The 112,296-nt window shown below is 36.4% G+C and overlaps 9 protein-coding genes across 13 annotated transcripts; 2 read left to right on the forward strand and 7 right to left on the reverse strand.

The window, feature by feature from the left end:
• Positions 1-980: 980 nt before the first annotated feature.
• Positions 981-44,646, forward strand: LOC125225329 (adenylate cyclase type 2-like). 4 transcript variants are annotated; one of them, XM_048128981.1, is made up of 19 exons: positions 981-1,055; positions 9,443-9,625; positions 12,048-12,194; positions 18,046-18,211; positions 23,347-23,549; positions 30,788-30,937; positions 32,168-32,286; positions 36,640-36,784; positions 37,732-37,868; positions 40,479-40,628; positions 40,916-41,060; positions 41,226-41,291; positions 41,694-41,830; positions 41,918-42,088; positions 42,196-42,520; positions 42,603-42,966; positions 43,055-43,486; positions 43,608-43,732; positions 43,974-44,646. In XM_048128981.1, the coding sequence occupies exons 2-19, from the start codon at positions 9,455-9,457 to the stop codon at positions 44,454-44,456; spliced, it is 3,636 nt and encodes a 1,211-aa protein (XP_047984938.1). In that variant the 5' UTR covers positions 981-1,055; positions 9,443-9,454; the 3' UTR covers positions 44,457-44,646. The 4 variants fall into 4 exon arrangements, with proteins under 4 accessions (XP_047984938.1, XP_047984936.1, XP_047984937.1 ...); XM_048128979.1 differs by lacking the exon at positions 981-1,055 and adding an exon at positions 5,205-5,318; XM_048128980.1 differs by lacking the exon at positions 981-1,055 and adding an exon at positions 5,205-5,318 and having other exon boundaries at positions 18,049-18,211.
• On the reverse strand, positions 14,352-17,546 carry LOC125225330. Its single transcript, XM_048128983.1, has 2 exons — positions 16,207-17,546; positions 14,352-14,421 (listed from the first exon to the last, which is right to left on the reverse strand). Exon 1 carries the CDS (start codon positions 17,313-17,315, stop codon positions 16,215-16,217), a length of 1,101 nt encoding a protein of 366 aa, XP_047984940.1. The 5' UTR covers positions 17,316-17,546; the 3' UTR covers positions 14,352-14,421; positions 16,207-16,214.
• On the reverse strand, positions 44,642-46,184 carry LOC125225331. The gene is made up of 2 exons (XM_048128984.1): positions 46,047-46,184; positions 44,642-45,160 (listed from the first exon to the last, which is right to left on the reverse strand). The coding sequence occupies exons 1-2, from the start codon at positions 46,101-46,103 to the stop codon at positions 44,807-44,809; spliced, it is 411 nt and encodes a 136-aa protein (XP_047984941.1). The 5' UTR covers positions 46,104-46,184; the 3' UTR covers positions 44,642-44,806.
• A 432-nt stretch (positions 46,185-46,616) lies between these two features.
• LOC125225334 (general odorant-binding protein 56d-like) lies at positions 46,617-49,284 on the reverse strand. The gene is made up of 2 exons (XM_048128987.1): positions 49,021-49,284; positions 46,617-47,159 (listed from the first exon to the last, which is right to left on the reverse strand). The coding sequence occupies exons 1-2, from the start codon at positions 49,069-49,071 to the stop codon at positions 46,803-46,805; spliced, it is 408 nt and encodes a 135-aa protein (XP_047984944.1). The 5' UTR covers positions 49,072-49,284; the 3' UTR covers positions 46,617-46,802.
• A 6,215-nt stretch (positions 49,285-55,499) lies between these two features.
• On the forward strand, positions 55,500-60,385 carry LOC125225037. Its single transcript, XM_048128525.1, has 4 exons — positions 55,500-55,626; positions 57,093-57,341; positions 57,876-58,014; positions 60,176-60,385. Exons 2-4 carry the CDS (start codon positions 57,102-57,104, stop codon positions 60,271-60,273), a joined length of 477 nt encoding a protein of 158 aa, XP_047984482.1. The 5' UTR covers positions 55,500-55,626; positions 57,093-57,101; the 3' UTR covers positions 60,274-60,385.
• Positions 60,386-62,669: 2,284 nt separating this feature from the next.
• LOC125225532 (N-alpha-acetyltransferase 35, NatC auxiliary subunit) lies at positions 62,670-85,117 on the reverse strand. 2 transcript variants are annotated; one of them, XM_048129288.1, is made up of 14 exons: positions 85,023-85,117; positions 84,421-84,503; positions 82,418-82,569; positions 81,364-81,587; positions 80,866-81,046; positions 79,715-79,901; positions 79,172-79,353; positions 78,510-78,746; positions 77,018-77,158; positions 70,761-70,924; positions 67,886-68,072; positions 65,281-65,438; positions 63,694-63,787; positions 62,670-62,857 (listed from the first exon to the last, which is right to left on the reverse strand). In XM_048129288.1, the coding sequence occupies exons 2-14, from the start codon at positions 84,497-84,499 to the stop codon at positions 62,717-62,719; spliced, it is 2,127 nt and encodes a 708-aa protein (XP_047985245.1). In that variant the 5' UTR covers positions 84,500-84,503; positions 85,023-85,117; the 3' UTR covers positions 62,670-62,716. The 2 variants fall into 2 exon arrangements, with proteins under 2 accessions (XP_047985245.1, XP_047985244.1); XM_048129287.1 differs by having other exon boundaries at positions 84,944-85,105.
• A 781-nt stretch (positions 85,118-85,898) lies between these two features.
• Positions 85,899-90,708, reverse strand: LOC125225533. The gene is made up of 6 exons (XM_048129290.1): positions 90,473-90,708; positions 89,878-89,981; positions 89,401-89,548; positions 89,073-89,165; positions 86,779-86,936; positions 85,899-86,105 (listed from the first exon to the last, which is right to left on the reverse strand). Exons 1-6 carry the CDS (start codon positions 90,525-90,527, stop codon positions 85,899-85,901), a joined length of 765 nt encoding a protein of 254 aa, XP_047985247.1. The 5' UTR covers positions 90,528-90,708.
• Positions 90,709-91,373: 665 nt separating this feature from the next.
• Positions 91,374-95,475, reverse strand: LOC125225239. Its single transcript, XM_048128847.1, has 8 exons — positions 95,322-95,475; positions 94,726-95,244; positions 94,477-94,645; positions 94,031-94,306; positions 93,459-93,601; positions 92,760-93,128; positions 92,123-92,291; positions 91,374-91,812 (listed from the first exon to the last, which is right to left on the reverse strand). Exons 1-8 carry the CDS (start codon positions 95,383-95,385, stop codon positions 91,635-91,637), a joined length of 1,887 nt encoding a protein of 628 aa, XP_047984804.1. The 5' UTR covers positions 95,386-95,475; the 3' UTR covers positions 91,374-91,634.
• A 1,060-nt stretch (positions 95,476-96,535) lies between these two features.
• On the reverse strand, positions 96,536-107,675 carry LOC125225412. The gene is made up of 6 exons (XM_048129119.1): positions 107,505-107,675; positions 103,975-104,067; positions 103,128-103,283; positions 100,818-100,907; positions 99,260-99,586; positions 96,536-98,014 (listed from the first exon to the last, which is right to left on the reverse strand). The coding sequence occupies exons 2-6, from the start codon at positions 104,045-104,047 to the stop codon at positions 96,687-96,689; spliced, it is 1,974 nt and encodes a 657-aa protein (XP_047985076.1). The 5' UTR covers positions 104,048-104,067; positions 107,505-107,675; the 3' UTR covers positions 96,536-96,686.
• Between the last annotated feature and the right edge of the window lie 4,621 nt (positions 107,676-112,296).

Below are 112,296 nucleotides of genomic sequence, written 5' to 3' on the forward strand. Positions count from 1 at the left end.
ACAATGATTTTTCTTTTCGTTATCAGAATCATAGGTACATTTCTAGTTTTATTTGTATGTTGCTTAAATATTTTTGATAATAAGCAAACCCCATGAAAAATATAAATAATCGGCAAAACAAATCAGAACATACCAAACAAACCATTGAAATGATTCTTAATCATGTTGCCTTGTCTAAAATATTTCAAACGATTGTTATTAATAGTCACGTCTAAATAAAAATGCAACAAGATACTTCTTTAAAAAATCTTATCTATAAATTCGTTAAATTTACGTAGCGGCGATCAAATGCATCATTGTTACCTCCGCCGTGTCACGTGATACGGACATATTCATTAATAAACATGGAAATGCATATTTATTTTACATTTGCATCAAAACGGTTTAACTGTTTGTATTGCTCAAATTTCAAACCATTACATCTTAATAACATGACGTTAACTACGAAAAGCTCAACATTCTTGCATAATATTGGTCACGTGTCATCAATTCATTAATTTATTATGACAAAAGAAGATTTATTACTACTACTTAGTCAGGGAAAGGTTACAGTTGACACACGGAGTGGATTACGCCACTTAACAAGCACAAAGAGACTCAGAAGTGCCCTCCTTGTAACTTCAATCAAAACGAACTGCTATCCAATCCATATTTACATTTTCCTCTAACTGAGCATAACACTGCCATCTATTGGAATTTTCCTAAACTTTAAACCACACCACACAACCACACACGAGTCCTTTAGGTTTCAGTGTCTCCTCACTAGATGGAGTTTGTAAAACAAGTGTTAATTGAAACATAAGGCGACCACTATATTCGTGTCCTAGAAAATGAATTACTATTATTTAGATTTAGTATTACCCGTTATCTTCGTGCTGCACAGAAGTGGAAACTTTAATATAGAGTTAACTAAAACGGAACGTTGTAGTTTCCACAAGTTTCATTTCATTGGAATAAAGTGGCTTAACTTTTGACATTAACAGTGAAGCGTCATACTAAGGGACGAATTATGTAAATGGGATTTGTATCTAATTAACTGCAAGTAGGTGAGACAGGTAATGTATCCAAAACCTCTGTATCTCTGTATCTGTTCTGTTCAGTTAATACCCTGATATAGGCGCCACAAACAGCTTTCAAGTATGAGCATTTTATCATGTACATTTGCATAATCAGGAAAGTGCAGGCTCGCCTTTAGATAGATACCATCAGTATTCTCACAGAGATGGAGGATCGATCGAGCCTACTTTATGATAATTTATGTTCATATTAATCAATCATTAAAAACTCTTATATTAAGATTCTCTGAAGTAGAAGTGTCTTTTTCTTTTGGAACCCTCGTCATAATTATAAAACTATCAATTTGAATAAACTAACCGAACCAGTATTACCGCACTTCAAAATGTCAAGAACGCGCAGATTAAGAACTGTCACATGCATTTCAAAAGATAGTTAAAGTTAAAGCTAAAGTTTGCTTTGTATGGGGATCAAGTTTTATTATAAATACATAACATGTATCCATATCGAGAAATACATTCATTTTGAAATAAAAAATCTACGCGAACGAAGTCGCGGGCAACAAATGGGAAAGTGTGTTTCTGTTGACGACCTGTCTGGCGTAGTTGGTAGTGACCCTGCCTGCTAAGCCGCGGTCCTGGGTTCGAATTCCGGTAAGGGCATTTATTTGTGTGATAAGCACAGATATTTGTTCCTGAGTCATGGATGTTTTCTCTGTATATATGTAAGAATGTATTTATCTATTTAAGTATGTAGGTATATCGTCGCTTAGCACCCATAGTACAAGCTTTCAGTTTAGTTTACCCTCAACTTAGCCCCAAGCTTAGTTTGGGGCTAAGTTGATCTGTGTAAGGTGTCCCCAATATTTATTTATTTATTATTTGTTTGTCCGTCTTTCACGGCAAAACGGAGCGACGAGTTGACGTGATTTTTTAGATAGTTGAAGGGATGGAGAGTGACATAGGCTACTTTTGTCTCTTTCCTCACCCCTCACTTCCCTAAAATGGGGGTTGGAATTTTGTATGAGCATTCCGCAATTTTCGAAATAACGCGAGCGAAGCCACGGGCAAAAGCTATTAAAAAAAACCTGCGAGTCGGACTCGCTCACCGAGGGTTCCGTATAAACTTCGGAGATAAGGGGTGGGAACGGTTTTTTTTTTTCCTTCAAAATTCTTTCTTTTTCCACAACAAAAAAATATAAAAAATAGTTTGTTTACGTTCAATTTGCGCTCTTTCTAACGATACCCCACTTGACCTACCTAGTAACTTGAAATTTACAGTTTGCTCATTTTGGCCATTTTCTACAATTAAAATTTATATAAATTTTAATAAAAATACTTTCTATTTGTAAAGGTTCACAATGTTTACAACTAATCCACATTTCAAGTTGATAGCATTAGTAGTTCCCGAGATATTTATGTGGTGTATGTGTATCTATAGATATATATGTCATGTATCATCCATGTATTGAGTAGTCTGTAAGTTGAGTTTGAACAATAAACACATGTAATCGAGCTCCGTATTTTATTGTTATTCCGCCAACCGTACATGGCGACCCTTGGCCAGTCGCCACGCGCCGCGCGTGTTTGCCTAATAAGTCAGTGATCAGACCAAATATGTGCGTCGCGAGTGATTCGAAACCGAGACTGTTTGCGGCCTTACTAGAACAGACAGTATTCCAGCCGATAATTTGCATAATCGCAGTCCAACCATTAGCAGGAAAAGTTTTAGTGTCTAATAACACCAGTGCAACGAAAATTCCAAATGGGTTCTTCAACTTCCACTGAGAAAAAAGAAGAAGTGATAATCGCTCAAACTGCAGCAGGGGGCAGCAACAATGTCGACTTGCTACAATTGAAATTTCATGCCTCCACCACCAACATCATCCTAGCCATTATATTATTCATTGTTTTGCTGACGTTACTTTACGGAATATATAAAATATACCATAAGTGCCACAAGAAGTGGATTCAACGAGAAATCAACCATCACGTCATGTTCAGAAGATCGTTTAGAAGGGATAAGCGGCCAGCAGACGACGACGTCTAGTGCAGGAGGAAATGCAGGAGCAGTGTTAAACAACGGTGTCGTAATAGTGAGTGTTAAATTCACGTAAGAAAAAAAACAGTATGCTACATAGTGCAATGTGTCCTAGTTATAGTATGTAATGGTGGAAGAACTTTCTAGTGTCTTCGACAGTTTAAAAAAACTTAAAGACAATACACAAAAATTAGCAAAAATTAAAAGAACTCCTAATGTGTTGCAAAATACCTTGTTAAAAGCTACTCAATTGTATACACAATACCTAAAGTGTTCAGAGACATTAGATGCAGATATATCAAAAAATCTTATTAAGGGTAGTGACATAATTCCTATTAAAGAAATTTGTATTCGAATAGAAAACTTGTACGTACAGTTACAAGAATTTTGTACGGCACAGGGCATTGAAAGCAAAAACACCATGGAAAAGTTTAACCTTAAAACGGCGGTGTCTTTATTGCCTGAAATAACGAGCGATGAAGACAGCGTCAAGAAGTTGATTGACGCCATAGAATTGTACAGTGACATGATTGACTCGGATAGTCAATCGAATTTAATAAAATTTATTTTAAAAACTAGGTTGACAGAAAGCGCAAAATTACGCCTATCATCTTCTTATACATACTTCTTATACTTAATGTGACAGACGCACAGAGTTGCACCATAAGGGTTCCTTTTGTACCTTTTTGGTACGGAACCCTAAAAACAAAAGTTCGTGATACATCATCAATAGTTTCGGCCTCGAAATTCGTTCTCACGCTTTCAATATGTCGTCTTATCGTCTACTGCCACCTTCACAAGTAAGCGTTATTCCAGACATTCCAGTGATTAGGTACTTGCACTGCGACCTTACAAATTTCATGCAAACAATACTAAAAAGGTAACCAAGAAAATAAGTGGCAGAGGCAATTAGAAGGGACACTATAATGTGTGAAGACGTCAATGATTCTCACGGGCACACTCACGGGCAAATGAAGCTCTGTACGAAGTTTTCGTTTACTTTTGGGGGAAACGAACTTATTTGCTAACAAGGGTACAACACCACCCAATGTTACTAACTAATAGTAAAATATCGTCACTACTTTTAAACAATCTCGTATCTCACGCTGTTCCTCAAAGTTAGAACGCAGTAAGTCTATATGCATTCCATACATACTTACTACAATTTTCCTTTCATTTACAGACGAAGATACAAGTTTTTTTTAAAGTAGTGACGATATGTAGCTATTTAGAAGTAATATCTAGAACCTGGGCCATTTTGTTCAAAGTTGTCCACCCCACTTTTTTTGTAACATGGGTATTTTTTACGCGATTCATACTCAGAATCGCGAGGTCTTTCAATCCTGATAGGAGAAAAAAAATGTCCCAAAATTTCCATACATTTTTTCGAACCTTCCATTCCGTTACCGCCATATAAAATGTATGAAAAAATGGTAATGGAGTGGGAAAAAACCTTGGGACACTTTTTTTCTCCTATTAGTATTGAAAGAGCTCGCGATTCTGAGTGGAAACCACATAAAAAATTCCAAATCCAAAAAAAAAGTGGGGTGGACAACTTTGAAAAAAATGGCCCACCTAGTATTTTGAGCGCCTTGGACAGGGGCCCATTTCTCGAACGATATTAGACTTGTATTATAATCCACGAATTGTCATATTGTTTGGGTTAATAATTTAGTAGCTATACAAAAAAAATGCTGTAACCGACGATATATGTACGAACTATTAAATGCATTTGAAAATGTACAATTTACATAATTAATCCAAATCTGTCGTATGTAGTCCGAAAGTGAGATTAATTAATAAAGAATGTCATATGTATTATCAAAACCAAAATTCATATTCCCCTTATCTAAATAACTAATAATACCGGTTTCGTAATCGGCCGCTACCGCAACTCAAAGTCATATTTTCATTGCAAACCTATGATAAACTAAAAAATTCTATTATAATCCAGAAATCATTGCAAATGTAACGTGTGTTGCTAGTTAATCGTATTTAGCCACAGCGTATCCGTTCATAACTTTTCAGTAGGTAATTAAGGTGATTTTTTTTTTAAATAAAGGGCGTATTAAATTATCAATAATTATCAGGTAATATCTGTATAAGTGGCGCTTAATCATTGATATCATTAGCGAGCGGCCCATTCACCGCGGCTCTTTCCACGCTGACAGAACCCTCAAGCAGTCAGACGTTACAAAGTGCTGAAAAAGTGTTTGTTCTTAGTCCGTGAGAGTGATAATGATACTTAAAATCTTCTGACAATGGTACGTTTTGAACCTCATCGCTTAATTTTAATACCTAATTAAATTAAATTGTATAAATTGGTTTTCGTAGACTTTGCCTCCGTATTGTTTTGATAAGGACACCTAAGCAAACAAAACATGTTTATTTTTCTGCAATGTTATTGTACACTTTTGAAAATGAACGTGAATTTTAATATCGTACTCGTAGTTATCGAAATTTAACTTATTTCAATTTTGAAGTTAATTTTCAGGTTCAGAATATTTAATCGTGATATGATAAAACACAAATAAAATCCTGAAGTATCAAACCAGTTGGTTTCATTATGAATAATATGATATGGTTTAAGTACTAGATAGTAAACAACATATTGTTATTGATTTTCATCTATTTATTGCTTTTCTTGCATAGCATGATTTAAAAAATATTTAATAGGACATGGCCTGTCATTATTATAAATCTATGGGTATCACTTACGTTCCAAGTTGGAATTTTTATTTCGTTAACTACAATAACTACTATTAGACTTTGATATCAAACTAGATTCATTCACAAAACGAAATCAATCGGCACATAACTGATCTGTAATTGCTGATTAGATAATTTTAGATACCTGTACGTTTACCATCTTCAACTGGTGGATCAGTGTTGCCAGACGGTCCCAAAAGTCACCATTTTGGTGACTTTTGGCCCTCCTTGGTGACATGGGAGTTACTTCCGATTTTCGGGCAAATTTGGGGACTTTTCGGGCTAGCTTGAAATGTCACGTTTTTTTTTTAGAAGTACGAGTAACAATGTAGTTATCTAATACGAAAGTACCGTAGTTTACTAAGCCCATAGTGTAAAGCCCTTAATTTGACCCGAGCCCGACTTAACATCACAATTCTTCACATCATAATCACAGTTTACGTGAAGGAGTAAATTAGTTTGATTGTAATCATTATTTTATGTTAGTGCGATGGTTAATTTTATGAACTCTGTGCTGTGATGCTCTTTGTACTGCAGAGGAACGACATCAGTTATTTAGAGCATTTTAAGTAATGTAAATATTCTAAACACATTACTGTATATTATATTTATTTATTGCGCATAAGCTGGTGGACTTAATGCCTTCAGAAATTCTCTACCAGTCAACCACTGGGTAAAAAAAAACTATATAAGGATCTACTTTTTTAATTTAAATAAATGAATAACTCAATAACGCTGCTGGTTCACTAAAGTATAGACGCCTAATACCCACAACACAAGCCTTCTTGAGCTTACCGTGGGCCTCAGTCAATCTGTGTAAGAATGTCCTTTAAATTAACCGTTGTTTTACTCGCACCACTTGACAAACGGTGAAACTGTATAAAGGGAAAAATTTATAATACATGGTTTGTAAACAGAGTATGTCTTTTATTTATTTAAAATTTATTGCACAATTGAAAAAAAGTACAAGGCAAAAAAGTACAAAGCTTAAGGCAATTGTGACTGTCAAGTTATTAACAGTTTTGGTTGTCCACAGATATATGTAGGTAATTAAAACTAGGAAGATTTAGTCAGTACTTTACACCAAAACCACGTCACAGAATTTTTTGTGGGATACTATTCTTTTTTAACTGTAAATTCATGTTAATAAATAAATTTATTCAGATTCCTATTAGGTTGTACATAGTTTAATATTAGTTTCCGAGTATATAAATATCTATTTATTGAAGTAAATTTATATTTAAACTGAAATAAATGTCATATACAAAGAAAAAATGACCAAGGCCTCCAAGTGTCCAAAGTTGGATTCGAACCAGCGTCCTCCGTTATCGCGACGGATAAAAAAATAGTATGATGACGGATGATAACGATGTTGATGAAGGATGTTAAAATAGTATGTGTCTACTAAAAATACAAATTAAATTATTTTCTATGAGGATAATTTAATTTGTTCTAAGATATTTATATTTACCTATACCATCACCTAGCATTCATACAACTAGGTTTGCTAATTTTGGCTGATTTTGTCTACATTGAGATATGGAAGAATGTCTCCAAAAAATATATTGATTCTGTACTTCCTTTCTATATTACTACGTACCTACCTATATAGCTTTCCATATAATTATAATGAAGCATTTTTCTTAGCTTTTATGATAAGCAAAGAAGGCTCACTTGACTTGGTCATATACATAGAATAGATCATACCAGCCAGACTCCCGCGTCAAGTCATGCTCTCAAGTTGCAAATGCCAAGAGGCCGGTTGGACGCCCTAAACTTAGATTTAAGGATTGCTGCAAGAGGGACCTGATCTACTTTAATATTCAACCTCAAATTTGGGAATCTAAGGCTGAGATGAGACCAGAGTGGCGCCGTGATCTTAAAACGGGTGTAGACAAACATGACGAGGATTGGTTATAAAAGCCTCAGGCAGAAAAAACTACGCGCTGCCAGTGGTATTAGTGGTAGAACGCCTTACCACCACTACAAAATCAAAATGTACACTTTTACCAATACCAAATTTTCGGTCACTAAAACTAGCGGTAAAAAATGCATAATATATATTTGGTTTTCGTCCCATAGAAACTTTGAATTTCGCGCCTTTTTAGGGTTCCGTAGTCAACTAGGAACCCTTATAGTTTCACCATATCTGTTTGTCCGTCCATCCATCCGTCCGTCCGCGGATAATCTCAGTGACCGTTGGCACTAGAAAGCTGAAATTTGGTATCGATATGTATATCAATCACGCCGACAAAGTGGTAAAATAATAATTTTTAAGAAAAAAAAACCGCCTTCCTTTGGGGTTCTGGTGATAAATACTTTCAAATGTTGGATTATGTTATCAATTCGGCTGTATATTTTTTAATGTTTGTTATTCGATATCTCCGTCATTTCTGAACCAATTTTGAAATCTGAATGATTCTGATGTACTTACAGATGAGAATGATTATCAGAACGGAACTCTAACCAGGGGCGGCTCACTCTTCATCAGCAGTTCCACTGCACCAAATGTCACTGTTCTGGACGTAAGTGCATGCTGTTCTTATAAAAATACCAAAGTCACTATAAGTGTGCCGTTCAGATTTGAGGAGTTCTGTTCTGACCATTATCAGCAATTCCACTGCACCAAATATCACTGTTCTGGACGTAAGTGCATGCTGTTCTTATAAAAATACCAAAGTCACTAGAAGTGTGCCGTTCAGGTTTGAGGAGTTCCGTTCTGACCATCATCAGCAGTTCCACTGCACCAAATGTCACTGTTCCGTACGTAAATGCACACTGTTCTTATAAAAACACAAAAATCACCATAATTATGTATGCCTTTCAGATTTGAGGAGTTCCCTCGATTTCTCCAGGATCCCATCATCAGAACTGGGTTCTGATAAAAATGGGACCAATCTGTATGCATATACATTCAATCAAAAAAAAAATTTCAAAATCGGTCTTGTAACGACGGAGATATCGAGGAACAAACATTAAAAAAAAAACATACAGACGACTTGATAACCCCTTCCTTTGAGATTTGGAAGGCGGTTAAAAAGTGGAGCTAAGTACAAATAAGTAAAGCGGTGTTAAGTACAAATAAGTACATTTTTTTTTGTGAATTTGTACCGCAACATAATTAATAAACTCATCCGTGATCGTGGCTGTATAGTATCACACAAAAAATGCGCACCGAATTAAGTTTGTTATCCGATTACATTGTCTATACATGGCAATTGATTGGCTAATTGCATACGGCAATTCGCGTAAATCTACAGGCACCTAAATCTAACATCAGCGGAAAATGGCTCATTTAGGTATGCTCTTGGTCAAGATTTATTTGAACACCTAGGATAAAAAAAACAGCTAAAACGCACAATGAGATCAATATAATTAGCTCCGGGAAAGTACGAGAGAAAAGCTCGATATTTGAATGATATATTATGCTTTAGATGTCACAGATGCATAGATTTTAAACATATTTACAACTGAATTCATAAAAAATCCTAAACAAAGAATGATCAATCTTAAATCTAGTAAGTAGTTTTAATTTCGCCATCAGGCGGGTCGTATACCTGTTTGCCACCGTCGTAAAAATTGGACGTTGTAGTAGCATTTAACTAATCAGCAGATTAGACTCGTTATTTTGACTGAATATGTATTTCCAGCATTCTTATCACAATATTCTTTCCCCCAGGGTGAAAGTTCCATGTCGCGAACCACAGGTTCCGTGGTGCTACAAGTGGGGGCACTAGAGCTGCTAGCCAGATATTCCATGAACAATGGTCGAGCGACCAGCGTGTTGTCATCATTACACGAGTTCAGAGTACAGGAGGCTGAGCAGGTTGGCGGCAAGCAGTGGAACTGGAAGTACTTGAGGGTATGTATCCAATTTACTGCATAATTATGCTGAAGCTATAATACTGTTACCCTTTACAAACGTTTTATTATAAATTAAAGCAATTGAACAATAAGAACAATAATAGGTTTGTACGTAAAGACCTATTTTCTCGAAGACTGTTCTGTTCTGTTCCGAGCCGAGAGGTCTGATTTTTGAATATCGCTTACGATTCTGTGAATTTCGTTCAATAATATTCCACTACTAAAGGTTTAAATTCTTCTAACAAAATCGGAAACGAGTGGTCATCACCACTAGATATACTAGATTTAAAATTACCCGCCGTCCTTTTTCAAACATAGCATTTCGACGTTTTCCACAGACTTTGAAACGGCGAATTCGTGCGTTCAAAAATCAAAAATCGGTCTCAGAAATCAATACAATAAGTAGCTAGGTAAATGTAATAGTCGTAATAATCAATATTACGAAAGTTCTTAAGAAGGAAGTGCCTTCTTATGTTTCTTATCGGACGACGATTACAAGTACTGACAAAGATGAAGTGCTTTAATTGTTCTCTCTCTCATTTTCTTAATTTCAATCATGTACTTATAAAATCAGCCTTTCTCTACACTTAAAATTGCTTTTATGGTAAAATATTAAAAACTGTAACTGGACTCATAATGAAATTAAACCATGAAAATGGATTATATCGTGTATAATGAATTTATATCTACAATTCTACATCCCGACTTTTCGAACTCTTTACAGCGTTCGTTCGTAGTCAACGGGGGATTGAGAAAAATTACAAATGTGCAAAAACTACCCTCTCTGAGTAACTATCACGCTAACTGAAGACAATATTGTGCACTCATGTTTGTTATGGAATGCAAAATACAAACCTAGTTTAATACCAAACGGTTGAGATGTCTCTCGAGGCAATGTTTAGCTCTTGTTCTTTCAGTTTACCATTTACACCAGACTTTGATCTAAATAACATAATTATGTGATTACTATAACTAATGTATATGATCATACTTAAAGCGACATTTAATGATTTATAAAATACAAGAAGGCACGACAAGGCGTGAGAGTAATAAATCATATCAATATCATCTTTTTTATCAACTTCAGTTTGATAATGCAGTAAAGTCTGGTTTGATATATGTAATTTATTTCAATGCAGTTACAACTTTAAGAGATGGCCAACTGTAACTTCCGCATCGCATTATTTACGTATTTATGCTTTAAATTACTTACTCTCGTTAAACACACACACTTAGTTATACTTTTTATCACCGTTTGAACAATTAAAGCCACAGTTAATTGGGCCTTAATCTGGTCTAGCTGAGCAAAGTTCCACCTATGTTTGCTTTTCATCTCCAAAATGTTTAATGTCTTATAATATCTTTTTTTTTTTTTTTTTTTTTTTTTTTTTTTTTTTTTTTTTTTTTATGGGATAGGAGGCAAACGAGCAGACAGGTCGCCTGATGGTAAGCGATCACCGCCGCCCATGGACACCCGAAACACCAGAGGTGTTGGAGGTGCGTTGCCGGCCTTTAAGATGGGTGTACGCTCTTTTCTTGAAGATTTGAAGGTCGTATCGGTCCGCAAATACCAAATCCTGTTCAAAGTCGTATGAGCTTGGCTCTTTATTTACCTCTACGTCTTAATAGACATTAGTAACACCAAAGACATATATAACTCCGTATAGACAGATAAAGTCTAAGAAAAAAACGTACCTCAGTACCATCTCAGTACCATACAGAAAAAGCTACGGTGACCTAGATGGCATTACACCTTTGGGGTACGCTCAGATAGATGGCGCTAATGTTAATATTTGACATTTTAACACATATCAAGCTAAGAATATGGACCAAATTGTCAAAACTGAGGTTCAAAAGTTTTAAGCCTGTGTCAAGAGATGGCAGTCTATGCACTGTGATTACACATTTTACTTTGACAGTAACTCTCTATAATACTCAATCCTCTTTGGTAACACTGTATCTACCCATTTCAATGGTTTTAAAGGTCTGAAATTACGTAAGTAAGTCTCCTTTTTTAGTTTCTAGGTGAATTGTCGTTAGGTTCGCGATTTTTCATAGAAATCATACACCATTACATTTAGGACCACGTAATTTAGATTTCGGTTGCCCATACCTGCCGCCATTTCATACAAAACGTTTTTTTACCTACAAGGGAACGCTATATAAATTTTCTGCCGACGAAGCACATTTGAAATAGTTGACATTACGCAACTCATAACTCACAGACACTTATCTGGATTCACCCTTAAAATATAAACAATGCCTTATTGTAAACTGTAATGCTGTGTTACTTTTTGATTAAATAAAAAAATAAATATATAATAAATTAATAAATAAATAAACAGACACCATGAATATAATATAGATAGACGGACATTGTATGAATAAATATAACATAGGTACTATTTGTCTTGTTACAGGATCAATTCGACCAAAAAGACTTAGAAGGACTATATAGAAAATATGACGACAAATTAAGGGAGTCGCTCATCTACATTTACATATCGTTGTTAGTGTTTTTCTCAACGACACATATCGGTTTAGTAATTATTAGTACGTACTCAGAGGTAAGTGAATAAATACATAGTTGAAATAGGCCGAAGAAATAATCTGACGCATGTACCTATTAGAGAAAATCTGAAGTGGCTATTAAAGTCGGAACAGTGCCATTCAAGAAAATTATTGTGCGTTGTAATATGTAGATATGTTTTTAATATCTACTCGGTATGATAACAGTTTTGCTTACCATGCTGATACGTAAAAAAATTCAGTATATAAAGCTTAAAAATCAATTTAATGATAGAGCGCTCCATGTTGATGTTATACATATTGAAAAATACTTCTTCTGTTGTCCAGCCGCAAAGCGTCGAATTTCCCGGCTCCGTCTAACAAAAATATGGTATGCACACCTTGGCCAGCAAATGGGCCATTTTTTTTCAAAGGTGTCAACCCCACTTTTTAATGGATTTGGAATTTTTGATGTGGTTTCCACTCAGAATCGCGAGCTGTTTTAAAGGGGAAAAAAAGTTACCATTTTTTCATACATTTTGTATGGAGTAATGGAATGGAAGGTATGAAATCTTGGGATTTTTTTTTCTCATATCAGGATCGAAAGACCTTGCGTCTGAGTATAAATCGCGTAAAAATATCCACTTTACAAAAAAACTGGGGTGGACAACTTTGAAAAAGAAATAGCCCAAATAAGAAAGCCGCAGATCACAAATGTTGACCTCGGTTGATCTGAGATAATTAGTGATTAAACGAACTTACCTGTAAGTGAAGTTCGATCACAATTATATGACCGACTTCCTTCGAAGCAATTAGGTTAACTATTTGTAGCTGGTATCCCACGCTATAGCCTTACACGGATCTTAAGAGGGTAAATTAAAACATTAATGTGGCAACACTACCATTACCACCATCCGACATCACCGGTTCACCGCCCTCATTCTTTTTTTTTTTTTTTTTTTGTGTAGGGGTTGGGTATAAAAGTACACTGTTGTAACGTACTAGAATGAGGAGGGTCATTACTAATTGCTTCGAAGGAAGTCGGTCATATAATTGTGATCGAACTTCACTTACAGGTAAGTTCGTTTAATCACTAATTATATTTCCCGACTTCCTTCTTCGCAATTAGGTTAACTATTTGTAGGATGTTGAGAGGATGTAACAAAAAAAAATTACGTGGAGAAAAAAGACTTATATTTCTCAAATATCCTTCAATCATCACATCACATCACATTGAGTACAAGTAATGAACAAATTACTTATTTTTATTTATTCACCATTACCAGATAATATGTACTTTGCAAATTGATTAGGATCATCAATTATTTCTTTATTATAGAATTTTGCAAAAACTGACGACGATTCACTCCAACCCGCAGTTTTTCTAATTGTTTCTATATTAACTCCAAGTTTCTTTGCAGCAGAAGTGGCCGCGTGCCGCGTACTGTGGGCACTGAACAACGTAGTGTCTATACCACTGTTATGTAAGGTGTCCTTTATCCAATGGCTAAGTCTTTGAGACGAAATTTTTCCATGTGGTTTCTTATGACTGATAAATAAAATTTTTTGATTATGTTGACGCAATAACTTTGTTTTTTCTATATAACATACAAGTGCTCGCCCCGGACAAATCTCAGGCCTTTCATTGAAGAAAGGGAGTTTGAGCACAGGTTGTAAAGCATTTGCTTTCGATGTTTTTATGATATCAGGGATTTTTATGATAATTTCCAAATCATCGTAGACTTGTATGTTATCTAGTTTTATTAAAGACAAAGTCTGGACACGGTGCGCGGTCACTAATGCTAATAAAGTGGAAGTTTTCATGGACAGATTTTGCAAATCAAGATCTTCGTTTGGCCATTTGTCGGCTAAATAAGATAAAACAATATTTGGATTCCACGTTAAAGAATACTTTGGGGCAGTAGGTCGTAATCTGAATACACCTCGCATGAATCGCTTGATTTTTTCATCATTAATTATTGGGCCTAGAATAAGTCCTAAGGCTGATTTATATGAATTAATCGTACTATATTTTGCACCTTTTTCAAAGGTCAGGCTTAAAAAATCTATTATAGTAATAACTGAGCAATCAAAATAATCGCATGTTTTTAAATTACAATAATCTACCCAAGCCCGTATACAGCAATCGTATTGTCTATAAGTGTTATCCGCTAAGGACGCAATCATAATTTTTATAGCATTAGGGGACATCTGTTGTTTCAGTAACGCCTGCCGGATAATTTGACGGCAACCAGGATAAGAGTCTTGTGCAGACTGTGTGCAGATCTGAAAGAAGACGTCAGAAGGTTTATGTTTGGTCCAAAATATAATGTTTCTGAAATGATTAACTTTTGCATGAGCGGAAACCAGGGTTGGGTAGGCCAAAATGGTACAACGACAATACCTTCCGCTTTATCTGATATAATTTTTTGCAACATTTTTAAAATCATTGAAAATGGTGGAAACGCGTAGAAGAACAAACTCGACCAGGAGACAGTGAAAGCGTCGACCACCCAGGCATTAGGGTCGTTTTTCCATGAAATGTAAGTTTGTCACTTCGCATTCGACCGACTGGCAAAAAGGTCAACATGTGTTTTTCCAAAATGGGTTACAATATTTTCATACGCCGAACTACAAAAAATCTGCTTCATGATTATGTTTAGTTTTTATGTAAGATACATAAATCATTATTCTACGCATTTCACACCATTTCCATATCTCCCTGGATATTTGGTTGAGTTGTGGGTATTGTATACTACCCATCCTGTTAATACACGATATTGCAGTGACATTATCTATTCGCAACAAGATCTCGCAATCTGACATATTTTCAGCGAAGACCTTTAATCCGAAAAAAGCTGCCTTTAACTCAAGTACGTTAATATGCAAATTGATCTCGTCTGTTTTCCAAAAACCTGATGCTTCCTGACCACTACAAAAAACACCCCAACCAGTTCCAGATGCGTCAGAGAATATATATATATATATATATATATATATATATTTTTTTTTTTTTTAATTCATTGCAACGCAATAGATTGTAACCATGATGAATATTTTGTAACCACCAAGATACTCGTATATCTGAATTTAAATACCGAGGTATGGATATTTTTTGGTCATAGTCAGGATTATCTAGCAAACAAAGATATTTGCACCGCTCTAAATTGTTTGTATGTAGCCACCCATATTGAATGGCTGGACATTCAGAGGTGAGCAGTCCTATAAATTTCGCTAATTCTCTGAGCCTGCATTTTTTCAGGTGCGAAAAGTTTAATAAAGCTTTATTAATTTTATCTTTAGGTACTTAGTGACATTGTCATGTATCTTGAATTGAACATGAAACCTAAAAACTTGCATTCTCTATGAGGTTCAAGGCAACTTTTTTGGAAGTTTATTAGAAAACCCAAATTTTCTAGAAGTGAAATTGTGTGTGTTACGTTTTCGTAACATTCACTGTAAGTTCGTCCAATGCAAAAAATGTCGTCCAAATAAATTACTGAAACGAAATTATGAGCCCGTAAGTACTCCATAACAGGTTTCAGTAACTTTGTGAACATACGTGCTACGATACAATTCCGAAAGGAACAACATTAAATTGATACAATGTACCGTTATATTTGAATCTCAGATATTTTTTAAAATCACGATGAACTGGTACCAAAACAATAAGCATCTTTCATATCTATATTTGCCATATAGCAATTTTTTGTAATTAGTTTCGCAGCCGTCCTATAATCTTCCATTTTGAAATGACTCGTAGTGATATGTTTATTTAAACGTTTTAAGTTTAAAATAAATCTTTTATCGCCGTTAGGCTTTGGAATCAAAAATATACTCGATAGAAATTCATCCGAACGATGTGAACATTTCTCTATAGCATGAATTAATGGCTTTAGTAAAATCAGAGTGTTCCTGGGACGATTTAGGGTACACAACTGGCTTGCAGGTATCGATAGGTGTAGTAGTAAGAGGTATTTTGTAACCTTCTAACCAAGATATGATCAAAGGATCATCGGTGACTTGGGACCAGTTAGCAACGTAATGCTTGAGCCGCCCGCAGTAGCTTACCTCGGGTACTAGCGCCTCCTGGCCCGCCTGCTCCGGCTCGGCGACCGCTCCGACTTCTCCCTCCGTTGAAAGCTCGCTCTCGTCGCCGGACGACGCGTCGAAGGTCTCCGGTGCTCCTGTCTGTTGGGGGCTCTTCGAGGCGTTGTCTTCCAGTTTAAACGGCTGCTATACTGTGTATTGTTATAGTTTTTACGTTTAATGAAGTTATTAACATTGAACTTTTGAGATTTTTCATTTTTGCTTTGCTTTAAAACAGATCCTGATTCTTTAATACATTTAGCCGATTTTAATTGCTCAGTTATATTGCTACCGAATAAAAATTTGTCTCGAGGACTTTCGGTAATAATATCTTTAACATCAGCGTTAATGGCTGCAGTTACGAACCCACGACGGGTCTTAGTTTCACAAAAATGACTATCGCAAAGAACACGACAAGCGTCGCCCAATGGTTTAAGTATTTTCTGTGTCGAAGTTTCCTTATTTATTACTAATTCAACCACTTGGGACAAGGCAGCTAGAGCAATACCTATTTGTTTCTGTTTTGCCGATAATGCGGCATCTCTTTTTACCATAAAGTCAGATAAAGCTACTTTAGCCTCTGGGTTAAGAATAGGAGGGACTAGAAAGTCACAGTTTTGTGGAATCAAGTATTCCTTGAGCAAATTCTCAGTTACTTCTTTCGGGAGGCCCTTAATAAGGATTTCCTGCCACCTGGAGGCGATATCCTTATGTACGGGTTTACCAAAATCAACCTCCGGTTCAGGCGCGTCACCCAGCAATAAAAGAACGTCTTCGTTTAGCGCGAGGTCAGCGACCTCTGGTGCACAAGGAACCTCAGGAGCTGCGGCCGTCGCTGGTGCCGGCGAGGGGCTCGATGCTGTAGGGCCGGCGTCCGCGCGCGCGATGTATTGACACGCCGCTCGGGCCCGCCACGGGTTCCGCCGACTCGCCGCCGGGCCTCCCCGCGGGCCGCGACGACACGCCGCTCGGCCCCGGCACAGGCTCCGCTGACTCGCCGCTCGGCCCCGCCGACGGTATCGCCGCGCCGGTGCGCGCCTCTCCAGCCGAACGAGTACAGACTTGTTCTGTAACGATATGCGAATGCCCATTTAGGTAAATCTAGCATTACTTAGTCCCATTTGGACAAAGCGTGCTTATAATGTATGAAGAAGACATCCCATACAGATGCCTCGCAACATAACACAGCATATCTTATCGAAGAGATTTTGTCGTGAAGGTATCGACCCCATACAGGACGAACGCATCACATCTCGTCATTTATGTGTGCTTCGGGCAATTAACGTTCTTATATTGTATGAAGAAGACACCCCGTGCAGATGTCTCGCATCATAAAAGAACATTTTTACGTAAAACTTGACGTACGTCGACGTGCAAAGAAAAATATACATTGAGGGTAGATAATACTAACCATATTCATCGTCGTCGTCTGATGACGATGTAGAAATAACTCGACGTCGATCTTTTTCCTCGAAAGTTGCTGTTCTAATCTTCTGATTTTTTCTCGTATCTCTTCTTCAGAATAATCCAAATCACTTTTCCTCTTCTTAGGCGCCATCTTGAGGCACGTTTGAATATTCGATACTACGTGTTAAGGCTATGCACGGAAAAAACAGAATGAGGGCGGTGAACCGGTGATGTCGGATGGTGGTAATGGTAGTGTTGCCACATTAATGTTTTAATTTACCCTCTTAAGATCCGTGTAAGGCTATAGCGTGGGATACCAGCTACAAATAGTTAACCTAATTGCGAAGAAGGAAGTCGGGAAATATAATTCTTATTTTACTGGCCTAATATGTAATATAATTATTGTTTGTTTAGCAGGTGTTATGGAAATCGACGTATTTATCATTTGCCATGTACATATTACGGATTGCGGTGCCCATGCTGTTTCTGTGCAAATGTTTCTACAACCCACTGAAGCAAAAGTGGTTCTGGATTCCCATTTTTGTGACGTTCGTCATTACACTTGACCTCGTGTTCAGCGGTAAGGAATGTGATTAATTGTATCCATTATAAAACATTTTAAGTCTTGATACAGATGAAAGCAGAAATCAATCGTGAATTGGTCATTATGGCGTTGCTTTAGCCACTGATAACCAGAGATTGGAGAATTGGGCGTCATTTGGTTGACGTATTCGAAATAATGAACCTTATGGTACTCTAAGAACAAATTAAATTATGTTCATAAAAATATTTTAATTTGTATTTTTAACCCCCGAAGCAAAAACGACGGGGTGTTATAAGTTTGACGTGTCTGTCTGTCTGTCTGTCTGTCTGTTTGTCTATCTGTGTGTGTGTCTGTCTGTGGCATCGTAGCTCCTGAACGGATGAACCGATTAAGATTTAGTTTTTTTTTTTATTTGAAAGCTGTGTTAATCGGGAGTGTTCTTAGCTATGTTTCATGAAAATCGGTCCACTAGGTCGCGGTCGGGGGTTTTTTAAAAATTTTAATTTTGTGGTTAGGTTATCTAAACTGTCACACTATTACTATTATACTATAAACTGAAATAAACGTCATATACAAAGAAAAAGTGACCAAGGCATCCGTATGGTAAACGGAGGACGCCGGTTCGAATCCAGCTCAGGGTATAGTCAACCAATTGGAACCCACTCTACAACCATGTCAAAATGACAAGCAGTAAGAGATTTCTAACAATCTGATTTATAACGTCACTATGATATAGTTCTGCAGTGGCCTAGGGTTCCAATTGGTTGATTGTACTTACGTAGCCGAGTGGCACAAACGCTCACGAAACGAAACGCTCGTAGATATAATTATATCTCTATCGCTCTTGCGCATTGGCGCGAAAGAGCTTGCACCAGGACACTTGGAGGCCTATGTCGGCTTTGTCACTTCTTCTTTCTATATATATGGCATTTATTTCAAAACTTATGAGGTTAGAAATGATGCCAAGAGTCCGATCACTGATAACGCAGTGTTTCACGATAAGTATACTTGATATGAGGAAGTGAGGAAACTATGCGAGAAGAGCTCGCCCGAAAATTCCTTTTTATCTCCATCTACGCTTATTTGTGGCGTTTCCAATAACGCTAAACCATTAATCATAGAGACGCACCCTCGCTAGGTCTCATATATTCCGCAGAAATACAAAAACTCTTTTGTTTTGTTTCTGCGCTTAAGGTAAAACTGTTTATCCCGGTTTGTTGATTCATCGTTTGGTGCAAAAATATTTAAGAAAGGATTTAAAGGAAAGTTGCATGTATAATTAGGTATTGCAGGAAATATCACAAAGAATTAAGGCTACACGAAGTAATAAATAAAAAATGTTGCGGGGCATTTTCGCGAAAAAAGATTATTTATTTTTTTCTAAAATAGGTAAATTTAATGCTTTTCATCCTACTGTGCGGAAAAAGCGTCCCAAAATTATTTTTTCCACTTCGTTACCATTTTTCAAACACTTTGTACAGCGGTTACAAAGTGGAAAGTATGCAAAATAATAGAAAATTTTGGTAGGTAAGTACCATTTTTTTGTTTCATGTTTTTTCTCCTAGATCGAAAGGGCTCATGATTCTGAGTAGGAAAAACATAAAATTTACCTACCTTAGAAAACATTTTTTTGGTGATTGTTCTCGCGCAAATTCCCAGCGGTTTAACACTTTATCAATCTATAGGTACCGTCTCCGACATATGACACTCAAATTGCAAAATTAATGAGTGTAACACTGACATTTCATTGTAATTTTTCAACTGTCTACCTGATAAAGATAATATGTAGATAAAGGATAAAAAAGATAAATTAACTAATCCTTTTAGTTACATAACAATTGCATACATTTCATAGTGACGCGGAACTTAATGCATATTATGTTTGATGACAGCAATATAAATCTAAATATAAATAAATCTAATAATAATAATATTAATAATTATGGCCAGTATCACGAAACTAGTAAGTTTTAACTGTAAAAGTATTATGCGATCTATTGAATGTGTGAGAAAGCTCTGTTCCAAGGCTGATATAATTGCTCTGCAGGAAACGTGGCTTCTGCCGCACGATATACCATACTTGGGAAGTATAAGCTCAAACTTCGGATACACTGGCGTCTCGGCAGTCGACACATCGACCGGAGTCCTGAGGGGCAGGCCATATGGAGGAGTGGCCCTTCTATGGAACAAAACAATATTCCCAAGTGTATCGGTAATAGTTTGTAATAGTGCGCGACTCGCGGCGATCAAAGTCGCACTTAGCGACCGGGCGTTGTTAATCATATCAGCCTACATGCCAACTGCCTCGGCCGACAATTTAACGGAGTTCATAGATTGTCTCAGTGAAATTAGTGCGATAATTGAAAGTAGTGGTGTGGAAACTGTGTTTATACTTGGGGATTTTAATTCGCATCCAGGTGAGCAGTTTTACTCTGAACTAATGAACTTTAGTTATGAACAGAATTGGTCGTGCGTAGATATAGATTTGTTACCGGCTAATACCTACACTTTTATAAGTGACGCGCATGGTTGCCGACGATGGCTGGATCACTGCATAGTGACCAGTGCGGCGCGGCAAGCAGTTGTGAATACCTACGTGTTAGATAAGGATGTTTATTGGTCTGATCACTTGCCTTTGTTAATTGAATGTAATATCACGAACATTGTGCCTAAAATTATAATATCTCCTGTTGCTTGTAACGAAGTAGTTTGGGGTGAAAGAGATAATAAACAGATAGAACGGTTTCATGAGTATTGTAATACAAAATTTAGAGAAATTAATTTTCCTTCCGTGTTTACTAGCTGTGCAGATAAAATGTGTCTTGATCAACATCATAGGTCACTTTTGGATAATATGTACTTAAATATAACATGTATACTTGCGGAGGGAGCGAAACTCTGTTATAATTCGCCTAAAACTAAGAAACATAGGTACTTACCCGGCTGGAATAAGCACGTCAGCTGTGCTCACAGGCAGGCCCGGCTATGTTATCTTATGTGGTTATCGTGCGGCAAACCGGTTTCAGGGGACGTGTATACTAGAATGTATGAATCTAAAAGAATGTTCAAATCTAAGCTAAAATATTGTCAAAATAATCAAGATCAGATACGAATGGACATTATTGCGCAACAACATTCAAGTAAAAAGTTTGGTAAATTCTGGAAGTCAACGAATAAATTAAATCCTAGGGCGGCCCTGCCTGTGAGTGTAGCGGGCCTGCATGAGCCGAGTGATATAGCCAATGCGTTTCAGCGCCACTTTAAGGTAGAATCACCGTTGTCGCCCGCGTCTCACATGTGCGATGCTGAGAAATATCCGCTAGCCAATATTGTAAGTTTCTCTGCTAAACAGGTAGCCTCAGTTATTAATAAGATGGTGCGAGGAAAGTCTCCTGGGAAGGACAGTCTTAGCATAGAGCATTTGAAGTACGCGGGTGTACACCTACCTAGAGTTCTAGCATTGTTTTTCAATCTTTGTGTAAATCATAGTTACCTGCCGGATGAGCTTATGCATACTGTAGTTGTCCCAGTAGTTAAGAACAAAACGGGCGATGTTTCTGACATGTCCAACTACAGGCCTATCTCGTTAGCCAATGTTATCGCTAAGGTTCTGGACAGTCTGCTCGACGAACAGCTGGATAAACACATCCGCCTGCATGACACTCAGTTCGGCTTTAGACCGGGCCTATCTACCGAATCTGCAATACTATGTCTGAAGCAGACTGTCCAGTACTACACGGCCCGAAAAACGCCTGTCTATGCCTGTTACTTGGACCTGTCAAAAGCATTCGATCTCGTATCTTATGACGTGTTGTGGCATAAGTTAAAACATGAAACTGATGTACCGGACGAAATTACCTCGCTGCTTAAATACTGGTACGATAACCAAGATAACAGTGTAAGGTGGGCTGGAGCATATTCGGGGACATATAGGATGAAATGTGGGGTGAGGCAGGGGGGGTTAAGTTCGCCCCGCCTGTTCAACCTATATATGAACCAACTACTGGAGGGGCTTAGCAGTGCCAGCGTTGGATGCTCCATAGACGGCGTACGCATTAATAACATAAGCTATGCGGATGACATGGTGCTGCTCAGCCCCTCGGTGGGTGGTTTGCTTAGCCTGTTGCGCATATGCGAGACGTACGCGGAGGCCCATGGGCTCAAATACAATGCGAGCAAAAGTGAGTTGATGCTATTTAAAGCGGGTAATAAAACGTACAAAGTGCCCCCTGTAACACTTTGTGGCACTCCTTTAGCGCTAGTAAAGCATTTTAAATATTTGGGCCACTGGGTCTCTGATGACACGTGCGACAATATGGACATTGACAGGGAACGCAGAGCGCTGGCTGTGCGTTGCAATATGCTGGCCCGTAGATTTGCACGATGCACTAAGACAGTTAAGGCTACGCTTTTTAAAGCATATTGCCAGTCCTTCTACACGTGCAGTCTATGGGTTAGCTATACGCAGCGGGCATACAGCGCTCTGAGGGTGCAATATAACAACGCGTACAGGGTGGTTTTCGGGCTGCCGCGGTACTGTAGCGCCTCGGGTATGTTCGCGGAGGGACGGATCGATGGCTTCCACGCGATCATGAGGAAGCGGTGTAGCTCAATGTTGAGGAGGTGGCGCGCCAGCTCGAATGTCATCCTGTGCACGCTGGCTGACCGGTGGGACTCACCGTTGCTGAGGCATTGGGTGCAGCTACATGCCCCAATGTGTGTAAATTTATATTAATTTTAATTTTATGTCTCTTTACTAACCCTAGATCTAAGTGTTAATGTATTACTAACAAAATATGGACTTTTGTTCGAAATAAATGCAATTTATTATTATTATTATTAATATCGATCGCTATTTTGATAAACTGTACTGTATCTCTGCTTGAACATAGAGATATTTAGTTCCATTGACAACCTGTAAACCTTTGTTTGAAAAGAGGGTACTACTACTTTGAAACTAATTTCTTTGCTACGAAAGTCAACCAACGTGTATCGACAATTAGAAAATTGAAATAAGTAACATATGCCATGAAGCCCATGAACAACCAGAAACTCTGTTCATTTCATTTGAACCACGTAACGTTTCGGTAAAATAAGTCTCATTTTATAGCCCCATATTTTTAACCATGTGCATTTTAATGCACTTTAACTGTAACTTTTTAATTCCACAGACATCGCAGTACCATTATTCAGCCACTACGAAGGAATGTCACTACGACCCGCCTACTCCACAATGGCACTACTCTCGATATACATATTTCTGCCAATGAGGAACAATTTCCTTGCCATATTCCTTGGAGTTCTAGTCAGCGTGATATACGTTCTTATCTTCGCGTTTGTCACTTATATTGAGGATCCACGGATAGAAGTCGTGGTAAGTTTATTATCATTATATGGCATTGTTTTGTTTTATGAAGTACGAGTACTTAGTATAAAGGTGCACTATAAAAGTGTACAGAATTGTTAATGTAAAAAATAATAGTTATTTGTTATACAAGGGAGCAAAGTTGTATTTTAACGCCGAGTGTGGAAATTTTTTTTTAACACACGTGAAGTAAAATACATTTGTACCCGAGTGTAACACAAAACTTTTCCCCTCACTATAGCGAGGAGACTACAACGCAAAAAATGCGTTTAACACTGCTTCCAGTAGTTCCACAGAATCTGATGGTAAATCATCTTTATTACTAGATTCACCTACTTTTATCAATTTTAAAGCAGTTAATTTGACTTTATTCAAGGTCAAATTACTTTACCCACTAGTGGATAAAATGCGTTTTTACCCGCTGGTATTAAAGGACAAAACACGTGTTTCCGAGGTAGTGAGGGGAAAAAACATTTTAGATTGTTTGTTCCTCGTTTCCTTACGTGACATCAATTCAAAATTCAAAGGTATAGCGGGGCAAATCTCGAATGGGGAGCAATTGTAACTAATCCAATTTTTTTCCATGATGTTGAGTTCTACATGTTGGATACTGAACACGCCTACCATATATAACCGGTGGACACTCTATTTAATAATGCAAACATTGTAAAACATGGAAAAAATGGACCAGTTACATTTGTCCCCCAGTCGAGATTTGCTCCGTTGTACCTTACAAATTACTTTAATGTAAACCGGAAAATATTGCTTAGCTTGTTTGAAAACCTTCTCAAAAATATACAAATATTTCAATTGGGTAAGTGTCGTGCAATTTTCATCCATTCAATCTTTAATCTCATCTAGAAACTAAATAGGTAATATATAAATAGGTAAATATTAGTTTACATCATGAGAATTATTTTTTCTATTTTCTCGATGGTTGTCTTAAAGGTATACATTCAGATGTTGTATTTTTTTTTAATGCAGAGAACCTTTCATACTTAATTATTTTAAGCGGAACTCATCAAACAATGTTTTCTAGATGAACTTTCGTGGAGACTATACTAAAGTAGCAGCATGTGAACAACTTGTAAGTTTATGTTTTCATCTGAATATTCTGAATATAGCTTTTGTTTTTAGTCACAAATATTTTGGTAAAAGAACAAACACAGATTTACTTCATTTTCTTGATTAATCCGATAAAACATATATATACAAAGTTTTTTTATAAACCACGATCAATCATAAATCGATAACAACCAACGAAACAAAATATTATTATACGTATAATCAATTTTTAGCATATTTTTAATCGTCCGTAAGTTTCACTGACTTCTCATGACTTTCATTTTCATCCAGCGTTTGTCCGTGATCGTTACCTTGGCTAAGTGCGTTTTCACATTATCCGATCTGATATCGGATGTCGGACCGATATCCCATACATTACAGGCGCCATCTTGGATTTTTTCCATTGAAATCCTTCCGACATCCGATATCGGATCGGATAATGTGAAAACGGACTAATCCCCCAAACTTTAGTGAGACGCGAGATTGGGATTGAGATAGCTGTCACTTCATACAAACTTTGACAAACCTGTCATCGCTAAGCCCATTCTCATCATCATCATTTCTCATCAGAGTCCATATCCTATATACCGGCCGACCCGCAATCGTCGCCTAGTTTCCATTTTCGCGGACAAGTGATTTCACTAAGCAAGCAATGCAAATAGTAAACTATCCAAGGTAAATAGTTATCTTTGTTGAAATCTACACCGTGCGTGATTATAGTATATCGTCCCATTACTGCAAATACCGACTATGTGCAAAAAAGTGATTTTGAGATAATGCGATTTTAATGTTTGAAGGTACGATTTCATATGAAAACATGAAAAAAATTACTATTTGTATACAGCATTCTACAGCCCGTATTGTCTTGTTTAATACTTAATCGTAAAAAATATCCAGGCTGTATTTGATTGCCGATAAAACTACGATTTAAAAAAAATAGTAGCAAACTTAGTTGGTTTTTCCTGTAGAAATAAAAATTTGTATATTTCTCTTATTAATACATATAAAGCAGTGTTTCCCTTTGATTAAGCTTTGCTTTTCATACACTTTACTTATGATTTGCAAAAAAAGGAAAAATATACAAAAGTTTTGAACTTATTTCAAAATATATTAAATATTCTCAATGACATAGGCGGTTTTAGCTGCAGGAAATATAGCTGCTCTAATTTTATGTTACAAAACTTCACTTATCATTGTTAATTAAAGTGGTACATTTGTAACAAAAAGTTTTTTAACATTACTAACCATTAATAATACTTTATTTGAGGTTTTGAAGGGTTATTCTCAAAAAAAATTTTTTTGAAAAAATCCTCTTCAATCGGTTTTAGGAGATTTTTCACAAAATACTTTAACCGATTTCAGTAAAATTTAACAAGAAGTAACACAATAGCATTCTCTTGAAATAACAAAAAGAATTTTACAAATCGGTTAATGCGTTTTTGGGTAATAGCATAATATGCATAGGTACTTACTACATACTAGTTCACTGTCGCGGCAATCTGAAGTCCGCCATAATTTATGTCCAAAATTTCACTATCTACACTGTTACATTTAATATAGGTAAATAGTTTTTGTACGCTCAATAACCTGAAGTAATAGTTTATTTAAAGTTTTGTAGTAATCATTTACGCCAAAGTCACTAAAATGTAGGCGTAGATGAGGTAATAAGTAAGATATAGTAATGTGTAACGGTAATTACATAGGTTTCTGGGGCGATTTAAAGCAATCATGTTTGCAATATTCCTACGCCCCCAGTTACACGCAGTGTTTTTCATCACACTTGCAATAAAAAGATAAAAAAGTATTTATGGTAGTCCAAAATACAAATTTAAACACTTTAAACAAAAGTTTTTTCTTTTACTTCTAATACGCCTGCGTGCGATTGCACACTTACTGCGCAAGAGTGATAAAAAGTTATTAAAAAACATCTTCATCGCTGGTGGAATTCGATACAAACACATCCGTATCACGGCTGACAATGCTAGACTAACTAGGTATTAAGTGATTGGAAGCACTCATGGTACTATTTAATTATGATACCTTTGTCAAAAAGTCTGCGTAAGTCCATTTTCTTGAACGCAGAGATAGCTAGTTGTTTATCGAGCTTTAGACCAAGATAGATATATGGTATGATACGTTAAGAGGTTTGAGGTGGTTCTATTGAACTGGAGTTCAATTTGTGGCGTTGATTTCCTTGCCTTGTGCTAAATCTAGATCTCGACATGACTTAAGCCTGGTGCCCACTAAGCTCGCCGAGTCGAATCTCATTAATTCGCCTTCTGCATTTCTTATGAAACTACGTCCATTAGCGACGCGTCGAATCGGATTCATCGTTCATTGTAAATGTATGCAGGGCTCAATTCGACGCTGCTCGACTCCACCTTTTAAGTGTCCTCAAGGCTTTATGCAGCCTTTGTGACAGAGATTTCATACCTAAAGAGTACCATGGGTGGTTTTAATCACTTACGCCGTGTCTTGCGTGGGCGACTACGCGCGACCGTCGCCGTCGCGTCTCATCGCATCGTCTACTTCCATATCGATAAGGTTTGATTTCGTATGCATCGCATCGCCGTCGCGCGACCATCGCGCGACCGTCGCCCACGCAAGCCACGACGTTAATACTGCAGTTGGTGAAGTGGTACACAGTTGTGACACCTGAAGTCTACTCGTACCGTAGGTATACCAGTAAGTAAAGTAAAGTAAAGTTTATTCATAATTAACTGAGTACATAAGATGGTATGATATACAGGAAATACAGTACCTATCAACAGTTGCCTATTTCGAGCGTACTATATTCTTAAAAACTACTGACTATATTAGCTTACTGGCTAACTTACAATTATTACCCGGGATATTTCAGGTTATTTGCCAACCAGCTTAGGTTACCAAATTAAAATTAGTATGAAATAACTTTGCACTAATGCAATCCACAAGATTTTGTGGATAAAATGCAACTCTCTCGTCCGTTTTCGAAGAACTAAGAGAGCCTTTACCAGTCGGTGAAGTGGCAAAAAAGATTTGATTTAAATATAACACTATAATTAGTAACGGTCATCGAAGTTATGAAACATAAAATTACACTAAATTCGATTCCTTCAGCTTAAACCGTTTGTATTATTGTATTTTTAATCGATTTCAAAAAAAGGAGGAGGTTCTCAACGCACTTTTTGCTAATCACGAGAACATCATATGAAAAACGAAGCTTAATTTAAGACAAACAATGGTTTATATGTATAAAGAAGAGAAATATGCAAACATTTATTTCTACAGGAAAAACCAACTAAGTAGGTATTCGACTGTTTCATTAAATCGTATTTGATCGCCAACTAAATACATTCTGAATATATATACGACAAAGTAGTAAACAAAAAAATATAGGTTTTAAAATGCCATACACATAACGTACATTTCTTCATGTTTTTATATAAAACGTACCTTCAAACTTTAAAACCGCATTATCTCAAAATCGCCTATCTACACATAGTCGGTATTTGCAGTAATAGACCGTTATCCTTTCCTTTGTCACATCACATGCAAAACCAATTATAGTCCCTATACAACTTTTTGGTAGAATGACATTGCTGATGTTTGTAAACAAACATCTTCTGGAAAAACATCTTAAAGACATTTGGTGTATTTAGCCTGACTTAAAATAAAGAATTTTGTTGATAGTTTTATTTGCAAAAATCAAATATGTACACATTAAACTTTTTTGTAGAACATAAGATGGCTACTTTAACAAAATGTTAAAATGCAAAAAAACACTATACACCATTAAAAGGTTCTACTTGGCGGATAAAGCATAAAAGTTTATATTAAATATTCATATCACATTCTGGCAGTTTATAATGCAACAAATTGACTATTAAGTAACTTTATGCGAAAGCTATCTTTTGAATGCAGCGTCGTATCAACACATGGGTTTTAACATATTGTAGCCCTTGAAAACCTTATTCTATAGGTGCTAAAAACTCGATTTCGTCAAAAAGTCACTTAGTCGGTATTTGCATTAATGGGACGATATTTTGCAATGAAATCTCTCCAAGTCTCCAATGCTGTATTTCTTAACACGTTCGCGGACGCTCAGTCACCCCTCTGGGACACCAATATTTTGTATGGGAATTTTCCGACTGCTATAGCATACCTGTCCTTAGACAGCTTATATTAGGGTTATTATGTGACGAGGAACGCTATAGCATTCGGATGCTATAGCATACCTGACAAAATACAGAGGTAAAATGTGATCTTGTGTGACACCGTATGCTATAGCATACGATGCTATAGCGTACCGTGACACAATACTGAGTCAAAATGCGATCTTATATGACATCGTATGCTATAGCATACGATCCATAGATGGTGATACAGCAGATTCATTCTGTAGAATCATATCAAATAAAACATTTAGTGTTTCTGGCTGCGGGGATGATGCCCACAAATAAAAGTATAAAGCTTGTTCACGAATACAGAGTTTTTTGGTACAAGAAGAATTGTCTAAATGTGTATCTAAATGTGTACCTACAGACACTTTTGGAGTACCTAACTTTCGTCAGAACTGTAGTCACCCGTTTCGTCATTGAGACTAGAATAATGTTTGTTCAAACCTGCTGTTGTATAGGTGCTAAAGGCCTTCGTTTGGTGCGATGATTTCTGGGTAGAACTTATCCACTACCTCTCACTACGCGATGATTCGCCCAGCTTTATATGCTATTTTACAAGCATCTAAACCATGTTCAAGTAGTTAAACACCAACAAAATTCACTCAAAAAGATATAATTTAACGTAAACAGTCAGTATCGACCAGAAACAGGGTTTATTCACAATTATATGAGCAAAGCAATGACTAAGTACGAAGGAAATTACTCAAATAATAGGTGTAAACATGCCTCGCTTTTCTTAATTTATCGTAACCAAAATCACGGTGTATTATTATAAAACGACAGTCGACTTGTTTGTTAACCAAACCGCAACACAAAAATATATATAAACTGTAAAAATAATTACTTATGATTTTTTAAACAATCCGTAAAATTGCGTTTGCGCTCGAAATTTGGCCACATTTCACGGGCCAACTCCCGGTGACACTCGCGGGGCTACTGCGCAAATTTCCATACAAAGAGGTATTCTATAGCATACGCGTCACAAAAAGGTGAACTCGATCTGTGACGCCACAGCATATTTTTTAACTGCGATAAAACTATGTAATGTTGCAGTATGCATACTATGATTCTAGTGAATGGTAGAGGAAATGTTGGTCAATAATATTATACTGTGAACAAGCAGATTACTAAGCAAACAGACGCAGAAATTCAAACCAAATAACGTATTCTATAGCATACGCGTCACCAGAAGGAGTACAAAAACGTATGCTATAGAATACGCGTCCGCGAACGTGTTAATAGGAAATAGGAAAACAAAAAGTGGAGTGAGAACAAACACAACAATAAGTTATTGTGAAAAACATACACAATAAAAGGAAGAAAATATCAAAACACGATGACTTTGCGAGCGAAATATTTATCCATTTTTACATCATGGTGAGATATACTTATGCTCACTGAACTAAAACAAATCAATTTAACACTTTCTTCACTAAATACAAAACCGGCCAAGAGCGTGTCGGGCCACGCTCAGTGTAGGGTTCCGTAGTTTCCCGTATTTTTTTTCAAAAACTGCATGTTCAACCTATCAAGTTCAAAAGAATTTTCCTAGAAAGTCTTTATAAAGTTCTACTTTTGTGATTTTTTTGTCATATTTTTTAAACTAATGGTTTAAAAGTTAGAGGGGTACACATTTTTTTTTTTACTAAAAATAAAAAAAAATATTTCCGAAATATTAACAATATCAAAAAATTATTTCCGAAAATATTAACAATATCAAAAAATTCTTTGCGTAAACCTATATTCATTTTTAAATATCTATCGCTAATGGTCACTGAGATTATCCGCGGACGGACGGACGGAGGGACGGACAGACAAGGCGAAACTATAAGGGTTCATAGTTCACTACGGAACCCTTAAAATAGCTCCTGATAAATTTATTAGAAAGTTTATCCTCTGTTGACGTTGACGTATTTGTTAAAAAAAACAATTGATATGAATTGATTAAATTCCACTCCGGTAATCAACACCCATTAGCTATTACTTAGATAGCCTATTTACACTGGGATTCCCCTGTTCTAGGTGGCTTCAGATACGCTATACCTTATCGGCGTGAACCTGATGGGTGTGTACTTCAGACTGATGAACGAGATAGTGACGAGGAGGTCGTTCCTGGATCGGAGGGCTTGCGTTGAGAGTACGCTGCGGCTGAAGTTCGTCAAAGATCAGGAAGTGAGTATGAAAGTGCTATAGGCTAGACGACTAAAAAAAACTAATTAGTCCGTCATTTAGATTATCAAAGAATTTTAGACACGTATTTTTTTTCTCGTAAACGAAAAATGACGACGGTACAGTGCGTTGAAGTTTCGCGTGACGTCACGCCTAGGTACAGTTTTTTCTTAGAAGTGACGTCATGTATTCATTAACTAGAAAAAGCGAAAAATATGTTTCAGTATTTTTGGACGAATTAACTGACGGACTAAACAGAATGCCTTTTTTCTTGTAGTCGTCATCCCTATTGTAATAGTTTAAGTAAAGACAATATACACTAGAGGACAAATGTATCGTTATTGTCGTCGGTTGATTTGGCGCGACGATGCTGAACTTTGCTTCACATGCCTGTTGACATAGGTAATAGCTAATTATGTAAGCTGGGAAAGTAATGAATACATGAGTTCAAGCACTATGATGTGGCCTTATGCTTGTAATAGAAATAAGGTAGTTTTCAGTACAGATGGTGTTTTTTTTTACGCACTAGTGCGAGAAGTGGGTCATTATATGCCAGGTTGAAACTTCGGAGGGTCATCTGTACTGAAAAACGTCGTACGATACACGTGCGAAAAGGAAATTTGTAGCTCGTGTCGATTTAAAACACTCCCTTCGGTCGTGTTTTAATTTATCGCCACTCGTTTCGAACTTCCTTTTTACGCACTTGTATCGTAATGTACTATTTTATCTAAAATTCCAGTAGAATTTCGTCCTTAGGGCCACAGTGACAGAAAAAACAACCAGTTTTCATGTTCGTTCAACAAGTTTTTTGGTTAAAATACTTAGCGCATACGTGTTCTTTGGTTCAAACAACAAGATGAAATTTGAATAATAAAACTACCGCGAGACACTGACATAATAAACATGTAAAATCGGGTAACTCGACAGCGTGTCGTGCTCGGGGTGTCTGCGTCGAGATACCATCGGCATCGCGCGTGCTCAATGAAAATGCTTCTCGTTACGGAGCGAAACATGTCGAGCTACCTTCGACAATTTTACGTGAGTTACCCGATTTTACATGTTTAATAAACAAGATGAAACTTAAGGAGTAAGGGTCCTTTAGGCATGGAACATCGCATTCATTTAACATTTCCTAATTCAATTAAGTCCCGTGTGACTAAGCCAAGGCCTAGAGTAAAATGTAACACATTGTTTTTCCAACTTCATTAACAATTTTCTTTTAAACATTTCCAGGAGCGGCTCATGTTGAGCATCATTCCGGAGCACATAGTGTCGAGAGTTCGACAAGATATTCGTGCCATGTTTCTTGGGATACAGTCTCATACGCTAAGCTACGCTATGAGATCATTCAAGTAAGAATATTTTATAATAGCTTTTGCCCGCGGCTTCGCTCGCGTTAGAAAGAGACAAAAACTAGCCTATGTCACTCTCCATCCCTTCAACTGTCTCCACTTAAAAAATTCGTCGCTCCGTTTTGCCGTGAAAAACGGACAAACAAACAGACACACACTTGCCCATATTAGTATGGATTGTTTTGCTTAAAAGCATTAAATTTGGGTACTAAACTTATTTGTAAGATTAAAAACGAAACGGGACTCACAAAGTAAAAGGACACAAATTAAAATAAATTTGCATAAGACGAACGTGCAGGACATAACATTGTGCAAAACATTAATATCTTAATACCCGTATAAATAATCAAAGATATTCAGAAAAACTTCGCAAAAAAAAATTAATTAAGGAAGAAAACAATTCCAATTCCTATCTTTTCAATATATTTATAATGTCCTTTCTATAATCTCCTCCGAGATAAAAGATAAATAGTTTATTCGCAAAAACTTACGGTTGTGTAATATATTAAGTAATTTTTTCTACTCCCGTACTGTTATTCGTGAGTTACAAGGTCGTGCATAGAACTTAAAAACCCTACATAAAAGATGTCAGGACAAGTCTATCTAGTTGCTGTTGCGTTGCTATCTAGCTGTTATGGCCCCTGTACACACATGGCCAACGGTTCCACCAAACCCCTTGGCCAAGTGTGTAGAGGGCTACTTGGCCGTAAGTTGGCAGTTGGCGCTTGCGCTTGCCGGCCAACCGATTGGTGTCGGTTTTTTGTCCACACATCAAAGGATCTTGGCGCCAATGGCCAACTGCGTTTACACGTTGGCGCTTCATTCAGTTGGTCGTCAGCCGTCAGAGAGGACAGTAGTGAAATATTTACGAAAATAATAAGTTTATCTATGCCAATAATAGTGTAGATTTTAGGAAATAAAATAACCTTGCAAATGTTTAATGTATTTCCTAAAAAAGATAAATGTTCTTATCAGAATATGCAGAAAATTGTTAATATTTCAAATAATTTAATTTTACTACGGGGTTATTATTTTTTAATCAAATTTTTCTGACAACGTCTATGACCTAGAATTTCCTAGATTTTTCTAATCCACGTCCATCTTTCATGAAGAGCCAATGCCAAGTGATTGGTTCGCCAATGTGTAAACAGCGGCTCTTATCTTGGCCAAGGGGTTTCACAAAGGGCTGGTGGAACCGTTGGCCATATGTGTACAGCGGCCATTACAGTTCAGTAAATACATTGCTACCAACTTAACAAACCAATTCGCAGAGTCGAGACTCCTTCGTTTTCTGCTGCGTTCATTGGCGACGCGTCGAATCGCATTCAAATGTATGAGAACTCGATTCAACTCGGCTCGATTCGTCTTAGTGGCCAGGCTTCAAAGAACCATACCATAGACAGTTTTATTTTCATGTTTGCACTCAAACTGCATATTCAAAATGGTAGGCGGTCCACTAGATAACTAAGATGACTGAAAGTAGGTATTTGTTGATTTATAATTTTCTTTCAAAATAAGTGCTTGGTCGTAGAAAAAGTATTGTATGCAACGGTGTTTAACTGAGTCAAAAAATGCTCGTGGCGTCTTTATTAACAATTTTCGGCTTCGCCTCAAATTGTTACCCACGCCACTCACCTTTTTTGACCTCTTTTAACCACCAGTTGCATAAAATACTATAAACGATAATATTAATTAACTTTTTGTTTTATCAGACGATCTGAGGATTTAACAGTTAGGTTATAATATGATTCATAAGTTTAATCATTTAAAAAGTCCTATCGAACACATTGATGATGATTTCTATGAACGATGTCTGCGCAAAATAAGCAAAGTACCTTTTCATAATTAGTCATAACTGGTCAATACGATAAGCTAAATCCCTAGATTATCCTTTATGTAAAATGACTCAACAGGTAAAGAGTTTCAAGTTTTAGAATACCTTACACTTTTTCTCGTAACGCTATAAATTATCGTATGAAACGTCGAAAAGTGATATGTAGATGCTCTCGAGAAAATTACGTTATGTCTATGCCGCAGCACAGAACACTTAAACACTGGAGTGCTGAGCGGTCGACTCCCGGCCGATTTCAAAAGTCCCCGAGTGCTGAGCGGTCGACTCCCGGCCGATTTGAAATGTCCGCAAGTGCCATGGCGCCGGGAGTCGACCGAATGGTCATTGCGTATTTGGCGGGAAAATTAAACGTTTGCGCGCGCACCTAAGCTACAAAAACTTTAACAATAGATAGCGGAAAACACAATAATTAATTGTCGCATCAAAAGTAATTACCTGTAATATAAATATTATTAGAAAATCCTTATTTTAAAAGCGCCAGGCAACAGTGCCTTTGCTAAAAATTTGATGTTAAACAAATTGTGTTTTTATGTGTGTATTTCTATACAAAATTGTATACGGATTTAAATATAATGTGCCTGGGTAAGTACTAAACAGTTTACAATAATTTAATCGTAAATTTGATTGTTTTTACTTATTGATTTGGCATTTTATTTCAAATAATCGAGTGATGAATAGGTTTGGCCCGAGGAATTGGGCGTTTATTTAGATATATCTAGTACTAATAACCTAAAAAAACACTTTAATCGTTAGGTTAACTATTTGATAACCAAAGTTTATAATCTTTATACTGAAAACTCGATAATTTTTCATCACCGAGACACAATATTCAAGGTCACGACCATGGCCATTTTATTCAATTTTCGATGTGGATAAAATGTGCGTAATAATTTAGACGAATTTTGTCCCATTTGTATGTCGTTTTCTATTAAAATATGTCACTACTAAGACATTGTTATTTAATGTAGCTTTGAAATCCCCAAAATTTTAATTAAACCACTTTAAGAACTTGGTATTATGAAAGAATGTACGAAGGTCATCTATCTACTTTAGCTTTCGCATGCCTTATTTTGAACTCATCTATTTTTGAAAATCGGAACTTTTGTTACTTAAGCCTGTGATAATACATATATCTTAAGACGCTCTACAAAACGAGTATATAATTTCAAACATATAATTGATAAATAATAACGAAACAAGATTTCAAAGTTACCTCAGTTTTTTTACGAGACGGATTTCATACCCAATTTTAATACGCTTGTAATATGTAAAATCTCAATGCAAAAGTGTAATTTTATTACCTTTTCTGATGTATATCCATGTATATGTTTGTAAAAAAAGTGTTTTTCTTAAGAGTAGTGCTTTTTCTGTATTTTTTAGTCTGTTTTATACAAGAATCCGGATTATTTTTCCTTGGTTTAGGTTAAAATGAGGATTTGCTAATTACTTACATATCGACAGCAAATGTTTGTCAGTGTAATTAAAAGCCTATTTTATGCACATTATAGCGTCAAACTTTTTATATACAACTTTCATGCAAAAATAAGAAACAATCATTAAATTTGTATCTCCCGCCAATATCTTGCTGATCACTATTCAGACCAACTTCAGACCCTCTGGCACTTGAGCATTTTCGCGCAAAATGGCGCCGCCACCTGACAGCTATTTGACGTATCCGTGCTGCCACCCGAAGGGATATACAACGTGTTTCCGGTATCACTCAAAACCTCAGACACCCCAACTGATTTTTATTTTTTTAAACTCATCTAGAGTATTCATCATTTAATCTGATGGTTACTTTTTTTTAAATTGAATTTTTAATTCTCTAGTAATAGGCCGGAATCAGATCGTATCATCTGAATCTCATATAAACCGGCAACCTTTAAATCAAGAGTGAACAGGCATCTTCTGGGCGAGCTCACTCCATCGTAGGCCACGTATTTGCCTTTGGCTAGACAGTGGCCAAGAGTAGGTGTGGTTATCATAAACAAGGCCGTAATAAAATTCGGCGGTTTAACGATTGAAAGCGGCTGAAAAAAATCCGTAATGTAATAAGGCGAATTATTATACATAGATCAAGTATTATTAGAGAGTTCATGTCAAAGTAAAATGCGTAATCACAGTGCATAGACTGCCATCTCTCGACACGGCTTAAAACTTTTGAACCTCAGTTTTGACAATTTGGTCCATATTCGTAGCTTGATATGTGTTAAAATAAGAGTTATGAATGATTCACGATTATTTTCATAGGGAGCTCGACAAAAATCAAAAAGGTAATCACGGTCTATATCCCGGTCAATATAAGTCTAATGTGTTAAAATGTCAAATATTAATATTAGCGCCATCCAGCCGAGCGTCCCCCAAAGGTGTAACACCATCTAGGCCTCTGTACCTTTTCCTATATGGTCCTGAGGTACGTTTTTTTCTTGGACTGTAGCTGTCTATACGGAGTTACATATGTCTTTGACATAGATTAACAATGAATTGTTGTAAAATTCCAGCCAACTGTACGTAGAAGAGCACGACAACGTGAGCATTCTTTACGCGGACGTCGTGAATTACACCATGATATCAACCACTCTATCGCCCATGCGGATGGTGGAACTGCTGAATGAGTTGTTCGGCAGGTTCGATGAGGCGTCTGAGGTAAAACAAAATAAAAATCCAACCAAAAACCGCTTATAGCAAGTCATAAAATAAACTGAAATAAATGTCATATAAGTACAAAGAAAAAATTGCCAAGTGTCCAAAGCTGGATTCAAACCAGCGTTCTCCTTTATAGCCATGGATGCCTCGAACCACTCAGCCATTCGGTCACAGTGGCAAGGGTCAACAATTTTAAGTATACCTATATGACATGACAGAATTACCAAAGGCTTGTGGCGTCCCTCTCAAGTACCCAAATATATGACATGACAGCTATAATAAATATAACAGCTATATTTCCTTTAATCTCTTCCTACGACGTAAAAGATATAGGACATGATGTCTGTATGACATTCAGGTTAAATATTAAGGTTAAAGGTTAAATATAAAAATTAGATTAAGTATTTTTTAAATCGCATAATCAAAAATACGTTTAAAGAATAAGCATCTAAAAATTAGTCGAAGGCGACTGTCGCATCGTACAAGTAACATTCGAGATTCGTCAACAATGTCTGCAACTGACACTTAATTTAGAAGCAAAACAGTTTTCACGACTAATATTAAAATATTGTCTTTGATTCTCAGTGTTGTTCTTAATTTTAATGTAAATAATTAACTACAGCATCTGTTACCAATATCGTTACGTTACTTTCGATGCAACCACAACATTAATTGTATAAGTATATATAATTTTAAGGATGCAGATAAAATATATTTTGATTGTAGGATTATTGATTACTACTTTGACTTTATCGGTGTATTATTTATTATAAGCTACTTCTGCTAATGAATTTTATTAATGGGAATGAACATTATTGCACCTATTGTACGTAACGAACCTTAATTATCAATTCTCGCCCTATTATTTTTTAAGATGTTTATGCTGAAGTTAAGTTTGAAATTGAGTATAATAAAAAAATAATATAATCAAAATGATTATTTTTCAGGAGTTTGATGTGCTGCGCATAAAGTTCTTAGGCGACTGCTACTACTGCGTTAGTGGCATCCCGAAACCCACTACCCTGCACGCCAAGAACTGTGTGGACTTGGGCCTCGACATGATCCATATTATTAAGGACGTTCGGTATGTAATAGAAATTGACATCTACATATATCTAATATAATACACCGCCTTTACATCTGTGACAGATGATTTATAAGGCCTTACGCCTTGGAAAAATACTTCAACTTAAATTATGAAGAAACTATAAGAGTTTTGAATGATTCACGGTTATTTTCATTAGACTTATATTGACCGGGATATAGACCGTGATTACCTTTTTGATTTTTGTCGAGCTCCCGATATTTCGACGCAGTTGCATGCATCATGATCACGGAAAACTGACGAAGGCGGGTGGATGTTAAAGTTGTATAGACAGCGCGCGATCATGATGCATGCAACTGCGTCGAAATATCGGGAGCTCGACAAAAATCAAAAAATTAATCACGGTCTATATCCCGGTCAATATAAGTCTTATGAAGAAACTGTTGATTTTTATACATATAATACTTTGACCTCAATTTGAGCAAGTAAAAGAGCCATAACTTGAAATTATTGCGTGTAGTAATATATACGTGGGTGGAAAAAACAGTTTCTTTGCTAAAATTTTAGTCAATTTAGAGTGATTTTTGAGATGAGATTTGACCATAAAGTCACTAAGGTAGGTACATTTAAATTGTATGTTATTAGGTCACAATAGCCCTGTGAACGCAAGTTTAACTGGGAGAAAATATTTTGATTGACGTTACATCACACTGAAAAGGTACAAAATTCTTGAGCGGCATTTAAGGATGAAGGCCTCTTTCCGGACGACACTTGCGTTCGTGGCTGTATATCCCAATTCGAGAGGATCCCGTGTCCACACACGTGGCAGCTGGTATACTTATTTAATGCTCCCCCAGGTGAGCGGGGTTGGAGGCTTGCTCGTGACGCCTAATGCGTTTCTCTTTCAAGCAAAATAAGTTTTTATCTATCTAAAAAGAAAGTAAATCTTATTCTGATAAGATTAGGAAATTATCTTCCTACTAAGGTTCAAGTTCAATACCGAGTTGTTTATTAATTTATGATGTCAAAATATAATGACTCGTTCTTTTTAGGGTTCCGTACCAAAAAGGTACAACAGGAACCCTTATGGTGCGACTCTGTCCGTCTGTCTGTCCGTCTGTCACATTCCTAAATATCTCGAGAACTATTAGTAGTTCTCGAGATATTTAGGAATGTGCTATCAACTTGAAATTTGGAATAGTTGTGAACATTGTAAACCTCTACAAATAGAATGTTTTTTTTTTTTAAATATATTAATTTTAATTGTAGAAAATGGCCAAAATGAAAGGGGGGCAAACTGTAAATTTCAAGTTACTAGGTCAAGTGGGGTATCGTTGGAAAGAGCTCAAATTGAACGTAAATAAGCTATTTTTTATATTTTTTTTGTTGTGGAAAAAAAATGAATTTTGAAGGAAAATTAAAAAAAAAATACCGTTCCCCCCCCCCCCCCTTATCTCCGTAGTTTACCAACGAAAAATTATGAAAATTTTAGTAAACATTGGTTTTATGCTAAATATTACAGGAAAAATATAATCGTGTTTGTATTTTGAATACTTTTTTTTTTATTCACAAAAAACTTTTCAGATTTTCACTTTCAATTTACCCACCCTTGCGGATGCACATCGTACTTCAAATTAATAAGAGATGTTACGTAAACCATCTTCTGTCCAATAAAGTAAAAACTGTTTAAATCGGTTAACATTATAAAGAATTATCCTTGAAAAACCAGGTCGCGCAAATTAGTTAGCAAATTGACCGGGAGATGGCGCTATACACAATAATACTCATTAGTACCTATACTTTTGTCTTCTAGTCAAGTCATTAGAGTTATATGAAAATATGAGATTATTTTTACTAGGTAGTTTGAAAGAAAGTTTGTACGGAACCCTCGGTGGGCGAGTCCGACTCGCACTTGGCCGGTTTTTTTATAACTGTTTAATCCTAAAACTGCAATGTAGCCAGTAGTTGCAAGCAAATTTAAATATATAAGATTAGAACGCTAACCATTTTATAATATGAGACACAAGTGTTTGTCTGGGGTAAGACAAACACTTGTAGGAAATTCTTACATTATACAAGTTAACACTTAAATGCATGACGTATAGAGTCAAAAATATGTGATGCATATATACTACTATGCATTTGAGGGTTAAACTTTTGTAATACATAATTAAAAAATTGAAAAACAACGGGTTACGTTACGAGTATGCCTGATGAAGTATCGCCGGTAGATTCCAAACATGTCGCCAATAGCAATAGGATAAACGTGTGTTAAACCGTCCTTTTAAAAAAATCATATAATTACTCTTGCACCAAATAAAACGAACTGTTTAGGTACTATTACCCGGTATGTTTTATCGCGCGACCATGATTGCCTGCCAGGGTGGCTAGCCGAATGGCACAATCGCTCACGAAACGCTCACGAAACGAAGCGCTAGTAGATATCTATCTCTATCGCGCTTGCGTATTGGCGCGACAGAGCCAGCGGCGTATCGCTTTCGTTTGGCGTCGGAGAAATGCCATTCGGCTACGGGGCCTGGCCTGGTCCCGTAGCCGAATGGCATTTCTCCGACTCGTTTCGTGAGCGTTTCGTGAGCGATTGTGCCATTCGGCTAGCCACCCTGATCTTATTGAAATTAATGATTTCAGAGAGAAGCGGTCATTGAACATCGACATGAGAATCGGAGTACATTCCGGACGCATTCTAAGTGGACTGATAGGCATGAGAAAGTGGCAATTCGATATCTGGTCTAAAGATGCCACTATAGCTAATAAGATGGAATCTACAGGGAAAGCAGGGTAAGGATTTGCGGCTACCTACCTACTTGTAAAATATCATTCACAACTCTATTTTGTCCTGTATAAACATCGTATCTAAAAATTCAGAATACCAAGGAGGCGGTGACTGCTAATAACTTATGGTACAGTATTGTACAATGTACAGTCATATAATTTAATTTTTGTTTTGTTATGTACCTGTTTTGACACAGTGATAATAATATGAAGTGTCTACCTAAGCAACTAATATTGATATGAGTGTACCTATCACGCAAGTATTACATTTTAGGTATTGTTTTACATTTCAGAAAAGTTCACGTGACCAAGCAAACCCTGGAATTATTGATAGACTACGCTAGAGAATATATAATCGAACCAAATTTTGAATCTCAAAACCATCCGTTTATTTTAGAAAATAAATTAGAAACATTTTTACTCTCCAGGCCAGACAGAGTAAGTTCTTTATACTCGTAAACTTATTTAAAAAAAAATATATTTTACCTACCAATCATATTAAATATAAATAATTTCTAATCATATGTGATGTCCAAGAAAAATATCAATTTTACTTTCATTGTTTACAAATATTTCGATTTTTTTGAATTAATTGATTTGCAGCCTATTACAGAATATAAGCCGTACCGTAGAGCATCAGTTGGATTCAGCAAAATGATTAAAAAACGAGTAAGTCAACATCTATAAACAAATACATAAAACTCCTTAATGCATATACCTACCTGTTCTACCCGGCCCTTTGAAGTATAACTAAAATTTATCATCACCAAACATCTCTACGTGCACCAACGAATATAGGGGGTTAACCCGGGGGTTAACCCACCATTTTATATGGAATTTGACAGATGACAGCCCGCTAACCCTGAGTAGTTGGTGCAAGTAGGCCTTAAAGGATTAGGTTCGCCTTTGTACACTCTTATAATATTCTCTGTAGGTCCTTTATGTAATTTGTTTTGTGCAGTAAGGTGTTTTACTACATACTACTTACTCCTACTACATTGTTTGAACTTAAATTACTTATTTGGTACAAAATTTGCGAAATAAAATAACTCGACACTGTATTTTCAGTAGCGGTCGGAAAATAAAAATCAATCAAATTATCGGAGAACCACAACTTTTATGGACGAAAATTTGGTAGAATATCAGCAGATGTTGAAAGCAGCCGACGCTCAAATGGCAAAGGAAATCGAAGATATGACCAATGGAAAGTAAGTACCTACACAGACAAACAGAACACAGTATATACTCAATAAATATGTTATAAATCCTATACAAATATTAACTTTACATTTTAGGGAACATTTCAAAAAGGAATCTAAGCTGAACAGATTTACGTTGATGTTCGAAAACTATCAACTTGAAAAGACGTTTTTGTTATTACCGGACCCACTTTTCAAGTATTACATCACATGCTGTCTCATCATATCTTTGCTGATAGCATTTATAAATGCTTTGACTACCGACTGGTAAGTATTTATAGTTGATAACTTGATAATTCGATGTTCAATGATTATGATGGTTACTTAAATAGGTACTTAATTATTATGTACTAGTTAATATAATTGTATTTCAGGTATTGCTGTTTTCTCTGGTACACATTTGTCGCCGTTCTTTTTCTTATAGTGGGCCTTGTAATTATGCAACCACTAACTTGGTTTCAATTTTTCTGGCACAAATATAAAGGATTGGAGCAACCTCGAAATCGCTTCCTACGGAGGATATACGACATATCAGAGAGTATTACCAGATCAGCTAAACTAAGGACGGCCATATACTTGCTTATTAGTATCTCACTAGCGGCAACTTCTATGGTCAGTGTGATCGAATGTATAGAAGTTAAAACCGATGATCCTGACATTCAAGCAGTCACAGTTTTGTCGAACTGTTATTCTTCGTGGGTAATATTTGTTATATTTTTCAAGAATGCTTGTAATATGCGTGTTGCAATAAAATGTTCTAAATGTACTGTTTGTCTTTCAGCACGTGACACAATGTTGGGGTTTAGCTTTACTACTAAACTTTTTGTTTAGCAGAGTATTTTTTATTTTTAAATGGATCGTTGCTGGTGGAATGACCATATTTTACCTATGGGTAGTGTGGGAAATAAAAACCTCATTTTTCGCAGAAGATGCCACGTTTAATGTGGGATTGGATCCCCGTGTGTCTCATACGCTATCCGTTGTCTTTATAACGATCACGCTGTATTTCATTGATAGAACCACTGAATATAGAAACAGATTAGATCACTTGTGGCAGTTGCAGCTTACAGAAGAACAACAAGAAGCTGAGACTATGTTGAAAGTTAACAATATGCTTTTAGAAAACATTTTGCCGGCACACGTAGGTTTGTATTGACTGTTGTGACATATATATTGTTAAATGTTAAATTATCATACAATAAGTTTGTAACTAATTTTATTTTGTTCTTCCAGTACAAGTATACTTGGATTTAAATAGATCTATAGACGAACTGTACTACGAAAAATACGACAATGTGGCGGTAATGTTTGCGTCTCTGACAGACTACAAATTGGGTATTGAAGAAAACCCAGACGATAAATTAATGTTGAGTATACTGGACGAAGTAATATCAGATTTCGACAGACTTCTTCTGACGGGCACATCGGTGTACAAAGTGGAAAAGATTAAAATGGCTGGTTGGACGTATATGGCCGCCTGCGGGTTGGACCCTAATAGAAGAGAATCAATAGATTCCGAATTTAATCATGACCGCCGACAAAACACTCCTTACAACCGTGCGATAGTAATCACGATGGTAGAATTTGCTGCTGCTATGATGATGCAACTACATAATTTTAATCGCGGATCATTCCAATGTTTCGAAGGACTAAATCTACGCATTGGTAAGAATTTTAAATCTCTACTTTAATGTATTTGTAAACCTTTTGGTCAATCTGCTTAGAAATTGCGGCACCTACCGGCATTATGGTTCAAATTACTACTTAAATAACAAAATCGTTTCAGGAATTTCTAACGGAGAAGTTGCAGCTGGAGTAGTTGGTTCTATTAAACCATTATATGATATTTGGGGACATGCCGTTAATATGGCTTCGCGGATGGATTCAACTGGTTTAACTGGTAAAATCCAGGTAATAAATAAAAATAATAATATTATTAAGTAAATATAAATAACCGAAGACCGAAAAAGAGATGACGGATCGACTTGGATGCATTTTATCCAGACATGTACAAATTACAAGGTTAAATGGAAAAAGCGTGGAGAGGCTTGCCTAACAGTGGTGTAAACTAAATTAAAAGGCTGATAAAAATAATTAAATATTTAAATAACTTCGAATTCTCAAAACCAATTCATTCTGTTTCATTCAACAGGTGACAGAAGAAACGGCAATGATCCTGGAAGAGTGTGGAATAGTAACAATGTATCGTGGGGAAACATTTGTCAAAGGAGCTGGCTACATCAAGACATTTTTCGTCCCACTCGACGAAAATTATGATTTAGTTAAAAGAGACATGTGTAATTACAGAAACCGACATTATAGTGTACGTAACATTACCTCATCCGAGTCAGACTATGATCCAGATTTTCCTCTTTATAATAATAGACTATCAGGTAATAGTGGAAGGCAGATGTCAGTAAACAGTGAAAAACAGAGTTCAGTACATAGTGTTGGCAACTGTGAAGCATTGTCTATGAGCGAAGACTTAGAAGATGAAAACGACACCGAAGTTCTAACTGGCGTAACATCAAGTAATTCTATTAGTGATGATTTCATATCAATGTCGTCTTCAGCGCACAGTGATACATACGAGTATATAGACTCCGAAAATGAAGTTATGGAAACTCGTTGTTGATATTTTGTAGTAATCTCGGGAAAGTGTACTGTCCTAGTTTATGTATGCGATCCAAAAGGATCTACCATATGGAAAAAACGGGTCTTCGATTAGAAAAGTAGAATGTCTCGTGTAACCATTGATTGTGCCTTTTATATGTTTAGTTGTAGACTAGTTCCTAATTTAAAATATTGAAAATATAGAAATGAATTATTTATTATGAAGTTTATTATTCTTAAAATCTATTTGATTATAGATCATCTATTCATATTATATTACATACTATCCTAAAACTTATAGTTACATCTATTTTTCCTTACGATAAAAATACTAAACAAGTCCCTACTTAGGACATCACTTAACCATAGAATTTAGATTGTCACGCGTATATTGCTATCATCTCTCATACATCTAGAAACATTATACAACACATCTATGCGATCCTTTCCTTGTTTCTTATTGCATTCTTCTAGAGCCTTCTTTAGAACTGCTTGATGTTGTTTCGGTACAAATTTCAGAGCTTCTTCTTCAATAAAATATCCATTTTTCTTCACCACTTTAAGGTCATCAAGGGTGCAATATAAAAACTTTAGAAATTTCTCATCTTTTGTTCTCTCTTTACTTCTAAGTCGTTCCAGTACATCGAAATTAAGCCCGTGTTTGCTAGAACATTTGATAGCACTTTCAATTACTTTTGCGGCCTTTTCTGGTTCTAATTGTATAACCTGAAATTAAAAAGCTTATTGTAAAATCGATCACTTAAAAGCGATTCAGAATTTTTAGGTAAATTTTAGGGGTCCGTACACTCGCTACCGCAATTTGAATATTGACCCTGTTTTATTTTATTTTTTGTTTCGAATTTTCTTTCTTTCTTACGGACGAAGATAACGGATTGTTAACTAATAGCGCTTAAATCTCGTCACGCAGCAGAATGGAACTTCCCATACAATAAAATTTAAGCGCTCGGTGAAAGTCGGCCCTAAATCTGTGGAATACTTCGAGCGCTCAAAGTCTGAAATGCGACGCCGCTTAAGTACCTATTGATCTAAGTAGAGGTCGTCCATGCTTTCAGTTTTAATAAACACAAATAAAATATGTACTTTACTCTAAATTAGACATTACTATACCTTGAATTCGTTCCACAATAAACAAAAGAAAAAAATATGGGAGGATCGAATTTTTAAAATACGGTAGGGTCCCCTAAAATGCATCTACCTTACTCATTGTGAGTTTTTCTTTATCTCAAATTATATAATAATTATAAATCTTTTATACGAACAAATTTCATTTTGGGAAAGAAGAAAGCCGCCGTGCTTGAATGACAAAATAAGAAAGATTTGGAAAGATGTAGACTAATTCTACTAAAAGAAATCTCTATTTTATTAAAAGAAAACTACCTTCTTACACATATATATCTAATAGGTATAAACATTTACCATAGCGCTACCATAATTTTCCATTAAATTAATTTGTACGAGTAGCTACCGTATTTAATTCTAAAAATATACTATACTTCTTTCAAAAATCTGTTGACTGAGCCTACGGCGACTTATATGACCCCTTTTTTTTTTCATTTTTCAAATCACAAGAAAAATAAAAGAAAACACTTACCACTTCACAAGCACACTCCAAGGCAAATATTAAGCACAAGGCGGTTACGTAACGCATTTTAAAGACACTGGTCGTAGATGGAAATGCCTGGTTTGTCAGCGACCTTTGAAGCCAAGTGAGGTGTAATCTATTCAAATCCTTTTTATATAGCCTACATGGGTTGAGGATAATTTAGTCGAGCTGGTCGTTAGGTTACTTACCGGCAAAGCTAGTTGAAATTAAGATCGGACACTGATATCAATTTTTCCTTGTCTATGTTAAATGCTTATTGTACTATGGCGCACTTAACTTATGTTAATCTCTTAAGTAAAAAGTAAGTACTTTAAATTCAGGATTAATACATTTTAGGATTAAGTTTCCTCATATAAACTGTACTTTACCTAGAGTAAGACCGAAGAAGAAGAAGACGGTCTAACTCCTAACCTACCTACCTAACCTACCTACCTACCTACCTACCTACCTACTAACAAAAATTTTCACAAATCAAAGTATTAGGTACGTGAATTTTTGAAAATGCTATCTTATACCTACCTCTAAATACTATTAGAATTCGTAAATAAAACCTGAGCTTTAATGCAATTTATTTATTTACAAACAATCGATAAATAGAAACATATAACGCATAAACTAAACTAATCCTACAAAACTGAGACAAGTTACAAATAAATACAACAACATGAATCAACTACGAGATAAAGAATTAGTCATACGATTTTTTTATATGTACAGACAATGTAAACATGATCATTATATTTGTTAAAAAACAACATGAGTGGGCGTAGCGCGATGATAACACTTGAAAACTTCAAAAGCCGTATCAGCGGAGTCTCTGCCTTTCTTTGCCCTACACTCTTCCAGAGCCTTTTTAACTCCTACTTTATCAGCGCCTTGAGGCAACTTCGACAAAGCGACGTCCACATTCAACCTTCCATCCCGGTCCATGATCCCGGACTTTTGGAAGAAGCAAAGCATAAACTTCTTCAGCGCTTCGTCGTCCTTGAAATTCTGCTTCTTCGCCTCGGCCAATACTTCGGGTTTGACCCCGGATTGCTTCATGCATTCTAAGGTATACTGGTGAACTTTGTCCTTTTGCGATTGTGATAGATGCACATTCTACAAAAAAAAAACTAATTTAGACAAACTCAAAAAAATATATAAATACGCTAGTAAATATGTGTTGTATATCTTTATAGTTTGTATGTATTTTGTTACCGCCCTGTTTTGAATAAAAAAATGTTTCCGAAAGTACTTGGTGAAAACTACTAAAACTACAATAAAAAAAATTAATCTGTTTATTTCTAAGAAACATACATGCATTTATGAACTTAACTGCTAATCTTAAATACTACAAGGCTTTTCGGAAGGTAAGTACAGTCAACCAAAGACATACCTATGTAATTCCGTATAGACAGATTAAGTCTAAGAAAAAAACGTACCTCAAAACCATACAGAAAAAAACCGGCCAAGAGCGTGTCGGGCCACGCTCAGTGTAGGGTTCCGTAGTTTTGCGTATTTTTCTCAAAAACTACTGGACCTATCAAGTTCAAAACAATTTTCCTAGAAAGTATTTATAAAGTTCTACTTTTGTGATTTTTTTCATATTTTTTAAACATATGGTTCAAAAGTTAGAGGGGGGGGACGCACTTTTTTTTCCTTTAGGAGCGATTATTTCCGAAAATATTAATAATATCAAAATATGATCTTAGTAAACCCTTATTCATTTTTAAATACCTATCCAAGAATATATCACACGTTGGGGTTGGAATGAAAAAAAATATCAGCCCCCACTTTACATGTAGGGGGGGTACCCTAATAAAACATTTTTTTCCATTTTTTATTTTTTCACTTTGTCGGCGTGATTGATGTACATATTGGTACCAAATTTCAGCTTTCTAGTGCTAACCGTTACTGAGATTATCCGCGGACGGACGGACAGACAGACATGGCGAAACTATAAGGGTTCCTAGTTGACTACGGAACCCTAAAAAGGTACGGTGAACTAGATGACGATACACCTTTGGGGGACGCTCGGCTAGATGGCGCTAATATTAATATTTGACATTTTAACTTTTAACACATATCAACAGTTTTTAGCTTGTGTAATAGAGAGATGGCAGTCTATGCACTGTGATTACACATTTTACTTTGACAGTAACTCTCTATAATACTCGATCCTCTTTGAGTCCACCAATTGGAACCCTAGGCCACTCTACAACCATGTCAAAATGACAAGCAGTAAGAGATTTCATACAATCTGATATATAACGTTACTATGACATAGTTCTACAGTGGCCTAGGGTTCAAAATGGTTGATTGTACATAAATAAAGAAACCGATACACTGTCCATATTTTACAGTAAGTATTGTGCACATGACAGGAAGTGGACACATAGCACTGGTGAATACCTACTTACTGTAAAATTTTGACAAAATATCGATTACTTAATTGAAATGATGTTTCGATCAGGATTGCCCCTTCAGCCCCTTGTACCTTACAACTAGTGAAACGCATAGAGAATTCGCCAAGATTGCGAGACACCAGTTCAAAGCTAGGAGTCGAGTAGGTACATGATTGAGAAAAGCTATGCCTTCTATGTCAGAGGCAAAGTCTTATTTTCGGTCGCTGATCTAACAGAGTGTATTTTTTAATTACCACTGTTTTTCTGAAACTTTTTATCCATACTAATATTATAAATGGGAAAGTGTGTGTGTCTGTTTGTTTGTCCGTCTTTCACGGCAAAACGGAGTGACGAATTGACGTAAATTTTGAATTGGAGATCGTTAAAGGGATGGAGAATGACATAGGCTACTTTTTCTCTCTTTCTAACCCCCCACTTCCCTAAAATTGGGGGTAGAAATTTGTAAGGAGCATTCCGCAATTTTCAAATTTAACGCGAGCGAAGCCGCGGGCAAAAGCTAGTATATCATAAATCTATGCACAAAACTATAATATATAAGCATATTTATAACTTACATTGGCACAAGTGACTGCAATAAATGCAGCTAATACCAACAGGGTCTTCATTTTAGCAGAGTAGTGGTGTTTCAAAGCAGCTGAAGCGGTTACTGAATGAACTGACAACACAATGACCCCTTTTATATAGATCACGAAGGAAATCGAGTCGGACTATACATATATAGGTGCGAGGAAATACATATTATGGAAATCATTAATCCGCTATGTCAGGGTTGACATGTTTCCGGAGGTTCAATAAAATTAGTTCTAACGTTTATTTAGGTCACCTTTGCATATAGTCCTCCATTAGGCCGTTTTCACATTATCCGATCCGATATCGGATGTCGGACCGACATCCTACATCCGATAAACGCTTCCGATTGTGTCGGACGTAGGACCGATAAAACGCATTTGGTCCAAATCAATGAAGTATGATTTTGTATAAAAAAATATTAAAAAAATGTTTTATATTATATAATTATAAGCACTATATTCCAAATATTATATTGTAAAATTAAAATAACGGGCATAAAAATACTCGAGAGTGTCAGGCAAAATAAATAATTTTACAATCAACTATATCTACTAAAAGATGAAAAAACTAGTATCCGCAATTCGGACCGAAGCATTACAGCCTTTTTAGGGTTCCGTACCAAAAAGGTACAACAGGAACCCTTATGGTGCGACTCTGTCCGTCTGTCTGTCCGTCTGTCACATTGTTAAATATCTCGAGAATTACTTATGCTATCGATATGAAATTTGGAATAGTTATAAACATTGTGAACCTCTACAAGTTGAAAGATTTTTTATTTAATTAATTAATATAAATGATAGAAAATGGCCAAAATGAAAGGGGGGCAAACTGAAAATTTCAAGTAACTAGGTCAAGTGGGATATCGTTAGAAAGAGCTCAAACTGTACACATCAAAACTATTTTTTATAATTTTTTGGTTTTGGAAAAAAAATGTTTTTTGAAGGAAAATGTAAAAAAATACCGTTCCCCCCCCCCTTATCTCCGAAGTTTACCAACATAAATTTATGAAATTTTCACCAAACATGGCTATTATAATGAACATTACAGGAAAAATAAAATCGTACACGTATCTTTAAAACTTTTTTTTTAATTTATAAAAAAATTCTTTCAGATTTACATTTTCAATTTCAACACCCTTGCGGGTGTTTATTGTACCTGTATTTTTTAACAAAATAACAATGAAATTACCTGCTTTCAAATAGAGGAAAAATGGTTAAAATCGGTTCACGCAATAAACAATTATTCCATAAAAATCATCCTCCATACTAGCTCGCGCGCATTAGTTTACTCAATTTGCCGATAGATGTCGCTGTACGTTGAACGCTCATTTCCTACATCGCGTTTTTCCTGATATAATGAGGTCGGTTCAGGAGCGTCCTTGCGACATGTCGTAAGTCGTAAACTATTGAAGTCGAATAGTCTTGATTTTATTTGGACGTTGTCTAACAATAAAATTGTATATTAAAATATTACTTGTTATGTGGGAAATTGAGTCTTGAGGGATTTAGTCAAATCTGTAGAGTTCTATGAATAACATTTTGATGATTCAACTATTGAAAGTTTGTACGGAACCCTCGGTGAGCGAGTCCGACTCGCACTTGACCGGTTTTTTTTTGTTCAATGGAAATTGTGAACTAATTTGAATTTCGATCATTGACAGCTGTTTAATAGACGCCATTTTTGTCACGTACACTACTACAAACGTATACCTACATTATATACGCACACAAACAAATATTATCGGCCGACAACTGGCGGGGGGTCCGGCATGCCAAAAATGATCGGAAGCGTCCTGCCGATATCGGCAGTTCGATGGTGCCTCGGACAAAAACTGTTGTAGGAGAGTGCCATCGGCATTAAATCTGCAATTTTTGCGTTATATATCGTTTTTTAGTAATAATGATCTATTAAATACATAAATGAAGATCCGATATCAGATCGGATAATGTGAAAACGGCCTAAGGGTGGTGTGGGACTAAAGACATTTAGGGCCGTAGACAAGTAGCTAATCGCTCACCCTCCATAGTGAACCACATGCAACTCTATCGCTCCTCTGCATAACTACGACACAGACTTGTCCACAACCATTTTTTTGGCGGCAGGATTTTCGCAGATTTTTAGGGTTCCGTAGTCAACTAGGAACCCTTATAGTTTCGCCATGTCTGTCTGTCCGTCCGTCCGCGGATAATCTCAGTAACCGTAAGCACTAGAAAGCTGAAATTTGGTACCAATATGTATATCAATCACGCCAACAAAGTGCAAAAATAAAAAATGTGAAAAAATGTTTTATTAGGGTACCCCCCCTACATGCAAAGTGGGGGCTGATATTTTTTTTTTCATTCCAACCCCAGCGTGTGATATATTGTTGGATAGGTATTTAAAAATAAATAAGGGTTTACTAAGATCATTTTTTGATAATATTAATAGTTTCTGAAATAATCGCTCTTAAAGGAAAAAAAAGTGCGTCCCCCCCCCCTCTAACTTTTGAACCATATGTTTAAAAAATATGAAAAAAATCACCAAAGTAGAACTTTCTAAAGACTTTCTAGGAAAATTGTTTTGAACTTGATAGGTTAAGTAGTTTTTGAGAAAAATACGAAAAACTACGGAACCCTACACTGAGCGTGGCCCGACACGCTCTTGGCCGGTTTTTTTTTGTGGTGACGAATGGTGCTAGTTAAGTTCTTGAGGTTTTGTGCACAACGAGGTATATTTCAGAATGTCTTGTTTATGTTTGAATGTTTGGTTTTACATCATGTGTGTTTAATTATTATTACAAGGTCTAAAAAAATTGTATTTTTTTATATATAGACGCTATTTACAAATACGAGTAAGTACCTATTTGCTCTGAGATCAAGACCATAGTAGGAAAGTAATCCGTTTATAGACATGATCACACACATACATAACACACATATTTAAACTAGTTTAGGTTTAGTAAATTATTATAGGGTCAGACTGAAAACCAGCGTTGCAGTAAAATTTACTGCAACATTATGCTGAGTCGCGGCCCTATTTAATATCAACCTGTTTGTTCCACTTATTTTAATTTTAACATTGTACTGTGATATTGATATTAAATAAAGCCTTTCTATGTCGATGTCTACATAATTACCTACAAGAAGTCGCCGGGACAAAATGATGCATTTTTTTACATCACCGCTTTTCTTCTCATCATAATAAACGGATAAAAATACCAGCAATAACTGACCTACATAAACTGATCCAGTTAATAAAATATGTAAAAGGTTCGTATATAAATTAACAATTTCTTGCAAAGGAAGGTGGCCGGTTGGCAGTGACACGTCAAGAGCTCTAGACTTGATCGTAACCGGACAACTAGGTCGCAGCGATTAGACTGTTTTTACGCATAAGTAATTTGAATGTGTTTTGCACGAAACGTATTTTTCTTCCAGAAAAACTTACGTACTTAAATCAAATATGACTTAATTACTGGCACAATTTTCATGTAAAAATTGGCGCTTAGACGTAGATTAAAATAACAATTCAGTGGAACGATGAAACCTTATAAAGGGCAGGGAGAAATAACTGTTGGTTCGATTGTTTACCTCCACTTCTATTCAAAGGCCTTCAAATAAAATGAGCACCTTGAGGCTTACATTTTTGTAAGTAGGTAAGTACGTATCGAATACTACCTAAGAAACGTAACGTAAGAAACCGTATTAAAAAGATTCAATGTTGTTTAAAAGTTTTGAATGATTCACGGTAAATAATCATTAGACTTATACACGGTGTTTCCGGTATCACTCAAAACCTCAGACACCCCAACTGATTTTTATTTTTTTAAACTCATCTAGAGTATTCATCTTTTAATCTGATCGTTACTTTTTTTTAAATTGAATTTTTAATTTTCTGTACAGCTCTACTTGACTTTTAGCTCTACACTCAATAAAATAATTGCTAACTACCATCATAAACCATAAGACTATTTATTTGTGTACGTTACTGCAACGACATAAGGTTTACCAATAGACAGCTAAGATGTCACTGTAAAACACTTTAAATCTTTGTCACAGTAAACTTCAAATTGGACAGGTAATCGCAGTAAGCAAATAAACTCAATATTCAAAATGACAAGGTTGTAATTAGGTACGAGTTCAATTTGTTATGACTTATGATAAACATTAAGATTAAACTGACAAACAACGTCAAACTAGTAGCGGAAAAAATAATCGTCCAAGTAACCAGCCAGTATTAATACCATAATACCCCTAAATACTGAAAAAAGGTAAACAACCTCTAGCAATGCGATATACACAATGTTGTATTACGAGTACAATAGAATGGGCACGTAAAAAATAACTAATAATACTAATTTAAATAAAAATATTACCCCCATCAAGATATAGCTCAATCGATTCTACTTTCGATTCTGAACAAACTGTTTTCAGGTTTTTAGTGTTAAGTGAAACAAACACGGTGTATTGACTGGGTATACAGGGTGTAAACCTAATACGGGCGAACCTCTTAACGGTGGTGAGTATTGGACGTATAAAATGTAATTAGATAACTTTTACTTAAAATTCAAATATTTTTTTATCCATACAAATTAATTCGGCCCGCAACGTAATGCAAATACACTCCCGTTAAACGCTCGTTGACAGTTGTCATTGATTGTCATCGCAACCACGTTTACAGTACATTTCTGCTGAGATTTTTTTCCAAAAATCATTATGGGGTGAAAATTAAAAGTAAATCAAAAACACCTCTTAATTAATGATAACAATATTGAATTACGCCTGGTTTCATTTATCGCCCTTATTACGTTTACGCGCTGTATAGACCGTGATAACCTTTTTGATTCTTGTTGAGCTCCCGATATTCTCACTTATGCTCTCCCGATATGCTCAGTTTTCCGTGAAATCAAAAAAATAATCACGATCTATAGATAGTTCTTTTGACGGAGATATATCCCCGTCAATATAAGTCTAATGTTGTATGAATGATGCTATATCGAGAAATGGTATCGTATTAAAAATAAAATGGTAGGTACTCGTAGTACGGTACCTACTAATCAAATAGACTTTACGTTTTTGCCAATCAGGTCGGGCGTCTCGAATGGTTGAAAGCAGGCTGCTGGTATCATTACGGTATCTACAATCGATCAGAATTAACTGTAATCAACGGCATTGCTTTCTAGGAATGGCTACGCAAAAAAGTTGAAAATCTTAATTTAAAACTTCCATCGGCGTTTAGACTTTTTAAGGTCAATGCGGATAAGTGTGGCATACAAGGGTTAGTGCGGCTGGCCTTTTGCTCACTGGTAAGGATAGTTTTGCAAGTTCATATATTTACTTGCCACTACTCGTGTTAAATGTAACGTAACTTGTGAAGTGAGATGAATACCCACGCAAAAAACCAGATACTTACACCTGTACAATTATGAGGCACAACCAAAATTACCTTACTGTAAACATCCATAACACATTCACCGCTGAGCTACGGCCATAGCCGATAACATGGGTTTCCCCATATGTAGCGAAAATGCATCGTAGAGGCAGAATGACAACGATAAATATACTAATAAGTACTAAACAGGTAACGCAGAATCGTTATAATAATCTAATAATTTTTAAGAAAAAAAAACCGCCTTCCTTTGGGGTTCTGGTGATAAATACTTTCAAATGTTGGATTATGTTATCAATTCGTCTGTATATTTTTTAATGTTTGTTATTCGATATCTCCGTCATTTCTGAACCAATTTTGAAATCTGGATGATTCTGAAGTACTTACAGATGAGAATGATTATCAGAACGGAACTCTAACCAGGGGCGGCTCACTCTTCATCAGCAGTTCCACTGCACCAAATGTCACTGTTCTGGACGTAAGTGCATGCTGTTCTTATAAAAATACCAAAGTCACTATAAGTGTGCCGTTCAGATTTGAGGAGTTCCGTTCTGACCATCATCAGCAATTCCACTGCACCAAATATCACTGTTCTGGACGTAAGTGCATGCTGTTCTTATAAAAATACCAAAGTCACTATAAGTGTGCCGTTCAGATTTGAGGAGTTCCATTCTGACCATCATCAGGAGTTCCACTGCACCAAATGTCACTGTTCTGTACGTAAAGGCATGCTGTTCCTTTAAAAACACAAAAATCACCATATGTAGGTATGCCTTTCAGATTTGAGGAGTTCCCTCGATTTCTCCAGGATCCCATCATCAGAACTGGGTTCTGAGAAAAGTGGGACCAATCTGTATGCATATACATTCAATCAAAAAAAAAATTTTCTAAATCGGTCCAGTAACGACGGAGATATCGAGGAACAAACATTAAAAAAAAAATAAAAAAAAACATACAGACGACTTGATAACCCCTTCCTTTGAGATTTGGAAGGCGGTTAAAAACATTTCCAAACTTCCAGCAGAAGTCGGATAAAAAAAGGTTTTGCCTCGCTGGCACAAAACCCTGCAGATTAAGTTGTATGGCTTCGGTAGCCCGAGTGTCAGAGGCAGTACTGGCATTGTCCACCCACAGATAATAAGTCCGCGACGTCAAGAAGGCTAAAAAGTCAGTGTTAGGTAACGACGACTGAAGACGGATTGCTTGCAAGAATTCAGAAATAAGTAAGTTTGAGTTTTTATTAAGGTAGCTATAACCTAACCTAACCACAAAATAAAAATTTTGAAAAAAACCCCGACATGGTGGACCGATTTTCATGAAACATGGCTAATACTCCCGAATAATTCAGCTTTCAAACAAACAAAAAACAAAATCGGTTCATCCGTTCGGGAGCTGAGGCCACAGACATACATACCCAGACACACACAGACAGACAGACAGACATGTCAAACTTATAACACCCCGTCATTTTTGCGTCAAAAACCGCGATATGGGAGGTTAATTTTTTAGTCAGCTCAGCTGGCTGTATAATTCGATTTGTTGTTTTGTAAGATATAATATAACAATAACGACCTTGGTAATTTAAGTGAATTAGACAGCCTTAAGTTAGCTACTACTAGACAGTCCCTAACTACAAGGTCAATAAGATAGAAACACAAAACGTAAGGACGTAATGATGACGACGACCGGTCCGGCGTAGTTGGTAGTGACCCTGCCTGCTAAGCCGCGGTCCTGGGTTCAAATCCCGGTATGGACATTTATTTGTATGATGAATACAGATATTTGTTCCCGAGTCGTGGGTGTTTTTTATGTATATAGTCGCCTGGCACACATTAGTACAAGCTTTGCTTAGTTTGGGGCTAGGTTGATATGTGTAAAGTGTCCCCCAATATTTATTTATTTAATGATTAACGTCGTTATTCATAAACGTACTCTAAAGTTATCAAGCCGATAAAGTTCGTTTGTCCCTTTCCGACGTATTAGTGTGATAGAAAGGGACAAACGAACTTTATCGGCTTGAAAACTTTAGTGTACGTTTATGAATAAGGGGGTAATTGTTTACCTACACCACCGATACCAATACATTTTCGCGTTAATCCTTAGATTGTAACCTGAAAAATGTAAACTACATATAATATCAAATAGTGTAAAGAAATTATGATAGAAAGTTTATTTTATATGTCGGTGTATGAAGAATTTTGTCCAGCACTGTAGGTCCCTTGATAAACTTATCCTTTAATTTGCTTAAGCAATGACGACTAATGAGCTTAATACTGTTAAAATTGCCCTGGGACGAATAACAAATATAAGAATAATAAAACATTTCTTACAAATATAAGGTAGGTAGTAGGTATCTATCTATAATTCTATATACATATATGAATCAAATTCAGGTCAAGATCATATTAATGACGATTCAATTATCCACAAAAAGGAAACTTCAAATTAGCGTTTCTTGTTTGACGAATGGCCATATTTATGGCATATTTAATATCTAATCTGATATCTATTAATAAAACATGACAAGTAGGTATGTAGCCTAAAAAAAAACTTCTTATTGCAAAGCGTAAAGGGATCAAATTTCCCAAATTAATTTTTTGTTTGCCATGTCTAGCCACTTCAAGGCCTCTAGGATTTTAGCCAGTGCTCGTCATTAACAAACCTCCAAAAAGAACAAATACCATTTCAGACTCGAACCATGGCAGAAGACCCATCATCAACGGAACCTTCCTGCCAGCTCCGTAGACGCCGGTCCGCGGGTAATCCGAACTTGCCCCTGAACCTCGAGGTGGGGTATCAGGTGAACGAAGGGGGACCGAGCCACGGAACCCCGTCTCCGTCTCCTGGATGCATCAAGTTTGCTGCGAGCTCCAGGTCCCCCACGTCGTCTTCAGCCCTTTTAGAGTTTAGGAAGAAGCAGCAATCTTTTGATATACAGGTAAGACTTTTGAGTGGCATATAACCGTGGAGTTTATTCATTATACGCGATATAATCCGTTTCCATAGTTTTAAATGATTCACGGTTAGATTCATTAGACTTATATTGACCGGGATTATACGGGTCAGTATAAATATAGACCGTGATTACCATTTTCATTGAGGTCCCGATATTCAACCACGATATTTAATCACGGTCTATATAAGTCCATAATTTTATTTCGTGGAGTTTAAATTTGTTAATCAAAAACAAAACTGATCTCGTGGGAGACAACAATCATAGTCGTGTAATCATTTTCTAATTCCCTCTTTTGTGATCAATTGAAAAGTAAATTTATTGGAATCATCGTAACTAGATATATGTAATTTGCTGAGACAGACTGAAAGGAAGTGATTTTTTTAAGTGGAATACGTTAGAAGCGACGTGTTTGTATTACGGTTGAGTTAAAAGCGATGAAAGAGCTTGTAGACAGTATAACCTGATGGGCAGTACCTATTCTTCATATTAATTACCTAGCTTATTTTTTGTTGATAGATCGAAGAGTGTGAAGAGGAAGAGATCTTAATAGAGAGTGACGAAGAAACCGAACCGGGTACCCCTGCTCCCAATGTCAACCGCGCCGTGACGCCCACGCCTATACAGGACTTCGCTGCCAACGTCGTTTACACTGAAGGTAACATTTCATTTCACTCCTAGACCTTTTAGTTAAGCCAAAGCACATTTTGGTCACTTTGTCAAGAGTGCCTGGGTACGTAGCCGAATGGCACAAACGCTCACGAAACGAAACGCTCGTAGATATCTATCTTTATCGCTCTTGCGTATTGGCGCGACAGAGCTAGCCAGACTACCTTTCGCGGCGTTTCGTTTTCGTTTCGCGTGGCAGAAATGTCATTTGGCTACGGCACCTGGCGTCAGTTGGCTAGATCGTTGGGTCGATGACATTCGGAAGGTTGCGGGTCATTTCTTCCATTTCTGAATCTAAGTAGCTGTAGAGAAGGGGCGTAGGTACTCTAAGCTTACTTCGTATGCAGTTGCATCACTATACTATGCATGTGTTCAGCAGTGGGCGATAAATGACTGATAAGATGATGATGTTATTGCTTATCGAGCGAATAAGTACCTACCGCCAGTTAGTAAAGTCTCAAAGCGCGCAGTAAGCACTACGCCTCTCAATATTGGAAATGTGTTTTACTTTATTACTCCAGGAGCCAAAAATAAAATAAAAATTACTCACAAACACGTCACACAAGCGAGATAGAAAATGAAACTCACCAGTGAACTGTAAACTGCTGCAGTCTTCAAAGTCCGAGTGCCTATCGCAAACACCGGAGTTCGCAAAGTATGGGAATCTTTCTTTACTGGGTTTAGGGTCAGTTGTATCAACCACATTTGACAGACACATCATCATCACGCAGCAGACGTCCATGGATATTCCGCGAATTCGCACGAAGCGCTTTGCTTCTTCTTTTCTTATGCGCACTGCCAAGGAGTGGAATTCCTTGCCGACGGTTATATTTCCGAGCTCATATAACCCGGCAACCTTCAAATCAAGAGTGAACAGGCATCTTCTGGGCGAGCTCACTCCATCGTAGGCCACGTCTTTGCCTTTGGCTAGTCTGTGGCCAAGAGTAAGTCCATTTATAATAAAACAATAAAAAAAATGAACTTCCGATACAATAAAATTTAAGCAACGCTTTAACGGTTCCCGACAGTTTGGTGTAACCGGCCCTTAGTTATAATAGTAGTAGCCCGCTTAGTTGTAATAGTAGTAGCGCGTAGTTGTCCGCAGTTCGCGAGCTTCGGTGTTCGTGGTAGACGTAGGTATTTTGATGGCTACGCGTGATGGGGAGCGTATTGTAACACCAACACACTTTTCAGCACATTAGTGACAAAATTTATTCAATGAACAATTTTATTTTAGTAACGGATCGTTTTAATATAGTTTTAATAGATTCGTTGACACTGACATATTAAACAAAATGTTTGACGGAGAACTTCAAAACTATGCCTGCAACATTTTTAAACTTCCGTTTAACTATGAAGGTTCAATATTTTACATTTTCGGTATGAAGAGAATTGAATCACTATACGTTTTAGAATATGGTAGAACCCATAAACTTCACGACTCTTCACTTCCCTTACAGACTCTATAACATTGTAACTGAACCCCGATAGGGAATATTATGCATAATTCTGCGTAGCGCGCCGCCTATCGTTAACTGGAGGGTGACTGGAGGGGAGGATGACCTGCAAAACACAAAACATCATCGAAATTTCGTTATTATCCGTATCACTCTTGTATCTCTAGAAATGTCGATTTTTAATTTTCGCTTTAGGCTCTCTGCAAAATATCTGTTCCATCAATTTCATAGTAAAAACTTCTCAAAACACTATTTAAGGCATAGTATGTAGGAATAGTAATATTACAGTCGCCATCAAATATATCGGAGATGTCAAAGCTCTCACAAATATCGGAACATGCCTCTATAGGGAACTTGACTGTAGTTAAAATAAAATATTTTATACCATGTACGAAATAAAGCATCAGATAATTATAAGAAAAACATGGACATAGATTATTTTTAAATCCAATTTCTATTTAATAAGTCAGGTAGAAATATATAAAGTAGGTAACTGAGTTGACCGTGACTTCACTCAATTCGATTTCATATAAATCCCATATTAGCAAGTCGTTCAAATTCGTTTTGACAGTTCTTAAAAAGAAGCTGGTTTGACTAGAAGGCAAGTAGCATATTGTCAAGACGTACATAGGTAAGAGCGCGTAATCTCCGCTATGGGCCGTTATATGATTTACAATATCTGCTACTTCACAGGACCTCAAGTAACGGACTTCCTGAAGGTGAAAACTATAGAACAGGACTGCCTCACAGACGTCTCTGATGCGGACTCTGACGCAGAGGGCGAGGAGTGAACGAGAATACCTATCAAATATCATTATTCTTCGTGTATATGAATATTATAATTATATATGTTGATATTATCGCAATAAATATAATGAGTTGTTGGTAATTGTATGTTTTCTTGCAGACATTTTATCCTGCCTTGTTACCTTCTGACTAATCGTCATTCAAATCCGCACATCTATGATAAAGTTCTATGAAAATGGAAATAAGATGTCATATATTAACACTTTCGCTACCAAGAACCCGACTGTCGGGTACACCGCTCGTAGAAGCGTAGCCGATTACATGGGTTTCCCCGTATGTAGCGAAAATGTCGTAGCGCCGCGTAGAGCCCGGTTTCGAAAGTGTTAAAGAAAAAAATACGGACACCACCAGTGGCGGAATCCGGATTCGAACCGGCGTGTTTAGCAATCCGGGCTAACGCCATGAACCCCTAGGCCACCCCGTCACAGCGGAAGCCGTCGAAATTTCTCTTCTATATGCCAGGTCAATCACTGACCAGTTTATAATAAAAAAAATACATATGCCATCTTTGTAAGACTAGGCGTCTTTGACCAACTCTAAGGGCATGACATCTGATTTCGATTTTTAATTTGGATAATTATAGTAGTCTGACTACTTAAAAACACAAATCAAAATATTTGTTAAAATAATTTGATTTGTTCCCATAGTTGCGTAACTTATCTATGAAATCATTAAAATAACATTTGCACCGTCAAATCGCTGCCAACTTGGTATGAATCTGATACCTAATTGACAACGTACATAAATAAAAAAATCCATGAATAGTTGTAAGAATTTTATTGCACTTTATATAGCAAAAATTCGTTTAGTTATAGGTATATGATGATTGGTGACAATGATGACTACATACATATGGGAGTGTCTTGACATATTTTGCCATTGTGCCATATTTTACCTTTGCCAGTAAAACATATTTTTTTCAGAAATTAAAAAGGCAAATACAAAATTAGTTTTATTCTTCATGTCATTAGTTGTGATTTGTGATATTTAGAATTTTATAATCCTTAGATATTTAAATAATTCTATCAAAATATATTACAGTTAAATATTTGGTTTGATCTAAGCAGCCGCATTTTAGATAACATTAGACCCTTTGCTTCCGTACGAATAATAAAACTTTAAAAAAACTCCGGCTTAGCATATTGTAATATATCGTGTCATTAACGATGACGGGCAGATTTGTCAAATGTAACCTTTAATAGTATGACATTATAAAGCAGAGCAAGCGTCTTCATGGATGACACGTTATACCGGGCCTCATATCAGATTGGAAATGAGATAGTTATTATCATACAGGGAATACAATCACTGGCATAACATCGTACAAAATAAAAGCTGCATAGCATAAATATCGGACACACTTATGGCTCTAGAAATAAGATTTTTTTTATACCACGTCAGTGGCAAACAGGTATACGGTCCGCCTGATGGAAAGCGGTCACCGTAACCTATGGAGGCCTGCAATTCAAGGGTGACACATGCGCGTTGCCGACCCATTAGAAACTTGTACACTCCTTTCTTGAAGAACCCCATACTGTAGTTCATCGGGAATACCTCGGCAAGGAGCTCATTCCACAGCCGGAACGTCCGCGGGAGGAAATTCCTCTGAAACCGCATGGTGCGCCTATTTAGGTTGCAAGGTATGTGGATGAGCGCCCTGTCGATGGCGAGCGGTGCGATGATAAGTGGACGTTGGCATCATGTCAGACAGATATTTTTGCAGCCCTCTTTTTATGCGATGTTAGTGCCAGTAACTGTGGGTACATATCGAAAAAATTAAATATTGAAAAGTTAAAACCGTAAAGTTTTTAGAATAAACTTAAACGGCAAACATGATAAACAAAGACATTAAGGACGAACTTTAAACGCATTGTCGTAAACACAACGCTAGTGCCCGGCGAATGTAAACCTTACTTAAAAGTGCGAAGGTTATTTCAATATCATCCGCTATTACTATAGTTGTCCTTGGGCCTGTAGGCAATAGTAACAACTTTGAAGTAATGTACCAACTTTTAGGTGTTTTTCCGGTCAAAAGGATATTCAATCACACCGAATTGACGACCGGTCTGGCGCAGTCGGTAGTGACCCTGCCTGCTACGCCGCGGTCCCGGGTTCGAATCCCGGTAAAGGCATTTATTTGTGTGATGAGCACAGATATTTGTTCCTGAGTCATGGATGTTTTCTATGTATATAAGTATTTATATATTATATATATCGTTGCTGAGTACCCACAACACAAGCCTTCTTGAGCTTACCGTGGGCCTCAGTCAATCTGTGTAAGAATGTCATACAATATTTAAAAAAAAAATCACAATCTTCACGGCCATTATGTACCTACTCAGCCTACTCAGGGTACAAGTAGTCATATACACTGGGCAAGTCTTGTTCGATACCGTCTATATTACAAAGTATTGTTTATTACAATTATTACACCAGTTTGATAATAGGAAAATGTCTATGTACAGTGAAGTCGAACTCTGGCGGCGTCGTGGAGTCTCGCTTGTGCCCGCCGGCCAGCAGTTTTAATACTACGAAATTTGTTTTTGCTACTTTTAGGAGATCCGTTATCTGTAACAAATATAAACAAGTTTTTAGTAAACGTACAAAACAAAAATTGAACTATATTCCTATTTTGAATTAGCCGGAATTATTGTAAACAAAGGTGTGGCCGGTGCTATAAGAAATTAGCACCATTCGAGGTATTAAAATTACCGATATTTTACAAGTTTATTAAAAATCTTTAGATATTCCATTACACAAATAATGACTCTGTTTAACCGAAAATAAATTTCAACACAAAACGTTTTGGTATATTTATTGAAATTAAAAAGCCGTTTTTGTCTGAGATAAATTGTTTATTGCACTGGTATCACTGTGGAAATGTACCTGGGCGACCAAGTGTCGGGCCCCTAAACATTATTTTTCAGCAACGTACGAGACTAGGTGGTAGTGAATTTTAATGGCTAATTAAAACCGTCTTCAAATACGATGGTGCATAATAAGATGGTTATAAATTTCATTATTGGTTTTGTAAGTATCTGATATGACAGAACTTCGTAAATTTTGGACCGATTTTTATTTTGACTTGCATGGGATCATAACATAATATAACAGTCATCGTGTTCGATCGATTCACGATTTTAAGTGTGTAATAGAGAGATCGTTAATAACTGGTTATTTGTTTTTCTGTAGGCCCTTACTTTGAGAACCCCTGACTTGAGCTGCACGTGTTACTTTGACAGTGACAGCGGTTTGTTTACGTTTATTCCGTTCAATTCGTAATGGGATTATAATTTAATTACTGTATATTACATTTGATTTTTTCCGTAATGTTCCTATTATAGGAACTGGTGTCGTAAAAGTAGCACTGCACCATACAATATCAAATAACCTTTGAAGCTTACCTCTTGATCTGGAGTTGTGATAGTTTCTAAAAGAGATCTAGCTTGCTGAAAATGTTTGCATCCCCCTAAATATAATATCACAGGATTCTCGTATCTGTAACAAAACAGAGAAATTAATAATGAAATTAATGAACATTAAAATCATTGCACTTAAAAAGATACTACTTTTTACGCTTGTTACTGTTGCACGGGTAGCATGATCGCGCGATAGACGATAAAATATCAGGCCGTCCCTAACGCACTATTAGTAAGTGCGATAGGGACGGCCAGATGTTTTATCATTTATCGCGCGACCATAATTGCCTGCTTGATCTGGAAATGGATAGTAGAAGCTTTTTTTTTACATTTCAATTGCTCGTAACATCTTAACAGATGGGCGGAATGGACTGCAAACTTGGTCCGGTCAGCATATCTCTTTCTCTCACTTATTTATTTAAAACTTTATTGCACATAAATAAGTACAATTGACAGACTCAATGCCTTTAGGCATTCTCAACCAGTCAAAAATGGGGCGAAACTTATAACTGCATCCTTGACGAACATACAGCGGTTCACGTTCCATACCAACACCAACAGGCCTCAAACCAGGCCAAGTCCTGAGTACAGAGGTTGCCTGAAGTAGCTAGTAGGCGCCAAGAATTGACTTCCTATGGAAAATTAGTACATGCAATTGGTCGCTACTGAAGTCTATCTAAACCTTTACAGGGGACAGCGCAATCACATTTTTTGCCATACTAAATTGAACATCACTGAGACAGAAAGGTGATCGTATCAGACTAGCGAAAACGGTCCACATGAGAGGGCACTGTTTGGGCTGGTGTCCCTCTCGCACGTGTGGCCAGTGTTAATGAGGTTACCATAGTAGTAGTATTTTTATCTGTATATTACCTGACTTTATAACTTCTTATATTATTTTAGTGTTATATTCAAACTAGGGCTTCAATATATTTTAAAGAATTGGCAAATAACTATAATGTAATTATTTTGATGCCAATAAATCAAAGATTTGTATAATTAAAAAATACCTTCATTGGGTATTAGTAGATTTGGTAGTAACTTTGAAAATTGACTGCTATCCCCAATTTATGATAGTGATGACGTCACTGAATAATGTTCGACATTGTCAGTAAGTGCGAGAGGGACACCAGCCCAAACAATGCCCTCTCACGTGGACACACTTTTTGACCTAACTACTCATTCTGGTTTAACTATAATTCTGTATAGTTCTTTATAGTTTGTTCTTTGTCAATTTTGTGTAGATTAATTGGTTAATTATTTTTTAACATAGTAATGGTAAAATTTTTGAATATTGTATAACTAGCTTTATTAATAGTGTGTGAACATGCCTTAGAAATCTATATTATTTGTGGTCATGATTCGTTAATATTTGCGGACTGAGGAAAAATTACAATTTGCAAAAGCTACCCACATAGCTTTTGCACATTGTAATTTTTCCTCAGTCACCCGTTGACCATGAACGCTGTAAAGAGTTCGAAACGTCGGGATGTATTTTAAATTCATTATACGCGATTTAATCCGTTTCCATAGTTTTATTTTATAATTATGTGATCTAAACTTGTAACTTACTGTGCCGGCTGCGTCATCTCCGTAAACTCGTGGTAGTGCACTTGAGGTGGGGTCAGTACGGACAATGGAGCGAAGCGGTGCTTGTAACGGACAGCTTCGTTATCGAACTGAGATTGTGGCTGCCGGATCTTGCCTTGGAGTTTGAACGCTACTAAAGCCTGAAACAAAGTTGGGTGTAAATATATGGTAAGAATCTTGAATTACATGTCAATAATAACAAATGTAACGCATATACTAGACTAACTAAACTAAACTAGACGACCGGTCTGGCCTACCGTGTAGTGACCCTGCCTGCTAAGCCGCGGTCCTGGGTTCGAATCTCGGTAAGGGCATTTATTTGTGTGATGAGCACAGATATTTGTTCCTGAGTCATGGATGTTTTCTATGTATATAAGTATGTATTTATCTATATAAGTAAGTATATCGTCACCTAGCACCCATAGTACAAGCTTTGCTTAGTTTGGGGCTAGGTTGATGTGTGTAAGGTGTCCCCCAATATTTATTAAAATACTTCACGTACAACTAAAAATCCCTCCAACCCTCATTCAAAGAAATAAAACCCTCCATAAGATTTCCAAAACTAGTGAGCGTCAGGACCCCTGGACCACTACAGATATTTGATGTTTAGTACATACTAAAATTTAGTACCTATTTGATACTATTTGGTACCTGAGTACATATATTTGGTACCTCCACTGATATCGAAAAATCGAGCGAATAAAGTGGCCAGACATCCTGACGTCAGGATGTCTGGACCATTTTTGGTTTCCATAGTTCTAGACAACACTACTAATTGATATCTTAGTCAATATTTACTACCTATTTGGTACCTGTCAATATATTTTTTTTAAATTTTTTTGGCGTACCAGAAAAAAGTTATGACGGAATTTAAAGTTGTGAGCCCGGCCGTGCCGTTAAAGTATTTAGCGCCTGTCAAAAGTATAGAGGCAAATCCGCCTGCCCTCCTGCGCGCGTCAACTTAAATAGGAATTTAGTTTTAGGCACTCGCACATCATCTCTACTACTGACTAGTGGCATTAATAATATATAGTCGAAATATAAAAGTAATTAGTGTAATTACACTAGTTTTCCATTTTCCTCCTGAGAGACCTGAACACGTGGCAACAGTTGGGCAAATTCTAGGGTGGAAATAGCATAAACTGTTATAATTAACAGCGTCATTGGTAATATTGGTATATAGGATGTATTTTGATGATGTGGACCAGTTTATGGTCCACGAGCTCCGTTATAGGGGTTTATCATATAAATAAACCACTGCTTTCGGTAACATTTGCTTTTTGCATCGATTAGTGTCAATTATGAATTAAGAATAAATAAAAACATCAAATCAATCATCTACTATCAGTACCTACAACCACAATGCCGCCAAATCTGCCATACAGCTCTACAGCTGCTGAACAGTCGCAAAAATGACCGGCTGTCAGGGGTAAACTGATTTACAAATTTCTCCGCCAGGAGATGTCTCTCAGGGACATGACATGACATTAGACGTTATTGAGACTGTAGGAGGTTCTCTCAGGAGGAAAATGGAAAACTAGTGTAATTACACTAATTACTTTTATATTTCGACTATATTAATGCCACTAGTCAGTAGAGATGATGTGCGAGTGCCTAAAAATAAATTCCTATTTAAGTTGACGCGCAGGAGGGCAGAAGGATTTGCCTCTATTCTTTTGACAGGCGCTACATACTTCAACGCCACGGCTGGGCTCACAACTTTAAATTCCATCATAACTTTTTTCTGGTACGCCAAAAAAATTTGAAAAAAATATATTGACAGGTACCAAATAGGTAGTAAATATTGACTAAGATATCAATTAGTAGTGTTGTCTAGAACTATGTAAACCAAAAATGGTCCAGACATCCTGACGTCAGAATGCCTGGCCACTTTATTCGCTCGATTTTTCGATATCAGTGGAGGTACCAAATATATGTACTGAGGTACCAAATAGTATCAAATAGGTACTAAATTTTAGTATGTACTAAACATCAAATATCTGTAGTGGTCCAGGGGTCCTGACGCTCACCAAAACTAATGCATTTAACTATTGCAATTAAGCTAAGTGCAAGTAAAGTTTTTATAGAAACCTCGGTTCAGTGAACATATTGGCTTTTTTTAACTTCTATCACGTAACATTTAGGAACATTAAAATGACGAAAATATTCTGTATGGTTTGTCAAATGAGCGATTTCCTGGTAATGGGAATACTGGACATATGGTTTAGTTCCCTTCATTTTGTTTGCCCTCGCCGCTTTTAGCTTGCACCAACCCTAAACAGAATCGTGGGAGCACACAGAAAGTCAAACACTCATTAACCCCCGACGCAAAAACGACGGGGTGTAGTACGAGTAAGTTTGACTTATCTGTCTATCTGTCTGTCTGCTTGTCTGTCTGTCTGTGTGTGTGTGTGTGTGTGTGTCTGTCTGTGGAATCGTAACTCCCGAACGGATGAACCGATTTCGATTTAGTCTTTTTTGTTTGAAAGCTGAGTTAGTCGGGAGTGTTCTTAGCCATGTTTCATGAAAATATTCCACTATGTCGCGGTCGGGGGTTTTTCAAAATTTTAATTTTGTGGTTATTTACCTTATAATATCCCCCGCACATGTTCTGCATGACCTGGCACATGAGAGCTTCCCTGGCGTAAGGCCGGGTTCTCTTCTTCTTGCGTGCGCCCTTCTTGGCGTCCGCACGCCGCGCGCCTTCGCCGGCCAATCCTTCGGCGCGACCGAGGGCTGATACTAACCAGCCGTATAGGAACTCGTAGAGGTACCTGGAAAGGAACAGATTTTTGACACTTTCAAATGATATGTAAAGCTGGGCGTTTTCCAAAATAAATTTCAAATATCGAACTTCACTAGATCTGAACGTGTTTGAATGTGTCCTCATTTTTTTTTTCATTTACGTCACGATTTTAGTATGAACTTACGAGCGTGAGCGTGACGTCGAATTTTGTATGGAAATTTTGGGACACAGTTTTTTATCGTCTGGATCGAATCAGCTCGTGATTCTGAGAAGAATGAGCCCAAACCATTGAGCTATTACTACTACGTATAGAGAAGACATCGCCCATCGCTACCGTGTTCCGTTCAACTGCGGCCGGCCGGCCGCACGTCACTCAGTCGCCTACGAGTACTGAAGCGCGGCGGTCGTAATATGTTTTAAAATGAAACAGGATAAAAACTGGTTAAATAATTTAAATATGCCCTCGTGTGTGATGCGATATTGCACTAACAATTCAAGCAATACGTCGAATTGCAAAGGAGTAACTTTCCGTAGGTAAGTAACTGTATAATCATTTTAAATTTTAATTAGAGCAAATTGTTTAGTGGACGCCATTTTGCGTCTCTTGTCAAAGACTAAAAATTGAGAGATGTGACGTGTGCATTGTGTGGATACTTGGATAATAAAAGGCGATGTGCGGAATATAATATAAAGCCTGACCAAAAATATATGAATATTGTCATATGTTTTTGGTCAGTTCTAATGAAATTCCGCAGTATGGCGCGTAGTCATATAAAGAACTTACTTAAGTTAATGGATGAAAAAAGGTAAAATATGATTTATTGTTTATTTCCTAAGTACTTTTACTTATATTACTTTACATTTACTTTTTTTATTATAGGTTTTGCACGTCTGGGCCTTAAAGACAGGGAAAAATGGATGAAACACGAAGCTAAAACTGATCAGACAATAAATTATTTTTCAAAGCGGCAAAAGCTAACAAAACATATTATTTAAGGGTAATTAAATAAAAATAATATTTGTACATAACTATATGGCTGTTTTTTTTACGAAAGGTTTCCATGGTCCCTTGAACCAGTTAATTGTGTACCTACAGTACCTACAGTCGCCATTAATAAATAATAGTATAGGACGTCCGTACACAGATTGACTGAGTCCCACGGTAAGCTCGATCAAGAAGGCTTGTGTTTTGGGTACTTAGACGATACATAATTATGATTTACTATTTACTACTTAATACTAGCTTATTGCATAGAAAACATCCATGACTCAGGAACAAATAATAATATTTGTGTTCATCACATAAATAAATGCCCTTACCAGGATTCGAACCCAGGACCGCAACCACAGTGCTCAAAAATATCTGAACATGCCCTCTAACGCCATGACAATAGAGGCCAGCTCAGATGTTTGAGCAGTGAGCACCCTGGTCGCCTCGATATATCTGATGGTACAACTGTACATACCTCAGGGGATATAAGCCTCAGAATGAGAGGGTTTTTTGAATCGTTATTTAAAATTGTCTATTTTTTTGTATAAACAAAAAATAAACAGACAATTTTAATACGAATTAATATTCTTATACTTTTAAACGAGCAATTCTTGTATATTTATTTATTTATTTATTTATTTATTTATATATTTATTTATTTACACTGACGATCTCGGAAACCGCTCTAACGATTTCGCAGAAATTTGTTATGTGGGGGTTTTTGGGGGTGAAAAATCGGTCTAACTTATCCTTAGGTCCCGGAAAACGCGAATTTTCGAGTTTTCATGCGTTTTCTTCGCGCGCCATCTCGTGTGCAGTAGTTGTACTGTTAAGACAGAATTCTTTCGGTCGATGTAAGTACTATTTATTGCAAACACTAGATGGCGACACAGGTCAAGGCTAAAACGAATAGAAAATACACTATGCGCGCCATCTCGTGTGGAGTAGTTGTGTTGTTAAGGCTGAGAATTCTTTCGCTCGATGTAGGTACTATTCATTTTTGAACTAGATGGCGACACATGTCAAGGATACGAAACAGAACCGAGCGAAGCTCGGTTGCCCAGATATTATTAAATTTAACTTGCACGTTCCCGTACGTATTTAATTAAATAGGCAGAATATAAACAAAAGTGACGCCTCTGCGGAGTTGACATCGTATGACTATTTAGCCGCCCTCCCCCCGCCCCGCACTGCCGCGCTTGCTACCCAGATTTTGTTTGCGCCGTCTGTTCTATGTACGTAGTACATTATACTTCAATGGCCCAAACACATCCAGATCTGGTGAAATTCGATATTCGACATTTATTTTGAAAAACGCTCAACTCTAGGAGAGTATGTTCCGTTTTGTCGACAGAAATGTGTCCACGGACACTATTAGCAAACACACGAGAAAAGGACTAAGTCTAGACAAGGACTTGATTTGCCCTTATTAAGCATCAGTACCTGGGTCGACTGAGTTCTATTCGTCCGTATTTTGCGTTTAATAATTAAAAAGAAACCGCAAAAAAAAACTCCTAACCTAAGGCTAAGCTGCCGGCGTATCATGATTCCAATTTTATCACTTATCCACGTGGATAAAGCATCCGTCACGCTTTGGCAAGTATGTCAGTGTGAGAGTGACAGTTGTCTTATCCACGTGGACAAGTGATAAAATTGGAAGCATGATACGCCGGCTGGATCGGTTTTTCACCCCCGAAAACCCCCACTACCACATATGAAACTTACCAGAATATGTAATGGTACTCGTGCACGCTATACAACTCTAGCTCGAGCCCGGACAGCAAGTAGGCGATCATAACTCGCAGCACGTGGTATAACAGCCATGTGCCGAAACAAGCTCGAGGCGCGGTACCGGCTGCACCGCTCACTACTGCGTCTACGCTTTCTGCCTGTAAGTAATGGAGTAGCATTTAAAAAATCTTAGCACTTTAAAAGCCACGTCTATTGTGCGGGGCGGCCCATCGAGAGCCAAGCATGGACCTTCAATAGGGACTGAGCTCACACTTTTTTTGCCATACTAAATTGAACTTATCACCGGTGCAGAAAGGTATTCTTGTCAGACTAGCAAAAGTGTGTCCACATGAGAGGATCAAAGTTGGGACTGGTGTCCCTCTCGCACGTGTGACCAGTGTTAAAGAGATTACTATAATGGTAGTATTTTTACCTGTATGATAACTAAGTTTATAAACTTCTTAAATTATTTTTGTATTATATCGAGGCAAGGGTATTAATACCTTGTAACGAATTGGTAAGTCATTATTATGTAGCCATAAAACCAAAGATTTGCGCAATTAAAAAAAAAACCTTTAATTGAGTATTAGTAGATTTGGTAGTAACTTATATATTGACTGGTATCCCTAAATTATGACAGTGATGACGTCAGTCAGTGACGAAAGTCAAATCGATACTAATATTATAAATGGGAAAGTGTGTGTGTCTGTTTGTTCGTCTTCCACGGCAAAACGGAGCGACGAATTGACGTGATTTTTTTAAGAGGACTTAGTTGAAGGGATGGAGATTAACATAGGCTACTTTTCGTCTCTATCTAACCCCCCACTTCCCCAAAATGGGGGGTGGACGTTTGTATGGATGTTGCGTTCCGCAATTTTCGAATTTTGATATTTTGATATTTGATGTGACCCCGCGAACTCAATTGAGATGGACTTCGTGAGTTTGCGTCTCTGAACGACTCAAAATACTCTTAAATCTGTTACTCTGATACTTTAGTTAGAACTTAAAATTGTGAGTGTGTGCGTGTGCGTGAACGTAAACAGTTATTAGTAGAGGTAGAGAACTTTAGTAAATGAAAAAAGGTGAAATACTTTGATATACATACGTTTTGCTGTGCTAAAGAATGGAGCAAGATACAGCTGATTGGAAATCCTATAAATCTATACACCGGTGAGCCACTATTTCACAGAATTGAAGAATTAAGATTTGGATTCACAGAACTTCATCACACACACATATATACAATTTAAATTAACTGAACCACAAATTAAATTAAGAAGAGATAAAAGCGGTATTTGGCGAGTTTGTTTTGACATTTTGACATCTGACGTTCCGTTCCGCGCTTCCGCGTGACATCTCGTACTGACTGGGTGCGTTCAGAAACGATTCTACTATCAACAAGGCATTTACGAGGATAGTTATTGTAATCAAATCATATTGTTTATATTAGCTACGGAATATTAAAATAATACAATGCCACCGAAGAAAATACCGATTAATTGTGCTAACTGTAAAAATACCATCAAAACGAGGCAGTTTCTAAAGTGCCGCTTATGTGGTAATACGTATGATGTTTCATGTACATTAATCACCGATGCACAATTCAAAAGCATGACCAAGGACTTGAAAGAAAACTGGACATGTCAAAATTGCTGCAAATCCAAGGAAACACTAGAAATTACCAAGAAAAATAAACACATAAGCATATCGCCATCTCCTAGATCAGAGAATAATCGTTGCTCACAAGTTTCACAGCCAAAAACAAAAATTCAGGTATCCACAAAGAATTCTTTCGATTCTCTACCAGACGATGATGACCTTGACATATCTTCTTCCCCAAACTCAGTTCAAGACCGGAGCAAAATAAATAGAAGCTGTCCAGAGATTGGTGAAGGGCTACGAGAAAAAATTGAAATGTTACAGAGAAAAGTGGAGGAACTGCAAGATAAGTTGGCAATCTCAGACAATGAAATAGAAAACCTACTTACTGAAAACAAAACACTTAATAATATAATACAAAATTTAAAAAATCAAGTCGCAAATCTCCAACAAATTTGTAAATCCGGGAAGAAAAAACGTCGTAAGAACTCAAACAAGTCTTCAATTGTCTTCTCACCAGATGCAAACGCAACCAGGCAAAATGACAGTCTCAAAGAGCTACAAGTTCTTGCTAATCCTCGTTCCATCACTGAACTAGTTAAAGATTTAGAAAACGGGGATAATTTGGCTACAATCGAAGGCGAATCCGTACCACAGACAACAGAGGACGACAAAAGACATAAAGAAAATATGGACACAGAGCATCACGATCACGATCACGTCACAAGTTTGTCTCCAGGTGTTGCCAGCAATAATTTTAAGACGGAGTCTCATAGCAATATTAAAATCAATAAGATTTGTATGATTAGTGCAAATAAGTACAATAATATGTTAGATACTGCTAATAAGGTTTTGGGTAATTACAGTATTTGTCATTATCTTTATCCTGATGTTGGGGTGCGAAATCTTCTACCCAAACTAGAAAATAAATTGTCTGATTATACTAAGGAAGATTTCTGCATTATATTTATAGGTGAAGAGGATTTTAAAAAATCACAGTGTTACGACAATTTGGTGTTGTACATAAGGAATATTACAAACACACTATCGCATACAAATATTATAATATGTTACCCAACATTTAACATTGGTTCTTACAGCAATATGTATAATTGGAGAATAGAATTGTTTAATCAAATATTATTTAATGATAATTCAAAATATAGTTACGTTTATCTTCTAGATAGTAACCGCAACCTTACATATGATCATGAAATGTTCCAATTGAGATCAGGGCGCATCAACAAATATGGCTTATATACAATATTCCAAGACATTAGTACATTGATAGAAGTCATTAAAAATGATATAGACATTGATCACTCTTTGGAGTATTGCTCTTCTTACTGTAACCAGAAAGAGTCATCTCAGTTTTTTCGTCAGTAAAGTTGAAAATGAAGTGTATAGTAACACGACTTCTGACTGTAAATTAAGGATTATGCACCAAAACATTGGAGGCCTAAATAGTAAAATTGACATGTTAAACATTGCATTACAAGACTTTTACGATAAATCACAGGAAGTAGACATTGTATGTCTAAGTGAAACTTTTATAAAGCAAGGCTCAGAAAAAAATGTAAAAATAGAAAATTTTAAACCAGGAGCATTCTTTTGTAGAAACACTTGTAGAGGTGGAACGGCTATTTTCGTTCACAAAGAACTCCAGTTTAAAAAAATTGAAATCGAATCAAATTTGGCTGCAAATTATTACTTTGAGTGTTGCGGAATAGAAGTTATCGGTTTGAATGTTATTGTCTTTGCCATATACAGAATCCCAGAACAAACCAAATCTCACATTGGAATTTTTATTCATAAACTTAATATTCTACTCTCTCGATTGACAACTAAATATAAGAATAAAAAAATTGTCCTTTGTGGGGATTGGAACATTGATATATTAAAAAATGGTCCTTTTGCAAAAGAACTTAAGACAACAATTAGAAACTACAACTTAACATTACATATAAATTCGCCTACCAGAATAAATACTTGTATAGATCAAATAGCCAGTAATGTTAAAAAAGTTGAAGCACTTACACATAGACTGTGTTTATCTGACCATGATATGGCACAAACGATTACTTTTAATGTAAAAGGGAAAAATAAATGTCTGACTTGGTTCGACTATAAAAGAGATTTAAATCAAGAAAATATCGCTAAATTTGTTCATTGTATGTCTGCCTTATCATTCTCTGATGTATTATCCTCTGACAATCTGTCAGTGGCTTTCACTTTGTTTTACGAAGTTCTGTGCTTATTTTATAATCTCTGCTTCCCAGTCATCAAGGTAAAGGTAAACAATCAGAACAAAAAAATTAAGTGGCTGTCTAAAGGTATACGAAAGTCCTGTCAGACAAAGCGTAAGTTATATCTCAGATACAAATTAGAAAAAACAAATAAATTGGGAAACAGAATGAAATTTAAAATATATAGGAAATTATTGAGAAAATGCATTACAAAGTCACAAACAATTAATAATAACAACTACATATCAAATCATAAAAATAAATGTAAAGCTACGTGGGATGTCATCTCCGCTAATTCGTCTAGTGCTTATAATTATAATGAAATTGATTATGTGAATTTTAACAATAAGACATTCAAAGATCCTCTAGATATTTGTAATTTATTTAATAATTATTTTATCGACATTACCTCAGTACAATCTGCTATGAATCGTAATCAGGCAAATAGAATTGACAACATAAGCAATTATCCTTCCACGATATTTTTACATCCTGTAGATTCAAATGAAGTTTATAAACTGATAATTACTTTAAATAATAGTAAGGCTTGTGGTTATGACGACATTACCTCAAGAATCCTTAAATTAATTGCTAATTGTGTATGTCAACCTATAGCTCATATCATCAATTTATCGTTTTCTCAGGGCATCTTTCCAGACCAATTGAAATTATCTGTTGTTAAGCCTTTATTAAAGAAAGGCGAACGCAGCGATCCTAACAACTACAGGCCAATAACAATTGTTCCCGTTATCTCAAAAGTTTTTGAGAAAGCTTTATGTGAGAGATTAACAGGGTTTTTAGAGAGAAACAATTTGCTGAAACCGGAGCAATTCGGTTTTAGGAAAGGCCTTTCAACTGAGTTGGCCTGTTTTGAGCTTGTGAAGCATGTATCCGAGTGTATAAATGGCAAATTACCTGTAGTTTCTTTGTTTCTGGATCTAAGTAAAGCCTTTGACTACGTAAACCACGATAAACTCCTCGGGAAACTTGAATGTTATGGAATAAGAGGCGTAGCACTAGAATGGGTTAAAAGTTATTTATCGAATAGGAAACAATGTACAGAAATTGTTAAAATTCAAAAAATGAAAAATCATTATGTCAAAGTCAAATATCGATCAAATTTTCGTGAAATTAAAACTGGAGTGCCTCAAGGGAGCAATTTGGGCCCCCTTTTATTTTTAGTCTATATAAATGACCTTCCTCTTACTATTCCCCACAAATGCATATTATTCGCTGATGACACTACAATATTGATAAAGGGAGATAATATTCATGAATACGAGAATAATATAAATGATACATTAGCTGACATAAATAATTGGACAATCTGTAATAATTTAAATTTAAATATAGAAAAGACATTTTTTATTCAATTTCATTCATATAACAGTAATCCATTGCAATTAAATATTAATTATAATAGCCATTGTATATCAAATTGTGAACATATTAAGTTTTTGGGATTATATATTGACCAGCACCTTAATTGGAAAAAACATATCGATTATGTCTGCAGCAGAATAGATAGATTCGTATTTGCTCTGAGAAAACTTAAAGATACTGTGAATACTGCAGCGGCGCTCACAGCCTATCATGGCTATGTGTCCTCGGTGCTCAATTATGGTTTGCTACTTTGGGGTAATTCTGTTGATGCCGAAAGAGCCCTACTGCAACAAAAAAAATGCATCCGTGCAATACTTGGCGCATGGGTAATAGACAGTTGCCGACCACTTTTTAAGGAATTAAAAATATTGCCATTAGCTAGTATGTATATTTTAAAAGCATGCCTATTTGTAAGAGATCGGCCAGACATATTTAAAATGAGATCAGAGTTCTTCTCAGGAACACAGAGATCTCAATATCAAAACCTGATATATCAGCCAAGATGCAACACGGCTATATACAAAAATAATGCATATAATATGTGTATTCTACTGTATAATAATGCTCCCAATGATATAAGATGTTTAAAAACAACTGATTTTCGGAAGAAAATGAGAAGTTTTCTGTTAGAACAATGCTTTTATAGTGTAAAGGAATATATTGAACATTATAATATTAATAAGTAGGTAATCAATGTCTAATTCAAATTAAATTATATTCAATGTACCGTAATAAATAATAATGATAATTTTCTAATGTAATCCTAATGTTATGTATTAGTAGCTTTTTTTGTTTCTTTAATATTTGCACATCGTTTAACCACGATAGAATACTGTGACTGAAAATTCTTACAAGAACAACCTGTAACTACAATTAAGTATTCTTGCAAATAAATGATTGATTGATTGATTGATTGATTGATTGATTGATAGTAATATCAATTGTAATTTCAGTTCAACATGTATATTGACGTGTGTAAGTGCCCCTGCGGCCTATTTGCTGAATAAATGATTTGTAACTAACCTCTTCTTGCAGAGCTGCGAATTCATCCAACAGGAGGGCCAACTTGTCTCGCTGGCGGGCGCGATTGTGTCCGCAGACTTGCAGTAACACCGCGAACGGTCGGACGCAGCGAGCGAGGAAGTTCTCTACGAATTCGCGTGCCTGTAAAAACACGGGTGAATAAATTGGTCGCCAATTATACATAAAGAAAAATGTTTGAACCTGAATCAAACAGGTTAACATAGAAGACTTTTGAAAAAGCTTTGAACTTATTCTTGTAACATCAGTCTCAGTCTCATGAAGCGGATTAGATTAGAGAGACAGTGTTTTCGTTGGCAATCTAAGCTATATACATCTTAGTATTAACTACCTGAGGTGTAGGTATAGGTGACTTGGGCGTCAAAGCCGGCGGGTTGACGAAGCTTCGAACAGATTCCCTAAGTATCTCTACGAAGGCGTGCGGCGGTCTTGGCTGGCCAGGTGGGGCATTCATGGTGCTTTGAGCCATAGAAGAGGTAGTTAATAGAATGTTCTATCAATCTAACATTACTAAGTACCTGTGGTGTAGGTATGGGTGACTTGGGCGTCAAAGCCGGCGGGTTGACGAAGCTTCGAACAGATTCCCTAAGTATCTCTACTAAGGCGTGCGGCGGTCTTGGCTGGCCAGGTGGGGCATTCATGGTGCTTTGAGCCATAGAAGAGGTAGTTAATAGAATGTTCTATCAATCTAACATTACTAAGTACCTGTGGTGTAGGTATAGGTGACATGGGCGTCAAAGCCGGCGGGTTGACACAGCTTCGAACACATTCCCTCAGTATTTCTACGAAGGCGTGCGGCGGTCTTGGCTGACCAGGTAGGGCGTTCATGGCGCTTTGAGCGATAGAAGCGGTGCTAGACTGAGGTAGAATGTTCTATCAATCTAACATTACTAAGTACCTGTGGTGTAGGTATAGGTGACTTGGGCGTCAAAGCCGGCGGGTTGACGAAGCTTCGAACAGATTCCCTAAGTATCTCTACGAAGGCGTGCAGCGGTCTTGGCTGGCCAGGTGGGGCATTCATGGTGCTTTGAGCCATAGAAGAGGTAGTTAATAGAATGTTCTATCAATCTAACATTACTAAGTACCTGTGGTGTAGGTATGGGTGACTTGGGCGTCAAAGCCGGCGGGTTGAAGAAGCTTCGAACAGATTCCCTAAGTATCTCTACTAAGGCGTGCGGCGGTCTTGGCTGGCCAGGTGGGGCATTCATGGTGCTTTGAGCCATAGAAGAGGTAATTAATAGAATGTTCTATCAATCTAACATTACTAAGTACCTGTGGTGTAGGTATAGGTGACCTGGGCGTCAAAGCCGGCGGGTTGACGAAGCTTCGAACAGATTCCCTAAGTATCTCTACGAAGGCGTGCGGTGGTCTTGGCTGGCCAGGTGGAGCTTTCGTGGCGCTTTGGCCATAGATGCGGTGCTGGCGGGAGACGGACTGAGCTAGAATGTTCTATCAATCTAACATTACTAAGTACCTGTGGTGTAGGTATAGGTGACTTGGGCGTCAAAGCCGGCGGGTTGACGAAGCTTCGAACAGATTCCCTAAGTATCTCTACGAAGGCGTGCGGCGGTCTTGGCTGGCCAGGTGGGGCGTTCATGGCGCTCTGGGCCATAGAAGCGGTGCTGGCGGGAGACGGGCTGAGGTAGAGTAGCTGGAGCGCCGAGCGGGAGAGAATGCAGGCGCGCTGACGGCTGAACTCCATAAAGAAGTCCTGTAGGATGAAAGGTTTGGTTTATTATTGCGTTACAGTTTTTCTACGTAAACGATAAATAATAACTAGCGGCTAAGAATCGAAATAACATGTCATATATTAAAAAAACACAAATCAAAATATTTGTTTTTTTTTTTCCCATATATAACATCTTATTTAAGCTCTCAAGTTTTAAGTCACATATAGTAGTGTGACTACTTAAACTCTCGACACGAGCTCGTCGCAGTAAGCTAGCGTCTCTAATTGATGCGGTGTAGCCGGAGTGGCATGTAACATAAGTGCCACATACCAGTGCCGTATGGAAGTTAGTACAGGAGGTGATCTTCCATGCGCGCCGCAGTCTCGACACGAGCTCGTCGCAGTAAGCTAGCGTCTCTAATTGATGCGGTGTAGCCGGAGTGGCATGTAACATAAGTGCCACATACCAGTGCCGTGTGGAAGTTAGTACAGGAGGTGATCTTCCATGCGCGCCGCAGTCTCGACACGAGCTCGTCGCAGTAAGCTAGCGCCTCGGCCCGCGGCTTGATGCGGGTGTAGCGCGGAAACGTGGGCGGGAGTAGCCGCTGGTTTATCATCGGTTCGAACCCCATTGGGTTTGGGGAGTCCGCTGAAAAAATATACAATTACTCCTCTATTTTTGCCGTCAACAAATGAGACTTATTAAGATGTATAAAGGAACATTTTACTGCCGCGAATTAGATGCGATAGCATGCGTCGAGCAACAAATCAAGTTCGTACTTATCACAGTCTGCGCGTGTTTAGTGCGTGGGAGACTTAAGTGGCCACCATTTGCCTTTTAGTAAATAACGAGAAAATGGGGGAACTAGTAGGACAACAATAGTGATATAAGAGATTTATACGTAAATAAATGAATAGATTAGAAAACACAAACTCGCCGAAAAGGGCGCCACTGGACGAATGACTGAGACTTAAAACACAATTTTTCTTTGAAGTCTATCTAAACTTACAATTTTCAACAGGTTGAGTCCCAAGCCCGGCTGTCTTGATGATGACCTTCATCATCTCTGAGCAACCATTAAGCAAGGCTACGCAGTCCGCGCCGGACTGAGGGTCCTTCTTGGTGATGAGAAGGAGGGCTTGGTAGAACATTCTGGTAAAGCGGATTCGGGCGGCTAACGCGGCCCATACATTGTCCTGAAAGATTTTTTAAATAATTTTGTGGGAATTTACCAAGGAAAATTTGAAATGCAATGGAAAATATAGCCTCTTTTACTCAAGTTTGCCGATTTTTTGGAATTAAAAAAAAAAGTCATTTATTGTCGCAAATAATTTTAAGGTACAATTACTTAAGTATTTATTTCTATCATGCAACTAAGAGTAAGCTACGCTATGATACAGTACAATCATGTCTATATTCTATATTAAATAATATCCTATATTTGTTAATTTGGTTTGGGTTTTTGGTTTTGGTTTGGTTAAACTCAAATTATTTTAACTGTTCTCAATTCTCAATCAAATTGAAAGTTTCGGTGTTGGCAAAAAAATCGTATTTAGGTCAAAGATTTGGTTACTACCATAGTGGAATAAGTAAGGAAAGAGTTGTAACTCCATACATCAGTAAATGAGAGTTATTTATAGTGACATCTAGCGTCAATCACGCCTCAATCTCGCGTCAAATAGCGTAAATTATCAGTACCACTACTCGACACTAGGTGTCAACAGTGTCTCGTCTGACAAAAATGTAATATTAAAACAGTTTACAACTTATATTCCAAGCAGAAGGAATTGAAAACAGAATACTGATTAATATTATTGTTATTTTAGCTAAAAATTGTTGAGCATTAAACTGTTCGTTCGTGGCGACATCTGTTAACAAGTAGCAGTACTGATAAAATACGCTATTAGACGCGTGATTGAGGCGTGATTGATTGAGATTCCTCTATGGTTACTACTAAAAAATTGCCTAGCTATTCTGCCAAATTGAACTCCCAAAACTGTACTTTCAGATCACGATCGAGTCTCTTAATAGTCTTCTAATGATAAGTAAATTCTGAGTCTTACTTTTGATTAGAATATGTTTGATCTGGGTTCTGGGTATGACAAGTTGTCGGCCAGTTTATAATATAGGAATTGATTATTTTCGCGAGAAATGACTTACCTCTTCACCAGAAGCCCTGGCCTTCTTATTTAGCTCCTCCTCTTGTTCCCGAAGCATTGCAATACATTTCTGCTCCTGCACCTCCAGGTTGGGGTCAAACGTGTTGCCAGTCTGCGGGTTCGAGCCCAAACGATAACCATAGCCCATTGGTTGGAAGTCCTCTTCTTCAAACACTTGGGCTCTGAAAATTTAAATAATAAATACCTATAGGCTTCATATTAGGGCACAATTTGCGCAATGAAATCAGAGCAATGAAAAAATTCTACTTCAGGTTTATATTCCTTTTTTGCCTACAATATGGATGCATTTTTTATCTTATAATTGTATGTTGTCCAATAGTAACACAATTTACTAGAAGAAATGTTAGGTATTTGCACTTCACTGCAAAGTAAAAAATAAACAGTTGCAAAAGGCGAACTTAATGCTACAAAACCATTCTCTAACAATGAAAAAATTACAAAGTTGGTAGCTTAGTAGATTGCCCATAGATATACTTACTTGTTAATACAATCTCTTATACAATCCAGCAGCTTATATACCGCAATACAATAAGCCTTCAATGTCCTATTGTTTATTGAATGGGGCTGATGCAAGTAAAGGTTGGTGAAGACAGTCTGCGCCAGAGAGTGGCCTTCCAACCATGACACAATGCAGGCCATTGTAGCATCTATTATACCGATCAATTCACTTGGCTCTAGGTCATCTATCTTCAGTTTCCCTGCCTGAAATCATAAAATGCACATGCAAATTGACATCAATAGAATGTTAAATTGAGGCTTGTGTTCCTTAACTCATATACTTAAGTGGCACTTTATAACTGAATCTCGTATTGCATCGCTCATATTACATATTCAATCTGCATGCTAACACAATCATTATAGATGTTAAGTGGTATGGCCCAAGCCATCAATATAATACACAGACCAACCCCTATAGACATCCATTACAAGACGACTCGCGGTCGCCAGCCTTCCTAGTATTTGCACTGATATAAGCGCGGGCGCTCGCCGTGCCCGATCAGTAGCGACCAAGTAACAGACCCGAAAGCAGCGCGTGTTTTTCGCAGTAAAAAAATTGAAAAAGGGTATTTTGATGTCTTAAAGATGTCCACCTGTAGTGTGAAATGGTGTGGAAAGGTAACAAGAAGCTCAAATTTAAAAACAGACGTCATTACATTCCACATAAAAGTCATATTTATAATTTATTCAGAGCCGGCATAGGTCAACTTACATTGGCCACTTACGCGTCAGTAAAGGGACAGTCCCTTTCACCTGGCGCGACTGCCCGCCGTCCTTGAAACGGCCAATCACAGCGCGCTTAACACATTCCCCGCCCGCTCCTCGCACCCCTGGCACTGGTGACTCGTATCGCGAACAAAATATACAAGACTGCTACTCTATAGGAGGTTCTCTGTGATGTAATATCACACAAACACACCTGTAAGTTGATACTTTTATATAAGAGAAAGAGCGCATGTAATAGTTGAATCACTCTTTGCTCAAGAGGATGAAATAGAGATACTATGTGGTTCATTATGTTTTTTAATTATCACCTGAACGGCCTGCTGAAAGTTGAGTGGTTTAGGATTGCCCCGGTTACACAGCATCCCGGCATCCATCTTGGGATCCATCATTTCAATTGCCGACATGGCTTCAAACAAGCCAAACAGGTGCCCATCATGTAAGAGTTCACCTAGTTGTAAATCTAGAACAGAAATTCATTCCGTAGTGTATACATCAATTTTATCACCATCAATATATGATATATTTCTAAGATGGATGATGTAAAGATACTCTGAGAGATCCAAAGAAATAGCAGAACTGAGTCACAATGAAAATTTAAGTTTGGATTGCAGACTTCTTCTTTAGTCATCGACAAGGACATGGCCTCGTGCAGTTTTTTTTTTTTTTTAGAACACAAACAGTCGTAATATACATCATACATAGGTGTAGTACATAGAGTACCTACAAAAAACTGAAAGTAATACAAACAGACCTGGAGGTTCATAAAATACATATGAAGCAGGGATGTAACGGAGTTCTGCTTCTGCTTCCGTTACTGCGGAACTTCCGTTTTGTTTTACACATCCGCTTCTGTTCCGGTTCTGTTATTTTTCAAACGGAAGTTATAACGGATGTCGGAACCTAGCGCGACGGTGGGACATGAGCGGCGTACATCAAAGACCAACAGGTCTATACCTATCATTCGCTCATCTCTCCGCTTGCCACGTGCTCCGATACTAAACATTAATCGCTTCATTCCATTGCGCGCCAATATTTGTCCTGTCCACCTAGTTAGTAGCGAGTGAACAACTATTCAGTGGTGCAGGGCTTATCTACGATCCCCTTAGAAGCTCCCCTTAGATTTGTTTATTAAATACAGTTTCCTTCTTTTACAATCACTCCATTTAATTTAAAAATTTAATTGTGTGCTAACAATTACACATATAATTTTTACTGGTTAGTTTTGGATTGTATTATACTACCTACGAGTAAGTTTTCTTTTCGTTTCTAAAACCTTTTACGGCATAATAAAGGTTTAAAAGGATTCTTATGTGATTTTTAGTGATTACCTAAACAACAAACAATCTTAAAGTTCAAGGTGATTTAAATTTTTGGATTGTAATGAATGATATACTTAAGATAAAATATCAGGTAACTTTTCTTTTCGTTTTTAAAACCTAAGTGGGCCTAAAGGCTGATTACAAACTGCTGATTACAGGCTGAACAGTAAACACCTAAAAGTTCTAGGTAATTTAATTAGTTTTGGTTTATGTTATACCTATGTGGTATTTTTTCATTTCTTTTTTAACATCTATAACTTCCGCTTCTGGTTCCGGTTCCGCTTCTGCTTCCGTTAAACTAAATTCAAAACTTCCGCTTCCGCTTCCGGTTCCGTTAAAACCACATCCGTTACATCCCTGATATGAAGTTAACTTAAAACAGTAGGTAGTTATAAAACAGCATAGTACATAGTATAATAAAATAAATACAACGTAGTTCAAAAATGAAATGCAACACATACAATTACGATTCAAAAAGCATCGATAAATACAGACATCAAGGAATATTGTTTACTATAATAAAGTTATTTAAAAAGTTTATGTCTCACATGCAATTTTAAACTAGATAACGAATTATTAAAGGGATCAATATCGAATAAAAGTTTATTATATAAACTGGGAACTCGTCTGAAAAAAGTATGCTTAGCATAGTTCTTACGAGAAAAACTAACATGGAATAAAGGTCTAGGCCGTAAGGGGAGACGCGGACAACCAAAGTTCACTAACTTCTTTTAATTGCATGGGTGCCATAATTTGAACACACCATCTAGTTGGGGGAAGGGGGAAGTGGGGAAGGGTAGTGGGGAGCACCACTGAGGTCTCATGCCTTAATTCTGTAGCTGGATATAAATAAGAGTTTTATGTGGCCACATAATACATAGCCTCACTTAGTGCTAAATTTAACTTGGCCCCATGAAAAACACTTCAAGAGTAAAATGTATTCTTCTTCTTCTTCAAAATATATACTATTTAAAAATAGCACTGATTGTTACCTTGTATGTGTTTGAAGAAATCAGTAGTGACATCAACCCAGTTGTATGTGACTTCAGGTGCATCTGGCATGGACTCCATGTTCCTATTGGAAAAAAGGGTTATTGTTATTACTTTAGTATAAATATGTGTTGTATTTAAGTTTAATAGTTTCTTACCTGCAGTTTTAACTTATTAGGTACCATAATAAATTGAAATATTATGAATTATGTATAGCAACTAATACGAAAAATGTGTATAAATGAAATAATTACCATGGATGTTAATGTTCTGAGATGAATAACATATTTTGCGTGAAATAAAAAGCATAAAAAGGTACAACTTTGATGAGATGAGAGAGCCAATGTTATTGAAGGTTAACTCAGGTCTTATAAGTAAGTGGACTCATGGATATGATAAAAAGTCTGCTATGAACAGCCACGTTGTTAACAACTAAAATAATATAGATACATTACCAATATTAAATAATACACACAAAACCAATAAGAATACAGAAACATAAATTCTCATGCAATTCTTACTAACCCAACACCATCGAAATAATCGTCACTGTCACCCATGTTACAATAAATTCATGAACTAAACAATGATGAAGATAATTTACCATGAATTTCAATAAAACCGGGCGGGGAAAATCAATACATTAGAGTTTTCCGAGCCGAAATTAGATATTTTTACCGACGGCGAGCGCAATGGAATACATTAACCACAGACTATAAAATTAAGCTTTTGTCATAAATGACACTTAGTTGTCAAATATCTATAGGCTATATTTAATAGACGGGCGTACCAGACCTGGGTGGCTAGCCGAATGGCACAATCGCTCACGAAACGCTCACGAAACGAAGCGCTAGTAGATATCTATCTCTATCGCGCTTGCGTATTGGCGCGACAGAGCCAGCGGCGTATCGCTTTCGTTTGGCGTCGGAGAAATGCCATTCGGCTACGGGGCCTGGAATTTGGTAACTCTCAATCGGACGGATCCGGGTTCCATGAATTTTATAAATTCAAAGCATCTTTATCTGTCACTAAAAACCAACTAGGTATAATATTATGCAATAATTTCCAGTTAGTACAAGCAAAGAGGATCGAGCGTTACTGTCAAAGCAAAATGTGTAATCACAGTGCATAGACTGCCATCTCTCCACACAGGCTTAAAACTTTTGAACCTCAGTTTTGACAATTTGGCCCATATTCTGAGCTTGATATGTTTTAAAATGTCAAATTTTAATATTAGCGCCATCTAGCTGAGCCTACCCCAAAGGTGTAACGCCATCTAGGTCACCACTGCTTTATCTATATGGTACTGAGGTACGTTTTTTTCTTAGACTATCCGTCTAGATGGAGTTATATAGGTCTTTGGTACAAGTTTAGTAGTAGTACACGTAGTCAGCCAATGAAAAGTTTAGCCGTTGATTTACTATTATCTCAATTAGGCACTTATTTTCTTTGGATTAGAATAAAACGACTTTATAAAATTTTAAATATATTTAACAAAGTTGACAGTCGGGGCTTCAGTCGTTGGCGAGCTTTCGGTCACGGTATCAAAGACATCACTGTCTATCTGTTCAGGTTCAGCAGTAGAGTTAGTTCCGTCGGAGGTCACTGGTTTAATCGTAGTAGCACTGCCAGGTTTGGACAACATTACTCCCTTCAGGCCCATGTCCATGCAATCGAAGTGGAGAATCTGATGATGAACAAATAATTTTATAAAAAATCTTGAGCTTGATTAGGTACCTTTAAATATTATTTCTCAGTAGCTAATTGTAAGAGCGTTAACAGACTATCGCATCGCATCAAGGTGACGGCAAGGGCAAACAAAAAATTAGCTTTCCCCCTCTCCGTCTCTCTCTTGAAGCCTGTTACGGCTTTAAAATGGGGTTAACGTTTTGCTACAACTTATGGCGAAGTATCGATGTGCGAGTCACTCAAAAAATTACACAATGATCTCGTCCACTCTGTACCTAAAGAGTGTAAAGAAGAAGACGTCTCCTAATTAAGCAACTGACGAAAGGAGCGCAAGGAGTTTCATTTCATTTCATTTCATTTTTATTTTGCAATGTGTGTTACAAAGGTCTTAATAAGTATACATGTGAATAGTTTCAACACACCCTGTGAGGGTATTGCAATATATCTAAACAAGAGTAACAAGCTCTTTACGAATTGGTAGTCCAGAATATTCCAAAATAAGCACGTCGCACCACAAGATACAAAGTATTTATTTGCCAGCATACAGTGGGTGCATAGATGGTAACATACAATCAGTGGTACAGTGTACTCTACTCACAACTGAGCATGCAAAAATTACAAAATAATCTATTATTTCATGCAACTATATTTGACCCACGTTCAATACTTACCAAGACAGGGGCTTTGTCTATACGAGTGTCCATGTCCATGCAAACATGAACCCCTTGGTCTATGAGGGTGATGTCGAATAGGCGTATACACATGTCGACCAGGCCAGGCGGTAAGTACGGAACTGGTATGGGAATGCAGAATGGTGGGGCGTTCGCAGCTGCAAGTTGAAAAAATAATTTATGTATATACAATATGGTTCAGTTTTCTTCGGTAGGTATAGGTATTAATTACGAGAAACTGATTAGAGTACATATAGGTATAAGGTATCTGTACACTATTCCGGGATAGTAAAATGTGGTACATTATTCCGGGATACTTTGGTTTTTGTCGCAAAATAAGGAAACTATCAGTAAAATCTTAAGTTAATGCAGTATTTAATTAACTATAGATCAAATAAAACCGAAAAAGTCGATTTTCGGATATTTATCTTATCTTTTGAAGCCATGAGGTACCTCCAAATACGTCAGTCGCAACCACGCAGTGGTTTCTATGGGCGTGTTTGACGGTGAGCTTAACGCGGCAGCGGAACTTCGTAAGGGTTTGCTGTGATGATGGTAAGTTTATTGATATTAAATTTGTATCATAATTGTCTTATAGTTATTAAAAGACATTTATATCATCTTTTCAAGTTAATTTAAAACATATTTTTATTAAAATGCCCGCTCCCGGAATAATGTACACCATTTTGACGAGGTGTACATAATTGCGGGAGTATCACGGAATAACGGAAACACAGTCCGTAATGTTTTTGTCTCCTATTACTATTTACGGTTTAGTATATTTATATATTTGATGTAAATACATTAAGTAAAGATTACAGATTATAGTGACATAATTACGGTACATATATTTTTTAGATTTTAATCTCATAATTGAATACGAAATGTATACTCATTGAGTAATACGTGCGAAATATTAGACTGTGGCATCAATATTAAATTTGTTTTATTTCATAAAATTAAAGCACAAAGTTTATTTATTTCAATGTTTTGAGTGTAATTGTTATATAATCTTCCAATATACTAAGAAAAAAAATCTTGTTTATGTTTTAATACAGCCTTTTTTTGACTGCCGTAATTAAGTACACGACTTTATATGAGTGTATCTTATTCCGGTATACTTATATAAAGTATATTAAAATATATAAACTCATAGAATAAGGTACAGAGACCCGGATATTATGTTTTTAAACTTCCTTAGTTAGCTAAAAATCTTTATACCGCATATTGGTTTGTCCGTCAGCCAGTGTGTCCGTCTACGATTTAGCTCAATCATCATTAGTACTAGAAAGCTAAAATTTACATGAGGACAATACATAATAGGATAGACATATATAAATATAAAATAGTACCTATTTAAACCGATTTCATCAAACATGGCTAAGAAGAACACTCTCGATTAATTCAGCTCTTTCAAACGAAAAAAACTAATCAAAATCGGTTCATCCATTCGAAAGCGATGCATTAGACAGACAGACAGTGAAACTTATAACACCCTGTCGTTATATCATATAATCGTTATACCGTAAAATATCATATTTCCCTTCCCATTCCAGCTCACCAAAATATTGCCAATTATAAAAAATACACTCTGTATAAGCATTTATCAAAACGATATGTGCATTATATATTTATATAAACAATATTTTTAATTCGTTTCTTTACATTATGCTTCAACAAAGTGGACTTTAAAGATATCCCGTAATAATGTACAACGACTCCCGGAATTAAAGCCATACCAAAATTGTATCCCGGAATAATGGGCAAACTAAGGGTTTAGTAAAACAACGGTAATTTCTATAAATTAGAAGTCACGATGCAAAATAGTGTCTTAAATCAATCGTAGAAGACTTATCCTCAAAATAAAATAGTTAACACCACTAGAAACCTCGCATTTTTGTTTCAATCCTCACTTAAAGTAGGAAACGTCTTAAGTTCCCGTAATATGGTACAGTTACCTTAGACGGGTTATCAACAATCATCCAGATCAATGGAATAGAGAATAGAATATCTTTATTGCGAACCATGATACATGTAGAGTTGTTACATTACATTAAAATAAAGCGGTATGGCGCCCTGAGAGGTCATTTCAAAACAGTCTTTATGTCTAGATATCGTGCAATCATCATGATGATCTTGATCATTATCTACTTTTACCTACTTACGTAGGTACCTGATGAGGACTTCTCTAATTTTATCCAGGAAGGTTTGTGCTATTTGTAATAGCTGTATCACGAGACCCCAATAGATAATAGTGACTTTTAATAATAATACGTAATATTATACGTACGTACCTGAGAATGTATTCTTGTAAATAGTAGCGTTGTTCATTTGTACGTCCATTTCGATCATAGAATCCGACGGGTCAAAGGTAAGTATTGCACAGGCTGTAGATAAACAAAATAAACATTTCAGTAATTGAAATGACAACTAATATTTTAGTAAATGACTGTGGAATCCAAATATTCTCTCAAAAAGAAAATTAGGCCGGTTAAGCAAACGTTTAGAGCTATGTAAACTAAGTTCTACAATGACCACTACGGCATAGGTACATCACCTTTTCGAAAAAACGCAAAAATAGAAAATTAAATAGGTATTCAATGAAAATTGGGTACAACTCACTTCTTCTGTCAAAATTGAGGCTCTGTATCCTGATTCCAGTACAGCATGTACATCGAAGGTCCTTACACGAACAGGGTCCTCCTGTGAACGGGAGTCGCAGCATCCAGCCAGGCTTGTACCAGGGCCGAGGCATCATCCTCGTTATGGTCTGAAAACAGTTTTATTCTTTCACAACCTTTCTAAACCTTGACCTCCTTATTTAAATTAATCATAGTCAGATAGAGAGAAATAATGTACATAATGTGGACTTTTTTTTTCAAAAAGTACTGGCTGAATACCTACATCATAGACAGAATTCTCTATGGAATCCAAAATGTACAAATTAAAAAATATGCTTTTCTAAAAAACAAAAAACGCGCGGCATTCTTGAATCCAATCCATCCATAAAATACGCCGGGCCGGCACGGCATCAAGTCATTATTTAATGTAACGTAATTTTTATAACAATAATAATGAAACTAAATTACTTTCACTAACCTTGTTCGTATCTAGATCGTAATAGACTGAAAAATCCGTCACATCCATGGCATCATTGGAAAAGAAATGTTTCCCAATTTTCTTCTGCTTCCATGATGACGATGCTAGAAAATGTCAAAACACAATACCTAAGGTAAGATTCCAAAAATAATTTTACAGTTCAAGTTATTTTCTATTTCGACAGAACTTTTATTGAAAAAACACAGGCATGTACCTACATACCTATACTTATTACATAATTACAATACAATACAATACAATACTCTTTATTGCACACCTTGATAAAATACAACAAACATAATAATTAATAATATTAAATTTTATATAAATTGACCACCTAATTTAAAATTTGGCTTTTGATTAAAAATTTATGCACGCACCACGCACCACGCACTGGACAAACATATAAGAGAAATAAGTAGAACAATTTGTTACTTGTAGCTTGTGTATTTGTATCACATCAATTTAATGCATAAAGTATCTAGAGAATTTTACAATTTAGTTGCGAGACATTATCTCCAATAATTAGGTACTTTGTATGCAAAACAAGTTATTAAAATACCTAAATAAACTGATGCGAAAATTTCCTACTCACCGGCAGACAAATTCGCGATTCCCGCCAAAATCAAAATCACTACCTCCGTTCTCATTTCACTAGAACTTATAACCTCTTTTAGTTATAACCGCCTCAAGGGACACCATTCACATAACTAGACACATGTGTAATATCGGCTAGGGTTCGATTTGCGTTTAGTATGCGCGGTGCGGCGTGCGCCTTGCGGTACTTTCTAGTGAAAACGTCCACGGCCGATCGCAAAGAGCTGTCTTTAAATGCACGCTGATGCTCTCTCATAATATATAGTCATTATATGATCGTGTCTTCCAGTGATTTCAATTTTAGCCTGAAATGTTTTAATTGAAACTTTATTACACAGTATTTAATGCAATTTTTTAATTTAAAATTTGGACGTAATTCAATTTAAATAAAACTCAATAAAATAGTCACTAGCAACTTGAGGTCCACTTTGGAGTTGTATCGATATCGGTCAGAATTTTCCCGTGAAAATCAACCTCGTAAATATTATACTTACATGAATGCTTCAATCACTCTTTGTTAGTACTTAGTGTGAAATTTACTGATTAAGCTTTACATAGATACTTAGGTAGATATTTACAACTTTATATTGATTTTAATGCCAATACAAGAAATATAATACAATTCAAATAAAGGATGAAAAGCACGTACGATTTACATTTAGGTACGATACCTAGATACCTACATATCGTCACTACTTTTAAAAAAACTTGTATCTTCGTCTGTCAATGAAAAGAAAATTGTAGTAAGTATGTATGGAATGCATATGGACTTACTGCGTTTTAACTTTGAGGAGCAGCGTGAGATACGAGATTTTTTCAAAGTAGTGACGATATGTAGGTACTTCAATGGATAGGTTTAATAAAACATTTATAAAAAGAGATAAATAATTTATTAGGACTTAAATATGTCAGAAAAATATTTAAAATAATTTAATATAATATTTATTATTTAAAAATAAATATAAGATCATACAGTTATATCTGTAATTAGTTGTACGGTATTAATTAAGTACCTATACCAAGTTTACACTGGATTACAATAGCAAAGTGTGGCAATGTCATATTTAATATCAGACTTCTATGAAAATGTGACATTTATCTTGAAACACCCTCTTTTGATTTAATAACGTCGGTAGGTACAAACATTGCCTAGACGACCACTATTTTCGATCATCATCATCAAATATATCAAACAGTGACTTGACGTTGTTCTCGTCGTATTCTTCAATGTCGTCATCGCCGGAATCGACGACAGCGTCTACCCCCCCTCCAGGGTTGGGTATCGGGAGCCCTCCATTTTCTTCCGGCTTCACCATCGCCAAGCCGTTTGCACCCATTCTGAAAAAAAAAATATTAATATTTATGTGTATGTATTTATATGTACTATTATACCTATATATATTCGTGGTATTGCGTATCTAGGCCGCTCTAACCCTAATTTGAACTTTCTACGTGTAGGTACAATAAATACACCTATGCTAAATTAAGAAGTGAGTTATAAGCGTAGCGAGTGTTACTAATGTTAAATTCAATAGAGGGTTAAATCGACCTTGCTATAAAAATAACACATTTTGTACCACACTTAATCGTATATCGCTTTAGTTAACGCCTTAACGGATAATTTTTTGTTGTTTTCAACTCTACTCACCTTAAACAATCAAATGCCATGTTAAAGAGCTCGAACTGCCGCCATTGACCCGTCATTGCCAGACAAAAGTGAAAGTTTCTTCCAGGGAAAAATATATTGTAGAATTTTGCGCATACTTTCAGGTTATTTAGTCGTGGCGGATTTATACATACCGGTTTCGGGTTCTTTCCTGCAATAGATAAGTAAAATATTGTAAAATTAATGGCCGAGCTTAAAAAGCAATTACTTTTTGGCATATTACTTTGATTACATTTTTAATTGTTTTGATATTATCTGGTCGTGTCAAAACCAAATCGAATCGAAGTCGCGAATTTTAATCGCGGAAGTCTCCTTTACAAACATTTTTTTCTAGCTACAAAAATAGATAGGTAGGTTTTGATAAGTCAGTAAGGGCCACTTGCACCAACGAAATTGGAGTGTTAACACACCAATTTGTAAACTATGTGAGGTGTGCAATGAAGAGTAAGTATTGTATTTTATTTTATATGGAATCTGACAGATGACATCCTACTAACCCGGAGTTAAGTTGTTGGTGCAAGTGGGCCTAACATAATATTTTATTATTTTTGAAAATAGAAAATACGGAAAAAGTTTAATACACATAAGGATAGGGTATACCTTCAAAAAAATAATTTACCTGACATGGAGTTTTCATAAAGTACTCTGTCGTTCATAGACATGGCTACGTCGAAAGCGAAATCCCCAGGATGATAAGTGATCTTCATACAAGCTTTCTGATTAAACAAATCCAACACGGCTCCCGTACAACACTTGCACACTCCAAATGAACAGGTACATCTCCTTGAGGGTTCATCGTCTTCCTCATCTGGTGTAGATGTTGTGTTTTGAACTTCTGAACTCTGCCTGGATCGAAACGATACTCTTGCCAATTGTTTAGATTTTACCCGTTCTAGGAATATTAAGGCGCTATCGGGAACTTCCAGATCTTCTAAATCTTGGGATTGTGGAGAAGTTTTTGTTAGGTTTGTTTTTCCTTTGACTGTAACTGATAATGCAATGATGATAAGGCATAAACTTAAACAGATAATATTACAACAAGATAGTAAAATCTAATTGCATAAGTAGTTATATTATGTATGTATGTATGTATGTATAAGCTTTATTGTACATAAAGGAAACAAAAGAGACACAGTTACAGAGTCAGAGTATATTACCTACTCTATGTAGTATATTTCTTTACTAAATCATTAAGCATTTACAATAAAACCGCGAACTTTTTGAACCCATTTCTTACTTGTATTTTGTAAGCAAAATCTAAATGCTGTCGCGTGTTTTTGGTGATTAAAAATTGTGGTGCATTAAAAAAAATAGTTACCGTTTCCGTACGCTGGTGATACAAACAAAACAAATGACACTAAAAACACAATGAGGGTCTCCATGGCAGAAAGCTTTCGACGCGAGGCGGCGCGAACGGCGCGCGAAGTAATAATCCACGCTTGAATTCGCCTGCATATTTGAACCGGTTAGTGGCGAGAAAATATCTCCAATAAGTTTAAATATACTTAACACGTAGGTATATTATTCTAGATCTAGTTAGTTGTCAGAAGCAAAGCTGTTAACATTTATAGTTTTTTCATGAATATATAAAAACTATTATATTTAGTTACCTACACTATAGTGAAAATTAAAGACAAAATGACATCTCCAAAACTCGAACATTTTTATAAAAGTTTTCTGAAAATACTAGTTGACGGTAGTGACCAATTTTCACTCTAGTTTAGGTACATAAGGACTCGTAGCGGAAACATAAATAAAAAACTGAAATTGCTTGTAGGTATTCATTTATAATATACTTTGTAGGTACTAAAACATATTTATTTATAATAAATAGGTTCTTAAATTAAAAATAAATAAGTAAATATTTATTTCTAATGTTCGAACAATTACGGGAATTTTCGTCCATCAAATAAATCTCCAACGGCATCTCCTATGCCATCAAACGGCCCTCCGTCGTCATCATCATCGGATCCACCTCCAAAGATGCCTCCGCCCCCACCAAATAGACCCCCTTCGTCTCCTCCGCCAAAGATGCCCCCAGCGACATTGGAAAGGAAGCCGTCGCGGTCATCATCATCATCATTACTACCAAAAAGACTTACAGGAGCAGGCCCTGATGATATTGGCTTTGGATTTAATCCAGTTTGAAGACCTCTTGTGCCTAATCTGTAATAAATAAGGTAACAGTAGTAAACACAACGCCTCAATCAATAAATGTCAAAATCGTGACATTAGCAAATTGTGATTCCACTGAGTGCGCACTACGTTGTGTCGATTTCTGTATAAAACCCTAGATAAAAAAAAAACGGTTAAATCATTAATTTGGTATACATTACCCAAAACATCTAAAGGAAGCGGAGTATATTTGAAATCCTGCAATATCCGCAGTGATATCCAAACAAGCAAACGCATTATTGTTACGGATTCTAATATTAGAGATTTCAGCGCAGATACGGACGAAAGGCGCTCTTCCAGGATTGAAGCAGATTGGGGGTGGGTTGTCAGCTGAAAAAAGATAAGTATAATATAATACCTACTCACAGGACTTTGTTATACATGTATGTAATAAGTATGTATTTTGGTACCTGAAACTCTTCGCCTAAGGACAGTCCTGTTATTAACACTCATTCTGACATCAAATACAAAATCTTCCGGTACAAAGCTAATATTACCACAAGCGTTCATCCTAAATCTTTCCATTATAGTTCCTGTACAGCACCCACATTGCCCCCGGACACATGAACAAGGAAATCGAAATACGGAGCCGTTTACTTTATCTGGCATCACTGTCGTTGAAATTTCTTCGTCAAGTATAGGCGCCTCTGTCATATTGGATAAAACAGCAGGAGTTACATTTACTATTTCATCTTGTACTACTGATTCACTGACTGCATCTTGCACTATATTTGATTCAGTTACTACTTCTAAATATTCTTCGTCTTCTTCCACTTCGTTTAAATCGTCATCTTCTACATGTATGGGTAGCACGATAGTCGCTTGTTGCCTTAAAACTGGCGTAGGATTTAATGCCTGTTTCCAAATGGTTTTTGGAATTTGAAAATGTATTACATCGTAGCTTTTATCATTAGTGTAAATAATTTCGCCTGAAAATATTATAAAATTAAATGAAGCAGATAATCGGTGTTAAGTACTAAAAAGTTTAACTTAGTGAAGTACTTACATTGTCCTGATTGAAATATACTACTATAAATATATATAAATGTAAGTAGATTTAATTTTATCATGGCTTTGCTTTACTATGCGGCCTGCCAATTTCACTTTCTATAAATGAGTGTCCTGGCAGGCTTACGGGTTTAAATTATATGTGAAGCGAGACACCTCAAAGTATTTAAGTGATGTGTGTGACTAAGAACCAATACTCATTTTAAATGCACAGTCTACAAGCACAAGAAACAAGTTTTAAATATTTAATGCCGGAACAGGAGAAAGTTGGATGTCATTAAGAATATTTATGGAAACTTGAGTGTACAATGTTTTGGAGCTTGTTTTGTATTTTCCTCAAATTCTTCTTTAGGTTTCGAAATTGCAAGTAAAATTTAAGATAAATTGACAAGTTAAGGATTTCAGGTATATGTATAATTAATTACGTTTCGGTAACCTAAAAAAATGCGAGGTGACAGATTTATGACCAAATTTTTGATATAAATATCGCGAGCACGCACAACGTACATATCTACGTATTTATTAGGTACTTAACAAAATGTTGGTGGCAATGAATAAAGAAAACCTTCTTTTTCAAAGTGGTAACTAACTAATGGGATTTTATTTTTCCCAGTAAACACTGGTAAATGGTTATAAGCTTAATCCAGTTCTGATGTAGGTACGTATGAGGATACAATTAAGTACCTTATTTAAACTTTCACGATTTTTACACATATTTAAAATTGCAAACGGGACTTAATCGCGTATTAAATATTTAAAACATAGTGTTTAATTGTTATTTTAAATATAATTATTAAGTTCGTGTGTGTGAGTGTTATTTTAAATATAATTAAGTACCTTGTTTAATATACTATCCGTCAAACGCATTGCCACATGTTTTTTATATATTTGATATACATATAGGTACAGTAGGTATTGAGTTCGTGTTACTCACCTCATAAAGAATTTAAGCTTAAAAGGCTCCCTATTTTGTAACTTAATTTACAGTTGTTAATATTAAAGGATGACTGTGTCATTAGCTCATATTGACCAAACACGTCTTTCGGGATTTACTTCATGCATAGAGATGATTTACTTTATGAAAAATAATTGTAATTAAAAAAAATATATCTTTTTAAATATCAGAACTAGTTTTTTGTACTTATTATAATAAGTACAAAATATGATCCTTAATCCTGCCATAAAGTCAAATTAAAAATAATAAACCACACATTATTACACAACATGTTCTTTATTTTCAAATCAGTCAACATAAATAATTACTTACATGTTATAATGCTATTTACAGCGAATCAATAATTTAATAGAAATAAATAACCTTAAAGATTAGGTTCCTACTTAGAGCTAATTGTTATCTTTAACGTCATACTAGATCCCAATTACCTCGCATCATTTTGTTTTGTCTTCCTCTTGGCTTTTTCTTTTTTTGGTTATCGTTTCCAGAAAAGCCTAATGTATGACTCAATTCATCTAATCCAAAAATATCATCGTAATCTTTGTTACCTTTTTTGCCATCTTTTACTTTCTGATTTTCTTTTTCCTTATTATCGCGGTTTTGTTTTTTATTTTTTCCAAATAAACCAATTTCCTTTCCGACGGTCTCGCCAATTTCTGATAATCCAATAACATCTAAGTCCTTGTAGTCAAAATCGGTCCCTCTGTTTTGCTTACCCAATAGACCAATTTCCTTCCCAACAGTCTCACCGATATCAGATAATCCGATAACATCTAAGTCCCTGTAGTTAAAACCGCCCCCTTTGTTTTTTTTAACAAATTTAAAATTTTCATATAAATTTTCTGGAATTGCTTGGCCATTTTGAGATCGACTTTCGTCGGCTGATGAAACCGGTTTCTCTGAAGTACTTTCTTCTGAATGAGAATCTAAGTCGTGAACTATTTGCACTAAATCATCGTTGATAGTATCAGCCTCAGAAGATGGTTTAAAAGCAGCAGTAGACGATGTTTTAGGTGTGATAGTTTCGATTTTTTCGTAATTTGTTTGTTCCCTATTGGTAGTAATCATACTCGATACCTTGGCACTAGTAGGTAATATAGGAGTTACAGGCATTACAGATAACTGTCCAGTTAGTTGAGCTAACGACATTTCCAGACCAGGATCGCCAAACTGGGTGTCATCTTTAGAAGCTAGATCAGGTAATGTGGACTGGAATGATGGTTTTTGTGTCACTATTACCACGGGTTCGAATGTTTGTTCCTTCTCAGGGCTAACTAATGGAATATTTGCTGTTGATGGAAGTCCTGCAGTAGTTACTTTAATGGTAGGTGTCGTTTCTGTTGACGAAACAGTTGAAGATGGTTCAGTAATCGGCAGAACTTCTACAGGCGTAGTAGGCGGCCGTCTAGATGGACGGGGCGGACGCCTCGCTGGTTTGCGAGTAGGCCTTCTGCTAGAAGGTCGCACCCTCACAGTAGTCGTCCGAACGGTCGTTGTGGCAGAAGGCCGGGGTGTGGCAGTTCTCGTTGGCCTTCTGGTTGGTCTTCGAGACGGTCGAGGTCGCCGAGTGGTAGTTGAAGTGGTCGTTGAAGTAGGGGCTTGTTTCTTAATCTTATTCTTATTTTTCGTCTTTTTGCCTCCTGACGAACCTCCAAACAGATCGCCCAATAAGTCGTCGCCTAGAAGGCTGAAGCCAGTGTAGTCTGCACCATCTACGTCATTAACAGCCTCGAGACCTGGAAATGACAAAAATAAGGCTCTTTCATATTTCATATGAACTGCGATGAATGATATCAAAAAACGTAGACAGTCTAAATAAAAATATGACTGTAATCTACAAATTATGAGTTGATTACGCTATGCATAACTATTATAATAATTTTTAAGAAAAAAAACCGCCGCTTTTGTGGTTCTGGTGAAAGGTACTTCCGAATGTTGGATTATGTAGAAATGTGTAAGTATTTTTTAAAACTGCTTTTAATGTAAATCTTTGATTATTTGATGGAAACACAAATGAATATGACGATAACGTTAAGGTTTGAAGAGTTTCCTCAATTCCGCATGAATCCGATATCCGATTATAAGAAATCGAGCTTGACAAAATTTGAAAACTCAATATGTAAGCATAACAAAGAGAACAAATCTCCTAACAAATAAAATGTGACTGTTATGAACTTAAATGTATTTTGTTCCTATAAAAATACCAAAGTCATTATAAGCGTGCCGTTCAGATTTAAGGAGTTCCGTTTTGGTCTTCATCAGCAGTGCCACTGCACCAAATGTCACTGTTCTGGACGTAAGTGCATGCTGTTCTTATAAAAATACCAAAGTCACTATAAGTGTTCCGTTCAGATTTGAGGAGTTCCGTTCTGACCATCATCAGCAGTTCCACTGCACCAAATGTCACTGTTCCGTACGTAAATGCATGCAGTTCTTATAAAAACCCAAAAATCACCATATGTATACCTTTCAGATTTGAGGAGTTTCCTCGATTTCTCCAGGATCCCATCATCAGAACAGGGTTCTGATAAAAATGGGACCAATCTGTATGCAATACATTTAACCAAAAAATTTTTTTTCAAAATCGGTCCAGTAACAAGGGAGATATTGTGGAACAAACATTAAAAATAATTAAAACATACAGACGAATTGAGAACCACCTTGCTTGAGATTTGGGGCGGCGGTTAAAAAGGCTATTTACATCAAGCCGCTTATGCTATCTTGCGTAAATTGCTTGTATGGTATTTGCTTAGTTCACAAAATAGTAAGTTAATTAATTATAAGCCTATTAAGGTAGACAAAAGCGGATACCTCTCAATTCTGTTTATTTATAATTAAATTCAGTTCGCTATACACGTATTAAACGTTATAAGTTATTCGGATAGTTCCTTAATAACAATTATCCATATTAGTATTAGATAATAAGTTTATAGTAATTCATATTTTATTGCCTAAAACCGTAAGAATACTTCGATGCTTACCATCATCATCGTCGTCGTCATCGTCATCGTCTCCAACAAGTCCAAACGCATCATCGTCATCATCATCATCATCATCGTCGTCGTCATCATCAGCCTTCTCATCCTGAGGAAGTAACGGAAGCGGGTCAGCCGCCTCTGACGTCACCCCTCTAGGGCCGAACTTAAAGCAGGAAACCCTCACAGCTGCTTCTACGGTACTCTTTGATTGTAGTTCCAGACCTAAACAGGCCCTGAATTCTTCACCAGCTCGGGCAATATTGTAAACTCTTCCGCAGAATTTTGAAATGCCCCCTGGCAGTGGCATACATACTGGAGTCGGCTTGGTACCTGTTAACCAACCAATATCATTGAATAATTTATCTTTGCGAACCTAAGTTGCTCCGAAATTTAGATACCTAGGCAAAATTACCTATTTCTCTTCCGCAAACATAGGTATGTAGGTAGCATAGCTGGGCACCGTTAATCAAAAAGTTAACTTCGTTAATCGCTAATCCGTTACTAAAAAAGTTAACTTCGTTAATCGTTAAAGCGATACATTTCGACAAATTTAACGTAAGTTAAAGTTAATCGTTAATCCGTTAACACATGAAAAAAATAAACTTTTCTTTAAATATTTAGTTGCATCAGTATCCACTATGACGTATTATATTGCTGTAAAAGGCCGAAGTACAGCTAGCCTATTGAACTCTAGGCTGCACGTGGAAGGCAGTGATCGCCTGAGCTACTGCCAAGAGCTGTGTCAGGAGAGATGCTGGCGGTGACGGGACTGTTGTGGCACTTTGGGCGGTAGAGGCTAGGGAAGCGAATGTGGTCGTAAATAGGCCTCGAATTTGCTGCCCTATCACTACAACAGTCGCCATGGTAAAGCTTAGGATTCATCGAATCAAAGTTAGTAAAAGCAAATCCACGTGAAGAATACTTTTTTAGGTAATATTTCGGACTTTTAGCAATCGACATCGGTAAACCTAGGATTTACCGGCAAATCATAGGATTTGCCGTACTTCGGGCTTTTATAGTAGCGCTCAGAACGTGTTTTTCGCAGCGCAGATGGCGCCTGTGCCCTACTAGATTAACGATTAACGGACTCGGAGAAATTTAACGGAAGTTAACGAGTCCGTTAACATTTTTTCAAGTTAACTTAAAAGTTAATCCGTTAATCGAAATGTTAACTGCGTTAATTAACGATTAACGGATTAACGAGTTAATGCCCAGCTATGGTAGGTAGGTACTTAAGGATTCAATTAAAATAGAAATAGAACGCGTCTTCGTGAATAGCACTAAAATAAGAAAGGCGGGAATGAACCTTCATCGGCGGGCAATCAAATTTGTTTCTAGGCGCGAAATTATTTTTTATGGGACGACAAAACATTTGCGCCTTATTATTAATTTGACTCTTTTTTATAGTGAGGTAAACGGTTTGACAGACTTTACTTATCAAAATATTACTTATGTGATTTTAGTTAGTTTGTTTTTGTTGACCCATAGAGGTATAGGTATGCATTATATTTTCTTTAAATTACTTTGATACGCGTGTGACGTGTAAAATGCGGTTACCTACCAGAAAGAGTCCGGTTGGTGATGACCTTCTTTCCGAAGCTCAGTGAAACCGCCATTTTGTTGCCATTAAGATACATTAAAGATGCACAACCTGTAAATATAATAAATTTACAATTAGTACTGTGAAACGAAATATATTCATTAAGTGCCAATTTTTTTGCAATCAACCATAGAACAGGATCGGACATTAGAACACAATTTTAAAATATCATTAATTCTTAAAGTTTTCTCCCAGAAACTGTGTAGAAGAACTTGTGGTGGCTGTGCCAGGGATATTTATATTATTATACTATGCAGAATTTCAGCTCTCCCGTACTCTACATATATCAGATTTTAACGTCACGCGACACAAACATTTACATTTACTATATCTATAAGAATATTTCATTAACCAAAAGAGAAACATTTCGATACAAGTGCGAAAAAGAGGAAGTTCGAAACGAGTGGCGATAAATTAAAACACGACCGAAGGGAGTGTTTTAAATCGACACGAGTTACGAATTCCCTTTTCGCACGTGTATCGAACGACGTTTTTCGGTACAGATGGACCTCCGAAGTTTCGACCTGCCATATAATGAACCACTTCTCGCACTAGTGCGTAAAAAAAACACCATCTGTACTGAAAAAATACTTGTACTTAATTTGGTTTATATACACCACTTTATTGGAGAACATAATATTTTTTAGATAAAATAGTCGTAAGTACATTATCTATTGTCTTTCCAGCAAGCTCAATTGCAACTTAAGCGAGAGTGCGCTAGTAAAAAAATACTAAACTGTTAGGGGTTGTAGCGTAACTTTATAGCCACACCATCCTTAAAAAAAATACAAGCCTAATAAATTTATTAGCTTGGCCGAGGGGCGAAAGAATCTGTCAGCTTTTATAAGGGACAAGCGACATGACAAACTGCACAAGGTTCAGCGCAACTCTTGACAATAAAGAGGTTGAAAGAAAACGTAATTATAACATTGCAGCCACAGGTTGCCAGTCCGTCGCCCACACCACAATGGAAACTATATTCCATAGTTAGTTGACTTCACTATTGCTAGTGCGTTTACCCATCCATACTATGTCTTTTTAGGGTTCCGTAGTCAACTAGGAACCCTTATAGTTTCGCCATGTCTGTCTGTCCGTCCGTCCGTCCGTCCGTCCGTCCGTCCGTCCGTCCGTCCGTCCGTCCGTCCGCGGATAATCTCAGTAACCGTTAGCACTAGAAAGCTGAAATTTGGTACCAATATGTATTTAAATCACGCCGACAAAGTGCAAAAATAAAAAATGAAAAAAAATGTTTTATTAGGGTACCCCCCTACATGTAAAGTGGGGGCTGATATTTTTTTTCATTCTAAACCCAACGTGTGATATATTGTTGGATAGGTATTTAAAAATGAATAAGGGTTTACTAAGATCGTTTTTTGATAATATTAATATTTTCGGAAATAATCGCTCCTAAAGAAAAAAAAGTGCGTCCCCCCCCCTCTAACTTTTGAACCATATGTTTAAAAAATATGAAAAAAATCACAAAAGTAGAACTTTATAAAGACTTTCTAGGAAAATTGTTTTGAACTTGATAGGTTCAGTAGTTTTTGAGAAAAATACGGAAAACTACGGAACCCTACACTGAGCGTGGCCCGACACGCTCTTGGCCGGTTTTTTTTTATGGGATAGGAGGCAAACGAGCAGACAGGTCGCCTGATGGTAAGCGATCACCGCCGCCCATGGACACCCGAAACACCAGAGGTGTTGGAGGTGCGTTGCCGGCCTTTAAGATGGGTGTACGCTCTTTTCTTGAAGATTTGAAGGTCGTATCGGTCCGGAAATACCGCAGGCGACAATTCATTCCACAGTTTAGCTGTGCGGGGCAGGAAGTTTCTGGAGAAACGCACAGTTGAGGACTGCCAGCCATCTAAATGATGGCGATGGAAATGTTGTCGCGTAGGGCGATGGCGGAAAGAAGCGGTAGGGATTAATCCGAACAATTCCTCGGAGCACTCCCCGTTATACATGCGATAGAAAATGCAGAGCGAGGCCACATCTCTACGCAGCGCCAAGGGGTCAAGCCGATTGGAGATATGTCTGTTTGTTTGTCCGTCTTTCACTGCAAAACGGAGCGACGAATTGTGATTTTTTAGGTGGAGATAGTTGAAGGGATGGAGAGTGACATAGGCTACTTTTTGTCTCTTTCTAACCCCCCACTTCCATAAAATGGGGGTGGAAATTTGTACGGAGCATTCCGCAATTTTCGAATTTAACGCGAGCGAAGCCGCGGGCAAAATCTAGTATTTAAATAAACTGAATATTTAGCGATATTACCTGGCCCATCTAAATTAACAACCGGCAGCTGGAAGTCTCTGCAGCAGTTGCAGTAAGACTCCGAGCATTTGCAGTACTTGTTGATGTTATTGCTTGCGTCGTCCTGTTTCTCGTCGCTTGCGATGCGGACATTCTTATTGTTGTTCTTCTGCTTTTCTGTAAAACCAAAAATAACGTTGTCAATTTGCTTCCCAAGTCTTTGAAAAAGTTTTTAGCATGTGGTAGGTATTTAACGCGTAGTCTTCAGGTAGTTACTTTTTTTATTTCCTTCAGTATTCAAATGATTGATGAAATTTCCTCATGATATGCAATAACCTCGCGGTTATGCGTTATTATAACGCAATCTCTTTTAGATTTCACGTGTTAACCAATTATAACCGTATTTTGCTTTCGAATTTCTAAAATTTATGAAACTAGAATTTTAACACTTGATTAAAATATTTGTCATTATTCCAGTTTTTGAGCCGCCTCGCGTGTTTACTAGGCACATACAACGCTAATTAATAATACATACTGGAATGCATGCACGTTGACTTTAAAGCGTACCTAACCATTGCGTTTATCACTCATAAGGCGTGCGATTTACACACTGATTAATATTAAGTGCTAGTTCATACGCTTACTGAGTTACTGCTAAACGCAGGTAGTACGTAAGACATGCGATAAAATTATCAATTTATTTAGTAGTTAACTAATTTACTGTATGATTACTTTATATCAGTAATCTTAATAATTAAACCATCAATTATTCAAATAGAAATGTCTGGGATGAAACGAGTAAGTCTGGTAAATTTAAAAAGTTTTAATCATTAAAAATGTATTAAATTCTATGAGTATTTATACTTACTTATACTCTTAGATGCGGCGAAAGCCAAGAGCACAAATATGAGGAGAAGCTCGAACACCAGGGAGAGCCTCATTGTGAAGACTCAGTCCCTGTCTGAAAAGAATAATTAAATTAATTAAGTCATTAACTTTTAAGACTTTGATTAAGTCATTACATTTTATGTAGACGTAGTTTTCAGCTGTTTATTTATATTGTTTAAGATATTTTTTTATTACTTGACTAGCGACCCGTTGGCTTCGCACGGGTATTATACCTACAGATAAACTTACCTCTTGAATCATTCTATATATTCATTAAAAACCGCATCAAAATCTTACAAGCAGGTAAAACAGATAGGTATGTAGTGATTTGCAGTAGATAATCGTTGGTATAGATATAAATTTTCTTACATGTATTATGTATAGTTACAATCTTCATCTAATATCGAAACATAAATGAATAAGTCATTTTAATTAAGCCATTTTCAACTGCAATCAATTCTTAAATTAGGCAAAATCAAAATCAAAATCAAAATAATTTATTCAGCAAATAGGCCACAGGGGCACTTTTACACGTCACATGTTACATTGGTATTTAAAAAATATTTAAAATTGAGTTGAAATTACAATTGATACTATTATATACTAATTCTAAGTTCTAACTAAAGTTAACTCTATACAATTAATTAGAGATGTAGAAGGTCTCTAAATGTCGAATTACAACCAAGAACTACACTAAATTTTAATATAAAAAGTACAAATACAAAAAAAAGTCTTAAATTACTTTAGAGGTGCAAATGACTCTAAATGTCACAACTAAAAATAAAATGTATATCTAATTCTCCTTAGAGATGTATATGGTCTCCATGAGTCAAAATCATATATTTAAAATATTCACTAAAAGAAAGGAAACAAACGACAACCGAACAAAGTGTCCTAATTTAATAAAAATTTGAATTAAAGTTACTAAGTTATAACAGCCCCAGTAAGCTTAAACAGACCGGTCTTCACAGACGGCACCCGTTCACGAGTATGACGCGTATCTCAGCCATCGCCTCCCTCAACCTTTATTCGGGAAGGTGGCGACCCGATCAACGACGCCACCGCAGCAAAGACTTTTAAGTGTGCATGACATGTTCAAGCTGCCAGGCTAAATTAAATATTCAAATAATAAAACATAGCTGTAAGACACTATATTCTGTGCTCGTATGTTACAAAGGAAGGAAATATAGATTTATACAATAAAATTAAAGTAAGATAAACATTAAACATTAAACACGTGGTATTAGATTATCAATTTTACTTTTATTTCAGACTTTCCCAAAATAATGTACTTAAATGATAACAATAAAAAAGTACCTACCTTAGCCAAATATTATAACGTAGAGTTAATTAGTGTTTGAAATTATAAAATCAATAAACCGTTTTGAAAAGTAAGACATTTCGCCAGAGTCATTGCATGGAAAACCTACTAGTGTCAATTTAATTTGATGTGAAATAGTAGTAGTAAGTAGTAAAACTATTTACCTACTTTATGTTACACTAGGGAACTTATCCCTTTAATAAATACGAAGTTAGAAAAGGGTGATAATGACAGTATATTATAACTATTAGGCTCCTAAATAAGTTGGTATACTCTTGGGTCGACACGTTCGTTTTTCCTCACGTTCCTAAATTTGTCCGATTCTGCTTTCGTCAGCCATTCTTTATTCGTCACGATCATCGATGGTCTTTCTCAACTACGGTCAATTTCGTTGTTCATCTTTATCTTAATTCGTTTCGTTCTGTACTCGTCATAATCTTCTTTTGGCATGTTCGCTGTTAAATCTATGTTTTTCGTGTTTTTTCGTATTCTTAGGTCGGTAGGTACCAACTTAAAATATGACCAAATACGAAATGACGAAAAACGATTGAGTCGAAATAAGAAAAAAGCCAACAACTCATTATGGTCAAAGACGATAATGACTGCAGACTAAGTTGACGAATGAAGAATGGCTGACGAAAGCAGAATCAGACAAATTTAGGAACGTGACGAAAAACGAACGAGTCGACCCAAGAGTATACCAATAAGTTAAATTTGAGTTAACAAACGCTTAATATGAGTAAAGGCCAAGGAGGAGTGTAAAGGCCAATGATGATTAAATATAATTTTTTCCAGCTCTAAAAAAAAAAAACTTTTAAAAATTATGAAGTCTTTAAATTTTTAATTTTTCATACAAAATAAATATTAGCTTCAATGTACGCCATTATTGTTGTCATTGACGTTGTCTGTCACACTTTAGACTTAACAGAATTCGCAATACATTACCTCTTAGAAAAAACTTTCAAGGGTGATAAAAATCAAAATACAAGTTATTTTTAAAAGTCGCCGAACAAATGCTGATCAGTATAAGGAGAATAGCCTAGAGTTCAATTCTTCGCCTTTGTTACAGGCCCCACTCTGTATACTCGATTTAGTAGAAGTATGTATTACACTTTTTTATCTTGTGAAGTTCTAAACAGTTCATAGAAAGCCGAATGCGTCATTGATTATGAGGATCTGATGCAACAAAAGTAACTCCGGGACGCGACCTAGATTGCGCTTTCACGAACTTTACGGTCATTAACACGTTAGTGACGCATTTCCAGTTTGACAACATTTTCTTTTATTTTGTAGAAAACTTTAGAAAAGCCGATTATGATGTATGATTTGGTATCAAAATAGTAGAAACATAATATACCTAATATATCTTTATTTATTTCAGTGTTACTAATAATATGGATAATCAATTAATCGAGCAATTCCCGTTTAGTTTGTACATTTGGATCACGTCTCCGATTTGGATAAAAATTGGTAGGCTGATAGAGTCCATGATGCTGAGCAAGATACACTAGGTTTCCCAAAATGTCCTATGTAGTTTGTATGAAACCTTCCTTTTTTGTTACCAGATTTCTATACATTTTCGGTAACAAAAAAGGAAAGTTTCATACAATCAACCTAGGACATTTTGGGAAACCTAGTGGATCTTGCTCAGCATCATGGGTAGAATCAGAGACGTGATCAAATGTACAAACTAAAGAATTGCTGAATCATTGATTATTAAGTACAGATATAGGTGAAAATTATAGTTATAGTGTAGGAGGTAGTGCTTCAAGTAGATACAAGTAAAACTTTGATTTTTTTATTTTTACGAATATAATTTATATGCTTTTATATACTTAAGTATTTATAGAACAAAAAACAATTGGGAAATACCGTAAATATTTTTTTTTATATTTAAATTTTTTAATAGGTCCGTAAATATGCAGAAATTAGAACCTGTATAAGTTTACATGCCCTATTGCGCGTTGAAGTCTTTCATTATACGAAAGAAACGAGGTAATATTTTATCGCCCAAAAACACATTTAAATACTCATAGATTAGTTTTTTTTATAATAGGTACCTACAAAAGAATTTGATCTTGACTTTTACAATGACTTACTTAATTTTATTTATAAACAGGTTAAAATAGAAACTACTGCTCGCGTCAACAAATATCAAAACAAAGTTAATTAACACAAATTAAACTTACCTGAATAAAAAAATACCTCGATTAATGTAAAGTATCAAATCCAATTAAATAAAAAAAGCCGCCAGTCCACTATCAACGTCCACGATTAATTAATAATATCGAAAATCACAATAGTGTCTAAGAACGCAGAAGACACCGGCTTAACACCAGCACTGATTTGATATTACCGCCTTCTACTCGGGCTCAGAGAAATGTGCAGTGACGTATAACACCCACCGAGAAAGGAAAACTGGCAATCGTGCCTCCCTTTCACTCTCCAATTAATAGAATGGGATAGGCGATGATGAAGACTCACTTGGTTGCGTATGTAGAATTTAGTGTCAAGTCAATGTTGACGTGATTCAATGCAGGAAAAGAGATGGACGCCCGGCATATGTCGTACACGGTGAAATGGTTCAAACGCAATGGTTTTTATTGTGGAATCAATGATCTCTAATCTAATATGTTGCGTATGGTCATGGTGTATGTCTCACATGCTATCATCATCAAGTGTTGATACCGATTGGTTATAAATTCAAGTAAATTGCATTGGATCAATTTCGACTGGGGGCAATTTCTACTAATCGAAATATTTTCCACGTTTCGTAGTTGACCATGATATAATTTATCTATGGCTAATCAATTTCATATTTCATTTATACAATATAATTACTATTACAGCTAACTGTAAGGAAACGGGAAAAAAACGTTGGCTGGACGATGATGAATTCACGCAACGCAATGCCGACAGCGGCTACGCATTGGCTGCGTACAAAAACGTTTAATTTTTGTTTGTTGCTATCTTCAATAATTATGTTCGCGTAATTCTTAACTCCTTGCGTAAATTACATGACGTTTCCAATGTTTTTTATAGTTTACTGGATTGGAAATCTTATGGCATGCTTTGTGTACTGACTCCATTTAGGTACTTACTGTGATAAACGGAAGTTAAAGTTTATGGTGTTTCTGCCTTAGTGCGTTTTCACATTATCCGATCCGATATCGGATGTTAGACTGATATCCCATACATTCAAGCCGCCATCTTAAATTTTTGCTTTCGAAATCCTTCCGACGTCCGATACCGAATCGAATAATGTGAAAACGCACTTAGAGTGCAGTCGAGAGATGCATTCTCGAGGAATAAAGTGGAAAAAATCTTAAGGTGACGTGGTTATAAAGTGTGATACTATATACTATACAGCACGACCACGGATGATTTTATTAATTCTGTTGCGGTACAAATTCACGAAAAAAAATGTACTTTTTTGTACCTACGTTTAAAAAAAATGTACCTTTATGGTTTTGGAGTTTCGACATAGGGGCCGTGGTCGTGCTAGGTAGGTACTCCCTGGCACGACCACACTATATTTAATGAGTTTTTAAATTTCTGTTGCAGTCCAAATTCACGAAAAAAATGTACTTTTTTGTACTTACCTTTTTAAAGAAAATACCCGCATGGTTTCGGAGTTTTGACATGGGTTGTGGTCGTGCTAGATAAGTACTTCCTGGCACGACCACACTATATTTATGTTTAATTTGATGGTCAAATGAATGTTAAACAAATGCTTAGAAATTGTACTTTGTAAATTACTTCAAAAACTTAGTGTGGTCGTGCCAGGTAGTACCTATCCTAGCACGACCACAACCCATGTCGAAACTCCGAAACCATGCGGGTTTTTAAAAAAAAAGGTAAGTACAAAAAAGTACATTTTTTTTCGTGAATTTGTAACACAACAGAAATTTAAAAAAATCATTAAATATAGTGTGGTCGTGCCAGGGAGTACCTACCTAGCACGACCACGACCCCTATGTCAAAACTCCGAAACCATAAAGGTACATTTTTTTAAACGTAAGTACAAAAAAGTACATTTTTTTTCGTGAATTTGTACCGCAACAAAATTAGTAAAATCATCCGTGTTCGTGCTGTATAGTATCACACGTTATAAATAAAGTCCAGATACACAATTACTATGTTTAATCCTTTAAATTGATGTTGAAATTGACTTCCCCATGCATCAGACATCTATTTTCTTAAACTCAACAGTCTAGATATTTTAGGTTCTTATTAATGCCTTTTACAGGCCATAGCTCTCGGAGTATGTCAAAAAATATCCATCACTATTAATTTGCCAATCCTGTCTATCAATTCGCGTTTCAACCTGATTTAAAGTGTAATAATCAATTATTCTTGTTTTTGTTGCTTCTACTGAAGAAACTATGAAATTTGTAGTAACGCTTTGCCTGTTCAATTTTTTATCGTTGCAGGAAACTAAACATAGTGTACAATGTTGCTGGTAATGTATTGCCAATTTAAGGCGATTTACTTTTATTGCAATAATTCGGCAACACATGATATTGAGTGGTGGTTCCTCAAAAGAGAACAAATTTCATAGTATGTTAAGGCATGTTGCTGCAAACACCTAAAAAGGTACACCACTTACTATACAATAACAACGCTTAAGACGATACAGGAGGGGTCAATTCTCTATACAAACGCTCTCGACTATTTCCTCCCTGGTTTTTGAAGATAGAGCAATGATTTTTTCAACACAGATTATTATTATCTGTGTAGGACCGTTTCGACTTTTTTGCTATTATTATTTTAAAAGACGCTAGAGCCAATCAATAATTTCCAAAAACGGCCTTTTTCATTATGGCGCAAAAAAGGTGTAATACTCAAGATTGGTAACAATTAGCCAAAAAAACTAAACGGTCCCACACAGATTATTTTATTGTTATTCACAGATTCTCAAATTTAGTTCCGATTAATTAAGTTTGGAAGGTAGAAACAGTCGAGAGCGGAACCTCGATTTTAAAGATTTTTTCGCAATATCTTTTAAATGAGTTGTTCTTAATGGACAATTTTTTTTTCGATAAATCTAGTTAATAACATTAGTGTATTAAACTAGAATTACCAAATTGAAAAGGGGGCTCCTTTCCATTTTAGCGTTTTCGCTCTTGTAGCGTCTTAAACATTCATAAATGTTCATTGTAACATTACCTACTTGTACGTCAATATAGTTTCTATACGATAGCTAACTTTTACATCAAAAAGGCCCTCGGCCTTAACGATAGACCACCTGGTTTTATAATATAATTATAGATTAGGTAAGTATACCTACTATACGAGTACATATATCTCTTGTGTGAGAGCGAAACAGCAGATCAAGTCGAGCCAAAGGGATAGTTTTATCGTAATTTCTAGAAGCTCCACGAACAAAACGAAAGTTCGCTTACATTAAGAGTGTAGGTACCGTCACGCTCCGCGGTTCTTAAGCCATTTAGAGCTCTAACTAATTTGGTTATTCAATGAAAGTTAAATTTAGCTAGAACCCTAAATGGCTCAACAGTCAAGGAGTGTGACCACTGTACATAATTATTAAAAGTAAATAATTATTTTAATTTGACGAATCTAACTAGGTAATAGTAGCAGCGTTGGTTGCTTAATTTGATCTTTCAAAGTTTTATATGAAGCCTATGAGGAGTATTCGTGCGGGTAATATGATTATGCCTATTTTTTATATGAAATATACAGGAACGAGGTAAATTTCCAAAACAATAATAGCCGTAACAATGACCTCTATCCGGATCTTGTTATACAACGTCTTTACCATAACCACGCGTATAGGTATAGGACTGGCGCCCAGCGCGGCGGTCACTTTCTACGAGAGAAAGTAGTCAGGATCGGCCGAGACTTGTTTTTATTTGTTCTACCAATTCCACTGACTTGGAGAAATTGTTAGTATACTGCTAACTATTACATACAAAGTGTCATGCTAATACTTCTGTAAAATATTACAGGATGTGCTAAATAAATATTGGTAGAAGAATTAATTTATGCTTGAAGTAATGAAGTAGGTACCTCTTTCTTCGAAAAATTGAACTTTATTTAAAGATCTCATGTGAAAAATATACATGTTGTTAAATGATGGTAAAAAAAATATTTAAAAAAAACAATCATACTCAAGTTACTCAACAGCACATGTAACATTAAGTCTACCGGAATGAGGTTTGACTATGAAATGGACTAAAAGCCTTGGCGGCATGAAGATAATTTGTAAACTATATTCAGTCCCACCTACTGCCCATTTCGAAATCAACTCTTAGGTAAATTCAATAAGCGCCTCAAAAAAGTAGCATTCAGATGTATTAGGAAAGTAGGAGTTGGAAAATTGATGATTGGAAAATCTCAGATTAAATATATTGTGTTTGCTAAGAAAAGAAAACCGATTGCGTGCCGATGAGAAATAAAATTAGCTCATAACTTCAATCCGTGATCATGTTCAGATCTTTAAGTCTTTATATTTAAAACATCGTATAGAATGCAACAATTTTCTATTTCATCAAGTTTCATTTCTGTGACCTCCACTGATACGAGACATTGAAGACTGCACTCTGCTATCACATCACATGATCACAGGTGGCTAGGCTATATGTGGCCAGTGATCGGACATTGACCTCGATGTGGGGCAGTGGGCCGTACTGCACTGGACGTGCAGCGGCATGCAGCTTGGAAACAATCAGCCTTTTTCAAACTAATGGTCGCTACGTGGCTAATTAAGGGGCCAGGTGAAAGCTGGGAGGAATTAATCATTGAGAGAAAGAATGAGTAAATGTTGGTATGAAATATAATCGCAAATTTCTCTAACAACCATACTTTATAAAGTTTCATCTGAGAATATTTACAGTAGGTAGGAAAGTTGGGAATTACTAGTAGGTAAGCTACATTGATTTTAAATATTTTGGTCAGTCGATAAATGTTTCAACCTGAAAATCAGGCCTTATACTTGCCCTTAACTTTAGATATGTATGT

The sequence above is a fragment of the Leguminivora glycinivorella genome, chromosome 4, assembly GCF_023078275.1.
Source record: "Leguminivora glycinivorella isolate SPB_JAAS2020 chromosome 4, LegGlyc_1.1, whole genome shotgun sequence".
Lineage (NCBI taxonomy): Eukaryota > Metazoa > Arthropoda > Insecta > Lepidoptera > Tortricidae > Leguminivora > Leguminivora glycinivorella.

Bases quoted from the DNA above. Each gene is read 5' to 3' on its own strand.
- LOC125225412 (XM_048129119.1), bottom strand. From the start codon at position 104,047: ATGAGGCTCTCCCTGGTGTTCGAGCTTCTCCTCATATTTGTGCTCTTG. The intron at 103,284-103,974 runs GTAAGTATAAAT...TTGGTTTTACAG, and splicing joins CGCCGCATCTAAGAGTATAA to AAAAGCAGAAGAACAACAAT. The intron at 99,587-100,817 runs GTAGGTAACCGC...GTTGGTTAACAG, and splicing joins CACCAACCGGACTCTTTCTG to GTACCAAGCCGACTCCAGTA.
- LOC125225532 (XM_048129287.1), bottom strand. From the start codon at position 84,978: ATGGGTGACAGTGACGATTATTTCGATGGTGTTGG. The intron at 81,588-82,417 runs GTGATAATTAAA...TTATGATTTCAG, and splicing joins ACTTTCAGCAGGCCGTTCAG to GCAGGGAAACTGAAGATAGA. The intron at 70,925-77,017 runs GTTAGTTACAAA...CATTACTTACAG, and splicing joins TCGCAGCTCTGCAAGAAGAG to GCAGAAAGCGTAGACGCAGT.
- LOC125225037 (XM_048128525.1), top strand. From the start codon at position 57,102: ATGGCAGAAGACCCATCATCAACGGAACCTTCCTGCCAGCTCCGTAGA. The intron at 57,342-57,875 runs GTAAGACTTTTG...TTTTGTTGATAG, and splicing joins AGCAATCTTTTGATATACAG to ATCGAAGAGTGTGAAGAGGA. The intron at 58,015-60,175 runs GTAACATTTCAT...GCTACTTCACAG, and splicing joins CAACGTCGTTTACACTGAAG to GACCTCAAGTAACGGACTTC.
- LOC125225329 (XM_048128979.1), top strand. The intron at 23,550-30,787 runs GTAAGTTTATTA...CCCCTGTTCTAG, and splicing joins ATCCACGGATAGAAGTCGTG to GTGGCTTCAGATACGCTATA. The intron at 37,869-40,478 runs GTATGTAATAGA...TAATGATTTCAG, and splicing joins CATATTATTAAGGACGTTCG to AGAGAAGCGGTCATTGAACA.
- LOC125225330 (XM_048128983.1), bottom strand. From the start codon at position 17,315: ATGGGCATTCGCATATCGTTACAGAACAAGTCTGTACTCGTTCGGCTG.
- LOC125225239 (XM_048128847.1), bottom strand. From the start codon at position 95,385: ATGATAAAATTAAATCTACTTACATTTATATATATTTATAGTAGTATA. The intron at 95,245-95,321 runs GTAAGTACTTCA...TAATATTTTCAG, and splicing joins TATATTTCAATCAGGACAAT to GCGAAATTATTTACACTAAT. The intron at 92,292-92,759 runs GTAAATTATTTT...TATCTATTGCAG, and splicing joins TTATGAAAACTCCATGTCAG to GAAAGAACCCGAAACCGGTA.
- LOC125225334 (XM_048128987.1), bottom strand. From the start codon at position 49,071: ATGAAGACCCTGTTGGTATTAGCTGCATTTATTGCAGTCACTTGTGCC. The intron at 47,160-49,020 runs GTAAGTTATAAA...TTTTTTTTGTAG, and splicing joins TTGCAGTCACTTGTGCCAAT to AATGTGCATCTATCACAATC.
- LOC125225331 (XM_048128984.1), bottom strand. From the start codon at position 46,103: ATGCGTTACGTAACCGCCTTGTGCTTAATATTTGCCTTGGAGTGTGCT. The intron at 45,161-46,046 runs GTAAGTGTTTTC...TTTTAATTTCAG, and splicing joins TGGAGTGTGCTTGTGAAGTG to GTTATACAATTAGAACCAGA.
- LOC125225533 (XM_048129290.1), bottom strand. From the start codon at position 90,527: ATGAGAACGGAGGTAGTGATTTTGATTTTGGCGGGAATCGCGAATTTG. The intron at 89,982-90,472 runs GTGAGTAGGAAA...GACATTTTCTAG, and splicing joins AATCGCGAATTTGTCTGCCG to CATCGTCATCATGGAAGCAG. The intron at 86,937-89,072 runs GTACGTACGTAT...TTCAACTTGCAG, and splicing joins TTACAAGAATACATTCTCAG to CTGCGAACGCCCCACCATTC.